The following is a 144179-nucleotide window of genomic DNA, read 5'->3' on the forward strand; positions in this document are numbered from 1 at the left end:
TTTGATGTAGTACTGCAATGGGCACAGCGTCATGATTTATATTTAGTTGGCATGTGGTTAGCTTTGTTAAATCGCATTTCTGGTGCCACGTACTTCTTGAATTTGTTCTCCACGCGTGGGGTTTTCTTGCCTCTAGTTGGAGTTGATCCGGCCCCAATCATTCCCGCAACCACTGACATTCGGAAATTTTTCAGAGTTAGTGTGGCACCACCTTCACTTCTCTCCTTGAACAGGATGTAAGCATTCACAATGCATACATCAACGAAGTGCCAGAATATGCGCAACCTCCATCTCTTACCTTTACGGTTTACTTCATATACCGACGTCAGCATGTCAGCCTTGTCCACAAACCCCATGTTCGAGTTATAATCTGAAACCATTACTGAACAATTGACAGTAACTATTGTTCCATCTTTCATTTTTCGGTAAACGGTAGTTTGCTGCGACGGGTCATTAAAGTTTGAAAGAAAAAGGATTCCTTTCTTGTCCTTCCAAATACGTGTCACAATGCCACTACTAGTATATCTAAAATCAGAAGCACCACGTTCCAGTTGTTTCTCGTTTACTAAATCTTTTGGCATTTGTACTCTGCCCTTCCTCACCATACCACAAACATGAAATTTTCTCCTTGCAGAGTTTGCATTAGTGCTACGGAGGTAAAATAATTGTCAAAGTAGACCTGGTGGTTACGTCCCTCGAGCTTGGCAGTGACCCACTGTTTTCAGGTTGAAACCACGTATATTTCACATAGAAATAGAAAATATTTCTATAATTATAAACTGAAATACCCACAAACTTGTTAATTAGGCTTTTAGTAATAAGAAAATGAACAAATATGTACGGTTCACTAGCACACAAGTTGTTATTTATAATCGTAATGAAGAGCAAGTAGGCAAGACACCATTACATGAATACCTCCATGAACTAAACACTGTGCGCCAACTGCAAAAACAACTTCAACTCCCTTAGTTACGTGAAACAGCCAGCAGATGGCTCCAGTCAACAGAGAGGCAACCCGGTTTTTTATGAAAACCAGCAGGAAGCCAGGCAAGTGAACTTCTAAACATGGTTTCACTGCGAAACCACTAGTACAGAAAGGGTTAACCTCTTTCTGCTCCACGGGTATCCCCGTAACAAATAGTAATAATAAAGTCAATATAATTTTTTTGAGATATTAACCCTAACAGAAAATTTGAACTTTTGTAAACCAATATTTCATTAGGGGAGGGGTGGGGTGAAAAATAATTTACGGATGCAAAGGGGCCGCAGGTCCACAAAGGTTGAGAACCACTGCTGTCACAGATAGGCCTACATCTTTACATGAAGTTCCCATTGCTATGCATGGCCATTATTTTACCCCAGTATAACTTGGCTGCCAGCAAATAGAACCATATGTAACATCTGTTTCGTGAGACCATCATATCAGCTGCGTCATGTCGTTCGTGAGAAAAAACAGCTGTCAAACACTATTCGCGATAACACGACATATGACACAGCAGTTCCTGTAAGCAATCCGTTGAGTCAGAGAAGGTGGGAAGCAGGTGTGTAGCCAGGTGAGGAAGGGATGTTACTGGAATTTTTGCAAAAGAAAATAAACAAGAAACTGACAACAAACAAGTGAAAGTCGACTCACTGGGTTGACTCTTCTGAACATTCACAGAGGCATGATTGTAAAACCAACAGATCTCTTGAATCTATTGTCTAAGAAACCTCGAAAGTTGTATTTTAGATTGCAATCCGAACATACCATTCGCTATAAAACTATTGACCTTGATCATATTGTTCTCGTTCTCTATTTTAATGTAAGATTTTATAGCGTACCATTACTGCAATCTGAATAACAGCAGTTTTCACTTGTATCAATCAGAGTCCTTATAATTAGAGAGCCTTTCACGGATGCGGATATCCGCGAAGTTAGTGTCTTGGCGGATGCAAACTTATGGGAGTGCAGATAATTTTGCTGATAATTTCTAAATCATCATCATCATCATCTGTTTACCCTCCAGGTTCGGTTTTTCCCTCGGACTTAGCGAGGGATCCCACCTCTACCGCCTCAAGGGCAGTGTCCTGGAGCTTCAGACTGTCGGTCGGGGATATACCACTGTTAAGGGTCGCCTAAGCACAAACAAAAATAAGAGTATACCTGAGCGAAAATCAATAAACTTCATTATTTAGAAATTAGTCCGCCTCTGTGGTGTAGTGGTTAGCGTGATTAGCTGCCACCCCCGGAGGTCCGGGTTCGATTCCCGGCTCTGCCACGAAATTTGAAAAGTGGTACGAGGGCTGGAACGGGATCCACTCAGCCTCGGGAGGTCAACTGAGTAGAGGTGGGTTCGATTCCCACCTCAGCCATCCTCGAAGTGGTTTTCCGTGGTTTCCCACTTCACCTCCAGGCGAATGCCGGGATGGTACCTCACTTAAGGCCACGGCCGCTTCCTTCCCTCATCCTTGCCTATCCCATCCAATCTTCCCATCCCCCTACAAGGCCCCTGTTCACCATAGCAGGTGAAGCCGCCTGAGCGAGGTACTGGTCATACTCCCCAGTTGTATCCCCCGACCAAGAGTCTGAAGCTCCAGGACACTGCCCTTGTGGCGGTAGAGGTGAGTCCGAGGGAAAATCGAACCTGGAGGGTAAACAGATGATATGATGATTATTTTCGCTCGGTTATTATTATTTTCTTTTTTTTTTTTTTTGCCAGGGGCTTTACGTCGCACCGACACAAATAGGTCTTATGGCGACGATGGGAAGGGTAATGTTCAATAATTTTCCAATTTCTTTGTGTGGGAAGAACTGGGAACAGCAGGAGCTTGTCAGGAAGCACTTTTTAGTGCTATTTCTCTTTCAGGTTTTTATTTCACGAGGACAATGATAAGTAGGGCCCGGATTTTTAGGTTTTAAACTATTTTATTCCTTGCTAGTTAACTGCAGTATTTTAACTTACTTATCCATTTCATTATCATTGGAGTAAATTACTCGAATCTTATAAAACCTAAAAATAACTAAATAAGACGTTAAAACCTTAAAAAAACTAAATGGGCTATTTAAGACAGTATTACGTTATTTTGAAATAGAAGTACCAAATATTAATGAAATTGAATGATTTTTTAAAAAATAAACATTATGCACGACTTTTTGAAATGACTTCATGGTTTGGAACTGGAAGTGGTTTGCAAGTATAACTAGTGAGAGCGAAACAACGTGATACGATACTATTCCACTAGGGTACAGCACAAATCAAGAGACAACCCCCTGGCGTTCACTGACCTGTATCTAGCAGGTACAAGCCCGCCTAACTTGACTTGACAGGTTCAGTGCATCTCTCATTGTGTACGGTCGACTACCGCCAGCTACGGCTGTTTAGCTCTATACACACTATTATGCGACAGACTAAAATTAATTTTCCCTATAAATCAAGTTATTATTGAAGGCAGTTTAAGAAGCTTACGCATCTCAGAAGTAGCGATGCCTAAATGCAAGTCATCATTTGCTTTACGTCGCACCGACGCAGATATGTCTTATGGCGACGATGGGATAGGAAAGGCCTAGGAATGGGAAGGAGGCGGCCGTGGCCTTAATTAAGGTACAGCCCCAGCATTTGCCTCGTGTTAAAATGGGAACCCATGGGAAACATCTTCAGGACTGCCAACAGTAGGATTCGACCCCACCATCTCCCGATTACTGGATTCTAGCCGCACTTAAGCGACTGCAAAAGAAGTTTGAATGAATAGTATAACTTTAGTAATGATTGAAATGATCATTAAAAACTATTTCAGGAGGATAAAAACTAAAAAAAACTATTTTGAGCTATTAAAAAACTAAAACGTGGTTTTTAAGAACCTAAAAATCCGGGCCCTAATGATAAGGCAGCTATCCATCCCAGCGAGACCGGGCAGCTACAGATGAACTCCAAGCGAGGCTGATCTCAGTGCCCGCCCCCGACGTTAGACTCCCGGCGCTGATGGTGTACAAACGGTGGGGGAAGAACATCTACCGGGAGACGATTCTCATAATCGATCTAATAACTGCGATTGCGGAGTTCATTGGAGTGGAGCCGCTCATCGGCGAGGTGATCCCTGGCTGGAGAGTCATCATCCGCCCTAAGGATGCAAATCGCTTTCGCGTCTACCAGAGCCTGACGTCCCAACACTTTCAGGTAGTCCGGCTACCAGGATTCAGGAAGCACCCGGACGACACAGGTAGCCAGGAGGCAGCCACACAGACACGCTGGCAGGCTGGGCCTGGATAGTAACCTCCGAACCGCTGTACTTCACGAAGTACACCCAGACCAACAAGGCCGCCAACCAGAAACATAGCGGGACCACCCCCTACGAGGATGGGAGGAGAGCTACCAGGACGATGCCTCTTCCCCTGCGCGACCCCAGTTGGACCGCTGTACTTCACGAAGTACACCCAGACCAACAAGGCCGCCAACCAGAAACATCGATCACCTGCCAGGGCGAAGTGGACGCAGATCCAGCCCTACCAGGGAGGGCCTGTTACCAGGGAGCAATCCAGGAAAGTGCCCCTGACGACGGACGGGAGCACCGGTTCGGAGGTTACTATCCAGGCCCAGCCTGCCAGCGTGTCTGTCGAGCTGCAGACATCGATGTGCCCCCTACAAGGACTGGGTACGCAGTCGGGTTCGGCACCGATAGACGCCACCACCGCTAGTCAGGAGGAGGGAGAAGACGGCGACATAGCGGGACCACCCCTTACCCCGGGCCTACGAGGATGGGAGGAGAGCTACCAGGACGATGCCTCTTCCCCTGCCGAGAAGAGATCCCTAGGAGGAAGACGCCGCCCCCGGACCAGGAGAAGGAAGACGACACAGGCTCACCAGGAGCAGGCCGCCCAGTCGCGACCCAGGACACCAGTGCACCGAGGAGCCAATCAGGAGAGGACCTCAGCAGGTAGCGGCAGTCAGGTGCGATTGAAACGCCCCCCTCAACAGCTCTTGCAGTGTTTCCGCTGTCTGAGGTGGGGCCACCGTCAGGAGAGGTTTGGGCTCTTAGTGAGGTGCAACCGTTGTGGGGGTGATCACCACTACACGGCCTGCTCAGCATGTAATGAGGCGCCGGAGTGTGCCAACTGCGAGGGGGCCACCCGTCCTCTCATCGCAGTTGCCCTATGTTCTGGGCCATGGCGCGAGCAGAGAGGAAGGAGGCCCGGCGTCATGACCCACCTTCATCCAGGAGGCCTCCGCCCAGGTGGGCTTGGCCCCATTCTCCGGGATCGGAGACTGGGTACGAGGGCCCCAAGGAGGTAGTGCTGTGCGGCGGGCCCTTGAGGTACTTGACGCATGACTCAGCAACCGGCAAGACTGATCCCCTGACGACTGGAATGGCGAAACTACGGTTCATGGCTGGTGCATGATACCTCTTCTCAACTAACACAAACACCTGGACCTATACAAAATCCACATCCTTGCATGTGCTATCAAAATTTGTCAGGTTTTATATGTAGTCTTTCTCTTTTCTGCCTATGTGGTTTTCTCTGACCCTTCAATTCCACGCCTTAACACCACCTTACCAAAACAAACCTTGCCTGGTAACGCGTCTAACGTGCAAACAGGCAGGTACTCCTGTAGTACCTTTCTCACACTTCCCTGCTATCTCTTTTCTTCTTAGAAATTAATAGCATCTAGAAGGCAATATAGATTGTGTCGATTGCCACGCGGGGGGAGCGGACTTCGACCCCGCCCCCCGAAGTAAAAAAAAAATGTCGTGCCTCAGTGCGTGCTGGGGCCCTGAGCAAGCGGAATAAGCTACGGAAGTAGATGATGATTATATTTAATATTATTTGGCATCAGGTAACAATCATTTGTTATTTCTGTTATAATCACACTATACTCGTACTTGTGGGGCAAGAAGGTAAAACAAGTGGATTTTGGGGGTACGTCAACCAAAATGTGACGATGCGACGATGGGACAGGGAAGGGCTTGGAGTGGGCAGGAATTGGTCGTAGCCTTAATTAAGGTACAGCCTGGTGTGAAAATGGGAAACCACGGAAAGCCATTTTCAGGGCTGCTGACAGTGGGGTTCGAACCCACTATCTCCCGAACACTGGATACTGACCGCACTTGAGTGACTGCAGCTATCGAGCTCGATAGGTCGGGGATTTCAATCACGTCTGATTCATTCTTGTGGCTCGGATACTGGGTGTTTGTGTTTGTTCCAACACTCTCCTCTTCATCTTCAGACAAATACCACACTACCAATCACCACAGTAACACGCAGACGTGATTATATCCCTCCGCGTAGTCTTGGCGTGAGGATGGGCATCCGGTCGTAAAACAGGGCCAAGTTTACATAAATGTTACGTAGTTCACACTCGCGACTCCACAGGTGTGGAAAAGGCGGTAGAAGAAAACTCTAGGACAGGGGCATAATAAATCCCGGATGTTAGACAACCCTGGCGTCACCTACTGTCACAATAAACCTTCCTCAATTTGACATAAAGGAGACACATAGAAGGCATAATAATAATAATAATAATAATAATAATAATAATAATAATAATAATAATAATAATAATAATAATAATAATAATAATAATAATGTTCTTACGTCCTACTAACTACTTTTGACGGTTTTCGGCGACGCCGAGGTGCCGGAATTTTGTCCCTTCGGAGTTCTTTTACGTACCAGTAAATCTACCAACACCAGGCTGACGTATTTGAGCACCTTCAAATAACCACTGAACTGAGCCAGGATCGAACCTGCCAAGTTGGGGTCAGAAGCCAGCGCCTCAGTCGTCTGAGCCACTCAGTCCGGCGGCATTAAAAAAGCCATGTTTTAATGCACTAGTTAGCTTACGTAGTAGTTTTATACTGGACCTACTTCCAGCTATTTATTAAAAACAACAAAGTGCTTCTTTGACAGGCAACACGTTGTCTTCACCAGCGCCTGCATTCCTGTATCATTGTTTACTTCTGTCAAGTACGTCGATCTGATGCTTTAGGTCCTCTTCTTTACTTCCTTTCAATCTAAATCTTATAGCCATGCCTTCTGTATTTTTTCCGATCGTGTTCAATGGCGTATACTGAGGGCTACCAAGGCTTCGGTTCGTCAGATCGCCACTGCTAACCATCAACTATGCGTTCGTTACTCATCGTTTACACTTCCTCACCTCGTACTTCTGAGTTAATTATATAAGATAACAGATTGCTGGTATTTCACTTCCGTTTTTTTTACATCCTTCTAGGAAGACACTGCAGGGGGTTTTCTTTATATAGGTAGATCCGCTAAACATGAAATGCAATTTTTCAGATACAGTGTTTCTTTTGTTGGTTGGAATCGAACCCATGATCATGGGTCGGACACCACCACTGATCTCCTGAGGAAGCTAATTAACCAGTGAACGATGGGTAAGACTGCTGTAAAATTCAAAGTGCTATTTAATAATAATAATAATGGTGCACAGCATCTGTATAGGCTTAGGAGTGACCTAATGAGGATAAAACGAACGGCGAAGACATCATAAATACCCAGTCACCAAGTCAGGCAAATTAACAGTATGAAGGGGTTCATTCTGAAAGTTGAACCGGGGCCATCGGACCAAAGGCGAGCATTCTATCCATTTAGCCACAAAGCCGGACTTCAATTTGCTAAACTTTAGGCTACCATCTCCACTGATCAGGGGTTGAGCATTGACAGTAGTAGAGACCAGGGCAGTCGCTTGTGAAGCAGCCTTAACAACACAGCGGGCTACTCCATTGGCTATTTATTAGCCGCGGCTCAAAACCCTGAAGGCTTCACGTTCACTAAACCAACTGTCGAAAAGGGGTAACCTAAGCCTAGTGATAGCCCTCGTCTTGATCCCACCATACGCCACTGATCATGTTGTTGTGACATATTTCTATATTTCTTTTTTTTTTTTTTGAATTTGCTTTACGTCGCACCGACACAGATAGGTCTTACGGTGACGATGGACAGGAAAGGGCTAGGAGTTGGAAGGAAGCGGCCGTGGCCTTAATTAAGGTACAGCCCCAGCATTTGCCTGGTGTGAAAATGGGAAACCACGGAAAACCATCTTCAGGGCTGCCGACAGTGGGATTCGAACCTACTATCTCCCGAATACTGGATACTGGCCGCAATTAAGCGACTGCAGCTATCGAGCTCGGTTTTTCTATATTTCGTACATTCAGTTCTCCACAGGCATTTGTGCTCTCTACAATGCCGTCCATGGTTTTCATTTCAAGATTTGCGTCAAGGCTTCACGTTCACTGAACCAACCGTCGAAAAGGGGTAACCTAAGCCTAGTGATAGCCCACGTCTTGATCCCACCATACGCCACTGATCGTGTTGTTTTGATTTCTATATTTCGTACACTCAGTTCTCCAAGGGCATTTGTGTTCCCTACAAAGCCGTGCATGGTTTTAATAATAATAATGTTATTTGCTTTACGTCTCACTAACTACTTTTACGGTTTTCGGAGACGCCGAGGTGCCGAAATTGAGTCCCGAGAAGTTCTTTTACTTGCCAGTAAATCTACCGACACGAGGCTGACGTATTTGAGCACCTTCAAATACCACCGGACTGAGCCAGGATCGAACCCGCCAAGTTGGGGTCAGACGGCCAGCGCCTCAACCGTCTGAGCCACTCAGCCCGGCTGCGTGGTTTTCATTTCAAGATTTGCGTCAAGGAGAGGTTCATTCGCCAACTAAGGAATGCCTCTGTTCGTTTTAACTGGCAGCAGGCTCATTCTCTGACCAAACGAACGGGGTAGTCCAGTGGAGACGGAAAGAGCCCGGACTCGCCCATTGCACAGAGGCCCTAGCCTCATTCACAATGCAAACGTAACCGTAAACATAACGTCGTAACGTAACCGTAAAATTAACGTAACATTTGTGGTATTCACAATGGAGGAACGTAACATTAACGTAAAGAGTACACAGCAGCCAATCAAAACACTGCCATGTTATTTAGCACGGAAGTCGTGTTTTGGGCTATCTCGCAGTTTTATATTTCAGTACCTCGATGGAATCAAACAACGTGGTAGCGGAATTCATATTACTTCAAACATATATTGCTTTGTTCCTGGGAGCTGTTTAGGCCTACGGTACCTGAAAAGGCGATCTAAACGACGGTGCAGAAAATGGGTTCATCCCTTGAATCAAAGAAGGTTGCCTCAGGGCGATTTCGGTAATCTACTGTAAGAAATGAACCTCATCAGTTCGTTTTGGACATGTGGATGAAACCTGAACCTGAACTGTTCGCCTTTCTTATGATTCGCTTCCCCTTTTCTAATAAAAAGAAATGTGAAGTCTCCTTTACCGACATCTATGACCCTATCTATCACACCCCGATGAGATGTTTGGATCTATTTGTTTGGATGATATCGTTTTCGTAAACTAGTAGTGCGTCATAACGTTAAGAAATATACAGGGACACTGTTTTATTTATGACAGGGATTGTCTCGTCCGTTCGCCAGAGCTGCGAGCTTGTCTCCCCCCATTTACTGTCAGATTTCATTGCCAGAAGATATTTATTTCCACCTATTTACTTTTTCGGTACAGCGTATTTGTAATTCTTTTTCCTTCTACCATTCATACACACAAAGATTATTTTGAAAGAGAAGTACAAGCGTTTTGTCGAAAGAAGTCATTATATCGTGCACAACACACAATGTTTACCTCCGCTCTGATTGGCTGGTTCTTAAAGTTAACGTAAAATTAACCGCAAGAGCTTTGAGTTTGCAATCCTTTAATTTTACGGACTCGCAGTTAAGTTTACGTCGGCGCATTGTGAATGGTTCCATTAGATAAGATGGCCGCTAACTTCTAAGTTAACGGTAATTTTAAGTTTACGTTACGTTACGTTTGCATTGTGAATGGGGCTTAACGGTTGGCAACACTAACAATATTCGCCGTAACAATGAGTAACTAACCATTTACTAATAACAAAAGAAAGTTCGATACATGTGCTAATTCAGAAAACCATTGTTTTATTAAATTATGGAGTAGAAAATTCGCCCTTCAGGCCTCTCTCTCTGTACGCGTTAGTTGCAAGCTACAGTCCTTGACTGCCAAAGTAGTAAAACAGGTCTCAGAATAGTTTTGGTCGCATTTCTGCTGCCCCACTTTTTTCTTTCATTTCTTCTGAAGGTGTTTCCAGTTGAACACGTGTGTTTCAGCCGTTCGGTTCGCCAAGGACAGATTACAAATCGATATTGTTTCCATAATATCAAAGTATATAAAAGTTTTATTGCAGCCAATGGCCATATATATCAAGTATATCAAGGGTAGATAATCCAAGTAGTGTGTATAAAACTGTTTAATTGGAACTAGAAATTCACTCGAGATGTTCGTGATAATTTGCGTACCGTAGTACGAAGTAACCACTTATTGGTGAAATTACAAATTTACATAATTGAATTATTTTTAGGGTTAAACTTGGCTGTGTAAAGATTTATACTTTCCCAACAAGTGCCGTGTCTCTCTTTTTGACAGTGTTTGCGCAAAATGGCGGAGAGCTTCTGAAATGAATTTTGTAAGAAGACATTACAAACAATTATTGTTGTTTGTAGTATTAGTTGTTGTTGGTAAGTAATACAGTGTTTCATTGTTTGGCATTCGGCCTTTTTTTTGTAGTCCCTCACTTTTTTGTGAACTTGAAATGTGAATTCTTACGGATAAATTGAAAGGAATGTGTATGGAAAGATTGTTTTGAATCGGTTAGTATTCTTTTGTATAATTATTGCAGAATTAATGCAGTTTTTATAAAGTTTGTATCGTTTTGAATTAGTATTTTGTAACAGCATGGTTGGTACCATATTCTAATTGGTACATACCCGTAGTCATTGTCACTGCAAGTGTTCATTCTATATAAAGTTTTTTTAAAATTTTCTCATGTTTTGCAACAGGATATCTAACCTTAATATTAATTTCCGAACACCTCTAAGGAAAGAGATCTGTAGATCTGTTGGTTTCTTAGATTAATCATGTGGAGAGGAGTTTGGTGGGTTGTGACATTAACCTATATTTTAAAATTGAGGTTATGTGTGTCCAAATATTGGCCTACAACATATGCTAACCTTATTTTGTACTTTTGGATTTTAGGAGAACTCCATACAGATAATTTGTGTTGGAGTAGATACGGTAGTATTATAACTTTCTTCTTTTAGAAATTTACTTCACTTTTATGTGATTATTTATTCTGTACTAATACCTTTATTACAGCCTAATGGCCATACTGTATATACATTATATTAAACTATTGTAAGTAAGCAACGCATAATTAACATGAATTTAATTTCACAATAATCCGTAAGGGATTTTTTGCTAAGATTTAGAATCTTTGTTAGACTGGAATTAATCCTCTAGGCAGAATTTCATTACGGAAGTCCCTTTCTTGTTGTAGAGGATAGTTTCATAGTTGTACTTCCTCCTAAAACAATCACCAACATTATGCATTATGTGTTCTTTTAATGTTAAGAACTTCATCTTTGGTCCGTGTTGAAGATAAGTTAACAAACAATAAAGTAGAGTGCAATAGATCCACCTTTTCAATACAAAATATGCTGCTAATTTAAAATTACAACATTACTTTATTTGGTACCGGTTTCAATGTCTCAGACATCGTCATCAGCCAAAATTGGGCAGGTAAACAGAGATATATATACGTACAATGTTTACAATCTATAGACCCTAATGGTTAAAATATAAATGGTTGGATAAAATACAGTGCATGATGATGCTTGAGGAGAAAGTCATTGTCAAGATATTTTCACAAGTTGAAAACTTGTTAGTTATTTGTAAAACCTTTGCAAATGTTTCAATAAGTCTTAGTCACTTTGTGGAGCTTAAAGTCTTAAATGTGGCGTTATTAGCCACGGGATAAATTTTTAAAATGTTGATGATTATTGCTGTTCCTCCGTAGAGCATTGACATAAAGATGAAAATACATAGCCTTAGTAGTAACTCGTGACACCAGTCTTCATGAGGTGAAATGCTGAGTCGTAATGTGATTGAGCAAGTGGATCTTGTTACAAGCATGGATATTAAAGTTGTCAAATGACAAAAGGCTCCCAATCCAATACCGGATCTGAAGTTTGAAAAAGATAAACCAAATTAGAATAAGATACTGGGAAAATACTTCTTATATTTGTAGTGTGTGTTCTGATTGTTACACAAAATTATTGAGGTATCTCATGTCTTTTTAATTTATTTCATTCCTTTTGCTTTCTGACATGATGGCATGATTCAGGTGAGAATTTGAGTGAGATAAGACTTGTGCACGCTAGCATGTAGGCCTATTAACCTGTTTTAAAGTTTTAAGATGCTCAATCTGTTATGCTTTCAGTATAGATATTGTGTGTGAAAATATTAATTTTCAAGCATCATTTTATTAGATTATATTGAAGCGTGTTGTGCCCTCTAGGCTGTTGGACTGTTTTTATCAGATTGCTTATTTGCATGTACCTCTTAATTTTAGAAGCACTTCTGACTACCAAAGAATGCTTCTGAGTTGTTCAAAGTGATTGCTTTGCTTAGTTCTATGTCATTGAGAGTTTGTATAACAACTTTAATTCCTGTACTGCACTTAATCAGTGCAAGAATAGATTATCTTATTATTATTATTATACAAAGTGCTCTTAAGAAAATTCTTCAAATACCTGCAGACATTCCTAATGGAATGGTCCATACTGAGAAAAAATATAAGGGGTTGGGACTCTTCTGCACCACTCAGGAAGCTCATCTTCAGCCCATTAACATCTGTAAGGTACTATTAAGCTCAGGTGACGAATACATCCATATAATCACAGGAATAGAACCAGCTTTTGGGTGGTTAGGCCGTGTGAATTTTGCAGAGTTTTGTCCAGACGTGCCATTTGGACTCATCAGCTGGAATGGAACGCCCCTCCAGGACTCTTTTTTTGAATACATCCATGCTACAAGAAATCTGAAAGAAGAAATAACTCTCTCACTACAATCCCTCAATGTCCCTCCATCTGACAATTTGCTACATCTACGCTTAGAAATAACTGATGCCAGGAAAGTGAGAAGAGTACTGAGAGAAAGGGCATTCAGTGAGTGGTGTAACTTGCAGCAGAAAGGAAGAGGTGTATGTTTATACAATGAGTATACTCGTGCCACTTTCGAGACCATCAAGGCTTATCGTGTAGTGAATGGCGTGAAGCAGTTAAGACGACAGCAAACATTTCAACAGTTGGGTCGGTACCAGGAAGATCTCAGAACGATTCCCTTTGTAGGTGCTGCCTCAAGGAGTTCGAAACTTTTGCGCATGTTCTGGGATCTTGTCCTCGTGGTGAACTTTTAAGGAATACGCGTCATCATAACATCCGCTCGTTAATTGTGACAACGCCCCATGGTTTCCAGGTATTTGAAGAAGTTCATGGCTTAGCGGACAACGGAAGCCACAGTAGGATCAACATCATTGCTTTCAAGAATAAGAAGAGAGGTTACATCATCGACCCCACAATTCGCTTTGAAAGCCATAAGTCGCAGCCCTCAGATGTTAACCTCGAGAAGAGAAATATTTACTTACCAACAATTCCTTACTACAGGGAGAAATACCAGCTAGAGGAAATTGATGATTGGATCTATGGGAACAATTCCCGTTTTTGCCGCTAATATTTGGAAACGGATGTCTCTGCCAGTTACAACGTTACGGGAGATTGCCATCATAGCCTTAAGGGGTTCACTGATAATTCTAAGAAATCATTGTTACAATTAGGTTACCTTCAAAATTTCTTAAGTATATCTATTTCTCCTCTAATAATAAATATAAAAGTAGGCCTACACTTTGTTGCAAGGCAGTCTCTGCACGAGAGGAAGTATTTCATAAAATAAAAAATATTATTATTATTGTGCATTCTACATCTATAGTACCTGACAAAATTAATTCAGATGTGGGAATTGTCCAGTAGAATTCCGATTCGCTGTTCGTTTGTTTAGGTAGCATAAGCTTAGATAGAGCTTGGGTGGCCTTTCTTTTCTTGACTTTCTTCACTAAAATGGCTGCTACATGGCTCCCTTTTGTCATAGATTAAAATTTCACACATTGTTTTCTTCCTTGATAAATGCTCTATACAACAGTGAAAACGGCATCAAAATGCTTATGGTGGTTTGGAGATTAGCCCACACGAACACAGAGGTACCAGGGAGTTTATTTTATAAAATGTAGTTTTCTTAACTTGCTTTTTCTTCATTTGCACTCCTAGTGTTATTTGCTATTTATTCAGTATTAACAAAAAAAAATTATTGACTAAAATGGTATTTTATTTAAATTTTGTTTTTGGAACACTTTTCTACATTGTATAGCCCTGTTATTGTAATTCCATTATGTATTTCTGCTTACAGTTTTATGTATATTTAAAAATAAAAATTGGTTGCAAGCAGAAGAAATATACCAGTATCGCAATGAGCATCGTCACCAGTATGAACCTGTCCAAAATGAGATCAAGGAGGTTACAAATGCTGAACTCCAGACATCACAGAAGGAAATTCATCGATCAGATGACAACTACAGGGATCTACAAGAAGCTCAAAAGAGAATCCAAGAATTGGAGTCTAAACTCCGTAGATTGGAATCAAGAATTCCTCAGAGGTATCCTGACGTGAAATTCCTCAACTATAGAGCAAGGAAACGAATTCTTGTAAGTCAGCATTAATTTATTGTTGCACTAAGTAACAAGTTATCTAGGCTGGCAGTATACTAAATGTTTAAGTGGTTGCAAGTGAATGTATTGGTAACTTCTCAGGATTCCCTGAATAGTTCCGTGTGACTAGGGTTGCTATAAGTTTCAGGATGAAATTCAGGGCAGCAACATTGACAAGTTCCAACCATAGGCGTCAACTCCACGGAAACATTTGCTCCCATACATATAGTTGTACGGGGATGCAGTCGTGTTTTTGCTCCCATATGAATATTTCATATTTTCATTCTTGCCCCCATGCTCAAGACCAAAAGTCGGCGCCTGTGGTTCCGAGTGTATTCAGGTAATTCCATATGAGCTGTCCCATCCGTTACCAAAATACACACTTGTTATATGATGATCATGTTAAAAATCAAACAGGGAAATAATAAGAAATCATACTTGATGTAAAACACCTGTTTTACAGACCACTCCAAAATTATATAATATTCAGTGTTATTTGCATAGATTTTTAAGTAACAAATGGGACAGCTCACGTGGAATTACTCATTTCTCAATAACATAGATCATTGAAAACTAAAAACAGCATTTATTTACCTTTAAAGATATTTATGACACGGAAATGACCTGATGCTGATACTAATTATACGTTTCTGAACTTCACACTTTTTAGCAACTCATCATTTTTTAAATGTAATCATGAAGTTTCTGCCAAGATATTTCTTTAAAATTGTATTGCAGCAATAACAGATTCTGCTTTCAGTCTGTTTCTGTCATCTATCCTTTGTGAATTCATTAAAGAAAAACTGCTTTCCACACATACATTATGGCTAGGTAAACTGAAATAGAAGTGAGCCAGTTTAAGCAATTCAGAATATTGCTCACTGGATTTACATTGCTTTAAAAACTGAACTCATTTAGTACTAGCTAACATGGTTTCAGAATAATTTTCATCATTAATCAACATGCTGCTCCTGGTCGGAGGTAGATAGCGTTAGCGTAGATCAACTTTGTTACCATGACGTCAGGTAATGACGTCAGACTCTGCTTCAGTATGACCAACCAAAAAATTCCCATTCCCTTTCAGAAACATTTGAGAAAATTTTAAATAATTTATTCTGATTTTTAAAATTCAGGACATTTAGGGATTTTTAAAAATTCAGTCAGGACATTGGGACACATGCTCAAATTCAGGACAATCTCGCTTTTTCAGGACGTATGGCAACTCTACGTGTGACCCATTTCTTAACTGGGAGTGTAGATCTCTCTTTCATCTTCGAAGGAATTTATCATCATCATCATCATCATCATTTCCCTTTATCCAGCTGTAGCCGGGTAGGGGCAAATATGGTTCCTCTCCACTTTCTTCGGTCTTTCCACCACTCCTCCTCCAACACTGTGTCCCAGTCCAGGTTTCTTTCTATAATGCTACGTTGGATGGTATCCTTCCATCTCAATCGAGCTCGTCCACGGCCTCTCCTTCCTTGGATTTGCATTTCCATCACCTTTTTTGGCATTCTTTCGTCGCTCATTCGCTTTATGTGCCCAAACCATCTTAGTCGGCTCTTCTCTATTCTATCATTCATTTTTTCCACTCCAATTTCTTCCCGGATTTTCTCATTCCTTATTTTGTCTCGTCTACTCTTCTGTATCATACTCCTCAAGAATTTCATTTCGGCTGCCTGTATTCGACTCTCATCCTTCTTTGTCATTGTCCAAGTTTCTGCTCCGTAAGTTGTTATGGGTACGTAATACATCTTGTACATAGTATCCTTTGCTTCCATTGGCACATCTTTGTCCCATAACATATTTCTTACACTATGATAGAAACAACTTCCAGCTTGAATCCTTTTACTAATCTCAGCATCCAGTCGAGCATTCTCCATTAATTCCCTCCCCAGGTATTTAAACGTTTCCACTACTTCCAGGGGCTTGTCTGCAAGTCTAATCTGACCTTTCCCTTCTTTCTCCCCTCTCGTCATAACAAGAGTTTTACTCTTTTCTACACTTATTTTCAATCCACATTCTTCAATCTTCCCGTTCACCACATTCAACTGTTCTTGAACCTTCCTGTCGTCTTCTCCCCAAATCACAATATCATCTGCAAATAACATCATGTTCATTTCTCTTCCTCCATATGCTGCTTTTGCTGTTCTCATGATGTCATCCATTACTATTGTAAACAGGATTGGTGATAGAACACTTCCCTGTCTCAGCCCACTAGTTATTTTGAACCAACTTGTCCTGCCAACTTGTGTTTGCACGCAACTACAACATTCCTTATACAATGCCATGATCATTTTTATTAATCCCTGTCCAATTCCTTTTTGCACCAGACTGTCCCAAACTTTCGTCCTAGGGACACTGTCATATGCCTTTTCAATATCAATGAATGTCATCACCATATCCTTCCCGTACTCCCAATGCTTTTCCATTAGTTGTCTCATAATGAAAATGGGCTCTATTGTTGATCTTCCACTTCTGAAACCAAACTGATTTTCCTGTATCTGCTTCTCAAGCCTCAACCTTATTCTACTTTCCAGTATTCTTTCCATTATCTTAGCAACATGGGATATTAGAGTAATTCCCCTGTAGTTCTTCAAAACTTTCTTATCACCTTTCTTGAAAATTGGGATGATTATTCCTTTTTGCCAATCCTCAGGGACCTCCTTATTCTCCCAGACATTCCTTAGAACCCGATATGTCCACTGCAGGCCTACAGCTCCAGCTGCCTTTATCATCTCCACTGAAATTTCATCTATTCCAGCAGTTTTTCCATTTTTCATCTTTCTTACTGCCATTTCAATTTCATTCATTGTAATTTCTTTATCCATTTCTTCGTCAACTAATTGTCTTTCCTGGTCGTCCATTGAATGACTGTCATCCGTTCTTATGTTCAGCAGCTTCTGAAAATACTTTCTCCATCTATTTCTTATTTCTTCTGGCTTTGTTAAAATTATGCCACCTTCATCCTTCACAAATCTGGTGTTTACTTGATCTCTCTTTTTGTTTCTTAAGATACCATACAGTAATTTCTTGCTGCCCTGCGTATCATCTCTCAATTTCTGTGTGAATAAGGCCCAGCTTTTCCTCTTTTCTTCCTCCACTACTTTCTTGGCCAAATTCTTTGCCTCCACATATTTTCTTCTACTTTCTTCAGTCTTAGATGTTTTCCATGCCTTCCATGCCATTTTCTTTTCCTTCACTTTAATCTTTACCCTATCATTCCACCAGTGTGTTTCTTTGTCTTTCACATTTCCTGATGTTCTACCACACACCTTTTCTGCACATCCAACTAGTGCTTCCTTAAATCTTTTCCATTCCTCTTCAACATTCCCCACCTCTGTCCTGGGTACCAAGGGTATTATTTCCCTTTGAAATTCTTCTTGTACGCTTTTCTCCTTCAACTTCCATACTTTAATTCTTTTCTCTCTTCTTAATTGGGGTTTTTCAATCTTTCCAACTTTCAATTTTCCTATCACAACTCTATGATCTCCACCAAAGGCTTCTTCAGGCATGGCTGTTACATCTACAAGGTTCTTCCGGTGTTCTTTCTCTACGATTATATAATCAATCATGGTCTTTGTTCGTCTGTCTCCCCAGCCATACCTTGTAATCTTCTGACTGTTCTTCTTCCTAAACCAGGTGTTTCCAACAATCATTTGATTCCTCATGCAAAAATCCACCAACAACTCGCCTTCTGGATTTACATTTCCATATCCAAAGGGCCCTACAACATCTTCCTTTCCTTGTCTTTCCATTCCAACTTGTGCATTTAGATCTCCCATCAATAGTACTTCCTTATCTTCTATCTGTCTCTCCACTTCCTCTAAGAAGTCCTCTAGATGTTCATCTATGCAACCCGAATTTAATCTGTCCAAAATGCTCAGTCTTATGTTAGCTGATGGTAAGAAGCTATTGAACTCGTCACTGTTTTTAAATGAGATTGAACATTTTGAGTGCCATAAGACCCCATATTGTTACATGAGAAGTTCATGTCCCCATCTGAGGTTGTAAGTCTGTTCAGGTAAGACCGTGATGCCACCCCGTTTGGGAAAACATGGAGGTTTTTAAGCATTACTTTTTAAGGACCTCTTTCTAGTATCGGTTGGTGATCTATTGTAACTAGGTTCGTAGTTGGTGTTCCATTCTTCTTGTTCTGAAATAGCGTGATCCTATATAGGTACGTTATTAGTGTTTTGTTACCTAGCAAATTTTTCACAAGTCTCGTGGATTGTTTGTGGTACTGAGTTACGGTGTTATGTAGTTTTATGCTGGTCATTCGATTGAAGAGAGCAGTATGAGTAAATCCAGATGTATGGGACTTAGGGACAGAAATCTAAACGTGTGATCTAATAAATCAAGGTATTTAGAATAAGCCTACTCAATAGGTAGGCCATTCTGGGAGTGTGCCACGTCATTGGTCAGCAGCCTGGGACGTCATCAGGAAGAACACAACTTTGGTCATCAATATTCTCTAACATTAACTGCTCATTGTGGGTGGTGTTTTCTGAGTGCCTTCCTCTTACCTGATTAAAAGAACTACTTAGGTGGTTTAGAACATATCTTTAGATCATTAATATTTTTCACGGTTAAGAGAAAATTTATGTTAATTTGAATACAGTTGATGAAAATTAATGTTAATGTGAGCATTGGTTAGACATCATTATTATGTAAATTAAATCATATCACTGTGAATACAATGAATGGATTATTTCCCATAATATTAAGTCAAGTAACACGGACACTGGCTTAGAGATTATCTTATGATGGTAGATCAAAAATTTAATCCATTGCTACTTAAGGAGATGGAATCCAGAGTAGATTCCTCTTCGTTGCATTCTTCTTCACTGATTTGCTTTTGGATTTTATTGTTCGAATATGCGGATGAAAATTATATATGCATGGTTAACCCGTCCACCTCGAATTAAAGTTCTCTGTGTTGTCTTTACTACTCGTATTTTAAATGTGAATTTCTATCTTATACGACTTGTATTCATGTTTCACGATTTTGGAGATAGCGCTTGCTTTTAAATTATGTATTTAGGCTATACACATTTTCAGAAAGTTATACTGGAGCAAATAAAAGCAATATGTGCAATAAAAGACAAATTATTTTGCATTTTTAAAATTATTATTGTTTTTGAAGACTTTTGTGTGGAGCATGGCATTGTATGGAAATGAAACGTGGACGATAACTAGCTCAGAAAGAAAGAGAATAGAAGTTTTTGAAATGTGGTGTTACAGAAGAATGCTGAAGGTGAGATGGATAGATCGAATCACGAATGAAGAGATACTGAATCTAATTGGTGAGAGGAGATCGATTTGGCTAAATTTGATGAGAAGCAGAGATAGAATGATAGGACACATCTTAAGACACCCAGGACTTGTTCAGTTGGTTTTTGAAGGAAGTGTAGGTGGTAAGAACAGTAGGGGTAGACCAAGGTATGAATATGACAAGCAGATTAGAGCAGATGTAGGATGCAATAGTTACGTAGAAATGAAAAGGTTAGCACAGGATAGGGTGGCATGGAGAGCTGCATCATACCAGTCTACGGACTGATGACTCAAACACAAACAAAATTATTATTATTATTATTATTTATTACTACTATTGTTAACGCATACCAATTGGTTTTGTTAATAATTTCATTGAACAAATTATCGGTAAAAACCAATTGAAAACTCTTAATTCCGTCTCTGGTTTCATACCTCGCAGTAGTTTGTAGGCTGAAACCGCTGTTAACAGCGATTTCTTGAAATCGGGATCTGTTGATTTGTGATTGTGCCAGCCGTCAACATCAGGTGCATGTTGGGTTACAGTACACAAGCCGACCATCGCCACTTCACTTTTAGGCATCATCAGATGCTATTAGATATATTCATTAGGGTACAAGGAAGGAGTAGAGGTCGAAAATACTGTGGTTTTGTGTGTTACTCGACATATACAACATTGAACAGTAAACTATGTATGCCTAGAAAAGCACATGGAGACCATGTTTGTTAACTATCGCTTGAGCTTTCGTGTGCGTGAGTGGACAGCTGATGGCTACACTGCCATCAAAATAATAGATTTTTGACTCGCTATCAAATAGTATCTGGATTTTGCAAAGTTCCACGCTGAACCAAAAGATGGCAGTACAGTATAGCATCGTGTATTTTGTTGGCTAAAAGACGGCAGACGAGCAGTGGGCGATACAATGTCGTATCGGGTCTCGCCCTTCATGTGACCGGAACGGGAATACCGTAATGTTGGGCCTCTCCTGACAGACGAGGGGTAAGGGCTAAAAGTGATATCATAGAATCTGAGGATGTTCTTGTAGTATGAAACATGTCATATGTTGCAGTGTTCTAAGTGTTATGTTAACTGAGTAGACACTGAGAAAGAATGAGTGATCGCATTAATTTTGTATGTCATGTTTTAAAACGTAATCCACCCTGTGGGTGGGGGTGGTAGAATAACACCCACGGTATTCCCTGCCTGTTGTAAGAGGCGACTAAAAGGGGCCCCTAAAACCGTAAGAGTAGTTAGTAGAGCGTAAAGCCAGTAACATTATTAAAGGGGCCCCTGCTGGAGCTTGTAATTTTGGAGAGTCGGTTGGCGACTACGGGGCCCTTAGCCCTTAGGAGTTAATCCATTGCTATTTAAGGAGATGCAATCCAGAATACGTTCCTCTTTGTTGCATGCTTCTTCACTGATTTGCATTTGGATTTTATTGTTGGTCAAAAATTGTTCTTTACCAACCCCAACAATATTAGGTTCGTGACGACTATGAAGTGTTTCATGCCCTTCGGGATCCTTGTCTTTCTTTGGCCGATACTTTCATTTTTTGAAGTTTCGGACCCCTTCCCATTTCTTCCTCTGATTAGTGTTAATAGAAATGGTTGCCCAGTTGTACTTCCAATAATCACCACCACCCCTTTTTAACAAACTATTATGAAGATGGAGTGTAAAACAATATTAGGAGAATGTTGCAAGTTGCACATATATATCTGTTTGATATTTTAAAGTTTGGTTAAAATCTTAAGAACTGCTATTTTCTTCCTTCTTACTTCTCCTTACCCAAATATTGCTAATTCCTATCACATCCTGTCAATACTTTTAATTACAGTAATAATGGTGAGACTATATTGTTAGCTTTTGTGTCTGTTCAGTAGTTTCAAAGGATATTTTATATTATTTTGGGCCTTTTGTATGTTGCTGACTAGATTACTGGAGGAGCTGGTTTTGTCGGCTCTCATCTTGTTGACCAGCTGATGATAGCAGGCCATGAGGTGATCGTGGCAGACAATTTCTTCACTGGTCGCAAGCGCAATGTAGAACATTGGATCGGTCATGAAAATTTTGAGCTGATCCACCATGACATTGTAAATCCTCTGTTCATCGAGGTGGATGAGATCTACCATTTAGCTAGTCCTGCATCACCACCACATTACATGTACAACCCTGTGAAGACTATCAAGACCAATACTGTTGGCACCATCAACATGTTAGGTGAGGTAATCACACCTTTTACATTTATTATTATAGTAATAATACTGTATTTCACTGCATAATCGTCAAATGATCACTACAGTTTATGAATCCTATGTTCACAATGGTCGGTATTAATGACGTATAATATACAAAATTCTCTTGAAAACGGAAAAAATTAACAAATCCACCTAGTCAATACAGTTCAGTATAGCCTATATTAAGACACACTTAAAAGGTCATGATTAAAAAACTTTGGTACATGTTTCAGCCAAATATTTAGGCCTTCTTCAGCCACATATAAAACAATGAGTAGAAAAACGTTTGATGTTTGGCCGAAACATGTACCAAAGTTTTTAATCACGACCTTTCAAGTGTGTTTTAATATACGTTATATTGAACTGTATTGACTAAGGTGGATTTTAAAATTTTTCCTTTTTCAAGGGAATTTCGTATATTAATCATCACTTGCTCAAATTTTGTTCATAAAGCTGATTAAAATGTAAATGGAACTGCAAGATGTTGCACAACATATGAATAAATAATACCGGTATCGTACGACGCATGGTTTATTGGTAGTTTGACAACGTGGTTGCAAGACATTGTTCAATTTATTCACCCATGACATGTGAGTTCTCATTTGAAATATGTAAGGCTGTTAAGTTACCACTTGTTGGCAACGTCACCAGGAAATACCGGCACTGGACACTTGTTTTCTAGAATGGCTTTCAGAGTTTTGCAACTGGGGTGCACTGGTATCAGAATGCACAGGCAAATGTGGACAAAATGAGTTGCTGAGAATCTGATTCACAAACAAAGTGAATATTTGTTCTTCATCATCATCATCATCATCAGTTAAATGTCTCCAGTTTCCCAGGTGCGGAGCATGAGCGCTCGTATTCAGGTACCATACTTCTTCCTGTACTTGGTTCCAATCCACTCCTCTATGTTCTAGGTCTTTTTTGACTTGTTCGATCCATCTCCTTCGAGGTCTGCTTCTAGGTCTTGTGCTGTCTAAGGTTTTCCCCAACCATTCCTTAGCTACTGAGCAAGAATCCATTCTCATTACATGGCCATACCATTTCAATCCTGATCTGATTATGGTATCACATAACGATTCTCTTATTTGAATCTCTTGGTGAATCCTCTCGTTGTGGACCTCATCTCTCGTGGTTTTTTTTTGTAGCATTGTCCGGGGGAATTTCATTTCTGCAGCTTGGAATCTGATTTTATCTCTGCCTGTGATGATACAAGTTTCAATGCTGTAGGTTGTTATGGGCAAGAAGTAAGCTTGATAAAGTGTTCGTTTGGCTAGTATTGGAATCTGGCTGTCCCAGAGAAGGCTTGTAACCCGACAGTAAAGGATAGCACCTCTTTGAACTCTGTTTGTGGTTTGAGCATTTGATCGGTTATCTTCGGTCAGGATACTACTATTATTTATTTAGCTTATGGCTAGTACATAACTCTACATACAAATATTCAAAAATATAACAAGCAATATAACACCTTAAACAATCAACCAATCTCTAAAACTTAAATCCAAGCTGTCCAACCATTGTACAACCCCGTCAGAAGCTCACACAAACTCCTTCAGCTGACCGGAGTATGACCTCCTAGTGACGGATGGTCTGTTTCCTCTCACCACAGTCGCACGCAGGGGAGGAGCGCATACCCCACATATGCAACAATGACCCACATCGTCCATGATTTGTATGGACTCTGTTGAGAAGAAGCCAAGTTCTTCTGGGGAGATTAAAACCAGGTGGTGGGTGTTGGCGACTAAAGAGGGGCTGCCATTCATCTAGAGCTAAGTTGGTCCACTCCAATTGCCATTCATCAGAACCGTTAAAGTTCCTATTGATGAGTTCCCTAGGATACTACTGGGGTATTGGAAGTGGTTAACTTCTTGCAATTTCTGTCTGTCTACTGTGATATTTGTTCCTGACTTTTGTCTATTGACTGTCATACCAACTGTTTTCTTATGGCTATTTTAAGTCCAAATTCCTTAAAGTGACAATTCCAAGCATTAATCTTTCCTTGAACTTCTTCCTCATTACCTCCCCAAATCACCACATCATCTGCAAATGCAATTGCCTTGAATGTACTGTTCTTGCTGTGCTGTTTCACTCTTTTCATTATCTCATCAATCACTGTGGTAAATAGTAGAGGCGACAAAGTGCTGCCTTGTTGCACTCCTTTACTCGTTACAGACCGGTTTGATTAGCCATTTCTTATCCTTGCACAGCTCTGGCAGTGTTTGTACAATATTTTTACTTTACTGATGAGAGATACTGGAACATTTCTCCTTCTCAAGCAGTCCCAAAGTTTATACCTCAGTATGCTGTCATAGGCTTTTTCTAGGTCCAGAAAGACAAAGATGAAATGTTTTCCATTTTCCCAATGTTTTTCCATTATCATCCTAACAGCAGAAATGAGATCTATTGTTGATCTGTTACTTTGAAACCCGTATTGTTCTCTCTCAAGCTGTGGTTCAGTGATCTTTTGTAATCTTTTCTCTATCACTTTCTCCATCAACTTAAGTCCATGAGACAGGAGTGTGATTCCTCTATAATTGCCACATATCTGTCTATTTCCTTTGTTGAAGAGGGGGACTATACAACCCTTAGTCCAGTCAGTTGGGATTTTTTCTTCATTCCACACAGCATTCATCGCTCTAAATAGCCACTGAAGTCCATGAGTTCCAGAAGCTGTAATTATGTCTGAGTTCACCTCATCAAGGCCAGGTGATCTGTCTTTGCTCATACTGTTCAGAGCATTTTCAATCTCAGACCAAGTCTATGGGGATTCACTTTTTCCAGCCTTGTTCCCAGTATCCAATTCCAAATCTTCTTGAGTGATTTCTGCTGGGTCCATTATACAAGGAAGAAAAATACCTTCTCATCTCTTCCCGAATGTCTTCCTCTCTCCACGTTATAATTCCATGACCTCTTTTCCAATGTTTTAATTGGTATATGAATAGTTCTTTTGTTTTTCACAATTCTGTACAGAAGTTTCTTATTTCCTTTACTGTCTTCTCCTAATTTGTCAGTAAATTCAAGACAGTTTTTCTCCAACTCAGATTTAATTACTCTCTTTGCTCTGAGTTTTAGGTCACTATACTTCTGTTCTAGTTCTTTCATTTTTACGTAATCCTTGTCTGCGCCTTTCTGTTTCCCTTTATCTCTTTCTCGTCTTGCCGTATTCGTATCTTTTATGGCTTGGTGAACAGAATCATTCCACCAAGAAGTTTCCTTTTCTTTTGGTATATAACCTGTTTTTTTCTACAATATCAACAGTTGAGCTCACAAGTATTTTCTTGAATTGGGTCCATTCCTTTTCTCCTGTTTCTATCTCATCTGTCGGGAGCTGGTCACGGATCCTTCTTTTGTATTCTTTCTTTTTTTCATGTTCATCCAATTTCCACACCCTTATTTTGGGTTTTTGCCTAGTCCTCAACATTTTCCACTGGGATGTTTCTAAAGGTTGCCATCAGTAATCTGTGGTCATTGTCCAAGCTTTCTCCTGGCAATACTTTTACATCGGTGATAAACCGGCTTCCTTATCAGAGATAATATAATTGATTAAAGATTTCTGCTGTCCATCCCAGCTGTATGTTGTTACTTTAGGGCTGGGTCTTTTCTTGAAGAAGGTGTTTTTAATTATGAGGTTATTTCTTAAACAGAAGTCCAGCAGGTCTTCACCTTCTTGATTCCTGTTTCCAAACCCATTTGGACCAATGACATGTTTATACCGTGTTCTATCAACACGAACTTGTGCATTCAAATCTCCCATCACAATTATATTATTCTCTTCAATATGCTCTTCCAGTTCATCCAGGAATGTGTCTTTCTCTTCTTGAGTACACCCAGATTGAGGGGCATATACTTGGATTATGGTTGAGACCTCTTTCTCTATTTTCCATCTTAGCTTAATTGTTCTATCATTGACATGTTCTGCACCTGACACTATGTCACTGTTCTTACTGATGACAAATGCTACGCCATTACGGGGTTCCTTTTCGTGTCCATGCCGATAGATCTTATAACCCTTCCTCACCTTTACCTTTCCATTTTGTCTCACTCAATCCTAGAATATCAGACTTTCTCATTTCCATTATGTCCACTGGTTCTTCACATTTTCCTGTCAATGTTCCAGTTTTTGTTTTACTCTTTCTCATGTAGATTTTCCTCTTAGCATATCCTCGTTGATTATCATCGGGCTGCCAGCCGTCGTACCTAGCAGAAGTATGTGAAGATGTTGTCATATTCAGGACTTGAATTCCATTGCATTCGAGGCTCTTTTTAGTTTTGTTCTTGTCAGTGGTAAACTTCAAAATGAATGTAAGGTACTCTCATGGAAGCATAGACTGCTCTGGAATATACCGTTCAGATATATGTGTTCGTCAGTGGTGTGAGTACTGTAGGTGTGTGTGTGAGAATTTAAGTTTTATTTTGTTTTTTGGTGTGTTTGTAGAAATATTTTCAGATTGGAGAAACATTTTGCTGAACTGTTGGAAATAAATTACGAATTTTGATTTGGGTTATTTTAGTTATTTTGATTTATATACTAGAGTATTATGTGCACCTTCAACTTGTATCAAATTCAATTATAACTTAATTTTTTTAGTAATTCAGATACTGTTATTAAACATTTTTCACATAATGGTCGCACCCTAATATTTTTTTCAAAAATTTTGGTCTATAAAAATGTGGCGATTATGCGGTGAAATGCGGTACTTCAGCTTCTGAAGTGTGATATCGTAATCCTAGTTCTGTATAATCCCTATTTCCTTCTTGTGTAAAAGTTGTCTTTAACTTTTGTTCCAGGCCTGGCAAAGAGAGTTGGGGCTAGAGTACTGATTGCCAGCACTTCAGAAGTGTACGGTGACCCTGAAGTTCATCCACAGCCAGAAACTTACTGGGGTCATGTGAATCCTATTGGTGAGCTTACTCTTGCTTTGGAATCTGACATGTTCTGTTCTCTTTTCCTTTTAGCTGTCTCTTGTGATTCTTTGGTGGACAGGCCATTCCATTGCCTACAAAGTTTATTAACCCTCAACTGGTATCATACGTCTGCGAGATGGCTGCTCAACTTTCTGACGGCCATCCCCTCTCATTCCGGGGTCCTAATTCTTTCTCCATTTGTGTACCTTTCCGTTGGAGCATTGATTTCATGCTGTGAAGGTAGTGTACCGTTCGCTCTGTTTGATCTTCAGTAAAAGCGCAGTAAGTTCGCCGTGCTATCTCACAGACATATGATACCAGTTATGTAACTATCGTTCGTGAGGCTTGTTAATCAATATTTTGGGTTTATTGTGAATAATGTTTAATATAATATTGTTTTTACCGACTGTGCTTTGTAATTAGTTCGTACAGTATGGAGCTACGATGAGGTCCATCTCAACAATCAGAATAGTCTGACAATGTGGAAACACAAACTAGTTATTCTTACCGAGGTCTAAATGCAAATCAATCAAACTTTGAAATTAGTTTAGAAGAATTGATTAATGAAATGTAAGAGGTTAGTGATATTGATCTGGATTACAATATAGAAAGGTATGACAAAACGGATTTAGAACAGGAAGTGGATGATAATGATGGAGGGGAGGACATAGAAACAGGTGAAAATGAACTAACACACATGAATTTTGGACATCAAAATGTGAATTCATGCTTTGAGTTTTCCAGCAATTTTGATTCTTTCTTCAATTCTACGTTCTTTATAAAAGGGCTGACATAGCAGAAAAGTAAGGATTGAAAGTTTGTTTCTAGATTTTTAACAAAAATACTAAGGTCCACTTTTCCAGTGCTACTTTTTAGTATTTTTGTATTTTCTTCTGCATTTGTAATTTTTTTATTCTAAGTTTTGCTGTGACATGTTTGAAAACATATGTTCCAACCAGTTACTGTAAGTTCTATAAAAACAACAAAAAGTAAGAAAATATTGTATAATTTAATAGTACATTCCAGTAGCCTGACAAACACTGTGATACCAGTTACGTTACAAAATTCTATGATACCAGTTGAGGGATAATAATACAATAGAACTTGATTAATTCAGATATCTTCAATTAGAATTTGTGAATAATTTGAACTTTTCTCGTGTTCCCTTGACATTTCTGTATTTTTTTAGCATTCCTGTAAAGTGAAATGTTAAAAATTTTGTTATATTTAATATTATACTGTATTGTTTAACTAGCTGATGTACCCTTGTGTCGCTACGGAATTCTACACTGTATACAGAAGTATCATAAGTAGTGTACACATTGTGAGTGAGATTGCATTAAATTGCATAGCTCTTAACGTTACTCCAATTTTTGAAGTCTTGTATTATGTAAGTATTTTCCAGCTCTGTGCTAACTCGTTTGGTCCAAGGAGTTTTGAGTTTGATTCTCAGCTGGGTTGGGGATTTTAAACCTTCATTGGGTATTTCCTTTAGTTCAGGGACTGGATGTTTGTGCCCGTCTCCAACATTAGATTTCATCCGCGGACACGCAGGTTCCCCATGGGTGTCAACTCGGAAGACTTGCACCAGGCCTCTTCGGAGCCCACACCATTATTATTATTATTATTATTATTATTATTATTATTATTATTATTATTATTATTATTATTATTTATCATCATCATCTTGTGAAGTAGGCATCTTTTGAAACCGAAAAGGGAATAGATGAATGAGAAACCAAGGAAAAGTAATTGTTGAAGAAAAAAGTGGAATGGCTTGTTTTTGAATCAATTGAACAATTATTCATTTCATTTAGTACTATTTGACAAATAGATGCTGTTGTCAAAACGAGCTCGTGATCTAATGGAATTGTAGGTCATAGTATAGTTGATATTCTTTCTTACTTTTCTGTTTCTGCTTTGGCATTTACAATTGTTTTCTTCTGTGTGGTTGCTAGTTATGAATACATTTTCTGTTTAGTAAGTTAATTAATCTTTTAAAGTAGCTTTATCTTTTAGGGCCAAGGGCCTGCTATGATGAGGGGAAGAGAGTGTCGGAGACATTGAGTTACGCTTATGCCAAGCAGGAGCACGTGGACGTGAGAGTAGCAAGAATATTCAACACCTATGGTCCGAGGATGCATATGAATGATGGGAGAGTAGTCTCTAACTTCATCCTGCAAGCCCTCAGGAATGAAACAATCACTGTAAGTATTTTATTTGGAAACTGAAATATAACGTCAAAGATAGGAAGGCGAATACCAGGCGAGTTGGCCGTGTAGTTACGAGCGCGCAGCTATGAGCTTGCATCCAGGAGATAGTGGATTCGAATCCCGTTGTTGGCAGCCCTGAAGATGGATTTACGTGGTTTCCCATTTTCGCACCAGGTAAATGCTGGGGCTGTACCTTACGGCCATGGCTGCTTCCTTTCCTATCCCATCGTCGCCATGAGACCTATCTTATCGCAGGCAGGCCTGGCGGACCACTCATATTTACACATTATCTCCTCCTCTTTGTCCTATCGCTTGTTCTCTTCCACCAGTCTTTCCCAATATCAGTCTAAGGTTTGTTCATGTTGTCTGTTCCAACTTTTCCTTGGTTTACCTAGTTGTCTCTTCCTGCAGAGGACTGATTCCGGCAGCTTCATAGGCCGTCTCTTTGTACTCATTTGTGTAACGACCTGCCCACGAGGTGTTTACTTCTCATGCTGCTTATAATGTTTGGATCTTTATACATTTCATCTGGATTATGATTATCCTCCACTCCTTAGTTGTTGCGCCCTTTATTGCTTTGAAGATCTTTTGCAAGACTTTCCGTAAATAAATGGGAAGATTCTTGTAATCCTGTTACTGAGCTAGTTGGTCGTGCGGTTAGGGTTGCACAGCTGTGAGCTAGCATTTGGGAAATACAGTGGAACCTCAATTCTCCGTTTTTGGAGAGACCCCGGAAAAAAAAGTACAACACGGGAAAACGGAAAATCCGGGAATGAATGAACCATCAACAATTTGGCTAAACATCAAGGAAATGAAATATGCATAATAATCTTATAAACACCCCTAAACCAAACAAAACTACAACCCCAGTGGGCCTTCTGCCTACCAAGCGACTGATGCTCGGTCCGAAGGCCTGCAGATTACGAGGTGATGCACGGTCAGTGTGACGAATCCTTTCGGCCGTTATTCCTGGCTCTTTAGACCGGGGTCGCCATCTCACCATTAAACAGCTCCTGAGCTAAAGGTAATTGTAGAACCAAGTGAACTTGGAACCAGCTCTTATATCCAGGTAAAAATGCCTGACCTGGCCGGGCATCGAACCTGGGCCGTCCGGGTGAGAGGCAGGCAAGTTAGACCATGGGGCTGGCTTCAAAGATTAATTACCGGTACGTGACTTAAAAATCTCAAAACTTTACATTCAGTTTTACCAGGGAAACTTTGTCAGTTTCCTCTGAAAACATCTTTCAGTTCAGCAACTTTGATCAGCCAAACTCTTCGAAAAATCTAAAACCCGTAATGCCAAGACAAACAAAATCAACCGCAAGTAGTTTTTAATTCTGTAATCTAATAAAATAAAGCATATTAGATACAAAAGCGCCGAACATGATGACACAATCCCTTTTTTTCTTATCTTCCATTGTAATTTGGTCATCGGTATACTGTTCATAATCAGTTGATGGAAATCTTGTACTGCGTAAATTAGGCCTACATCAACTTTTAAAGGTTATGTTGAACTCGATAATACAGTATGGTTTCGAATGTAAGTATTGATTCTCAAGTTCTCGAATGCACTATATTCAATTCTGCCCATCACTAATCACATTCAAATTTGAAAAAGAAAAAATATCGTTAACACTTCCGAAATTACGGTTATTCGCGACCTTGAGCTCAGCTGGAAAGCGCGCTCGCTGTACAAGTTGGTACAAGTGCAAAATGATACAAAGTTTATAAATGTAACGTGTGCAAATGAAACGACTGCGGTTTTTATAACATTTTAACACAAAAACGTGGAATTCCCAGTCTTATATTAGGACCAAAACTGCAATAGGCAATCCCAAAACCTCCCATGGCTTTAAGTATGTAAGGTGCAACATTTGTCTGATCTCGATAACATAATCGTATACGATAATGTTGAAATACTAAATCTGTGTTGCTTAAGAAGGAGCATTTTTGATTCCTGCCTGAAAGCCCAGTGACTATACAGTGCCCTGAGGGAAGTGCCGAAAACCTGTTCGGCAACACACTCGGAAAAAAAAAAAACGAAAAAAACAAGCATCTAACCCTGGCGATAATGTAGACATTTTGCAAGTACGAATATTTGAAGAAACTCGTTCCGCCTTCAAGTAGAACTGCCAAAATGCTCTCTGTCTCCTTCCAATTGTTGTGGGCATTCTCTGCTTTATGATTTCCGAGGATTATCTAAACAATACCACCCGAATGCGATGCTAAGATGATCCCTTATTCAAGTTCACCGCCGATCGCTTTTCCGGTACAGTACTTCCTCAAATTACCGCAATGACTGAACGTTAACATCATGATCCGTAAGTATGCCGTAGCAGTCCTTTCATGAGATACAGTTTCTTGAAAAACGCGTGATCAAGGATTTAGCTTTGATGGGAACGAAATTTCTGGACGGTTGATCCGGGAAATAGTTTCTTGGAGGAACGGATAATGCAGGATTTTTAAAACATGATTTAATTAGGATGCTTGTGGGACCACGTAATTTGAACGAATAATATGGGAAAACGTAGTTTCCAGGAACGTGTAATCAAGATTCTACTGTAGTGTGTTTGAACCCCAATGTCAGCAGCCCTGAAGTGGTTTTTCGTGGTTTCCCATTTTCACACCAGGCTGTACCTTAATTAAGGCCACGGCTACTTCCTTCCCACTCCTAGCCGTTTCTTAACCCATCATCGCAATAAGACCTATCTGTGTCGGTGCAACATAAAGCAAATTGGAGACTTTATATGTGATTTTCTTGAGGTAACCTTACCACAGTCTCATGGCAAGACTTGCCAGGGTAAGGAAACAACTTGATCTGGTGAGAAATATTGATTTTTTTAATATCTTAGTGCCATCTTTTAGGCTGATCCTCAAAGTACAGTAGCATCAACAGCAGTGAATGTACTGGGAAGTCTCTAAGGAGGCTCGTGATGCAGGTGACATGCATAAACAAATAATTCTGCTAATTCTGTCTTGAGTAAAACTAACGGCAAATGCTTAAATAATAAAGTAAAAAAAAATATATATTCTGACGTGTCATATCTAGGTGACTGTCGCATATCGTTGCTTAAGAATGGAAATTTTATATTTGCAATTTAGTCTACAGATAGGCCTACCATGTAGGTGCAAAATGAAAGTCTTAAAAGAAAATATTTTTTTACTGATCAGTATGATTATTATAAAATTCAATTTGTAATTTGGACAATTTTTTTTTCCATCTCTGTGTAGGGCATTTTTTTCACTCTTCTGAAAAATAATGTTTTTGTTACGTACTGTGGTCACCTGACGAGCCTTGTGCGTGCGGCGTAAGGAGTGCGGAGGGTGACCACGGCTGCTGCGCATGCGCCTATCTCGTCTCAAGGCGTAACAAGAAACATTGGTTCTGTCCGTGGTAATTCTTGTGAACTAAGGTGCTGCTGGGAAGTTTCAAATTGGTAGTGCAATTGCGATTGAATTACACATTTACTGTAAGTACTGCATAATGAACAGTTTAATAATGAACACGCATCTCTTTCAGAGAGCTCGCACTGTTCATACAACTAAATGTTTGTAGCTTAGTATAATAACTCTGTTACTCATGCCATACCTACAAGCTGCCGTGACTTCTCGTGAGATGCAGATAGTACAAGGTGTCCATTTTTAAGCAATGAAGTTATTAATAGTTATTTTTCTTATTTCTCTGTCAACATATTTCATATGTGCAAGACAGATTTTTTTTTTTAATATCTTAATTTTGTTGTATTATAGGTATATGGGCATGGTAAACAAACACGTTCCTTCCAATATGTGTCTGATCTTGTTGATGGTCTCATCGCTCTGATGGCTTCCAACTACTCTTTACCTGTCAATCTTGGGAATCCTACAGAACACACAATTGAAGGTAAATACAAATTTAGAAAATGTCGGGGCATCATTTTACCTCAAGATCTTAAGTAAAAATGTTTTTGTTTGTCAATCTCTTTGTTTTTTAAAAATGTTTTTGTTTGTCATTCTCTTTGTTTTGTTGATAATTCTCTCTCTCCCTTTTCTTTCTCCATATATTAAAATTAACTTTACATTTGTTAGTTGTATTTGGTCTGTAGTCTGGCATGGCAGACCCTTGTAATATATCTCTTGCAACCCTTTATCTATAAAACCACTGAACATATTGACTCTGACATAAAATTGATGTTGGTTGACAAATAAACTTCATTAAACAAAGTGAAGCTGCTCCATTACAGAAATACAATGTTATTATTCAGATTACTGTTCAGTTATATTACAAAACAAAAAAACCATAATTACATGCATTCATTTTCATTACAGTTATGCCTTTTAATATTCAGTCAAGTGCGGCCAGTATCCAGTATTCGGGTGATAGTGGGTTCAAACCCCCCTGTCGGCAGCCCTGAAGATGGTTTTCTGTGGTTTCCCATTTTCACACCAGGCAAATGCTGGGGCTGTACCTTAATTAAGGCCACGGCCACTTCCTTCCCTGTCCTAGCCCTTTCCTGTCCCATCGTCGTCATAAGACCTATCTGTGTCAGTGCGACATAAAGAAAAAATAAATAAATAAATAAATAAATAAATAAATAAATAAATAAAAAAAAATTCAGTCTGCAACCTTTTGAACTAATTAAGTGCCCCCAGAGTCATGTATTTTCCACTAGCTCTCTTGACTTTAGTTACTTCCACACCTCTTCTCTTCAAACCATTGTAAACCAAGTCTAACCCTTACTTTCTTGGTCTTCCTCCGCTTCTCTCACCCTGTATGTCCGAGTACGCTGTTTTTCTAGGTAATCCAAACTCCATTATTCGCCTTAGATGACCACTGAAGCTGGTTTATACGCACAGGGTCATCCATCATGTGTATTCCTAACTTAGCCTTTATCTCCTCTGAAAAAGAACAAATATAAAGATAATTTTGTCCAGGAATTTGCTTCTGTCTTACAGAATACCTTTGATCGCAGTTGCAAGCCCCTGGCATTAGCTTTTCTGCACGATTTGATTTCACTTACTACCATCCTAGGAGAATATACATCCTAAATACTAGAAATGATCAACTTGTTCCAGGTCTGACCTGACCTCTTAGATTTATTCCCCTCTGAGATCACTTTGTTGTAGTTCTATTGTTAAAAAGTTTTTAAAATGTTAAAGAAATTTACGTATTACGGCCATAAGAAGGAAATCACTTGAGCAGAGTGAACTGACCTGAAATAAGTAAATTAAGGGAGAAATATTTTGTCCGTCACTTACCGAGACATCCTCACCATTATCGAACCAGCTGCAGCTGTTCAACTTAATGACAAAGTAAACCGGACGACAGTAGGCTGTATTGCTTAGTACAACCCTAGACAGGATGGGCGGAATCAGCCAGCGGCCAGCCAGTTAGATTGCTCCAGAGGGTACAGTTTAAACAGGCTATGCTAACTCAAGCTTCGTGAAGGTTCAAAGTTCTACGTCACTGAAATAGGAAGTTCTATAATATGGATCATTCGATATTGACAGGTGTTAGCACAGGGGTCCCCACAAGTCTGCTCCACTTTAAACACTGCATCTAGCACTGATATTCAAAATGCACGGTGCAGTGTTCATAACAAAGTAACACTGGTTTTGACTGTAAAAATTCATGTTTCCAGCATTCTGAAATTCTTGTTAATCACTAGGACAATTTTTTTCTGAATATGGGCAGTATTGGCCTGAAGTGTACATTTATATTTTAGATTTATAGATTGGAGTGTTAAATTCACTTTTCTTGTTGGTTTAGAATTTGCTGTAATGATCAAGGAATTAGTTGGAGGTCCAAGCAAAATTGAACAAGTGGCCGCTGTGGAAGATGACCCTCAGAGACGTAAACCAGACATAACTCGTGCCAGAACATTCCTCAGTTGGGAACCCAAGGCAAGTTATATCTTACTCTCATTTTGAAAAACATTGGTAAGTTTCATGCTAGTGCAAAAGTGTACTATGTGCACTGCAGGAGAAGTTGTTTTATTTTTATAGTTAATAAATCATCGAGTAAAACCTTGTTAATTTGAAGTCGTTGGGACACAAAAACCAGACTCCGAATTATGTGATTTTGAGTTAACCACCAACACGTGAGACTATACAGATTTCACCCAGAGAACCAGTCGTGATGTAAAAATAAGCACGTGCTTGGGTTAACGTTTATTGGTTAGTGCTGCCGCGGGACATGAAACTAGTTCGTTAGCCACATCATGGCTAATGCGTTCCTAGATGCAAAATGTCCAAAATATAATTCCTCAAATAATTTAAGTCAGAGAAATGTACAAAAAACTATTTGTATTCAATGTTATTTATTATAAACAAGCATTTCAAATTGAAGAGCACCAGGGATGCATGCGCTCATGCTTGACCCGCCATTTTGTTAAGTTGTGAACTTGGGAAGCAAGCAGATACAGTGCGTGAGTAACTGAGTGAGACATTACTTGTTCTTGTGCAATGTGGATCACCGAGTTGAGTTCGTTTAGCATCGCAAAGGGAAAACTTTGAAAAGTGGTATTTATTTATTTAATTCGTGTCAGAGTGTTGAGAAACTTAAAAAATATGAATAAGGTATTATATACAAATAAAACAGAATACATTTTATGTCACAAAACATGTTTCACACAATGTCTGCCCAGAAATGGGCAACAGAAATTCCCTCTTCAGTGGCTTGAATCAAGTCTTGAAGTGTACAACGAACAGGGCAGGACTGACAGTCATACAGGTGTTGGGTAGTTTGTTGCTCCCCACAATCGCAGAAGTCTGACTGATCTTTCAGATAACCCCATTTTTTAAGGTTATCCTTGGATTTACCTACTCCACTCCTCAAACGAAAAGTGGTGAGAAGGCAATTGCATCGAATGTGTTTCATAAATTTTGTAAGAAATACCCGAATTTAGCTTTAAAGGATTTGTGAAGCTGACATCCAAGTTCAATTGTGTTTCGGAGTGGAGCATTATAACCATGCGCAGCGAACGACTGCACAGAGGATTGGTAAGAATACCTGGGAAATCGAAGAAGCGCCGACTTGGAAGGCGTTCATCCTTTATCATATTCTGATTAGGTAAAGTACTGTACATTTTATTGTTTTAATATTGCCTTTTCTATGCTATAAGTTCCTCGCTAGAATTTCATTTGATTAGAATATTAAATTTGTGAAGTTTTACTTATACACGCTTTTATGGTTGATTTATTACATATTTACGTTTCGGCCATAAATTCAAATCTACCTTTCTTTTCTGATATGTTAAATATCGAGATGCCATTTATAATTCATTGTTGTTTATTTCTCGCGGACAGTGAGTATAATTTGTGCCGTGATCCGCATCACAATTGCTTGTCAACTACATGTTGACGTCAGTTGTATCCGGCAACAGTCAGTGTAGGGCTAATCTTGATGTAATCGCCGGTATCAAGCGAAGTAATGACAGTTTCAAGACTGCCCACGTGGTTCCTGTCATGTGTCTGGGAGTAGCCCAGTGATTCTCCAATCAGCGCTTAAACCGCGGATGGATACATACATACGGATACACATTTTTCTTTGTTTATATGAGGTTCGGTTCTCTCGGTGACGGGAGTATAGGTCCCTGCCTGAACTTAGCTGTCCTTCACACTGGCCTACTGATGTGGAGGATACCCACCCCGCCAGAAAAATTACTCAAGTGAAGGATTTTTAAAACAAATCCATCATTTTGAAGTAGTAGAATGGCATAAAACTATTTTTAAAATGATAATTCCTCAAGTGCATGATAATTCAAAATAAATCGGAAGTCACTGTTCATATTGATTACTAATTGATGGCGAACAAGATGACGGCTAGAGTAGACACGCACAAGCTTAGTGTTGCTGCAGTTTGTGTGGTTTGTAGTAATAATCAAAGTTGTTGTGCTTTACAGTTCTCTGCACGCTTCTATTCGAGTTAAGGAATCGGTGTGTGCAAGTGAAAAAGTGAGTTCTCCATTTGCATGGCTATTAGCAGAGAGAAACTACTACATTCCGGTGTTCTCTCTGACGGATCTACCACCTCCTACCCTGGTACCATAACACATCAACACAATACACGACATACACGTGCAGATACTTACCTCACCTACCTCTCTTCATAAATTGCCGTGGATGGACTGGAACGAACTAAAACAGTTCGGAGCTGGACCCGTACGTAGACAAAAGGGGAGCGAAAGGAGAGAAAGGCAAGAACCCGTAACCCCTATGAATAAAAGAAAGGATAAAAAGAAAATGGGGTTTACTACAAACACACACAATATTAAAATGAAAGCAAGAATGGGAAGCTGCATTAAAAGTTACTTACATAATTGCAGACAAATAGAACATCAAGTAGGATCTCGTTCAGTGACATAGTAAGTTTTGTGTTCCATGGCGACAGTACACACAATCGCACTATTCACTTCTGTATGACCACATAAAAAAGCAAACTTGTTTCAGAAAAATAATGTGATGTGGAACACATTATTGAAGGAATCAGAAAATGGAACCACGAAAGGGATAATGCAGTCGTACAATTGCTGACCTCGCACATATCAGCAGTTAGCATCCGTGCTCCAAACGAGCGTCCACTCGATGCTAGCGCTTCACAACAGCAATGACAAAGCACAGCCTCCCAAAGGAGCAGAAGCAAATGAACAAGAAGTTGCCACAGTTACAAAAACAAAAACATAATCGCCGACAGTGGAGCAGATAATGACCTAGAAATATAAAATAGCACATCACACATGGCCCAAACCGGCCAACAAAATTGAAAACAGAAAAGAAAAACAAAGAAAAATTAAAATTACGAGATACGGAGAATACTACAAACCGTACGCAGGCAGACAGCACTTGCACGCACACACACGTGTGAACAAGAAGAGAGACCCAATATAAAATCGACCCGGACCAGGCTGGAGTGTCAAGGCACGTGACATATACATATGCACAGGATAGCGACGGATATCATGGGCTCACGAGCTTGTTTCGAACACCACTGATACAATGCTGGACCGCCACAAAAATAGGCAAGGTGATCCAAATATAATCGTAGCAATCGCAACTTTTGTCGACCCGCTACCTGGGATATCCAAATTGCCTCATGTGGACAAACATGGATTAAACCCCATAGCACCCCGTGTTGGTTGGGGACGCAAACGAAGAATACACCCACGGTAACCCCTGCCTGTCGTAAGAGGCAGCTAAAAGGGGTGACTAAGGGGTGATTATATTAGAACCATGAAACTCCTTGTGATTAGTACCACCACGCGGGGAACACCATGGGTTGCTTTTCCTTGCGTGTAGTACCACTATGTTAGATACCAAGTAGGTTTGTGATTAGTAGCAAGCAAGAGCACGACGGCTTTAGCAGTACCTGTGATTAGTGGCACTATATGAGCGACACCATGGAATGACGGAACCCATGGTTCTGGCTTGCCTATGATTCGAACCCACTATATGAGGAACACCACGGGATAGTATGAGTCCCTGTGGTTAGTACACTTAGGTGGTGAACACCATAGATTTGTGTTACCTGTCAATGGCGCCACAATGTGCGAAACACAGTAGGTCTGTAATACATGTGCGAATTTCATTACCTGTGAGTAGTACCATAATGTGTGGAATACCGCGAGTCTACGCTACTCTTGATTAGTACTGCAACATGACAACTACCATGGTTCTACTTTTCTAGCGATAAGTACCATTACGAGGGGCCGGTGACTTGGATTTGGACTCCTTTCGACTACAAGCATCATCGATTCAGTATCGTGCTATAGAAGCAGTCCCTTGGTCAGTAATACTATTGTTTTACGCCAGCTTCTGTGCATGTGAGGCACTGTGGGTCGGTTCCACTGATCGTTTTAAATTCATATCCATTCATTCTTCGTCCTCACGTTTTGAATTGTGGTCAGTGGAGGATTTTGGGTTTTTAATTTGTCATTTCATTTCATTAGGTCCCTTTAAACGACAAGCATCATCATCATAAACCCTGTAGCGTCGAATCACACAATATACCAATGCTCACTCATCATTCAGAACGATGAGGAAACAGAAGTGCATGGTCTCAATACCCACAAACACACAGGCCCAAACAAACAGATAGGTAAATACCACTCTCCGCTCTCGCGCGTGTGCACACAAACAAAGAAAGAAAAATTTAAAACACACACTAAATTAATCAACTAAGAGCCTGCAAAGACAGGTGAAAAAAAGACTACAGGTATACAATCACATAGAACTGTTCTTGTAACTATGGCACGAGAAATGAAATAATATCAAATACCTGGGAGCAACACAACTGGAATCTAGAAATATTTACGTCAATCAAAATAATGACTCCCAGCATAGAGGCGAGCGTTGAAACAAGTAAATCCACGATAATAGTAATTCGTAGATCAAGAAGCACATTTAAAATCCCAGGAGCGCCATCTTCAATGAGAAACTATGTTTCATGTCACATTCGGGTAATGTTATCGTTAATGGCGACAATGACAATCAAGGAGAAGTACGAATAAAGGAAGTGCGTCACCAAGGCAGGCTTGGTTCGGCACACTGGATGCGCCATTTTCCAGACTTACAGGCACCTCCCTACTAGTTCTGAGCCGAATGAGCCTAGGCCTGTTTGCTCAGCAATTAGGGGCTTGCTTTGCCTCCTACTACTGGCTGGAGATGTCCACTTAAACCCTGATTCCACCACTTTTGAAATGAAAACAGATCTAAACACCTATTGTCAGAATGTGCAAAGCCTAAACAACAAGCTGTCTGATTGTGAACTACCCCTGCCAGACTTAAGAGAAGTTGACGTGATTGGACTTACTGAAACATGGTTCTCGTGGGCTAGTGACAGTGAACTACCGCTCAGCGCTAATTACAGCATATTTCATCGTGATCGCACTACTCTATGTGGTGGAGTGATGCTAGCACTCTAGGTGGTGGAGTGATGTTAGCAGTGAACAGTGTGTTACCGTGTAAACGAAGGATAGATCTCGAACGGAACTGTGAGTTAGTGTGGGTGGAGCTCCTCTTTCCTCGACGCCCTGTACTTGGGGGGGATGTTTCTGCAGACCACCAAACAGCCCATTCTGTGACCTTGAACAGTGCCTGGACTCAGTCATTTCAACTCTCCCTCATTGTGAAGTAATTTTAATGAGGACTTGAACTTGTCTATAAAGTGGTCTTCTCCAACTACCAGACTGTCAGCTAACAACTGTGACACATATTTTATAGACAGTTTTATTAATGGCCTCGGACTGAAACAGTTTAATATATACCCAACTCGTGGACCCAACACCCTGGACCTCATGCCCTCTTCATTAGAACTTAAAGCAATAACCCCAGGCAGGAACCTTTTTCTGTGCGACCACCAGTCTCGCGATGCTACATTCCTCCTAACCCGCCTCCTCAAAGCCCCACAGCAAAACATCCTACCACCCTACCTATTGTACACGCACTTTTTAACGATAGATTTTTGTACTGGGATGAGGAGTAAGGAGGGAGCACTGCCGGTTCCGGTAATACTGCCAACTGAATGGAAATGAAATCTGAATTGAATCGATAATATGATCGATCAATATGAATTTTCTAAACCTTTATTATCTTATGCGAACAACTGTGTTGCACACACACAATATATAATATTATATAACATTTCTCAGTGCAAAACTTGTTCCTAGCATGAATTCTAGAGTTTGGCTTTACTTTGTAAACAACAAAAGTACGAGTACGTGAAGTGTATGCCAGATGTCGCACAGCGATCATAACCGATTCTTAGTTTGTGTTTCAAAGGTTGCCAACACGAATCTCGAAGGTAACCTAGGTCGACCGATTCAGCACTAGGGTGTCCATCTATAATTAAAAAATGCTCGTTACAATACATCTGGTGCCTTGCCGACTGGCCTGGCTTGCAATGTGTCATGCCCTGGAATGCCTTCCCTGGAGCCTTCTCGAAATAGCTGATATCGAATCGGATCTTGACCTTTGTACGACTGGCTGCAAGCTGCAATTAACGACTTTGTATCTGCACAACGGGCTACTACCAGCAAATATCAACACTGGATATCACAAGGGACCAGACTGATACTACAGTGAAACCTCGATTCTCCGTTTTTCGAGGGACCGTGAAAATAAAACGTACAACACGGGAAAACGGAAAGTCCGGGAATGAATGAAAACCATCAACAATTTGGCTAAACATCACAAAAATGGAATATGTATAATTATAATCTTACAAAAACTCCTAAACCAAACCAAACTACAGCCCCAGTGCGACTTTGCCTGCCAAGTGACCGCTGCTCAGCCCGAAGGCCTGCAGATTACGAGGTGACGCATGGTCAGTGCGACGAATCCTTTCGGCCGATATTCCTGGCTATCTTGATTGGGGTCGCCATTTCACCATTAGATAGCTCCACAATTAAAGGTAATCACGTAGGCTGAGTGGACCTGGAACCAGACTTATATCCAGGTAAAATTGCTTGACCTGGTCGCAATCGAACCCGGGCCCTCTGGATGAGAAGCAGGCATGTTAGACCCGAAACCGCATTAATTACCGGTACGCGAGTCAAAATCTCGATACTTTACATTGAGTTTTACCGGGGAAAACTTCTTTCAGTTCAGCAACTTTGATTAGGCTAGCCAAACTCTTGAAAAATCTAATAACGCCAAGCCAAACGATAATCGACCACAAGTAGTTTTTAATCCTCTCATCTAATAAAATAAAGCACATTAGATACAAAAGCACCCAACATGATGGCGAAATCCCTTCATTTCTTAATCTGTCATTGTAATTTGGTCTCCGGTATACTGATCGTAGTCAGTTTCTGGAAATCTCGTACCGCGCAAATTAGGCCTACATTGACTTTTAAAGGTTATGTTGAACTCGAAAACATGGTTTCGAATGTAAGTATCGATCCTTAAAAGTTCTCGAATGCATTATATTCAATTCTGCCCGTCACAAATCCAATCAAATTGGAAAGATAAAAGAAATATCATCACAACTTCAGAAATTACGATTATTCGTGACCTTGAGGTTATCTGGAAACCGCGCTCGCTGCACGTCAGTACGAGTTGGAAATGATGCAAACCATTTTAAATGTAACGTGCGCAAATAAAACGACTGCGGTTTTTGGTATTTTAACACGAAAACGTAAAATTCCCAGTCTTACATTAGGACTTAAACGGTAATAGGCAATCCTAAGACCTCCCATGGCTTTCTTTTTCAATGTAAGGTGCAACATCTGTTCTGGTCTCGCTAACATAATCATGTACGATAATATAAAAAGTACTGAATTTGTGTTAAGAAGGAGCAGTTTCGATTCCTACCTGAAAGCCCAGTTACTGTACATGGCCCTGAGCAAAGTGCCGAAAACCTGTTCGGCAGTACGATCGAAAAAGTGTAAAAATATAAACATCTAACCCTGGACATAATATGGGCGTTTGATAAGTGCGAACATTTGACGAAACTCGCTCCGTCTTCAAGCAGAGCTGTCGAAATGCGCAGTGTCTACTTACAATTGTTGTGGCTACTGTCTGCTTTATGATTTTACGAGATTCTCTAAACAATACCCCCCGAATGCGATGCTAAGATGGTCCCTTATGCAAGTTGACCGCCGATCGCTGTTCCAGTACCGGTACAGTACTTGCTCTACTAAACATCGCAATGACGGGGCATTAACGCCAAGATCCACAAGTATGCCATAACCGTCTTTTCGTGAGATACAGTTTATTAAAAAACGATTGACCGAGGATTTAGCGTTGATGGGACTGGAATTTCTGGACGGTTGATCCGGGAAATCGTTTCTTCGAGGAACGGATTATGCGGGACTTTTACAACGTGATTTAATTACGATGCTCGCGGGACCACGTAATTTGAACGCATATTCCGGGAAAACGTATTTTCCGGGAACGGATAATCGAGGTTCCACTGTATTTAATAAGAAGAGAGCTTGCCGCGAGCTATTTTCCTATTACCTGGAAACAGGCAAATATTGTTCCACTTCTCAAATCAGGCAACAAATTTAATGTTTCATCTTACCGACCAATTTCTATTCTCCCCACACTATCCTTTATCTTTGAAAAAATGATTCACCAGCGTCTCCTCATATTCACCTTGCCCTATATCTCAACCAAGCAGGATTTTTTTTCTACCAGGTGGCTCTTGTCCAACAAACCAACAAACCTGGCCACTCTGCATAGCTTTGCATCACATGCCATTGCAGCTAAATCACAGCTGGATATCTGCTACGTAGACATTTCAAAAGCTTTCGATTCTGTAGATCATGCTTTGTTGCTCCATAAACTCTCCGAACGATTTAATATACATGGCAGTCTTCTGACCCTTCTTGCTGGCTTCCTACATAACCGTTGGCAGAGAGTGGTAATATCAGGCACTTCATCCTCATGGTTACCAGTCACCTCCGGTGTCCCACAAGGCAGTACTCTTGGCCCCTTGCTGTTTTCCTTGTTTATGGATGATCTGCTGTCTCCAAACAAAACAGTGAATACCCTACTTTTTGCCGACGATTGCAAGATATTTAGGGAGATCAGAAATCCAGCAGATGCAGCTTTGCTACACTCCTCACTTAATGCCCTCTCGAACTGGTGCTGTACTTGGAAACTTATCCCCAGTCCACAAAAATGCAGCCACATGACCATAACACTACGTGAATCTCCTCTACCAACATCACATTACCTACTCGACAAGCCCATCACTGTAGTTATGCAACAGCATGACCTAGGTGTAATATTTGATACAAAATTACAATTTAAGACCCACATAGAAACATATACAACCAAGGCTATGAAATTACTAGGCATTCTCTACCGCTTCACAGAAATTTCTGACACCATTGCTCTTCGTCACTTCTTCCTCACGATCATTCAACCTCTCTTAAACTACTGCTCTCAGATTTGGACAACAGCTTCCCCTTCCAGTACTAACCAGTTAAACAGAGCAGTGTCCTTTGCTGCAATTGTAAGGAACAGAAACCCCAAGCTCAGAAATCTGTCTACGCAGCAGGTATTAAGGGCAATAAATGTGTCACCGCTGCACATCAGGCGACAGGTAGCTGACCTAAGTTTCCTCCACGGGATCTTAAATGGGCATTACCGCTCGGAACATCTTGTCTCACTCTTTTCTCTCCGTGTTCCTTCCCGCTCCACCAGAACCAAAGACCTTCTCCACATTCCCCACACTCAGCACTCAATACTTCAACTCTCTTTCCTAATCTGCCTCCCAACACTCTTTAACAATATTAATAGGAGACAAGAGTTTGATATAGCATCAAATAAAAGCATATTCGAGAGGGGTGTAAATAATCTCTTAAAGATAAGTTGATGTGAATGGATTATACCGTTATCTTGACCCACGACGACTTGGCTATGAACGTGGACATTCTCATGGTTTTCCATTTGACAGTTGTCTTGAGTAGGCTGTGTACCTGATCTTGTTATATTTTGTTATGTTTGTTGCATTTTATTATGAAAGTTTACATTTGTTAATTAGTCTGTTGACAGTGCAAGTGAAATTTGCTCAGTGAAGCTGTATCTTGTGCTTCGTGAATAAATAAATATAGATGTGTGGCAGGCGCTCAGCTGTGCACACGTGCAGTAGCTTGCTTTGAGAATCCATTTTCTCACGTGACGAACAGGTTGGCTCGGTCAAAATAGCTCCGCCAGAACTTGTCAGACGACTTGACATACGCTGGGAAGACTTGATGTTAATAAAATCTAACCCCTTCACACTAAATCCAATGATTTATGCAGGCTCACAAGTAAATGTTAATCGGTCACCAACTTTGTCGATAACAGTATGACAGTATTGTTTGGTGCGTATGAATTGATTATATGAGCCACACTTTTTCGCCAACTGTGGGCATTGCCAATGTTCGTGGATTCTGCTTCTCCGCACACTGCCTGTTACGTGATATTGTGGCGTTCCTTAAAACGCTGAATACAGAAGTATTAGGATTTCACTTGAACTTAGCAAATATGAAGCATACTGTAGACACAACTAAGTGAGGTAAAGTGCGGGAAGCTAGCACTGCACGTTCCGGAAGACTTGTTCTGTCATGACGCAGATTAATTTTGAATTTAAATTACTTTATAAAATACTATTTTTTTTTTAATGTAAAGGCAATTTTGAATTAAAAGTCTGAATTTTGGTAATGGGACTGACATTGTTCTTCAAATTATGAATGATCCATATTTTGAATTAAACCATTTAAATAACTTACAAAACCGCACCCTCATGTCCGGGAACGAGATCTTCTTCGATTTTGGTGGGATTTTGAATTAACAGAGTTCAAATTATCGAGGTTTTACTGTCTAGCTAATGAATTCAGTGGATTAATGTATGTAATATGTTTGTTGCACTCTGCTCTTATCTCACACTTGCTTTCATTTCTTCACTGACAGGTTCCACTGGATATAGGCCTACGCAAGACCATTGCATACTTCAGTCGTGAACTACAGCGTGCTAGTCATTCAGAACGTAATGTATACAATCCTAGTGTTGAGGAATGGGTAGCACCACATAGCGATATTGATGTTTAGATCCTCCTCTGACAGAACGAGCACAGTGTTCCTATCCGTGTTGTACTATAAGTCCGAAATGTCGTAAGTTTTAGTTCCTTTTTTTTCATTAGGGTGAGTCATATTTTTTTCAGTTACTGTATTTGCTCATGTATAGAACATATTTTTTCTCCTCTGTTTAAAGAAGTCAGGATATGTATTATTCACTGCCTACTTTTCTCTTCCCAAAAAACTGTGATTGCTGCTTCATTGTTTATGTAAATTGCTGATTTATGCTGATGTGTTTAATATTACTTGTTCTGCTGGATTTTTGTGATATGTGTTCATTTTTAGTATTGCATTTTTCAAGCATTGGTAAGAGATACTGGAGTGCAAGAAATGAATACAAGTTAACTTGGATGCAGCCTCGTGCCGGTAGATTTACTGGCACGTAAAAGAACTCTTGCGGGACTAAATTCCGGCACCTCGGTGTCTCCAAAAACCCGTAAAAGAGTACTTGGTGGGACGTAAAGCAAATAACATTAACATTATTATTACATAGTTAACTTGGATGAATATATGAGGTGTTGCAGTGATGAAGGAACGAATTCCACATAGAATGAAAATTCCTTTCATTTTTTAAAAAATATGAGCCATGGGGAACAGTGTTGTACTCACAGTTCTTTCTGTTGATTTTAAGCATTGAAGAAGATAGAGCAAATATGAGCAATGTGGCTGTAAGTTTGAAGGGCAAATACAACAGCTTTCAGTTTTGTTTATGTTTACAAAAGTTAAACTTCAAAAAAAGGAAAGGCCAAAAATTATATTCCTTAAAAGTACATTCTTGAAAATGAAAATAATGAAAATAATCTTAAAATGTTTTATGACAGTCTAATCACCATTTCTCATGCAAAATTAAAGGACATATCAATGGCCTAGTTTTAATACCACGTAACTGACAATGCTCTTCTTATCCATTATTTTCCTTAAGACTGGTCACATCTCCCAGCCACATAAGGATATGCAGTCCATCAGAATAATTTTCATTGTGTTCATTTTCTTGTGCTAATGTGTAAAGGAAAATGAACCTTACCATACCATACTGTAGGAATGTATGTTTGCTTGACATATTTACACACTCCTACAGTATACAGTATTTAAGGTTGTTACTACACCTAGCTAACTGAACGTGACTTATCAGGTTTTCGTGCAAAGTATGCTGTAGGTGCTATGATGTGGGCTAGTTGATGCCAATGTAACTGCCTTTGTCGCATGAATCAGGTACTGAAGAGACGCTTCTATATATGCACTGTACTTCATCATCATTAATTTATCACATCCAGTTCCCAACTGGTTGGGACATTTATGGCACCATTCTATCTTCCTCTATCCAACCACCATTGTTCCTCCTTAACTGTGTTCCAAGCCAGGTTTCTTCTGACTATACTATTCTTGAATGTTTTCAGCCACCATAGTCTGGGTCTCCCTTTTGCCCTCCCTCCTCCTATCTAGGTTTCCATCTTCAACTTCGGCATCCTTCCCTCTTCCATCCTCTTAGCATGTCCAAACCATCTACCGTATTTTCCCGCATAAGTAACGCCCTTGCATATTTTACACGTTCCAATATTTTTGGGTCCAAAGTGGAGAAAAAGAAATGTTCACTTATGTGACGCTAGTAACGCTCTATTCCAGTCTGGTACAAATGTATTTTATATTTCGAGTACATGACATGCATTTTCTGTGATCTCAGAATTGTTTGTTAGTCCACAGTGAGCAAGTATTCGAGTAATACTGCATTATATAAACTTGCGGCGATCAGTTACGCCGAAACATATGGGAATAGTGCAGTGGGCCACAAGTATTCAATGTCCAAATGCAATGTGCGCTGCCGAGTAAACAGAGAAGATCACTTTAAGTGATCAACGAATCTCCCAAAGCATTTTGTGGACCAAAAAGCAGCAAGTTTCCAAAAGTAGGGAAGGATCTGCTTAAATATATGATTTCATTACGCAACGTTGGATATGCCGTTTCTCATGAATTGCTGTATTTTAAAGGACGAGAAATAAAAGGGGCGACTAAGGGATGATTATATTAGAACCATGAAACTCCTTGTGATTAATACCCCCACACGGGGAACACCATGGGTCGCTTTTCCTTGCGCATAGTACCACTATGTTAGGTACCAAATAGGTTTGTGATTAGTAGCAAGCGAGAGCGCAGCGGATTTTACATTACCTGTGATTAGAAGCACTATATGAGCGACACCATGGGATGATGGAACCTATGGTTCTGGCTTGCCTATGGTTAGTACCCACTATATGGGGAACACCACGGGATAGTACGAGTCCCTGTGGTTAGTATACTTAGGCGATGAACACCATAGGTTTGCATTGCTTGTCAGTGGCGCCGCAATGTGCGAAACACAGTAGGTCTGTAATACATGTGCGAATTTCATTACCTGTGAGTAGTACCATAATGTGTGGAATACCGCGAGTCTTAAGTTACCCTTGATTAGTACCGCAACATGACAAATACCATGGTTCTACTTTTCTAGCGAAAAGTACCATTATGAGGGGCCGATGACTTGGATTTTGGTCCCCTTTTGACTACAATCATCATCGATTCAGTATCGTGCTATAGAAGCAGTCCCTTGGTCAGTAATACTATTGTTTTACGCCAGCTTCTGTGCATGTGAGGCGCTGTGGGTTGGTTCCACTGATCATTTTAAATTTATATCCATCCATCTATCCATCCATTCATTCTTCATCCTCATATTTTGAATTGTGGTCAGTGGAGGATTTTGGGGTTTTAATTTGTCATTTCATTTAGTCTTATTTCGTACCATTAGGGGCCAATGACCTAGATGTTAGGCCCCTTTAAACAACAAGCATCAAGCAAGCATCAAAGGACGAGAAATAGCTGCTGTACATGGAATCAGTGTCTTGGATTTGAAGGTTAGCTGAGGCTTGATGAAGAGAAATGGACTTTCTTTTCGACGAAGAACAACATTGTGGCAATAAATGCCAAATCATTTCAACCAAAAAGTAATCGATTTTCATTGCTTTGTGATTGAGAAGCATAAATGATTTCATGTACATTATTATATAAATTGTGTAAAGCTGTTGTATAATATGGTTTGGCATAATAGCAGGCTACATAGCCTGAGCCCCGCCATACAAGAAAGGCAATAAACGAAACGAAACTATATGCTCTCCCAAATAGGCATCACAGGTCAGGTGCCAATCAGTTTCCGTATGCCACAAAGTCGAACAATATATAAGAGAGGAACATCGAGTGTTATCGTACACGCTACCGGAAGCAAGAAAGAACAATGTACTTCAATGCTTACTGTAACAGGTGATGGTAGAAAGCTTGCACCGTATGTTCTAAAATTAAAAACAATGCCTAAAGTAAAATTTCCATGAGGGATCCATTCATCCATTTATTTAGCTTCCATAGACTGTACATTACATATTTTGAAATATGCCAGTTGTATAGGAATTGTTGAGTGATTTCTTAATACGAACAATAATAATATATACACAATAATGAACATTTTTAAAAAGAAGAAAAAGGGAAAAAATCAAGAACACCAAATACCTCAATGTTAGGGCAATACATCCTAATTTTTTAAAATAATAATAATAATAATAATAATAATCAGTATTTACAAGACAAAATAAAAATCTGTGAGTGTGGTGTTAACAATATGTACATAATCAATGTGGCATCAACATATTTTTAAGGCTATATACTAGATATTTGGAACGTTTACAAGTTAATAAGTAATAGCATCATCTCCAGCACTTCAGCATGTATTCTTCTGTACTATAGAATCAGCTACTCAGGAGATTTTTTAAAGCTGCGGTAAATGAACTGATAGGACTAATATCTTCAGTCTTATTTGGAAGCTTATTATATACAGTATAACCCAGATTTTGCGTGACCTCGATTTTACATAAACCCGCATTTAAGGGAAGAAATTTCCAGTCCCGAAAATTATTCCATAAGAGCAATGCTATTTTATATTCGATTTAATGTAATTCATAATTGGGCAAAACCCGCATTTAGCATTAAGGAAATGTTAAAATTCTCAAATATTTATTTCTATTCATTTTCGTTATGGGACATTAAGTATTCGTTTTGGTTATGGGACATTAAGACCCTATGAAAAAGGCGTCATAAGCTTGAAGAGAAAAGAAGAGGAAATTAGAAATTAGAGTGCGGGCACTTACGGCTAAAGTGAGATGTCAGGCTCAGATGCATATCTGACCGCGGCCGCTGTAGCAGAAGAGAAACCCCGTTTTAATGACAATGTTATTATGACCTTCGAAAAAACCTATATTACTCTGTGCATTATCCATGCTATCAATGACAGAAACCATGCAAGAAGATCCTTATATCGAGCAAGAACGCGGGGAGATCAACATGAAATAGAGGAGAAGCTGTCACTTTACAGAAAGAAAAAATTACAAATAAACCAGTTGGTTGTAGCTGAAAAGCAGAAATGCAAGGAAGATCTGGCTACCAAAATAATGCAGGTTGGAAATAAAAAACTGTTGTACAGTATTGTTAAGAATAGAAGAACTCAAACTCTATCCAATCTGTAGAACTTCCTAATGGTGAGGTGACTAGGGATAAAACTAAAATACTACAGGAGTTCCAAAGGCACTTTGAAACTTTGCTGAACTGTTATGAAAATATCACCCCATTAGACGACAAACCTTATGATTTTGGCAGTACAAATACCACTAATTTGACATGGTAGGAAGTAGAGACAGCAATATCTAAGCTGAAAAACAACACATCAGGTGGATCAGATGAATTAAGTGTTGAGATGATCAAAGCACTAGGAGAGGTAGGACAACAGTGGATGTACAGGGTATTAAATAGAATCCGGAAAGAGAATGTAATACCCAATGACTGGAAGCAAGGAGTCATCATCCCATTGTTGAAAAAAGGTGATAGAAAGAAATGTACCAACTACAGAAGTATAACTCTGCTGTCACATGGTCTCAAAATCTACGAATTCAACCTTGAGAGCAGGATTAGAAAATATGTTGAACCTACACTTAGGAGGAACAACATGGATTTAGACCTCATAGATCAACTATAGACCTCATTTTTGCCACCAGAATGCTCTATGAGAAATATTGGGAGAAAGGTAAAACACTTATAACTGTTTTTATGGACATCGTGAAAGCATATGACCATGTACCACGCAGGCATATATGGGCATGTTCGAGACATAAGAAAGTGCCCAATTACATCATAGCACGAGTACAACGATTATATGATGAAACCAAGTGTTGTGTCCAGGTCCAGGATGGAAGGTCAGGTTGGTTTGAAATGAAGAGTGGAGTCCAGCAAGGAAGTTGTCTTTCACCACTTCTCTTCATAATCATAATGGATGAAGTTTTAAAAGCGGTTAAGAAGAAAGGATCCAACAACTAATGCCCTGGTTTTTGCTGTTGATGTAATGGTATGGGGTGAGACAGAAGCGGAAGTACAAACTAGACTAGATCTCTGGCATGAAGCTTTTACAACCTTTGGTCTCAAAATCAGCAAAACAAAGACAGTTGGCTTGGTGATGAGTAGAAACTCTCCAACTGTTCATCTAAGAATTGGAGATGAGGAGATGGATATTGTAGACAACTTCCAGTATTTAAGTAGTGTTCTGTCATCAGACAATACCATACATCAAGAGATTAGTAACAGAATACAGAAAGCTTCCAAATTCTATCACGCTGTATGTCAAATACTTTGGGGTGAAACATTTCTGTTAGTTTCCAAGATCAGCTTGTACAAAATATATCTAATACCTATATTGACATATGGCCTGGAAGCAGCAACACTTACTGGACCAACAAAGAGTCGTCTTCAGGCAACAGAAATGAAGTTCCTCTGTTCTTGTCTACAAAAAAACAAAAGTGGATAAAATAAGGAATGTGGATATCCGACAACAGCTTGGATTGGAAAGAAGCTTGCTCGAGACTAGAAGTGAAGAGATTGGAATGGTGTGGTCACATGAAAAGAATGAACCCTCACAGGACTCCTCGAACATACTTTGACCACAATGTTCCTGGGAAGAGACCAAGAGGAAGACCTCGTGATGTTTGGGAAAAACAGATAATGAAGGACCTTGAAATTAGAGATGCGAACTGGTGTCGCATATATGAGCAGCATCTGTGGATGGATAGAACAAACTGGAGGAGGCTCGTACACAACCTCACCCGGTTTGCTGGTGCGAAGAAATGATGATGATTATCCATCGGTTACAAAGAGAACCATTTTACTGATTCATCCATTATTTCGGGTGCATTAGTTTGTATCCATTATCGATATTCATACACTGTACCAAATACAGTATATGACTCTACTCCAGCGTTTATATTGAATGATAGATCATCTTCTGTATCGATTCTTCGCTATAATATATTCTAGTAAACTTGACCGCCAGATAGTTTCAGAAGTTTTGACAGATGTTACCGAACGCACAAGTCGCGTGAGGACGAGTTAATTCGTCTCGCACACGCAACGCTCAGCCAGCCAAACAAACACAAGTAAACTTGTCTCCCATCTGCAATGTGTTCAGGCACAACCGGAGCATTATTTGATGAAGAAATGGGAAATCATAGAAAACTATCTCCAGGTCTGCTCATAGCAGTGTTTGAACTCACGATCTTCCAAATGCAAGCTTACAACTGTTCGGCCCATACTGCATGGTCAGTTAAGGCAGTAACAATGTATTAGACAATTAATGAACTCCTAACGTGAACTAATCAGTAATAGATTTAGTTTGTTTGATTCTGATCTTATTCTTGAATTATTGTAATGGTTTCGATTTCTTCTGTCATCAAATACGTCAGTTTCATGCCGGTAGATTTAGTGGCACGTAAAGGAACTCCTGCAGTGACAAAATTCCGGCACTTCGGCGTCTCTGTAAACCGTAAAAGTAGTTAGTGGGACATAAAGCAAATAACATTAATACCGACATGAGGCGCCACTCCATACTGTTTCATACAAGGTCTTATATTAGTTTTGTAAACATTAGTAAGTGATAGTGAACTGGTTATAATATATTTACAGTCATTCATTGTAGGTTTAACATGCTTGGGAGTGACAAAGTTGTAGAACAAATTTGTAAACCTCTCCAAATCGGATTACGATTGTGGAATCCATTTTTTGGTTAGCCTTACCGTTAAGCTACAGTAAATCTCCAAAGAAAGTCTACACTGATTTTAATGTTGCTTCCACCATTTGGAATGTTTGGGGAGTGAAAACTTACGGCTTTTGAACTTTTTTGAATGTATCATTTACAGGCTAAAGGCTATATGTTTGCCAAATTTTAAGTTTCTAACTCACTTGGAAGATTGCATCACATCTGATTATTTTGGGGGTAAAATAGTTAACATTTGAACTTTTTGGAATTTTTCTGCTAGTCACAATCAGTAAGTTTGCCAAATTTGTTGTTGTGAAGGTATTTTTCAGTTTTGACTGAATTTTTAACGGTTAGGTTCTTCAGTTTGTGGAAACTAATTTATAAATAACAGATTTCTTTTTCAGATATGGTCTGTTGTTATATGTTTACTATTTCAGGTATTTTCTAAATTTTATTTATTCATAAATTAGTCTCAACAGACTGAAGAACTTAACAGGTTATTAAAAAAAAAATAGTTTGCAAAATTTCAAGTTCCTAGCTCATCTGGAAGTGGGTAAACATTATTGTCAGTCAGTCAGACATAATGACTTTATAGTGTGGAGATTTGTTTATTTATTTCAACTTACTGTTTCAGTCACGATCACGTTTGGTCTTTTCTGGACCAGACCACTGTGTTAGTTCTTTTTCTGCTTCTTTCTGGAAGAACCTTTATCCCGTGTACTAGGTTCTGAACTTACTGTACTTCTTTCTTGAACCAGTCCCTGAGATCCTCTTTGTCAGCAGTTGAGTCCTACACTTATGCTTCTCAGGCTAAGAGTAAACCTCTGCATTTGACTTCGGACTCAGAATTTTGTCATGGGTCAAGAATTTTTTTAAATTTTCTTTTTTTAAAGAATTTAGTTTCATTTGTATCCTCTCTATCACACTGTGGTGTGTTGAGGGCCAAGCATTCGGCAGCATATAAGTCTTCAGGACATACAACTGTGGTGTAGTGGCCATATTTGGTCTGTCATACGATCGACCTGTGCTGAAAAAGAGGGTTTACAAAGGCAAAGGGCTGTTTCCATATGTTTGGCCTGATATTTCAGGGCTTCTTTCTCTGCCAAATTCAAGGAAATGATCTCTCTCCCAAGTTACAATGAATGCAAAATTTGATAATTCCAAATTTGGTATCAAGAAATGCAGTGGTGTTTGGTAGTCAAATATCATTATCACTGCTACTAGTTATACATACAATATTCTAAAAATAACACTATAATTTTGTTTCGGAAACTTGACATAGATGTCAAAAGAACTTCATTTTTCCCTTCAAGAATTCTGCTACCTCAGTTTGAATGTGCTGCTTGGTAAGATTCACCAAGGGAGCTATAATAATAAATATGATGATAATAATCATACGGCTTTAGCTACTGCATGTAGGCATTTTAATTTGGAGACATTTAGGCTGCCTTTGTGTTAATTTTGACATTCCGTTTTACTCTGCTGGATGGCAGCGCGAACTGGATCTCTCGTGGGCAACCTAAGGCAGAGTTTTAATTCATTTTGTCAGGTAAAACACGAGATGCATACCTGCCAACTTTTTCGATTTAGGTGGGAGGCTCTCGACTTTCGACAGTTTCTCCTGTCCCCTCATTATTTTATTATTTCTCCCGATTTCAGCTTATTTTTTTAGTGAACTTCAAACATTTGTTTTCAAATCCCACCATTTCAGCTTTGCACGCCAGTGGCCGGAAGTCCGTTGTTCATTGGCCGCTTCTAATGAAATATGGACGTTTATTAATACGAGAAATGCGTGCAATGTTTATTGAAACCTGTATATTACAACGCATATATCGACTGTCAATCTCTCGTTCTCGTGTGCTATGTTCATGTTCGTTCACATCAGTCTAGTCAATTCTAGAGACTAGTTGCTAGATTTGGAGTCTTTTTTAGTGACTTAGTGACAGAGTTTCGAAGATAACAACTAGTGAATTTTCTAGAGATTTTAGGAGCTGTTTGGAGACAATTGTTGCGAATTTTAATGTATTACTTGATAAAAATAGCATTGCACTTTGCATAATCGCATGGGCGCGTGATGCAAATATATTAATCTATGCATTTGCTAAGTAATAGCATCTAACTGCATGATGATTCACACGTGTGGAGCATGATTTCATACTATTTTCGGAAGACTTATCACAGACCGATCATCCCACTCACATACTTGCTCACCGGGCGAGTTGACCGTGCGGTTAGAGGCGCACGGCTGTGAGCTTGCACCCGGGAGATAGTGGGTTTGAATCCCACTGTCAGCAGCCCTGAAGATGGTTTTCTGTGGTTTCCCATTTTCACACCAGGCAAATGCTGGGGCTGTACCTCAATTAAGGCCACGACCCGCTTCCTTCCAACTCCTAGACATTTCCTATCTCATCATTGCCATAAGACCTACCTGTGTCGGTGCAACATAAAGCCACCAGCAAACTTTCTGTCTTTCAAAAATCTGGCTACATCTGCTAGGTTTGAACTTATTTATCGTGGAATCCGACACTCTTCCGCTGATCCCAGAGGTAAGGTAAGGGTTATTCTGCCCGAAGGCAGGTCCGAACCTCCACAGAGGTGTTTCTGAGCCGGAGTTTACATGCAGTAGGGTGGCCAGTTCCTTTCCGCTCCTCCATTCCCTTACCCCCCACCAACAGCGCGTGGTAACCCATCCAACTCCTGACCACGCCCAATGTTGCTTAACTTCGGAGATCTCACGGGATCCGGTGTTTCAACACGGCTACGGCATTTGCTATCCCAGAGGAAGCTCGTAAAAAATTGTTTATATGGAACATAGGTGAATTCTTTCCTCGTCATTCCCAGTTATATGAAGACAGTCGTAAGTTAAGATATGCAGTTTTAGACATTTCATTTTTACTTTTTTGTCTATCCTCTCTATTCTGTAGCTCCCTCTGCCTACACTAACATATGTTTTTGTGTCTTCCTAATCTCCTTCCGAACTCCCTTTCTTTGATTTATTTAGGTCTGTACATTTATTTGTCTAGTTTTCATTATGTATTTTATCCTTACATTAGTCTGTTGTAGCGGCCACCAAATTAGGCGGGTGAGGAAAACTGTGCTGTCGTCAGGTATGGGAACAGCGAAGCGACAGATAGTCAATAATCAGATCAAAAATTAGATGGATGGCTTGTCCGGCGTTTGCTCTATTAACCAGCGTTTCGTCTTAGGTCTGACACTAGACTCTTCAGAGTGGGATGTGTCAGACCCTACCCACTGACGCTGGGGTGTATGCAGGTGAACTTATCAGAAGCTTATTTATGAAACACAGTCTGATAACTGCATACGGGAGATAAAACTCCACAATGGAATTAATGCCCGCCTAGCAATTCCAAATGGAAATTCTAAGTTCCCATGGAGGGAATTTGATTCTTTTCCACCAATAGAGCATATCAAAGACGAAACGCTGGTTAATAGAGCAAACGCCGGACAAGCCATCCATCTAATTTTTGATCTGATTTTTGATATGCTCTATTGGTGGAAAAGAATCTAATTCCCTCCATGGGAACTTAGAATTTCCAGATAGTCAATAGGCGCTTACCTCTGATCACGGATTGGCAATGCTGAGCATGCAGTGCTGTCCAGCTGAAGCCGGTCGTAGACTGCCTTGCAGCTAGAAACTGATTCTTAATACATTGTAATTGAATGTAAACTTATTCTTTAAAGTAGTTCTTTTTCTGTATCACACAGTCCAATATATGGTATTCAAATATTTCAAGTTATATTGTAAATCATACACAAATATTTTAATACAACTGATGCAAATTAATATGTAATCCAAAAGTATTTACTTTGTCCTGTGCTTCGCTGGCACGTGCGACCTGAACGACCTCGGCTAGTTACATTTATATGATCGCTTTCCGGGCCAATTTCCAGGAAATCTAAAAGACCCATGGAAACATGTTTGAGATAAAAAATTTAAGTCAGACTATTTTCTACATTTTTCTTGCTGACAAAATTTTATTGGTTCAAAAAACAAAACTTGGCCACTTAATGAAATTTTCAATACATGATTCTACGGATTTTAATTTACATGTTGAGGTTTATATTCTTAATTTTTTAAGGGGGTTTATATGGAAAATAATTATACCACTGAAATCTGCAGTCGTTTTTTGAAGCTTGTAGAACAATTTGTTTTGGAACTTTCTATGAGGCAAGGTCAGGAGCTTGGTACGGAACATACTGCCTTGAACTCCGAAATTGTGTGTTCAGTTAGACATTTCTTGGCCAGTTGCTACATAACCTTGGGAACAGCGTAATTTCTCTGACCTGCCTAACTTGGTGGCCGCGACTTTAATATAAGGCAGTTTATGATATCTCTAAAATCTGGTTTGGTATTTATGGTATTCATTCAGTCTCATGCTTGAAAAAAAGCTTTGTAAAAAGTATGTATATACCACATTTGCTTTAGATTAAGTTTTATGACCATTTTTGGTTGGGTTACTTTAGTTTGTAAGTGTTTAAAAAAATATTTATTGGTATTGTTATTCCAGTGCTAATATTTTATCTGTTTGTGTTAATTTATTTTGCGTTGTTTTAATTTTTGTTGACTACATTTGATGTATCCGGCATCATCTATTTTGCATACGTAATTTTGACTGATATATGTCGGCATCATCTGTTTTGCATACGTAATTTTGACTGATATATGTCGATTATTATTTTCCTTAATTTACGTAATGTGGTGATTTTTGTAGGAAATACAGCCCTGTAGAAAAGGACGTGACATTGTGATAACTCTCGTGGTTTCAGAATTAATAAAAATACGGACTCCCCTGTCAATGCTGGTGGGTTTTATCAGTGTTAATGGACATATTTTGCCACCTTACTAAATAAAATTGATTAAAACATAGATGTACATTTCCCAATAAAGTTCCAGTTTCTCTGTCATTAGGAAGAGCACAAAGGAACGTTAAAATTGACATGCAGTTGGCCTTAATGGTGTCAAATCAAATATCTTGCGTAGGGTATCTGAAGCCAGACAATTTGTGACAGTCACCAGGAAATTATACCTGCGGTTGAAAAATATAATTTGCTGTTTATTTGATGTTGTGGTAGTACATAATATGTATGTATGTATGTATGTATGTATGAATGTATGTATGTTTAGTCCTCAGCCCGAAGGCTGGTTGGATCCTCAACAGCTCTGCCATCAGCTGTCATAGATGGCCTAGGCATCACTGAAGAGGCGTACTAGGGAAATGAGGAGTGGGGTAGTTTCCCGTTGCTTTCCTCACCAAGCCAGAAGTTGCTATTACATATGTCTGCCAAGCCCACTGAAATGCATGCACCAACCGACCCTATGAGCAATATTTTCACACCATTCATAGCAGGGACTGGCTGCAGATGGAATGGCATTACTAGCATCACTCATACCTCAGTCACTTTCATTTTGTCAAAGCCGAGGATAAAGCTGAGACAGGTCAATGAAAGTAACAAAATTGCTCTAGCCCATACCAGAAGACATAGTGCACTGTAAACACTAGGTCCCGCCAGCAAAGGCAAAGTACATAATATAACAATGTTTTATTAGAAACCAAAAATCTCTGCCTTGAAAACTGCACATTTGCCATAAGTTTCACATTCTTTGTCTAAATTTGTTAAAATTGATTTCAAATGGTATTCTAATGGAACAGCATCCAGAATGGTTCGTATAGAATGGGATTTTTTGATACTCTCTTATTTCTGTTTGGTTTGATAGCTACTAACATTCAGTAATTGCTAAATATTTGTAGGTGCTGAAGGGACTATTTCAAGATTCATTGCAAATTTTTGGAAGCAGTTTAACTTAGACATTCCAAAACTGCTATTTCTTTGTTAGCTTTAGGAGGTTCAGTTTCATTGCTTAGAAATCATTGCTATATGCTATAACTCTTGTACTTATTGACATTATAAGAATAATGTAAACAGTAAAATTATCGTTGCAAGCCAGAATTATACATTTTGTTATCTCTTTATGCTTTGTCCATTGTGGTGACCTCCCACTGAGGGAAGTTTTTGTAAATATCTGTATCAGTACAAGAATTGCTTACCCTCAGAGCAGATGCTGAAAGTGACCTCTTGCCTGTAAATATATCCGTACCTATCACTGCGCATTTCTGGCAGTTTTCTGCATCAGCTCTGGGTCAGTATTCTTATTCATATCATCAATTGTTCTTGGCCAATTACGATAAACACAGGAAAATATCTTTGGCATGAAGTTGGATGATCTGGGAGGCCATAAAGTCTGTGAAATTATTTGGTCATCAAAGAAACTGTCGATTATGGCGAGAAACTTATTTGATGTGGTGTAGGATTAATCTGTCTACTGAGATATTACCTAAGGATTTACGAAGTTGGCATCTTCCGCCATATTTTGTAAATGAGAAGTTCCATGCTTCCCAGTATCATTTACAAAGGACCTGTTGCTTCCAACTTCCTTGGACCAAGATTATCTCTCTCTCTCTCTCTTCAGAGGAATGCGGGCACAATGTTTTCTTTAGAATGCCCCTTGTGTAGTGGTGATGGGGTTTAGTTTCAAAATGGAGGGGGAAAAATCAGTGTATGGACTATGGCGACATCACTCTGATACTTCGCAGGACTAAACTTGCATAGTTTGTGTCATTTTAATCCCCTCCTAAATCTGTGTAGTCTCAACAAAGAAATGGTATTTTTAAAATCACCTGTTTTATATGGGTCACTCTTTAGTTAATATCTAAGGCAATATAACTGTTTCATTTGGTAGAGGAATGTCAGTATCAGGCATGAAAAAATTATTTTAATGAGTATTTAGCTGCTTTATTCTTAGGAAATTAAAATAGGCAAATTCATATAAAACCCAAGCGACAGCTGCTCAGCCCAAAGGCCTGCAGATTACGAGGTGTCGCATGGTTAACACGACGAATCCTCTCAGCCGTTATTCTTGGCTTTTCTAGGCTGGAAATGCATATAAAGATCCTATACAGTTTTGTAGCACATCTTAGGTATGGTTTTCTTGGGAATGTCACAAATATTATTACTACTAAAAATTCAAAGATTTTAGATTTTCCAACGATAAAACTGAATCCAGTTATATTTTGTTGATGTATAAGAATTATTTTCTTTATAATTTAAATAAAATGCTGAAACACAGGGTGGGCTGATGACCTTCGATGTTAGGCCCCTTAAAGCAACAAGCAAGAAACACAAGGTGTTCATCCAGGAAGCCAGGAAAAGCTGACTGGTGATTTGTATTTCTTTGGCAGCAGAGTTTGTGGATGGCAATGAATCCCACACAAAGTACTTTTAATAAATAAATACAATAAATAATTAAATAATGTATTGGTTTTAGATCCTACTAACTAAATTTTATGAAATTACTTTTGTATACTAAGCAGCCTCTATAGATAGTGTGTTATATAAGCCTTTAGAACGCAACTTCTTTTTGTTTTTTTGTTATAAATATAACATTGAATGCTGTAATGAAAGAAAAGGCTTAGGAAGGTGAGTAACTTGTATATATAATTGAATGACTTTTTGTCCTTTTTGTTTGTCAAAATGATCACTGGACTTAAACTAATGGGACCATAGACTGAATTTTCTGTGACATATGTGATAGCGGTATGGCATTGTGTTAGCTTTATATAGTAGAAAATTACTGGCAATAATGATGAATATGGAAGAAATATTGTATGGAAATTGACAAGTTAAGAATGAAATCTCTTTACCAAAAAGTAATACTTGTTAAAACTCAAAATAAACTTGCAGCCTATGAGGTTAAAATTTATATAAAATGGCAATAAAATGCAGTCGTCTTCTTCTGTAGCGTTTGTCCTGCCTGGTTGCTTGGTCCGCTGTGTGGATTCATTGTGTCCCATTTAATTCGGTTTCGGGCCATGTCTGGATGTAGTCTTACAGCTTTCAGGTCTTTGTGCACTGTATCGGTACCCGTTATCTAGGAACGTAAGTATACGTTAAAAAAGAAATCCTTGTGAAAATCAAATTAACATAAATGTGTCTCTTGGTCATGGCCATCCATTAACGGCTACTAATTTCAGATGACCACCAGCCCGGACGGTTGCTAGGATTACACTTCCGTTAAACTAACTTCCGTAATGCAAATTTTCAGATGACCTCCAGCCATAAGAAGTATTTGTCAAAATATTTCTCTGAAACCGTTTGAATTGTCTGTCTTATAGGTTGTCAGCCTGGAGGCTGGTTGGATCCTCGAATAGCACCACCAGAGGTTATGCTATTAGAGGGAAACTGCAAAAGACCATTGGCAGCACCAAAATGAGGCGTACTAGGCAAGGTGAGGAGTGAGGTAGTTTGCCATTGCTTTCCTCATTGGTTCAGAAAGTGCTATTGCAACACGACTGACCCTATGAGCAACACCTTTCATAACAATCCAGCGCACTGGTTATGCTCTGAATGTCAGCACTCAGCACTACTCATACCCCCAGCAGTTTCCGTATTGTGACAGCCATCCGTGAGACTGAGACTTCTGTAGTAGCTACATTTTTTACTCTGGCCTGTGCCTAGAGACTGATGCAAAAGTAATGCATCCATCAAAAAATGGCAGTGTGCGCCCATTTGAATTACTAAGTTAAAATTCCACATGATGGTTACGTCTGTGTCCTAGGTGTTAAATAAGACAAAATTTGGAGAGCTTTAAATCTTAAGGGAATTATTTGGAAGTTAAGGCCAGAAAATTAAGATATTCATTCTTCTGGGTCTGTTTGATACGTGAAGCCTTAATTTCACCTGACGATTGCTCTTTTATATTCTCTCGGGTATTTCAATAATGAAAAGTTTTAATCCTCAGCCTTCTTCCAGTAATTTGACCGGGTCAGGAATGGAATGAACGAAGCCCCTATCTAGCGGTGAGGATAGGAATTGTGCCGACTGCCAAAGCCTTTTGCACTCCTTGGCAATGATTAATGACTGACAGATGAAATTATATTGAAGGGTGTTGCTGGAATCAAAGATGACAGGGAAAACCAGAGTAGTCGGGGAAAAACCTGTCCCACCTCCACATTGCCGATGCAAAACTCATATGGTTTGGCCGGGATTTGAACTATGGAACCCAGCCATGAAAGGCTGGTTCGATGCCGCCTGGGCCACAAAGGCTACACGTTATGTAAGAAATGTTCGTCCAACCCTTGTCCCGTTCCTGTATGAGGTGAGATGAATCTGTCTTGGCAGGTTTTTATGACTGGTTGCCCTTCTTGACATCAACCTCATCAGAGGAGTTAATGAGATAAAATGAATGACATGATATATGGAAGGGAGAGCGTGAAACCCGATGCCGGCACATAGCCTACTCCTGTCGAATAACACCAAGGGGTCTGCTCGAGGCTTAACGTCTCCATCCGACGGACGAATCACCATCAACAGCGTCATATGCCCTCACTCCATATGAGCATTGCAACGAGGTTTGGAATTTAATCCAGGCTTTTGGTACACAGTCCAGTGATCACAAATTGTATATCACCACCTCCCCTACCCTCGCGCCAACATTCTGATGGTGAAATTTTTTTCGACCAATGGGACCGAACCAGCTAACCACGGTGTCAGACCGTTTTGACTTCAACGCCTTAACGATCATGGCCACCAGGCGGGCTGTGTTATTTAAGAAATTTTTAAAAAAATATTCCATGTATAAGGAATTCAGTGAAAACACCAATATTATTTTCCACAAAACCATTAAACATATGAACTGAAGGTGTATTCTGCAGGAGTCTCTGACAATGAGATCTCTAAAATTTAAAACTTTGCAAAACAATGTCCAGTTTAAAACCATAGCAAAGCATGGGCATTTTTAAAATTTCATTTTTGCATAGAAAATGAGGTTTTCATCATTTTTCTAGTTTTTAATTCTCAAACCCCTAATTGGCAACAACAGTTTGGTATGAAATTCAGTTCTCTTTGGACCTGCATTGTATTCGTATGAGCTTATAATGTTTATGGCTGTTGAGCTTAGTATATCGTCAGAAAGCCCATAATTCTGAACTCGCACCCACCAGGAACATTAAAATTTCATAATCCAATCGTCATACACTTCAAAATTCTTTGTTAACATATGGCAGTGCTACCTTCCTCCATATTCATCGTGTAAAATACACAGTTAGTAGAGGAGGTGGTTTTTAGCATTCATAAAATACAGTAAAATGAAATTTCTGTAAATATAAATTCATTGGAATGATTAGGAATCGTGTGACTGTAATTATCTAGTAATTGTAAACTGTATAATATGCTAAAAACCATTAACTCTGAATATTAGGATAATATGGCGATGTATAAAATAAATTCTTGTTAAATGGTATGATGTAAAGTGATAAAATGGAATTACTCATTAATGAAATACTCTTTGTACAGTTTTCTTTTTAATCATGCTGTAAATAATAGCATAACTTTTGTATGGTTTTTGTGTAAAATACGGAATTTTTAATGTTAATAATGTATGGATGGATTTATCAGAGTTGTATTGTTAAAATATTTCATACATAAATATACTTATCCAGTTGCAGATTTTAAATGTATTGTCCGTTTCTGAGCCAGAACTTTTCCTTCCTTTATATAGACCCTTTTTTTTTTTTTTAAATAAAGTATTTAAAAGAAGTATTTGTTACGATAATGTTTGGTAAAACATTGTGTGTGAAAGATCACCTGTGCATAATTAATCTGAACTTTTATTTTGCTAATGGTAGTTTATTCTTAAGAGCATTTCTAACAATGTAGAAATGTTGTTTTTTTATCTTCAGCATTTTTGTGATAGTATTACAAGACATATTCTACTCAATATTTTTTTACCTTTGTGATATATATTTACTCATAATATTTTTCACAGCAGGAATATACATGACTAGAGCCCAGAAGTTAGGCAAAATGCCTTTTTTTTTTTTTTTGTTTGGATGGATATATCGAATTGTCAAAGAGAGTTAAACATATTTATTTATTTTTTTATTTTATTTTTTTCATTTGGGAACGGTAGGACTACATATTATTTTGCCTTCTTCGCCTATTTTAGCTTCCATTGCCTATTTAAAAGTTGAATGCCTTTTTTCCCTTTTCTGAGATGTTATGGACATTTGTGCAGTTATGTACCTACCAAAATTAATATCAGTGGAAATAAAATATAATTCTAATGTATTATATAAACAAAATTCTTCTACTACCACTTTTCCCACGTCTGTAGGGTCACGGGTTTGAACTGTGTCGCACATATGGATCTGGCCCTGTTTTATGTCCAGATGCCAACCCTGTGTGGAGGGATGTAATAATTATTGTGTGTCTCTGTGGTGATTGTCTGAATATGAAAACGAGAGTGTTCAAAAAAACACACACACAGTTCGCGAGCCAGAAGAATTATTCAGACCCTGTTAAAATCTCCGACTCGGTCGGGAATCGAACCTGCGGCCCTCTGAACCGAAGGCCTTAACGTTGACCATTCAGCCAAGGAGTCAGATAATGTACTGTATTATTTGCACTGACGATAGGCTATTTTCATATTACAATATAACCTCGATATCTCGAATCGCCTCGGGAGCTAAATTTTATTTCAAATTATCGAAATTAGAATGCCGTTTTTGAGCATGTATAGCACATAATTGAATCATATGTATCTACGGGCTTGTACCGAATACATTATTTTTTACAGTATTGAAAAATATACAAACTCTATTTTACGGCATCACTTCAATTATAACCCTTATTATTATAGTCACTTTTAGAAGACAGGATAGTGTATTATCCGCACACTTTATCTTGGTGCATCTGTGTACGGGATGAGGAGTAAGGAGGGAGCTGTCCCGGTATCGATAGTGCTGCCAACTGAATGAAAATGAAATCTGAATTGAATCGAGAATATGATCGATCGATATGAAATTTCTAAACCGTTATCATCTTAAGCCAACAGCTAAGTCACATACAGATTATATAACATTATAAAACATTTCTCGATGCGAATCTTGTTCCTAGCATGAATTCTATACTTTGGCTTTGTTGTGTAAACAACAACAGTACTAGTACGTAAAGTGTACACCAGATGTCGCACAACAATGCTTAAGCGATTCATAGTTTGTGTTTCAAAGGTTGCCAGTACGAATCTCGAAGATCGCCGAGGTCGACCGATTCAGCACTAGGGTGTAAATGCACCAAGATAAAGTGTGCGGATAATACATACAGTAGTGAAACAAGAACCATACCTCGGTTAACACCTTTAGAAAACATCCGTTAGTCTCTTGTGTTTGTTATTGTTAACCTTTCCTCCCTTCACGTTGAAACTTCTCGTCAATACCACGCAGCCGAGATTCGTAAATGGAGCTTGTCCTCCGCGACTTCGGGGGTTGATTTCGTACATGACCGGTAATTAATTCACGCCGGTGAAACGGCGAGGTTTCGCCGATATTTCGATCATTAGAAGTTTTAGTTTTTCTGTTCCGGTCATATTAGCTCTCAGCATCACTGCAAACCTTTCTTTACTTGTTAACTGTTACTAACAAACCACAAATGCCGTATTTCACAGTAAATGTTGCACAAAATTAGAGTTAGAGTATTTTTTTGCTTCAAGGGAGTAGATATTAGCTTCGAGAAATTCATATAACTGAATTTCAAGTAATAAATACATGTGAAGAATAGGACAAACGGCCGGGAAATTTTAAGTTACTTCGAGACTGAAAATTCTAATAAAGGAGGTTCGACTGTACACACATCTCTGCTGAAAATCTCACTCCGCAAGCCAACTGGGTGAGAGTGTTGCCGGGCCCCGTACCTGATAGCTAGGTACTAAAATATGATGCGGAGTGTATTATGTAGCTTACAATTGACCATTTTTATAATTTAGTGCCCATTTTCTTCATTTTAAATGCTTATTTTCATTATTTTACTGCCTCTTTCCTAAATTTTGAGTGCTTATTTACCTGCCTATTTTATTCAAAATAAATGCTTGAACTTCCGGGCTCTGCACAGGACCTATTGAAAGTTTGCCATAAAGCGATGTGAGAAGAGGTACAATAGTAATTCTATTTCAGAATCTATTTTAAAGTTGTACGAGATAGATGCAATCCTAGTCGTATAGTGACCTCACGATGTGCAGCTATAGTAGAGGAGTTATCTGCAGCCTCAGGCCGGGTGATGAAATGTTAACATGTGAAAATGACAAACGAGGTCACCTTATTGATTTCGGCAAGTGTTTGGTAACGTTCTTGCTTTAGTGTTAATACATTTCTATTTTGATAATGATAGATTTTGTATGATCTGTTTTAAATTTAGTGTTGTGTTAACGTAATGCTTGCGTTAGAACAACATGTTCTCATCGTTCAGTACCGTACTATGCAAAGTATTTGTCAAGAAATGTCAGTTTGAACTCATCGGCATGTTTGGTGAGATGCATCTTTGAAACAGGAATACGGTACACAACATAGTGAACAAAATCCGTTCTACCAGGTCTGTTCTTAACAAAAAGAGAAATGGGAGACACACTGTGTTAACGTGAGAAAAACTTGATGAAATAGGAGTTCTCTTGGAAACAAGCCCCTCTAAGCCTCTTGTCACTTGCTAGATGTCCTGGAAGAAAAGGTTTCACAGGAAATCACTTTCTATGACTGTTATTCATACTAAGCAACATGCAGATATAGCATGTATTATACCGGCCAGCAGACGATTGGCAGTGTGGTAACTTACCATAACTTGAGTGCTGCTGCTGTTCTGTCGTGATCGTCTAGTGGTTAGGACATTGCGTTGTGTGTGTGTGTGAAGAAAAGAGACTATAGTCAAGATTCATGCCGCTATTATTCTGCTCTAAGTATATTTTTCTTGACCAGGAATTTGTAAATAAAAATAATAAAATCGTCAAACTGATAAAAGGGGGAGTATTCATGAAAAATAAAATTGGGAGCTATGAAAAACTGATTAAGAAGACAGAAAAAGATAGAATCGAAATTGAAGTGAAGAGAGAACGAAGTACGAGGGGACAGAAAAGTTTAAAAGATTGTACAGAAATCGTCCCCATTTCATGATTTTATTTCACCCTCTATCGATCATTGCAACTTTGGTTATACTGTATACTATGGAGCGCTAGACGCAAGTACGTTGCCGAAAGGAATGCTGGAAGATTGTCCAGTAAGATACAAGGGGTTTGACATTTGAGTGCTGCGATCGCTCCGTCAACTGTTAATTACCTGCGCCTTTCCAGGTGATTCAGTCGCTTTTCTGGTTGCAATAAACGTGTACATTGTGATACCTGCGTTCCTTGTTTGATATTATTTCGTTTTCATTTTAAGTGTTACTGTTGTTATTCCCGTTGATTCATGCGTGTTTTAATCAGTTCAGCTTCATTTTTACATTAAGCTTTATGATTGGAATTCTTTAGCTTTCGTGTTTTTGTTTTAAATTTCATGTTTCGTGTTATCAAATACAGTAGAGACAATACACGACACTTACGGATTTCGCCTTGTTAAAATGGGAGACAATTCGACGGTGGCGCTCCTAGTGACTTGACCTGAACAAATCGCGCTAAATTCAAATATCAGTGGAAATGTATATACGGAAATGGATAAATAAATTACGTCTAGAAAGAAAGTGGTATTGAGATATTAACTTTGAAGTTGCTAAAGCAATTCTGGATAAATGAATGAAGAATTATTTAAAAGGTTATTATTTAAAGACTGAAATTAGACATATAAACAAGGTGTGAAATGGACTGCTGTGAAATGGCTTGATCTTTCATTTATGCATTACTTTTTTTAGCTTTAGCATACCTGCCTGAAATCTTACGGTTGGATTTGTCTTTTTCCTCATTTAAAAACATTGTATCATCACATTAAGACATTTGTCAATAAAAATATCGGCACATTCCTTACACATATGATGCAATGAATTAACATTTAATAGCTAGACAATTTTCCTCTTAACATGAAGCCTACTAACAGAAAGAAAATCTATAAAATCCCGGCTTTAATCTGAGAAGAGGGATAAAAGAAAGAAAAATTTGAAAATGTTGTCGATAGTGATGCTTTGAGGAATATTTTCCAGACAATTAGAGTAAAAATGTAACATACCCTTGGCTGTATAGTCGAGGATTTTTAAAGTCGCTGGCCTGGAAATGATCTGAACAGATCTTATAATTCTTATACAAGCGTAACGTCCCTTCTTTCTTGTACACTTTATCCAAATCGCTTCTGTGACATTTCAAAACCCACAGATCACACTTACAACAACACATCGGTATTGAAGGTTAACTGCTGCACTATACAATAAAATATGCGTATTATATTTTAAGCCCGTTAAAACATGGGTCGAGCAGGTCAGAAGATTATGAAGTACTATAAAAATCTCTGTCACTGGAAGAATATATATGCAAACACAATATTACTTACATTTTCTTGTCACGAGGGAACCTGAAGAACGACCGCGCATTTTTCTCTACTTCGTAATTACTGCAGCCAAACAAAGCACATACCTTTCCCCTCATGTTGAGAGGAGATATCAAGGAATGACACACGCTAGTATTTAATTATGTCAACTCACTGAGAACGCATACATAACACCAAAAACTTCACACAAAAATGCACGTGCTCTTATGACAAAATCAGTACCGTTCAGGTCTATCCGCTAGAGTGAGCTCCAATAGCTGTCCCTCGATATCTCGCTCAGTGTCGTGTATTGTCTCTACTGTATTTGGTAATACTTCTGTTTGTTTGCGCGCGTTTGAACCATGAATTCTGAGAAACCGCAGGAAACTTGGAAGAACCGAGTAGGTCGTGGTGTGACGATTCGAGGCCAGGGAAGGTAAATATATTCGTGAAATGGGTTGTCCGATTCCTTTCAGCAGTTTCCGATCGTACGCCACGTAAGCAGTTCAAGCGGCGAGTATAACTTCTACTTTTTGAAAGGTACTGCTTTCGCGGGTATCGTGCACCAGGTGTATGCATAAGCTTTTGCCGGGTTTTGTAGTAAAGAAAACACGTAATTTTCTAAGGAAAATATTTTTTTGTTTATTCAAAATATTGGCCATCGGCCTCTACACACTTCCCCCGTCTTTCATGTAAGTTATGAATGCTATGTTAGAAAAACTGATTTTCTTTTGCGGCAAACCATTCGTCGAGCCATTTTCCAAATTCCTCGAAATTGCTGAAGTGCTGCTTTGCGAGCGCGTGGCCCATTGATGCGAAGAGGTGATAGATGGCGCCAGGTCGGAGTAGGTGGTGGTGGTGGTGATTATTGTTTTAAGAGGAAGTACAACTGGGCAACCATCCTCTATATAACACTAATCAGAGGGAAAAAATGGAAGGGGTCCGACACTTCGAAAAATGAAGATATCGGCCAAAGGAAGACAAGGGCCGCGAAGGGCGTGAAAATGAAAGACACCCTAGCCCTCGCAAACCTAATAGCGTCGGGGTCGGAAAAGAAACAAGAGTTGACCAAGGGAGGTCGGATAGGATAGATGAAAGTGAGGAGCCTGACACAAGTAAGTGGAAGCAATGCCAGGACTCAGCTGAGGGCCCCGTGGTCGCCAACCCACGCTCCAAAGTTCTGAGGCCCCTTTTAGTCGCCTCTTACGACAGGCAGGGGATACCGTGGATGTTATTCTACCGCCCCCACCCACAGGGGGGGTCGGAGTAGTACCAAGTACGGCGGGTGCGGAAGGATGTCACATCCAAGCGATTTCAAGGTGTCTTTCACTGGTTTTTGCTGTCTGAGCCGGCGCATTGTCATGTAACAAAATCACTTTGCCATGTCTTCCGGCCCATTCCATTAGTCTTTCGATCAGTACATGATTAATGTAAATCATATGTTGGCGATAGCGTTGTGCATTAACGGTTTCGCCGGGCTTTAAGAGTTCATTATACACAATACCGCTACCAGAGCGCGCACTGTTTTACATTGAAATCACCACGTTCAAATATTGTCTCATGTTGTAATCGATAGAGCGTGTTCACCATATGTTTCTGCGAACAAACGACGACTTTCCACAGCCTTTTTCTTTTGATTAAAAATAAGAAAAGCAACGCGTGGTGCAAATGTTCTCTTTCAGGCACAAACGTCGACATGATCAATGAACGATACAACACAGACGCTGGTGTTTGGCGGGCTCAACTTGTGTGTGTTGGTAGGTTAATGCAAATACAGCAGAGATAATACGCGACACACTGCGAGATATCGAGGGACAGCTATTAGAGCTCTCTCTCTCTCTCTAGCGGATTGACCTGAGAACTACCGATTATGTCATAAGAGCACGTGTATTTGTGTGTGAGGTTTTTGGTGTTATTTATGCGTTTTCAGTGAGTTGACATAATTAAATAGCGTGTGTCATTCCTCGATATCTCCTCTCAACATGGGGGGAAAGGTATGTGCTGTGTTTGGCTGCAGTAACTATGAACTCCCTCGTGACAAGAAAATGTAAGTAATATAGTGTTTGCATATATATTCTTCCAGTGACAAAGAGATTTGTATAGTACCGTACTTCATTATCTTGTGACCTGCTCGACCCATATTTTAACTGGATTAAAATATAATACACATATTTTATTGTATAGTGCAGCAGTTAATCTTCAATACCGATGTGTTGTAGGTGTGATCTGTGGGTTAGTTTTAATTCAGGAAAATACATATGCATATGAGTGGCTGGTTGTGTTCCAAGTTACTCCATTTGGAATGCCGTAATGCGTTGTCAAGCACTGAAGAAAATATGGGTGATTTAAGAAATGTACATATTTTGTTGAAACAATATTATGATGCAAATTTGCTTTACCCTAATGTAATGGCATTATGGCAAGTATTGCTTATAGGCAAAGTTTGAATGTTTTTGAGGCTAAATTTCTAGATTTTCTTTCTGTTAGTATGCTTTATGTTAAAAGGAAAATTGTCCAGCTCTTAAATGTAAATTCATTGAATCATGTGTGTAAGGAATGTGCCGATATTTTTGTTGACAAGTGTTTTAATATTATGATACAATGATTTTAAATGAAAAAAAAAAGAAAAATCTAGCCGTGAACGTTCAGGCAGGAATTCTAAAGCTACAAAAGTAATGCATAAATGAAAGGATCAAGCCCTTTCACAGGAGTCCATTTCACATCTTGATTATATTTCTAAGTTCAGTCTTTTAAATAATAACCTGTTAAATACTTATTGATTCATTTATCCAGAATTGCTTTAGTTAGTATCTTAGTAACACTTTCTTTCCAGACGTAATTTATTTATCAATTTCCGTATATTTCAGGTCAAGCCACTAGGAGCGCCACTTGCGAGTTGTCTCCTATTTTTACAAGGCTAAATCTGGAAGTGTCGCGTATTGTCTCTACTGTATTTGGTTAATGTCAGACGAACAAACTGACGTATGTGTCAAATTCATACGCTGAGTATGTTCGCTGGCGCCATTTCTTAGTGAAACCGTAAACTACTTATGCATATACCTGGTGGCCTATGTGTTATGTACTGTATTTGTATGCTGTTTAGTTACTGTAATTATTTCGTTTATATGAGGTAGGAGCCCACTGAATTTCACAATTTATTTCAGACCAATACTCGTTTATTTATTGCCGCCATTCCTTACATAGGTCCCAGATACAAGCTCACAGCTAAGCGCCCGTAACCGCTCGGCCAACTCGCCCGGTTCGAAACTTTCTGAGACTGCTATAGGCCAACTTCCCTCACCCTCTACTAACTCAACAAGCCTAGTGCCAACCCTGTTCCCGAGCGTACAAAACGGAATTTCGTCCCCTCTGTGAAATAGTACTTTTCGGTCAATCATATCGAGTAGCGACTAGCGAAGGCCTGGGGCAAATGGCCCGTTCGCGCGTGCCTAAGGCTGGTCCTGGGTGTGGCATGTGTGTGTACGGCGCCCTTAGTGGATTTACATAAGAGAGGCTTTGTGTCTGCATTCTTTTAAACTGTATTTGCTCTTTCCGTACTTGCAGAAAACCTCTATTTTTGAAGTAACAAAGGATCTATTGTATATCATAATGAATGAATTGGATTTTAACAAGCTTTTAGCATATTTATCTGTTTATTTCTGTCATTAAGCTTCTCCAGTGCTGCTCAAACACAAGGAGATGGAAGGCCTGATGGTACTCCACCCAGTGTGAAAACAAGGAAGAAAGCTGCAATAATCGTATGGCATTGGAAGTAGGTGGGGATATGGTAAACACAGGCGGGACTTGTTAGGTCCCGGATATGGTGTGGCACTACTGACTTAGAAGGAAGTAGTGTTCAGTGTTTAAGAAAATCTCAGGTGGTGATGGTGGTGGTTATTATTGTTTTAAGAGGAAGTGCGACTGGGTAACCATCCTCTTCTTCTTCTTGCTTCCGAATTTGGCTGACTGTGGACCGCGTGAAACTTAATGCTTTCTGGCCAGTCTTCTTCTTTTCTCTTCCCAGAACTTCTTCATTCGTTCACTCGTTATTTTTCTCTGCTCCTCAGATATTACAAATTTGGGCCTGTTCTTCCGCTGCTCTTCATGAAATTTGTGGTCATCTACTCGAGTTCTGTTGAGGATCAATTCTAGAGTTATTTTAATTTCTTCTGCGTCCTTCTTAACCTCCTCCACCCATTTTGTTGTTCTCCTCACTCCAATTATATATTTAAATATCCTTTTAGTCAGGCGGTTTGTCATTCATTCTGACGAGATGTCCATAAAATGTCAGTCTTCGTTTTCGCATTGGGTCCGTGATCTTTTCGGAATACTTGTAGAGGTCCTCATTTCTCCTTTTCCTCCGTGTACCATCCGTCGTTTTCTGAGGTTCTCTATTGACACCAATCAGACAGAAAGTAAGCAACTCATTGTTGAAAACATCCTAGGGATATGAGCTTCGAATTTTAGGTAAATAAAATATAAAGTGTGCGAATGTATTCTTTATGTATTCCTAAAATATTACAATCCTTTTCTTAATCATCATTATCCGGTCGATTAGATTATTAGTTTGCCTTTTTTCTACCACTACGAGCGCTGATGTGAGTCAATGCATTGCTTCACTTGAGCACCACTACGAGCGCTAATGTGTGCCGATGCAGAGTTTCACTTAAGCCCTTTTAACTACATTCGGTGTGGACATTTTTCAAAAGAAGCGCCTGAGGTATTGAGTCAAGGAACACATTACAGAAAGAATCATGTAAATAAGTCAATTTGACTAGGATTTGAATCAAAAAGAAAACGAGTAATGAGAAACAAGCGATTTCAGGCGGTTTTTTCCGGAACTGCGTTTAGGCCGGAAGTGACTTTAGAATTTTTTTCTTTAGTTTGATAGAGTTATCCAAGACTCACAATTTGAAACATTTCCTGGCCCTTTATCCCTTCATCTTTCGACACAATTGAAGAAATTGCTTAATTTTACGTTTTTCAAAGTATGGGGACGCCTACTTTGTCCGCTAAGAAATGTTTTCAACCTTAAAATAAAGGTATCGGCCAAAAAATGAAGAGCGTGAACATGGAAAGACTGCTTAGGCTTCGCAAACCAAATACCGTCGGGGTCGGAAAAGAACAAGAGTTGACCAAGGGAGGTCGAATAGGATGGATGAAAATGAAAAGCCTGGCACAAGACAGTGGAAGCAATGCCAGAACTCAGCTATCAGCTCCGCAGTCGCCAACCCATGTTCCCAAGGAAGCAAGGGCGCCCATACCTGGGAGGGCAAGGTGCCCCCCCCCCCAGCTCTCAAGGAAAGGGAAAAATCTAATGTAGTCAGGTGTTTTTCGTTCAAGAAAGTGATTTAAAAGTTGGTATTACGTAGAAGTGGTCCGGGATACCGTGGGCGGTATTCTACCGTGGAATACAAGTCGCCATTCATCTTCCAAAATATTAAAATTACTACATATCCCACGTCTAGCCCCCCCCCCCCCCTCCCTACAAACTATCCTATGGACGCCCTTGTTAGGAAGGCTGTATGATTTTCCGTGCTTTTGTTGCAGTTATATTTCACCCATGCCTGTCTTCTCTCCTCTATTGCCTTATCACATGTTGGCGTCCGCCATGGGTGCTTACTCCTTTTGGTTGCAAGGATGGTTTCTGTCACTGCATCAGTCAGTACATTCTGTAGATTAGGCCAGTCCTTTTTATTCTGATTATTGCTTAGGACCTTAGTAAAGTTGCTGTTGTTTTTCAATAGGACTAGATTAAATTTTGGGATTCTGGACCTGGTGTAGTTGTTACCTCTGCACTTCGTGAGTGCAATGAAATTTGCTTTGACCAAAGATAGGTAGTGGTCTGAATCGATATTGGCACCTCTCAGTACCTTAACGTTCATTATTTCCTTGCTATTCCTTCTATTGATGGCAACGTGATCTAGCTGGTACTCCCCTATTATTTATATTTTAAGAAGAAAAATAATAAATAAATATATTGATATGTAACATTTGAGACCAAGAATTTTGATTCAAAATTGAGCCTCTGGCTTGCATCCCGCATTTTGTGACGGTTTGCAGCAGTGAATTCGTTTCTTTTCGCGCGGAAGACTTGAATAAGTGCGGTAGCAAAGAAAGAGTTGTGGGAAAAAGTACTGTGGCCGCCCCTCCGACCTGAGAGACCACCAGCCGCCGTTGGTGAATTTTATTGACCATCTGATTATAAGACGAACTATAACTCATGTTCGGAAGGCTTTGTCTACTGGGCAAGCTCTATCTAGGCTAGGGGAAGCTGAATAGCATATGCTGTTTAAAATAAAGAAAGAATTGCGCGCTGCAGTACTGCGCTGCAAGAAACTTCTTGTATGAAATGACCTAAATGTCTTTCAAGCTACTTGAGACATCTAACTAGAGTACAATGATGAATGGTAGCGAATCAAGTGGAAGAAACCGTTTGAAAGAAGCTATTATGGAGTCAGAGAGTCTGAGACAGGAAGCACGAAATATAGCATCAATTAGCGAGCAAGTCAAGAGGTTACTTTTGAATGTTATGCATTCATCGCTGGGGTTATAAGTATCACGAGAAATAATGAGAGACAGACTGGGAATGCTGGTACTAATTTGGAGATAGGATTGGCAGAATATAGCTATAGCATTACTGTTTCTTCTCAAGTAACGAGATTGCAAGTAAATAAAGTTCAGGAGGCTTCGGTGTATAAACCAGCTGGGAAAGGTAACAAGCTATATAGCTGATGACTGGGATATGCATCTGTGATAATTTTGCGACTTTTATGGGCACTCGAATCGGATAACCGTTTAGCAAAAGGAAAATGTAATCACTTAGGGTCAAAATGTTTAAAATGCACTTCGAACCCGGGCCTCCGGGGGTGGTAGCTAATCGCACTAACCACTACACCACAGAGGCAGACATAAGATAATTATTGAAATTCGTAAAAGGAACTAACTTGCATCCTTTTAACAGTACATACAGTAGCCTAGAAGTCATCTGACATCTTAACACTGATGTCTTCGATCAGCTTTGATAATTTCACAATTTACGTAGATTTAGTCTCACACAGCATGAACAATCACGATGGAAATTGGAATGGAAGACCTACGGAAGTACGCAGCAGAAGACGAGGTAAATAACCCAGCATGCTCAGCCTTACCAGCAATAGAGACTGAGACGGCGGTGGCGAGACATCACGAGGGTTATGTAGACGAAAGGTATCCACGAAATGTCCTTGTAATATTTGTCCCAAATGGAATACTCAAATAAAGTGTAAATTCTGCGGTCAATTAAGGAGCAGTACGAAATATTTTTACTTGCAGGGAATAATATGGATACATACTTTACTACCTTACAACTATTTTTTCTGCTACGTCGCAGCGCTTCCGTATGTGTTTCGTTTGTCTAACACTTTCGTGCGTGACGTCTTTGCTCACTGAAGTTGTTTGAATTAACTGGGTGTCGTTTTCTTCATGCTGCTCGTTCGTTTTGTGCCCTAACTCATTCATTAAATTATATATTTATTGGTCCAGGGATCATGCTATTTTGCTGTTTGAACTGCCCGCGCTAGTCACATGGTCAAAGACAATGACACTTCATAGACATAGCACTCCCGTTCGTTGGTGCAAACCCTGGACCTCAAGAAAGAAACAAAAAACGGCACGAGCAGCGGAATACGACATAAAGGAGTCCTGTCTACGGCCCGTAAGTACGTATACATTCAGCATATCTCTAGATATTTCTCTATTAACTACGGTATTTCTTAATTTGCCGCGGAGTTTTCATTTTATTCGTGTAAAGGCAATTATTATGTTCCATTTGGGACAAATATTACAGTGACATTTCGTGGATATCTTTGGTGTGCATAACCCATCACGAGATTTCCTTCTTCTGTGGCTCCAAAGAGAAAACAATAATGGAGCTACTTTGAACTTCAATGACGCTCAAATCAAATACGGATTTTAACATATTTAGAGAAAAAAAATACTTTCGTTCGTTTTTACGGGACAACAGTTCATAATACGGGACGCAAAATTTTGACCTCAAATACGGGATCTCCCGTACAATAGGGAGAGGTGGCAACCCTTACGCGATGGTACCTAACAACCGAGAGAAAAGCAAGACAAACTTATGGTCATTCGATTCATCCAAAAGGGAAATTTGACAACATTTTCGAGCGACTATACGGTTTTTCAATAATAATAATAATAATAATAATAATAATAATAATAATAATAATAATAATAGTAATAATAATAATAATGTAATCATATGGTCTCAGCTTCCGTGTGCTGACATTTTGAGTTAATGCCATTTAACTTGCCTGCGTAACAATTTTTGACGTTCCATTTTACCTTACCAGATGATGATGGCTGAGCTTTAATTAATTTTGTCGGGTAAACAAAACATCAAACGTGTCACTAGAAATCTTGTAATTGTCATTATACGACATGGAGTGCCGGGTGGACTTTTATTCCTCCCTTCAAAAAATCCGACTACCTCTGCTCTATTTCAACCGCGCTGTCTTGGAATCCGGAGACCGAAACTCTGCCCCTGATCTACAGAAGGAGCTAATGAAACTCTATGATTAATTTTCTTAGCTCTTCTTGAAACAATAATCACTGCCGCCCTTTAAAGATTTCTGAGTACTTTCACAGAGGTTGGAGATGTGTTGGGCACATTTTTGTCGTTCCATGGACTATACTCGGCCGCTCATAATTCGGCAGGACTGAAGACTACTGGCAGGCTGGTCACCACCGGATACGAGCTATTAGGAGGAACAGTAGCACCCACATGACAAAGAGCTCAACGGGCGTAGGAAGTTAAGTCAAAATCACGTATTGAAATCTTAGGGCTGGCCAACTCGAGGAGGTACAAAGCGTATTTTTAATGTAAGAAGAAGAATAAGACACCTGTACGAGGGCCAAGACGTCGTACGGATCTCTACGAACGTAATAAATATGAAACTATGTTAGGATGTTTGTGGAAGTAACACGTCTGAACGATTTGATGAATTTGGGAGTGGCAGCTTCAGGTCTGGTTGGATGATTGCGGCACCACGACTTCTTATATTCTTTTAATTAGAGATTTCAAGTTAATCTTTCTGAGCAGTGATTCGTTCGTTTAAAGCTCTCTGAATCAACATCCATATATCTTGGTTTCTGTTCAGTCCAGTGGATTTCTTATTTCTTATTTCTGCATTTCTTATGCGCGCGTATCTCGCTAGCTTCTGCACTGCTGGCGTCGTGAAGCTTTGTCCGGAGAGACTGGTTCCAGACTGGTAACAGTCAGGAGTGATGTGTGTTGCTGCTATTTTAATTCAACTAGTGCACACTGATGTAAACTGTCTGTTTTTTTTTTTTTTTTTTTTTACTTTGCACAGTCTTCTCTATGTGTTTAACTGATATAGGACGTGTTAAATTTTTAGTTTCTAGCTTCGAACTGATCTGCGCTTAGAGCTGTCGTCCACGTGGCAGATTTTCTATCAGCTGTTTACGTAGTCTTTTCTGAAATGATGTCAAAGAAGGCGGAAATTTATCAAACCTTTGTAAATTATTACAATCCCTAACTCCTCTACTTACAAACGAATATTTGTCACTGGCGGTGCGTGGCGTTGTTGCAGTGTTACACAACTCCCAATAATTTTACACTTCATTTCTTTTTTTTTTTTTTTTTTTTTTTTTTTTTTTTTTTTTCGCTAGGGGCTTTACGTCGCACCGACACAGATAGGTCTTATGGCGACGATGGGATGGGAAATGCCTAGGAGTTGGAAGGAAGCGGCCGTGGCCTTAATTAAGGTACAGCCCCAGCATTTGCCTGGTGTGAAAATGGGAAACCACGGAAAACCATCTTCAGGGCTGCCGATAGTGGGATTCGAACCTACTATCTCCCGGATGCAAGCTCACAGCCGCGCGCCTCTACGCACACGGCCAACTCGCCCGGTCTTCATTTCTTGTCTTTTTTTCTAATTTTCTAGTTCAGTAAACGTAATATATATATATATATATATATATATATAATTTCAGTAGTATAGATCCCTTTTGCGGCGCTCACAACTAATCGATTGTGACGTATGAGCATTCAAAAGAAAGAGAATAGACATTAGCTGTGACGAAATGCACTAATTTTTTAATAAATACCGATAATTCCTTTAAAAAAAGAGTTTAAAAATTATACGAAGTGTGCGATTTGCAAATACTGTTGCTGTAGGAAAATACGCGCCACCATTGCTGTCCGCTTCACATTTTGGCCGCTGGGACGCCTGTTTTATGTCGTTATAATATGCTGTAATTATCAGTTAAGTAATGAATGGTAGTAAAACCAAAAATTAGTTCCGGAACATTCGTCAGTATCATAATGCACTTGCGTTTGCTTCTGTTCAAGTGGATACCATAAATGTTTTAAAAAAATCCAAGATTACATTAAGTGGTAAGTAAGACTGATTTGTGTATTCCTTAGTTTACCAGTAGTTCATCAGGGAGCTACTCCACTATAAATACTTTATGAAAATGCGAGATTTCTCGCACGGGTTCCCTAATATTCTAAAATATGTTAAAATCATCCATCTTTTATCGTTCGATGCACTAATGCTTCGTATTGTATCAGTAAATTCTGCCGGCTTAAAATCACACTCAGGGGGTTTGCTTTCCTACGGCAACTCCCAAGCGGACAACGCGGCGCAATATACATGATATTGGCATGATATCAAATTTATTTATTTATTTATTTATTTATTTATTTATTTATTTATTTATTTATTTATTTATTTATTTATTTATTTATTTATTTATTTATGTATTTATTTCTGTTTACATCTTGGAAATCTAAAACATCCGTCTGTGTCCTTCCGTGGTCTCTGCACAGCTGAATACGACGCAATATTCTGATGCTCATACTAAGCACATTCGTGCGCCACATTTTTCAAATCATCCTTTCTAACATACCGCTACTTCCTCAACTGATCCTTGATATAACCCCAGAGTGCGTTATCGGGTGTTGTTAGATCGGGGGCACTTGGTGGCCATGAAAGAGGAGCTGGATCATTGTCCGATCCTCGATCGATCCAGTGATTTCCAAAGACTGCGTTCAGACGTTGTCGAACAGCCACTGCGAGGTGAGCCGGCGCCCTATCGTGTTGCAACCAAACAACGTCTTAAGATTCGCGCAGTTTGCAGCTGCGTGATGAACCATCTGGAAGTAACTGTTCTTATTAACAGAACGATCAAAGAAATATGGGCCAAACAGATGCGTTTGTGTCATTCCTGCCCAGATCATGACGTGAGGGGAGTTTCGCTCAATTTCTTGGAAAAAAAAGTGGATTTTCGAAACCGACTTTCAACCTATTAGGTCGCGTTACGTACATTACGTGTTGAACAGATGTTAAGTACAGAACAAAAATGGACAGACACCAGTGGGATCCGAACCCACAACCTCCCGATTTCGCGAAATTCGCCATTTTTGTTCTGTACTTAACATCTCTTCAACACGTACATTTAGTACGTAACACGACCTAATAGGTTGAAAGTCGGTTTCGATTACAATGTGGTCGTGAAAATTCAATATTCAATGTGGATTTTCTTTTCCCCAAAAGTAAACATTGCGACTATGGCAGCGTCGATAAATCGCACATTCGTCAGTAAACATGACTTCTGCCTTCTGAGGCATTGTTTGGAATTGTTGCAGCATCCGAGCACAAGCGTCAACGCGTCTCTCCAAATCATCATCTGATCATTGACACTCAAAGGACGCCAACACCTGATTTTCGGATCCACTTTGATGTGTTTCCTCGTGGTTGATTCCGGTATTCCCAACTCTGACGCACGTTTCGTGTGGATTTGACCAGACATTTTACGATAGATTTTTCCACGCCAGCACAAAGCTCAAGTCTGTTGGATGGTCTTCCACTTCTCGGCGCGTCGCGAAACTGCCCATTTAAAAAGGCTTTATTTTCGCACTCTAGAAACGTCTTCTTTATCGATGCTGCTTTCACAAACCACGCAACGAAATCTACTTCACATTTTAAATTGATTTGCCACTAATTTTACGCTCATGAATCCACACAGCGGACAGCAAACGTTCCTCAATCGTATACGGTAATCACCTGTATCAGCTATTCTTTCAATATCTTGGCACTGGTGACGGTTCGTGCATGAAGGGCTTTTGGGCGCCACCCCGCCGCCTTTTCAAAAACATTTAACATTATTTCACTCTGTAAATGATTATTGATTACATAAAGAGATGGACAAATGTAGCGAAGTCGAACTTATGTGGTGCGATGTTCAGTTTTACAATTATATATTTATTATTTCGACTGTAAACATTTTACTACCGGGCGAGTTGGCCATGCGGTTAGGAGCGCGCAGCTGTGACCTCGCATCCGGGAGATAGTGGGTTCGAACCCCACTGTCGGCAGCCTTGAAGATGGTTTTTCCGTGGTTTCCCCATTTTCATACCAGGCAAATGCTGGGGCTGTACCTTAATTAAGGCCACGGCCGCTTCCTTCCTACTCTTAGGCCTTCCCTATCCCATCGTCGCCATAAGACCTATCTGTAAGTCCGGGCAGTATCCAGTATTCGGGAGATAGTGGGTTCGAACTCCACTGTCGGCAGCCCTGAAGATGGTTTTCCGTGGTTTCCCATTTTCACACCAGGAAAATGCTGGGGCTGTACCTTAATTAATTCCACGGACGCTTCCTTCCCACTCCTAGCCCTTTCCTGTCCCATCGTCGCAATAAGACCTATCTGTGTCGCTGCGACGTAAAGCAACTTGCAAAAAAAAAGACCTATCTGTGTCGGTGTGACATAAAGCAAAAAACACTCATCATCATCACCACCATCATCATCATCATTTGCAACATTTTCGTAACACTAGTCATTTGTCGGAAATCGTGCTGCTTTCCTTTCGATCCTTTGCAGTTCTCGAATCAAGTAATGTTTTGCCGATATCTTCTCTGTTCTCTTCCTCTGATTGGTGTTAATGCTTGCCCAGTTGTACTTCCTCTTAAAACAATTTTCCTTACCACCTCGAACTCCTTTAATATGTGAACATAAATTTCAGTCCGTCATAGCCTGTTTCGTAATACTCCTCCGTGATAAGAAATTACTGTCGTTACACGTCGGGCTGTTGTGTCTTTAATGAGTATGTACTCCAAGGTTAGATGCTGGTGCAATAATTCAGCTACGTTGTAGTGCCTTGGAGGTGTATTCCACATTAGCCAATGATGCGCATCCACTCTGAACATTCTCCATTGTCTTTGACGATATAAATCTTCTCCCACATTTTCTTATTTGAAAGGCGATACGTAGCGATGTGTAAAGCAGATTATAAAACTGTAAATAGAGATGAGTTCATGTAACACTTCCAGGTTGTGGACTTTATGACCAAGCCGGGAGTCCTACACAGTTCCACCTGCCGTCCTCGCTTGTCCGGCCGATACTATCGGCGCTGAAAATATGCGCGGTCGAGTTTAAACACTTCAAACATACATACATACATACATACATACATTATCATTATAGACTGTTATGCCTTTCAGTGTTCAGTCTGCAAGCCTCTGAGAATTTACCAAACGTCGGCACAATCCTCGATTTGCAACTAGTGTTGTGGCCTCATTTAGTTCTATACCTCTTATCTTTAAATCGTTAGAAACCGAGTCTAACCAACGTCGTCTTGGTTTCCCTCTACTTCTCTTACCCTCCATAGCAGAGTCCATTATTCTCCTAGGTAACCTATCCTCCTCCATTCGTCTCACATGACCCCACCACCGGTTTATGCGTACAGCTTCATCCATCGAATTCATTCCTAAATTAGCCTTTATCTCCTCATTCCGAGTACCCTCCTGCCATTGTTCCCACCTGTTTGTACCACTTTAAATGCGAATAAAATTTGAACCAGTCCACAAATCGAAAATATAATCACACCATCGTAAAGATTGGTTTCTTCTGCGTTCTTTGGTGGTATTTGTATAGTTCTATTATGTTTCTTGCGGAAGTTATTTTAGGCGGATTGCAAAAAGTACCTATTTTCAACCCCGCCTTTTTTTTTGTAAACAACTTTGTAGTACAATTGCATGAAAACACACTGTCCGATTTTCATGAAATTTAGGTGGATTATGTAACACACTATTATAAATACATTTCTGAAGTTTGATTACTTTACAGACTTTTGAAAAAATATAAATCGGTATAAAATACAGAAACTATTGTAAATTTTTGGTTCACAATAATTTGAAACAAAAACTTCAGACCTTTCTGATGAACTTAATCTTGATTTCGGAAGACCACCCAGTATCAAACGAAAACAATAACAACCTTTTTGCCAAATTCGGCATCTGACGCCCTCTTTCACGACAGCTCCTCTTGTACCGTACACGGCGGCATCACTGACGTGTTGCTGTCCAGCGCCATCTGTTGGCCTGTTTGTGCACTCGTTGTTGGTGTCATTAAAACCCCATGTCATGTCAAGCATGTGTAGCCATTTGTACCTGATGTGTTGCTGTCCAGCGCCATCTGTTGGTCATTTTGTGTACTTTATTTTGGTGTCAATAAACCCCCATGTCATGCCAATCATGTGCGTCAATTATTACTTCTCTACCTACAATATTCCGTGAGTATTGCCTCGTCAAATGTTAATGAACTCTCGGGTCATCCTGTACTTCGATGTCAGCCTCCTTTCTATTCTCCGGCGGGCCACATTTGGAGCAGACTAAAGCGGTAGAGGGGGTATAGGCCTGAGGAAGAGGCGGGTGAGAGGGGCTGCGCCAACAGTGTTGTCACATAGTAGAAAGGGCCAAAGGGGCACACGTTTCATGCCTTCTGCCAACACGAGTTACGGCAATACTGTCGCCAATGCGAAGTTGCCAGACTCATTCAATAGATGGGTTGACCATGTGGGTGCAGTTACTATCATAATCCGTTTAAAACAGCAGTGGCGTTATGGGACTTCACTGATACGTTAATGCATTAATTCTCTCAAGTGTGCTCAAGTTACAGTCGGTGAGGTGTGCTGTGTTACAGTGTTAGAGTACGACTTTCAGTAGCGCACGGGTTCATTTGGCAACCATGGCGAGTGTGACGAGGCAATGACGTTACTTCCGGTTTAGTATTTTCTGGTCTTTTGGCTCATTGTTCTGATTAATTTATTTTCTTTTGACTGGATTTTACTACTAGCCTCGTTGTGTAGGGTACATCTTTTGAGTTCATAAGTGAGAACTGGAATGAAGTAGAAATTCTGGTGTATCTCTCTCGGATTTCAGAGAGAATATCCTCCGGATTTTCCAAGAATTGGTCTGTCTTTTCCGGGTTCTACCTGTTGTCATGGTTGACTGGGGTGGTGATGGTGGTGATTATTGTTTTAAGAGGAAGTACTACTAGGCAACCATCCTCTATATAACACTAATAAGAGAGAACAAATGGAAGGGATCCGACACTTCGAAAAACGAAGGTATCGGCCAAAGAAAGATAAGGGCCACGAAGGGCATGAAAATGAAAGACTCCCTAGGCTTCAAGTGCTCTATTAACGTCGGAGTCAGAAAAGAAGACGAGTTGACCAAGCAAGGTCGGATAGGATAGATGAAAGTGAGGAGCCTAGCACAAGTATTGATTGGGGTGTAGACCCTGACTAAAGTGCACCGGCGTATGCAAGGAAAGTGGGGTTACTGGGATTGAATCTTTCCCCTTGAACGTTTAACTACGTTTTTCTTGCTAGTTGCTTTACGTCGCACCGACACAGATAGGTCTTATGGCGACGATGGGGGTAGGAAAGGCCTACAAGTTTGAAGGAAGCGGCCGTGGACTTAATTAAGGTACAGCCGCAGAATTCACCTGGCGTGAAAATGGGAAACAACGGAAAACCATCTTCAGGGCTGTCGACAGTGGGTTTCGAACCCACTATCTCCCGGATGCAAGCTCACAGCCGCGTGCCCCTGACCGCACGGCTAACTCGCCCGGTGTTTTATTTTTTATTATTAGGTCCATATAATCCGCTTCTCTGGTGTAGTGGTTTGTGTGATTAGCTGCCACTCTCGGAGGCCTGGGTTCGATTTCCGGCTCTGCCACAAAAGTTGAAAAGTGGTATGAGGGCTGGAACGTGGTCCACTCAGTCTCGATACCCTTGATACCCTCCTCAGCCATCCTATAAATGATTTTCCGTGGTTTCCCACTTCTCCTCTAAGCAAAAGCCGGGATGGTACCTAATTTAAGGCCACGGCCGCTTCTTTCCCACTTCCGTGCCTATTCCTTCCAATCGTCCCATCCCTCACAAGGCCTCTGTTCAGCAATGCAGGTGAGGCCGCCTAGGAAAGGTACTGGTACTCCTCCCCAGTTGTATTCTTCCGACCCAAAGTCCCACGCTCCAAGACACTGCCCTTGTGGCGATAGAGGTGAGATCCCTCGCAGAGTCCGAGGGAAAAACGTACCCTGGAGAGTAAACGGATTAGGAAAGAAAGAAAGAAAGAAAGAAAGAAAGATGCTTGTGCTTGTTCTTCAAAGGGGCCTGACATCGAAGTCATCGGCCCAGAGAAAGAAAGAAAGGTCCGTATAAAATAAAATAAAAATTGGCGTATGTTTATTTGAGTATCTTTTACAAAATCCGTAATCGTTTCCCCTCCTCTAGTTTCTCACCGTCAGAGCAATACAATCTATTGACATAAGGTACAGTCCGCCCTCCCCTTCTTCAAGAATATAATCCCTGTGCTGGGGCTGCAGCACGTACAGTACTACACTCAAGGTGCGCCACAAGTAGCAGTCATTACGGCAGTACTCTCACTGACCCGGTGATACGCCTCCGGGACTACTGAGATAAAGGAGCATCAAGCCCAAAGCCGTGCCGCTTATTAGCAAGGTACAATAATAATAATAATAATAATAATAATAATAATAATAATAATAATAATAATAATAATAATAATAATAATAATAATAATAATAATTTTACCGCCAGGGTACACCCACCCCGTGCATTCAAATCAAGCGCCTTGTGAACTGACATCTTACTCCTAAAACTTGAAACCACTAGTGCAAGAAGTTTGGACGTTGGTCAATAGATATCACTACTAAAGTGATAAAGTAATTTTGTTATTTTAAGGTTTCCTAAACTGAGTTGATTATCTTTTGTTTTTGGTATGTCAAAGTTGTCAATCCTTCCATCTCTTCGCGCCAGCTGGTGATGCGGGCCAATCAAAAATTTATTGTATTTAATTTTCAACCAATCAGAGCTTTCTTCTACATATTTAATTATCCAGTATAAATCTGGGGGTGTGTCGGGCGTTAGTCCAGATCTCTCTCGAACCTTCCTCTCGGGTATAAAAGCTGGCAATTTTTTCGAGCTACCTTGTCTTCTTGATTGTACAGTGTAGGCTACTGAATGTGTGCTAATAGTGGAGGCGAGGGCTTTTCGCCCTTCATCGAACAGTCCAGCGCAATGAGGTAATGGCAGCCCTGTACTAACTAGGTGATAGCTTCTGAAAGCTAACCCGAGGGGAAGGTTTTCTGTCCTTAAGAATGTAACTTTAATTTCCAATCTTTAATAATGTAAACTTCATCTTCCAATCTAAATTTCAAAACCAACCTTAAAGCACTTAGCTGAAATTCGGGAATAGAGAGTGTGACACCCTCTCGAGTTCCCTATCAAGTTGTATTTGAGGTGACTGTTTTGAAACCGTTTTCTATCTGTAGCCTAGTAACTTAAATCTTCTCCATCTAGTCACCTCAGTAGTATGGGATTAGCCCTTGTAACGTCTACTAGTGAGCCTTACTAGGGTTTAAAAACTTCTAAGTGTCAGTGTCAAGGAGTGCAAGTGTCTGCCTCGGTATCATTTTGATTTTCAGGCCAGTAACTTTAACCTGTTTTGTTTGGTTTTTCTCTTCCCATCAAGGCCTGGCAGAATGAGTATTCTATACTCGTGTAAAAACTTTCCTGTTAAGTGGTAAAACTGTTAAGTGTTGAAGACAGTGGTATCTGTTCGAACTATTAAATGTAGGTTGTGCCTGGAGAGGCCTGGAAACTGTAAATTTTCGGTGAGCAGAGATGCTCCGAGTGTAACTGTATTAGGTTCGGAGCTCAGTCTTCTGTTCTATTCATTTTGTAGAGCATAGATTCTCTTCCTATTTTGGTAAATACAAAAGAAATGGGGAGACCTGTCTCCTTAACTATAGTGCCCAAATAACTCTTGTAAATTGTATTCAACTACTGTACCTGAAATCTTGTACTGTCGCTGAGCGACTGGTTTTGTTAATATCTTTCATTTGCAAAAAAAAAGTTCAAAGGAAATATAACCTTGATTTTTAAAGCTTTTAATTAATATTTTGATTGTAGTAGATAGACCCGTTCATACCCGCACCTTCTTTCACCTCTATGATCCAAAAAACTCCGTAACAACAACAACAACAACAACAACAATAATAATACCGATATAGTATTAAAATAAAGGACCGAGCAAATGGCTGTATGATTTGGGTCACGTAGCTGTGAGCTTGCATTCGGGAGATAGTGAGTTCGAACCCCACTGTCGGCAGCCCTGAAGATGGTTTTCCGTGTTTTGCCATTTTCACACCAGGCAAATGCTTGAGTTGTACCTTAATGAAGGCCACCTTCATCCCATCGTCGCCGTAAGATCTACCTGTCTCAGTGCGACTTGAAAAAACAACAACAGCCCACTGTGTATAAACGTATAGCACTTGTTGTGAAACATTATTTTGATCGTTCTGAAGTGCAGAAGCCCGCATGGTGGCCATGATCGTTAAGGCATCGAGTCTATGTGGTCTGACATTATGGTTAGCCGGTTCGAGTCCCGTTGGTCGAAAAAATATTCACCATCAGAATGTTGACCGGCAGAGGAAGTGTGTATTCTGCCCGAAGGCAGGTCCGAACCTGAGCCGCAGTTTACGTACGGTAGAGTGGCCAGTTGCTTTCCGCTCCTCCATTCCCGTATCCACCACCAACAGCGCGTGGTGACCCATCCAAATCTTGACCACGCCCAATGTTGCTTAACTTCGGAGATCTCACGGGATCCGGTGTTTCAACAGGGCTACGGCCGTTGGCTGTAAGAGAGGTGGCGGTATTCAATTTCTAATCACTAGATTGCGTGCCAAAAGCCTGGATCCAATTCTAAACCTATTTGCAACACTCATATGGAGTGAGGGCATATGGCGCTGTTGATGGCGATTCGTTCGTCGGATGGAGACGTAAAAACTTGAGCAGACCCCTTGATCCTATTCGGCAGGAGTAGGCTATGTGCCGGCATCGGGTTTCAAGAAGTCTGTTCCAGGACGAAACTATGTTGACACCGATCGGTTTTCAGACCAACTTTGCTTTGCTGGAGTGAAAGCTGTGTGGAATCAGGATATGTTGTTCATAACTTATAAATAACTGACATGGAAGTAACGAGAATGACTGCTTATACAAACAGATGAAAACTATGGCAGGAGGGTACTCGGAATGAGGAGATAAATGCTAAGTTATGAACGAACTCGATGGATGAAGCTGTACGCATAAACAGGCTTCAGTGGTGGGGTCATGTGAGGCAAATGGAGGAGGGTAGGCTACCTAGGAGAACAATGGACTCGGCTATGGAGGCAAGAGAAGTATAGAGCGACCAAGACAATGATGGTTAAACTCAGAACTAAACAGGGCCATAGACCTTAGTTACAAATAGGAGATTGTGAAGACATTTAGTAAATTCACAGAGTATTCCAGACTGAAACCATGGCACTCCCCGAAGGGCCATAGCCTACCAAGCGACCGCTGCTCAGCCCGAAGGCCTGCAGATTATGAGGTGTCATGTAGTCACCACGACGTATCTTCTCGCATGTTATTCTTGGCTTTCTAGACCTGGGGGCCATCTCACCGTTAGATAGCTCCTCAATTATAATCACGTCGGCTGAGTGGCCCTCGAACCAGCCCTCAGATACAGGTAAAAATCCCTGTCCTGGCCGGGAATCGAACCCGGGATTTCCGAGTAAGAAGCAGGCATGCTACCCCTACATCGAGGGGCCGGCACAGTAAGTAGATCAGTAGAATCATTCACATCCCTTGGAATGTATCTTTATGTGATTGTTATATTTACACTAAGCAATTTCATAAGTGGCATTCCCTACGTTTGAAATTAGGAGGGTGGATGTAGCGTTCGATTCTAGCACAAAGTATGCTTGACCTGATTCACGGCATTCTATTAATTTCTTTTCATCGGAGGACAAAAGACGATGAATATAGAGTAAGAAGCCTTTCTCGTGGACAGTCAAGTTTTTCTTCTGATGACGCAAACCAAAGTTCTCTGCGAAACGTAAAGGAATTTCACCTTATTTTCTTGACACGGCAAAAGCCCAAAAGCCTACATCATGTCTATAACTACGGGCCGTGAAAGCATCAATGGCAACATATAGAGTAATGTCATGCCATGAAGATGTGTGTCTGACACGTCAAGGAGCCCTGTAAGTAAGAATGTAAACAATATAATTAGGAATAGAGTTACGCATATACTGATCATTTTAGTCGGCAACACTGATGATAAGAAACGTTACGAACGAATGAGTTGTAATTATAACTATTTTAAAGCGCTGTCTTGCTCATTCATTTATTTACGCCACAATTCCTCGTGCCACTTCTACGTACGTACGGCTTGTGAAGCCTAATTCCCATGAATCATCGCGCGCCCGCTGCGCCGTTGTGAAACAATTGCATGACGACGTTATCAATACGGAACACTCCTCTCGTATTGTATGCAAAACTAGCGGGAGGAAGGGAGGGAGGGTCTAGGGTTCGATTCTAGCACAAAGTACTACACCTAATATGCATGACCTGATTTATTCTATTAATTTCTTTTCATCGGAAGACAAAAGGCGATGCATATAGAGTAAGGTCATGTCCTAGATGCGGAAGTTAATGAAGACTCAACCTCATTAAGACAAAAGTATGAAATGCATCTCTGTGATTTAAAGGCTGTAATGCAAAGATCAGTAAATTTACAAACATAATAATTTTTTTTATGTCCGCCTCTGTGGTGTAGTGGTTAGCGTGATTAGCTGCCACCCCCGGAGGCCCGGGTTCGATTCGCGGCTCTGCCACGAAATTTTAAAAGTGGTATGAGGGCTGGAACGGGGTCCACTCAGCCTCGGGAGGTCAACTGAGTAGAGGTGGGTTCGATTCCCACCTCAGCCATCCTGGAAGTGGTTTTCCGTGGTTTCCCACTTCTCCAGGCGAATGCCGGGATGGTACGTAACATAAGGCCACGGCCGCTTCCTTCCCTCTTCCTTGCCTATCCCTTCCAATCTTCCCATCCCTCCACAAGGCCCCTGTTCAGCATAGAAAGTGAGGCCGCCTGGGCGAGGTACTGGTCATTCTCCCCAGTTGTATCCCCGACCAAGAGTCTGAAGCTCCAGGACACTGCCCTTGAGGCGGTAGAGGTGGGATCCCTCGCTGTGTCCGAGGGAAAAGCCGACCCTGGAGGGTAAACAGATGATGATGATGATGAATAATGGTTTTTGTGTTTTAAGAATTTCATTGTCTGAATGCATCATAGTGGCCTTCGCTTCATAGGGCCCCGGTGTACTGTATATCAAATGTATTTCCTAGTTATTGCTGAACTTGAGAGGAGATCGATTTGGCTAAATTTGACGAGAACAGAAAGAATGATAGGACACATCTTAAGACTCCCAGGACTTATGCAGTTGGTTTTTGAGGGAAGTGTAGGTGGTAGGAATGGTAGGGATAGATCAAGGTATGAATATGACAAGCAGATTAGAGCAGATGTAGAAATGAAAAGGTTAGCACAGGTTAGGGTGGCATGGAAAGATGCATCAAACCCTACTATGGATTGACGACTCAAACAACATTGTTGAACTTATTACAAAATCAAATGTTGGGGGTCCACGTACAGTTTATATATCACTAGGATAACTCGCATCCCTTGGAATGTATCTGTAAGTGATTGTTACATTTAAACTAAGCAATTTCATAAGTGGCATTCACTACGTTTGAAATTGTTGTAGATGTGTTCCTAACAAACAGTACTGCACACGAAACTGCTCTGCTGTGGACAATAAATGATGAACTTCACAGTTTTTAATTGATGTTGAGGATCTAAGCTACAGGTACGGGCAACTTAAGCGCACTCTACAGTGTGATGGTAGTAGTACCAGACCTGTAGCGTACATCCTTTCCAACAGAACAAAGATGGCCTAGGCCACCATAGCTCAATTAGTAGAGCAACCGACACGATATCGGGAGGTTGTGGGTTCGGATCCCACTGGTATCTGGTTGGCCATTTTTGTTCTGTACTTAACATCACTTCAACACGTACTAAATGTACGTAACACGAACTAATAGGTTGAAAGTCGGTTTCGATAACTGGCTCCCATTCAATCAATACTGATCTGCATCTAGGGCAGTCGCCCAGGTGGCAGATTCCCTATATGTTGTTTTCCTAGCCTTTTCTGAAATGATTTCAAAGAAATTTGAAATTTATTGAACATCTCCCTTGGTAAGTTATTTCAATCCCTAACTCCCCTTCCTATAAACGAATATTCGCCCCAATTTGTCCCCTTGAATTCTAACTTTATCTTCATATTGTGATCTTTCCTACTTTTAAGGACAACACTCAGACGTATTCGTCTACTGATGTCCTCCCTCATAACCATGTGCAGAGATCTGTACCCTTTATTTACAATCATATTTATGCGATTACCCCAATGAACATCTTTCCGTATATTAACACCTAGGCACTTACAATGATTCCCAAAAGGAACTTTCACCCCATCAACCCAGTAATTAAAAATGAGAGGACTTTTCCTATTTGTGAAACTCACAACCTGACTTTTATTCCCGTTTATCATCATACCATTGTCTGCTGTCCATCTCACAACATTATCGAGGTCATTTTGCAATTGCTCACAATCCTGTAACTTATTTATTACTCTGTACAGAATAGCATCATCTGCAAAAGGCCTTATCTCTGATTCCACTTCTTTACTAATATAATATAAAATATCGACAATGTTTTGAGATGGACCGCAGACAATTGTATGATGGTAAACGGGACGAAAGAACAGGTTGTAAGTTTTACCAGGAGGAGAAGTCCTCTCACTTTTAATTACTCTGTTGATGGGGTGAAAGTACCTCATGGGGATGATATTTAGTACCTAGGTGTTAATATAACGAAAGATCTTCTTTGGGGTAATCATATTAACGAGGTTCTAAAGAACGATTACATATATCTTCACATGGTTATGAGGGTATTCAGGGGTTGTAGTGAGGATGTAAAGGAGAGGGCATGTATGTCTCTGGTAAGACCCCAACTAGGGTATAACCGAGCTCGATGGCTGCAGTCGCTTTAGTGCGGCCAGTATCAAGTATTCGGGAGATAGTGGGTTCGAACCCCACTGTCGGCAGCCCTGAAGATGGTTTTCCGTGGTTTCCCCATTTTCACACCAGGCAAATGCTGGGTTTGTACCTTAATTAAGGCCACGGCCGCTTCCTTCCCATTCCTAGCCCTTTCCTGTCCCATCGTCGCCATAAGACCTATCTGTGTCGATGCGACGTAAAGCAACTAGCAACTAGGGTATGGTTACAGTTTATGGGATCCTCACCAGGATTACTTGATTAGAGAACTGGAAAAAAGCAGCTCGATTTGTTCTGGGTGATTTCCAGCAAAAGATTACCGTAACGGAAATGTTGGGCTGTTAAGACTTCGGGGTAAGGAGACGAACGGATCGACTAAGCGCAATGGTCAGCGGAGAGACGGCTTGGAATGACATTAGTAGACGAATGGGCCTGCACGGTATTTTTAAAAGTAGGAAAGACCATAATATGAAGGTAAAGCTGGAGTTCAAGAGGACAAATTTGGGAGAAATATTCGGTTATAGGAAGAGGAGTTAGGGATTGCAATAATTTATGCAGGGAGATGTTTGATAAATCTCCAACTTCTTTGATATCCTTTCAGAAAAGGGTGACACACCAAAATGCAGATTGATTAATTGATTTGCCAGCGGTATTGAGAAGCAAGCCCATTATTTCTGCTGCGGAATTAAAAATTGTCCATTATCTAGAATAATCCACTATTCATTTAAAAGTGATCATTGGGAGAAATTTCATGGCTGTCTTACGACTGGGGGTCATATGAAAATTTGCGTTACGGAAGTTAGTGTAACGGAAGTGTAACCGTAGTAACCGTGGAGGCTGTGATGTAAGGTATGGATGGATGGTCAGACAATGTTACCTAGCAACCGTGCAGACTGTGATGTAAGCTATGGATGGATGGTCAGACAATGTTACCTAGCAACCGTGCAGGCTGTGGTGTAAGGTATGGATGGATGACCATGACCGAGAGACATACATGTATTTATGATCATTTTTTTTCACCGGGCGAGTTGGCTGTGCGGTTAGGAGCGCGCAGCTGTGAGCTCGCATCCGGGAGATAGTGGGTTCGAACCCCACTGTCGGCAGTCCTGAAGATGGTTTTCCGTGGTTTCCCATTTTCACACCAGGCAAATGCTGGGGCTGTACCTTAATTAAGGCCACGGCCGCTTCGTTCCAACTCCTAGGCCTTTCCTATCCCATCGTCGGCATAAGACCTATCTGTGTCGGTGTGACGTAAAGCAAATAGCATTTAATTTTCACGAAGGGAAAAGTGTTTTTTTAATTAATAATGTATCACAATACATGTTTAGAGGTATACGTCCAGCAACATGGCTACTGCCTTCAGAAGGCGAGTCACCTTTCAAAGCACTGAATGTTTACCTCAAAATAATATGATGTTTTGCAAATCAGTCCTCTGGATGAGGTAGCGTTGTATTTCAGGAGGCCACGTGTCTCCAGGGCCACCACGAGTGCTTCTATCGATGATCTGGTGAAGGGGCCAGCTCGGTGAAACGGATGCCATCATTCATGGTCTTATCATTGGTCGGACGTGGTAGCAGGTACTAGCACATCCATCATGGGATAGACATCGCTATCGTCCTGACTTGCATACCTGGACGACGCTAGTCCAGATACCCGTTCGCAATCCTCCTCTCTCATCAATTCCCCTTTCCTTACTCGCTCCACTTGTGGTGCTGGTTGTTGTAAGAGGAAGTACAGCTGGGCACTCATCCTTCCTTAACTTACAATACTTGCAGTTATCCGCTGGCTCCGCCCGCAATGTACAAAGTATGGTGTTGTTCGTTACTATCCTCACGGATGCATTTGCAAAGTTTCGAGTTAATGAAATAAAGCACATGATCTGCTGTGGTAATAGAATGTAATATTAGGTCAGCTAAACACCTGAAAAGCCGGCCCCGTGGTGTAGAGGTAGCGTGCCTGGCTCTCGGCGGAGGCCCCAGGTTCGATTCCCGGGATTTTTCTCTCGACCTGAGGGCTGGCTCGAGGTCCACTCAGCCTACGTGATTAGAATTGAGGAGCTATCTGACGGTGAGATGGCGGCCCCGGTCTCGAAAGTCCAGAATAACGACCGAGAGGATTCGTCGTGCTGACCACACGGTCCCTCGTAATCTGCAGGCCTTCGGGCTGAGCAACGGTCGTTGGGCTGGCCAAAGCCGCTTCAAGGGCGTTAAGTGCCGTGGGGTTAAACACTTGAAAACACATCACACAAAGAAACTGAATTAAACGTTCCTTGGAACAACACTACGCGCCGAACTGTTAAAAAGTCCTTCAGAGATCTTCGTCATGGAGACAAATGTACTCATAATCTTTCTCAGAATCTACCAATTTAAGTAGTTATTACCTCAAAAGAAAGCGCTTGATCCACTGGGTGTGTTTAGACCAAAACAAACTGCGTACCTCAATTAGAACGAAAGATATGATAGCTTCAATGTGAAAAAAATTGAAAAATCAAATAATTTGAGGAAGGCGGAAGTTAAGTGATTTATAGTACCTGATGACAAATCTGTGCATGGATATATTCAGTTTGAAACAGAATGAAGGTAATCGACCGGATAGAATGGCCGGACTGACTGACTTTAGTTTTCATAATTTTTTAAATACCGTAACTTATATAGATTGAACGAATTAATTCTGAAAGAAATGCGAGGAAGTAGCCGCGTGGTTTGCCCTCATAGCTATCAGCTTGCATTCTGGAGATAATGGGTTCGAATCCCGCTGTCAGCATCCCTGAAGATGGTTTCCAATATTTCCACCAGGCAAATGCTGGAGCTGTATCTAAATGAAGACCTCGGTTGCTTTCTTCCCACTTGTTGCCCTTTCCTATTCCATCGTCGCTATAAGACCTATCTGTGTCGGTGCGACGTACAGCAGACTGTAAAAAAAAGGATCTAGGGACTGGAATAATATACCAAGAGATCCGCTCGATAAATTTCCAATATCTTTGAAAGCGTTTAAACAAAGACTAGGCAAAACAACTGATAGAAGATCTGCCACCTGGGCGACTGCCCGAAATGCAGAGCAGTGATGACTGATTGATTGATTGATTGATTGAATGAATGATTGATTGATTTATTGATTAATTGATTTATTAATTTACTAGCATTTACCCGCGGCTTTGCCCGCGTGTAATAATTCAGTCGTTAGATGCTAACCATTTATTTACAAGCAAAATTAAAAAAAACATTAGTTTTACTAACACACATTGCTTTTACGTAAATTGCATGTATTTTTTTGCTAGTTGCTTTACGTCGCACCGACTCAGATAGGTCTTATGGCGACGATGGGACAGGAAATGGCTAGGAGTAGGAAGAAATCGGCCGTGGCCTTAATTAAGGTACAGCCCCAGCATTTGCCTGGTGTGAAAATGGGAAACCACGGAAAACCATCTTCAGGGCTGCCGATAGTGGGGTTCGAACCTACTATCTCCCGAATACTGGACACTGGCCGCAATTAAGCGACTGCAGCTATCGAGCTCGGTAATTGCATGTATTAGGCTACACCACGTTATCTTTAATTATATTGTTCCTTTCAAAGCTTAAGGTGCCGAGTTGGTGGATGGTGCAAATAATATTAAAACGATATAAAAGACCACACTACATAAATAAATAAAAACTGGTTATTCCTTATAGAGCTTCCGGATAAACTATATTAAGTGTCCCCAGGCCCCGATTTCGAGTAGTTAGCGCCCTGGGCAAACAATATTTAGCCGCCCGCCCCTCTGCTCGTTTTCCTGTTCCTCTAAAAACAATTGTTTACAAATTAAATATTACAGTTTTCAAGATTATGAGTTTTAAAACAGCACATTATGCAAATACAGTTCTCATAATTAAACTTATCAAACCAAATAAAGATAACAGCCAAATAAGAATGAGGCTGTTTTTATTTTTATTTAAAAAGCCGTTGGTTCAGTCTGATAGTTTGTGTGTAAGTAAACAATTTTAGAAATAAGATCCTTTTTCTTCATACAATTTAAATATATAGATTAAATTCAGGTTTTAAAGTTAGACTAGTTTAAAGTGTTTTATATAGTCTAATAAAATGATTGGAATAATTTGTGGAATGTAAAAGTAATTTGAATGTAATGAATTTAAGACGTAATTCACGCAGTCCATAATTACTCGATCCGCCGGCCGCCGCCCCTCGAAAACTGGCGCCCTGGGCAAATGCCCAGTCCGCCCATTTGTAAATCGCGGCCTGAGTGTCCCTCCATTTGGTTACAAGACACTTGAACAGCACCACGGGAGAAGCACGGTTTCCGAAGATCGAGTCCTACAATTAAAGTGGTTGTACTTGTGCATTGTTGATGCACGTAGCGGAACTGAAACGAACGAGGAACTGACGACGTCTAATTTGAAACGGTATATCCGAATGGATGATTTGAATCCGAGAAATGATAACTACTTCGTCCGCCTCATGCTCAGTCATGATTGTGGCTTCAAATATAATATAAGGCATCAGTTTCTTGACCGAGAGTTGTGTTCTGTTGTAGTGGGAAGGAAGATTCATTTTCCTGATAAGGATAATCGATGGTACGATCCAAGTTGTTCAAAAGCTCTGTCGTGTAGATGACAGCCTCATCTGTATTACATGTTGTGTCGGTAGACTTGTGTTGCTTGTTGATGACGTGGATAAGTTCATTTCTTGGAGAAAATTACTTTTTGACACTGTCATGCGTAATCGGTGAAATGCTGTGTCCATCTGTGACAAACATTTTAGATCTCTGCGTGCCGTAGATTTGGTTGGGCATCGCACACATCCTACATACAAACACTTACAGATATCACAGACTAAACGAAAATGGCTTCCTATGCCGTGGAATTGAAAGGGCACCTTGATTGTTATACATGTATTACTATCTATCTTTCGTACTATATGTTCCCCATAAATAAAATACAAAATTGAGTTAGTTGAAAGAAAATACAGTTCACGTTTTATTGCTGGTGAAATGGCGAAATCCTCCTATTCCCTAAAGTTTTTTTCGGTTAAATATGAAATAAATAATTAATCAAAACGATTAAAATCAATAATGAAAGCAGGCCTTTACGTGTATACAGATTCATCCAAGAATACACCTGTGTGCCGTAGATTTGGCCGGACATCGCACACTTACACACAGACAAACAGTTCCGTATATTGCGGACTGAATATGGCTCCTCGTGTCGGGGAACAAAAATGGCTTCGTACGCCATGGACTTAAATGGCTCCTTGACTTCTATTACCTATCTTATGTACGTTGCTAGCGACAGCGTATCCATGCATTTCATCCTGGTGACAGCACTATGGATAAATACATTTAAAAAATGGCTGCTTGAAGTTGGAAGAGATCTTCAGGAAATAGGCATCACAGATGACATTGTGTTAGACAGATCTACGTTCAGAAAATTAGTCAACAATCACCTCTTTAAACATCATCCAAGCACTAGCACCGACAAAACCTGGTCAGAAGATCACAAGGAAAGCCACAGCGAGAAAATGAAGTTATTTTGGGAAAAGAAAAATGCAATGACATCAGCTAAATAAGTTTAATGGCACTCCTTAGTTGGGCATAACGAAGAAATAATAATAATAATAATAATAATAATAATAATAATAATAATAATAATAATAATAATAATAATAATAATAATAATAATAATTGTACCGGGTGGTACACCCCCACGCCGCTAATTCAAACCTTGTGCCAGTTGAAACTCCTCTACTGGAGGAAACCTGAACTTTAACTACCAGGTTAATTCTCAAGTTTATCAGAAGATGTCACTACTTGTAAATTTTGAAGTGTTCTGAACTATGTCAATTTCGATTCAATGTTGTTTTCTCTGTAGCAAGAAGTGTGAACATTCTCTTCTAGATGACACTACTTACGAACTACAATTGTGCACCCTAGTGCGAAGTGAGGGAACCCTTTTTTGAAGAAATTTAGTATTTATAAGTTTGTTCCTTATTAAATTTCTTTCAGCTTTTGTTTAAGTTGGCAATGTTAACCCTTTCTTTCTGCCAGTTTTGAAACTGGCCAATCATAATTTTCTATAATTAATTTTCCACCAATCCTGGGTTTCTTCTTCAGTTCTGACATGTAATCTTTTGGTCGTCCAATAAAAGGCTTGTGGGCGGGTGTTCTCATTCATGAAAGGTCTCGAATGTTCCGCGAGGGTATATAAACTGCTGATTTTCGTGTCTCCGGGCCACTTCAGTAACATCTATCATTGTGTAAATTATGTAGCAGGGGGCGGGAAGCGCCTCTTTCTTCGGGCAGCAGTTCAACCACCAGGTCAAACCTGGTATCTGGCTAAAGTTGGGCTAATTGCTCAAGAATTATGTGTCTGGCTCTCGGAGCCCAAATCCTGTAACACTGTAATTGTACATTTTCGATTTGTTGCTAGGCTACTGAGTACCTGTTATATTTGTTATTTCTTGATCTTGAAAAGAAAATATAACCTTGTTAAATTTTAAATTAACTTTAATTTCGTAAGTTGAGACCTGTTCATCCCAGCACCTTCTTTCACCTCTAACTACCACGAAAAACTCCGTAACAATAATAATAATAATAATAATAATAATAATAATAATAATAATAATAATAATAATAATAATAATAATAATAATAATAATTCATTGGACGCGGCGTGCACCTGGGTACACATATCTCGTAACAACTGACCTAGTTATTATTATTATTATTATTATTATTATTATTATTATTATTGATTGATTGATTGATTGATTGATTGATTGATTGATTGATTGATTGATTGATTGATTGATTGATTGATTGATTGATTGATTGATTGAAGAAATATGAAAGGGGAAGGTTAAGTTCGTAGGCCACATCTTGAGACACAGTCTGTTTTTTTGGATGGGATAACTAAAGGAAAGATTGTGGAAAAGAATGAAGTTCATGGTTGATGTAAAGAACAGGATGGGTTTCAAGTGTCTCGAAGACTAATGAGAGCGGCGGTGAAAGGGTAAGAATGGTTGCAGCGTCAAGATGTAGCCTTCAGTTCGTGTTGATGACTCAGTTTTACAAGCGTGAATTTTAATAATATTTCCATGTTGTTTCGCAGTTTGGAAATCATAGCTGTGAGTTGTTAGAGGTGTCACGTAATGTGGTTCGAAAAGCAGAGACGCAGGACATCTCCTCCTACTGCGTCTCAGTACTCCTCTTAGCGTCCATTACGTACTCCAGTTGTGATAGGATTAGCTTAGGCCCATTAGAGACGGCGTGCGCCTGGATACACAGATCCCGTAACAACTGACCTAGTTATTAGACTGTGTCGAGCGCAAGGTATAGTGCATGCCAAAGTGATGTGTTCAAGCATCACCAGCGAAGGTTGGTCGCTGTAAACTGCTCTTCCTCGTTCTGTGGTGGACTACTACTATTAAAATGTTTTCGTTCCTCCCCTTAAGGGTTGGGGCGGGCCTCTTAGACGCAGTGGCGAAGCGTGCTAGTATCCACTGTTACCACTGGTAACAGTTTGAAAATATAAAATCTAGTACTCTTAATATTATTATATTTGTTTCTTCGCCGGGACGTGTCGCGAGAACTCTATTGCAGTAGATAGCCACCGTCAAAGCTGAGAGATGGTGGTGGTGATTATTGTTTTAAGAGGAAGTACAACTAGGCAACCATCCTCTATAAAAGCTGAGAGAGAGACCGTCACCAACTCCAGGCAGTGGATACGCGTTGAATCTCTTGTAACAGCTAGAAGAGTAATACTGCGCCAAGCAAAGCCCTTCTCCCCCCGACACTGTGAGGTACCCTCGTATGCCCTCTCGTCATGTTACCAAAATGCAAAGTGGTAACGAATACTTAACACGTTGGTGCTGAGCAGTTCTGTCCGCTCTTCCCGCCGCGCTCATAAGTGCACTGTTATAATTTGTGTTAATTATTGTTTTCGATGCCCCACTCATTGGCCGAATGGTCAGCGTCCTGGCCTTCGGTTCAGAGGGTCCCAGGTTCGATACCCGGCCGGGTCGGGGGATTTTAACCTTCATTAGTTAATTCCATTGGCCCGGGGGCTGGGTGTTTGTGCTGTCCCCGACATCCCTGCAACTCACACACACCACACATAACACTATCCTCCACCACAATAACACGCAGTTACCTACACATGGGAGATGCCGCCCACCCTCATCGGGAGGGTCTGCCTTACAAGGGCTGCACTCGGCTAGAAATAGCCACATGAAATTTATTTATTTATTTATTGTTTTCGATGCAATACGACGTGATTTTTCTTGTTAAAGTGTGAATATATATATATCTGATTTGTCGTCGGTAAAGATAGCATGTAGTACTGCACAACTTATTAAACGTTAAAATGAGTGCTGTCACTTCCACCTCGAAAATAACTGTGTTGGTGGGCACAGAATGCTCATGTATAATAGGAAGTTTAATGAACACACCAATTTCCTTAGGAAACTTTGAAGATAAAGAAAAACATAATTGAAAAAGTTAGACCCACGCCTTCTCTTAAGAATTTAGTCAAGGAATCGAAAGGAACAGTGCGATATTTTCATGACTCGTGGTACAGAGATCTGCATTGGTTATTTGGTTATGCAGGCCGGCCCCGCGGTGTAGGGGTAGCGTGCTTGCCTCTTACCCTGATGCCCCGGTTTCGATTCCCGGCCAGGTCAGGGATTTTTACCTGGACTTGAGGGCTGGTTCGAGGTCCACTCAGCCTACGTGATTACAGTTGAGGAGCTATCTGACGGTGAGGTGGTGGCCCCGGTGTAGAGAGTCAAGAATAATGGCCGTGAGGATTCGTCGTACTACCCACATGACACCTCGTAATCTGCAAGCCTTCGGGCCGAGCAGCGGTCGCTTGGTAGGCCAAGGACATTCGGGGTTGTTGCGGCATGGAGGAATTTGGTTATGCAAAAATGAATAAACTGAATTGTTGGCCGAGTGTTCCATTTTCCTCAGGAAAAATGACGGTATGGACAATTTATATAGTTTCAGAATTTTAAAGAGACGCCATGAGGTGTCTCAAGCACACATCAACGCTGTTGCCGATATGATTCAGTTCGGAAGGTCCAGAATAGAGTACGGCTTACAGAAAGAAGGTGCGAGCGACAAGATACTCTCAAGGCGGAGTCTGGTAACACTTTTCCAAACGTCACGTGTCGCCACTGCTTAGACGGTGACGCCGTCTCTCAGGCCGGGAGTCCCCCTGTGGGTGGGGGCGGTAGAATAACACCCACGGAAACCCCTGCCTGTCGTAAGAGGCGACTAAAAGGGGCCCCAAGGGCTCTGAACTTTGGAGCGTGGGTTGGCAACCACGGTGCCCTTAGCTGAGCCCTGGCATTTCTTCCACTTACTTGTGCCAAGCTCCTCACTTTCAACTTTCCTATCCGACCTCCCTTGGTCAACTCTTGTTCTTTTCCGACCCCGACGCTATTAGGTTGCGAGGGCTAGGGAGTCTTTCATTTTCATGCCCTTCGCGGCCCTTGTCTTCCTTTGGCCGATACCTTCATTTTTCGAAGTGTCGGACCCCTTCCATTTTTTCTCTCTGATTAGTGTTTATATAGAGGATGGTTGCCCAGTTGTACTTCCTCTTAAAACAATAATCACCACCACCATCAAGCCGGGAGATTTGTTACGGTGAAGGAGATGCTCGGAGAAGGTGAGGGGGTTGGCAGCCGTGGCCTATACTAGGAACTGTCCCGGCATTCGCCTTAGTGCAGGAGAATGGAAAACCACGGAAAACCATTCTCAGGGCAGCCGACGGTTGGGGCCAGGCGTGAGGTCCTGCTCTGTTCCGTCTCCCGAATGCAGAGTCGTAGAACCTCGCCAGGGCCGTGGCCATCCCTCCTCTGCTCGGTTGGCCGGTCGGAGTGCAGAGCTGTTGGACCACGAACCAACCGTGACCACTTGTGTGCAGTGACCCGCTTTGCATCCACCGACTCTGTGGTGGACAAGACGTTCAGTATCTAGCATTGCTCGAACTGTTGGTATATGGGAGGGTTACGTGTCTCTAGAACACATCGCACATGCAATATCATCCATCTGGAGATAGAAGCTTGAAGCCATGCTGGTTGCCACTGAACAAGGAAGAGACCACCGAAGGGCATACCGCCAATGATATTCAGTGTAGAAAAATGGACCGGGCAGGCCAAACATTATCATTACTAATAAGTTACAAATGAAAAACTACAACCTGTTTTCCAGTCAGTGACCGGGTCAGGGATGGAATAAATGAAGCTCCCATCTTGCGGCGAGAATCGGAATTGTGCCGGCTGCCGAAGCCTGTCCCGTTCCTCTGGGCCAATGATTAATGACTGACAGATGAAATGATAGTGGAGAGTGTTGCTGGAATGAAAGATGACGGAGAAAAACCTGTCTCACCTCCGCTTTATCCAGCACAAATCTCACATGGACTGACCGGGATTTGAACCACGGAACCACGCGGTGAGAGGCCGACGCGCTGCCGATTAAGTTAGAATGCAGACGTCTTAGAACAAGGCGCAAGTGTTTTCTACCCGCCCAACAGTTCTGCAGTGAGATTTGCATAAATATTAGCGATCTGAACTATCAGAACCCCTAAACTTTACGCAACTCACTTACATAACTGTAGAGCGGCTAGCTGGTACTTGCGCCTTGTTTAAGTACTGTATGTTTGCATTCTAACCTGTCTACTTCTAAAAATCAGACAGAAAGTGCACGTTGCTGAAATGACAATGCCAGATAGGTCAACGGGTGTGGCACGGGAAGATTGGATCAGAAATAATCACATTTGTGGCTCAATAGGAGTCTCTGCGAGAAATAAAATCGTCGAAGTATATTATGATTGTTGTTTAAAGGGGCCTAACATCTAGGCCGTCGGCCTCTGAGAATAGTTGATATAGTTTGGACTAGTCCACGCAGAGACGAAATTCACGTTGTTCAGGGAGCTGTAAGTATCGAAGCAAGAAACAACCAATCAAAGTCTTCTCCATACAGGTCATGAAAGCGTTTGGATTGGTGGAAGGTAAAGGCTTCCACTATGCGTAACCTCGGCACTTGATGGGGTAGAGTGGTTAGCTCTACGCCCGGCCGCCTTTGCCCCCAGAAATCAACCTGGTACTCATTTTTGGTGTAGGCTGAGCGAATCTCAAAGTCATGTGCACCTCCGGAAGTGGAAATGTCGTTTCTTAAATTTGTTGATCTCCTGACGAGGAATCGAAGCCACGTCCTTCCGGATGATTCGAACACGCCTTTATCGCATCGGTCAGGCAGCCCCTACCTGCGAGAAGAGGAAGACCTAAAGTCACGTGACGAAGATGCTCTGAAAGATTTCTCTGCATTTGGTACACGAAACAAATGTAGGCCTGTTCCCAGCAGGGTTGAGTAGCTCAGACGGTTGAGGCGCTCGCCATCTGACCCCAACTCTGGCTCAGTCCGGTGTCATTTGAAGGGGCTCAAATACGTCAGCCTCGTGTCGGTGGATTTACTGGCATGGATAAGAACTCCTGAGGGACTAAATTCCGGCTCCTCCGCGTCTCCGAAAACCGTAAAAAGTAGTTAGCGGGACATAAAGCCAATACCATTGTTCTATTTCTTCTTGCGTTAGGGCCTACTAGGGACCACGTTCCAATTTCAATTCTTCATCCTTTGTTGTTGTTCCTTCCTTTTCTTCCAATATTCCTTCATTGTTTCACTATGTTTCTCTTTTTTTTTCTTCAGACCACTTTGTGCCGTTTTTCTTAGCCTCCCTCCCTTGGAATCCTTCCATCTTTAAAACTTTCTTCCTGAAAATTTCTCTTTCCATTACTTCTTCTCTGAGGTTGTTTATTTCCAAGTCTTTTTTGATCTCTTGAATTCAGGTGGTTGTTGACGTTTTCTTCCAGAGATACGTGAAGATCTTTTTGGTTAGTCTATTGTCGTCCATTCTGTAAATATATCTCGAAGGCGGAGGAGGAATCACGGTTCCCAACGGCAGACAGAGCGGAAGAACCTAGTGGAGTAAACCACGAAAAAATAATCATTTCAGACTAACAGTCTGATCTTAACCTGGAATTTCGATTCCCACCCTGTACAATGTACAATTTCAATTGCAGAATGGAAAGGCCAATAACATTATTATTAAATGTATTCCCATCGTATCCACCAACCGCAACGGGAGTAGTTAGGGCCGGCTACACTTACGGCGTAGGAAATAATAATAATAATAATTGTACCGGGCGGTACACCTCCACACCGCTAATTTAAAATGTGCGCCTGTTGAAACTCCTCTGCTGGAGGAAGTCTGAACTTTATGGACAGTATTAATTTTCAAGTTTCTCAGAAGATGTCTCTACCTGTAAATTTTGGAGTTTTTGAAATGTGTCATTTTCGACGTATTTTTGTTTTGCTTGTAGTAAGAAGTGTGAACTTTCTCTTCTAGAGGACACTACTTAAGATCAACAATAGTGCACCCTAGTGCGGAGTGAAAGAACTATTTTTTTTGGAGAAGTTCTTATTTCAAAAGTTTGTTTCTTGTTAAATTTCTTTCTGTCATTGTTTAAGTTGGCTGTATACCCCTCTTTTTCCCCTTGTTTTAGATTTATCCAATCCCGAATTTCTTTGAGTAATTTCCGACCAATCCGATGTATCTTCCCCCAACTTGGATATGTTTCTGTACCCTAGCCAATAAAGTGATTGTGGGCGGGTGTTCTCTTCCCTAAAACGCCTAGAACCTTCCGCGAGAGTATTTAAACTGCTGATTTTTGGGTCTCCGGGCCACTTCTGTTCCATCTTTCAGTGTGTAAAGTACATAGCAGGGGGCGGGAAGCGCCTCTTTCTTCTCCAGCTGTTCAACACCAGGTAATGGCCTCTTAATAACTTCTTTTCTTGCTAGGATGGCAGTTTAACTCTCGGAGCGGGTTCGAAGCGTTTCCACCATGTAACCTTTTCCTAAAATGTAACCAATCTTTTCATCTATTCTCTTTTAAAGCTGCATATTGGGATAGAGAGTGCTAACCCTCTCGAGCTCCCACTCACATTGTTTTGAGGTGAACTTATTTTCTCAACCTATTCTTCGTTAACGTAAAACAAATTGCTCTTTTCTAAAGTCACCTCTGTAGTATGGGATTAGCCCTTGCATTAGTGGCCTAGAGCCAGATTAGGTTTTAAAAACAAGTGTATTAGGAGTGCAGATCGCCTCCTCTCAAATTGTTATTTTAGAGGTCATGTAATTGCCCCTTTTCATTTAATAGACCTCAGTAGGTTGGGTATTTTACCCCTGTGTCTATGTCCAGTGAGGACAACTCGAAGGTGGAGTTTGGTGTGGCCTTTGAGAGGCTTAAAGTTGAGAGCGTGTGGCTCTTTTGAAAATTGAGTGTTGTATGCCTCGTGGAGGCTTTTCAGTGTAATTTGGAGCAAGGACTCCTAGGCATGAATGGGGTTTTCTGCCCCTCTGTTGAAACTTGTGTTTGGGGTAAAACTGAGCTGATTGCCCAAGCATTGTGAAGTCAGGGCGCGAAGCCCAAATCCTGTAGATATTGTAACTACCCTTTGGACTTGCTACTTTGTACCTGCCATGCTTGTTATTTCTTTGTTTTTGAAAAGAAAATATAACCTTGTTAAATTTTACATTAACTTTGATTCCGTAGTTTGAGACCCGTTCACGCCCGCACCTTCTTTCACCTCTACCTACCACTAAAACACGGTAACAATAATAATAATAATAATAATAATAATAATAATAATAATAATAATAATAATAATAATAATAATAATAATAATACGGCGAGGACACCAGTCCGATACAACAATTTTCTGAATGGGATAGTAAGGCACACCCTGTTTTTCCCCCCATTCATGTTAGCCTTCCTTTACGTCGCCGCTACTCGGAGTAGCTGTTTATTTATCAAAAACACTTCCGCTCTCAGTTTCTCGGTTACCTCGAGTCTATCCCTCACGTGCGCTTGTTTATATTACCATACACATCGAGAGTCCCATTCATGAAATACTGTATATCGTGAACTGTCAGCTCCATAGACCACGAGAGATCCTCTCACACCATTCCCTCAGTATCTTAGTTATTAACATATTTATAAACTTCCTTTGTGGGTCAGTAATAGGAGTGTCGGCTTCCGGATCACAAGATCCTGTCTTCAAACCTCGTAAGTAGTCATATTTTTTAAGCGCGGTAAAATGCATATTCGGCACTCCATGTTGTACGATACTTACCTTATTTCCGTGTCCAGGTAAATTACAATACATCGAAAGTTCAGCAATCAAAACAGCCTTTTCACTTACCTCCAGGAGATCTTAATTGTTCAGCAGGGCCGGTCTCATCAAACTCCGTTAAGGATTTAACGTCCCGTTAAACTGCTTTAACCACGCCGTTCGACGTCGTGTTTCAATAAAAATGGCTTAAAGAGATTTTGTGTTTGGTACTCAGGTGCTCTATTTAGATTACCTTCCAAATCATCATCATCATCATCATCTGTTTACCCTCCAGGTTCGGTTTTTCCCTCGGGCTTTGCGAGGGATCCCACCTCTACCGCCTCAAGGGCAGTGTCCTGGAGCTTCAGAATCTTGGTCGGGGGATACAACTGGGGGTATGACCAGTACCTCGCCCAGGCGGCCTCACCTGCTATGCTGAACAGGGGCGTTGTGGAGGGATGGGAAGATTGGAAGGGATAGGCAAGGAGGAGGGAAGGAAGCGGCCGTGGCCATAAGTTAGGTACCATCCCGGCATTCGCCTGGAGGAGAAGTGGGAAACCACGGAAAACCACTTCGAGGATGGCTGAGGTGGGAATCGAACCCACCTCTACTCAGTTTACCTCCCGAGGCTGAGTGGACCCCGTTCCAGCCCTCGTACCACTTTTCAAATTTCGTGGCAGAGCCGGGAATCGAACCCGGGCCTCCGGGGGTGGCAGCTAATCACGCTAACCACTACACCACAGAGGCGGACTACCTTCAAAATGCTGAGAGAAATTGTATCGTGAATTGCTAAAAGGGAGTAGGTCCACATTTTGGCCGTTTCCACTTATGTACCGTGTGATTCAACCGCTCCTTCCAATGTAGTTTTATGCAACCCAACTAACGTGCGACATGGTTATTATGTGGCTATTCCCCTGCAGGCATACTGTATGGTACTAATGTCCAGTGAGCCCATTTTGCACACGATTCTGAACCCTACCGACAGGTTATATCGTCCGCTCGCAAAACATGACGCCTTGAAATCATGTAGCGACATCTTTTGACCATGTAATGAATATGTCATGCCTCGTGACCGGGTGTAACGAGGAGGGGAATCAATGCATAAAACTAGGTAACAGTGCAGTAATTAATGTCTTATACATCGAACCGAATGACGCATGTATTCTACTCTCGCCGTACTACCAGCCTGCTCCCAGCCGTGTAGCGTAGCGGATGTGGTTAGGCCAAGACCAACCACAATTACATCAGACCGTAATCCAGAAAAAACATGGCGGACATCGGTGTGCGATATGAGAGGTTGAGGGGAAGGTTATGCATGTTTATTTCGAGTCACCTAAAGAAAATATCACCGGGCGAGTTGGCCGTGCGCGTAGAGGCGCGCGGCTGTGAGCTTGCATCCGGGAGATAGTAGGTTCGAATCCCACTATCGGCAGCCCTGAAGATGGTTTTCCGTGGTTTCCCATTTTCACACCAGGCAAATGCTGGGGCTGTACCTTAATTAAGGCCACGGCCGCTTCCTTCCAACTCCTAGGCCTTTCCTATCCCATCGTCGCCATAAGACCTATCTGTGTCGGTGCGACGTAAAGCCCCTAGCAAAAAAAAAAAAGAAAATATCACAAGTCAAACGTCATGAAATGCAACTCACTAACTCAAAATATGAATAATTAAACACCAAAAGTAGCGTTATAGCGTATTGTAAGTCTAAATGTAATTTCAGGGGGGAAAATAATTGTATCAACGTCAGGTTGAAACAGACATAGAGTATACAAATATTTCACATACGAATCTCCGGTCAGCAAATAAAATATATAGATGTCAACAAAGAACATTATTAACCTTACATGAAATACTATGCAACACCACCATTAACCACAGCTCGTTATGTAAAACACGCAAACAAATTTCTCCAATAAAATTGTAACCCACCCAGAATCCACCTGTATTGTTGAGTAGGTACAAGCGATATTTGTATGATACACATGACCATCTAAAACACTCGTCAACTTAAAACTCACCAGAATTGATGGCGTAATTGTATTTTATATAAAAAACGTAATCCTCACGTTCACTCACGGGAAATGGGGTTAGGTTTAGTTTACGCATGTTCATTGTAAAACGTTGAAAACTAATTACATCATTCTTGCACCACTGTTTAAGATTAATTTAGTCTCTAAATCATAAATATTGGTCATGATTTTCCGGATCTTTCTGGGACTGATTTAATTTTCTCTGTAGTAAGGTACGTTGGCTGATAGGGCAAATGCTAGGATAGGCATCATTAGTTTTAACTTCGGAAGTTTGCGCGGCACTCGAATGAAATCACTACCTTCTATGGGTAAATAATGTCTTCCCTGACAATACATTTGATTTCAAAAATGATAAAATGCTTAATGTACACAACATTATTAGTCCTAGGTATGATTCGGATCGAAGTTTTCCTTACGAATACTCTTAACCCAATTTTGCCGTAATACTAGGTCTTCTGGAGACGGGAACACTGAAGTTCTTACTTACATCCAGGCACACAGCACATTAAACTATAAACATATTGCATACGAAACTAAAAATGAAGAAAATACTTTCAGAGAAGAACACGAGAATCAGCATTAACGTAATCACCACCGATATTGTTAAAATAAATCAGCTCTTTAAGAACAAAGAAGTTATTACGGCACTGAAAGAGGATCTATAACCTTCTTAAGACTAAAAATAAATATAATGTACGATTAATAATATTCAAATTTCCGTAAATATGTCGTAACAACACGGCTTACACAAATCAAAACAAATGCATGCTAGCACTCCAGCTGCCGCCATTACGGACAGTTTCGATAGGTCGGTTAAGGTCTGAGATATTGTAGTTGGTCTTGGTTAGGCGTTAGTCGAGCAATCGACGGAATGTGCCATCGGCGGTTCGAATCTCGCATCGCTCGAATATTTTTGCATCGGTATGATGTTTGAATACGTAAACACAGGCCCACGTTTGCCACATTCAAACAATAGAACGACACTGTTATTCATCTTGTGCCCTCGGCATACTCCGCTGGTTAGGGCCGGAATGTAATCTCTGCTGTCATTCGGCATGTTTTACACAGAGGAATACGATGACATGCTCCTCATTTATGGGGAAGCAAGACAAAAGGCGTGCGAGGCATTACGTCTGTACCAGGAACGGTATCCCGACAGGCGTCACCCGGCTGTTACGACATTCCGCCGTGTTGAAATACCCCTAAGGACAATAGGCGTGATTACCAAGCAGCCACCAGTCCGCGATAGGCCTGTTACATCGGGTGAAACTGAAGAGGACGTTCTGGAGGTAGCTCGTAATAATCCACGCATCAGTACAAGGGCGATTGCACAACAGGTGAGCACCAACCAGCCGTCCGTGTGGCGAATACTACTACACCAAGAGCTCCATGGACGGGATTTCGAAGCTCAAATGGAGTTCTGTCGGTGGCTGTTAGACAGGCAGGACAATGATGCAGCATTCATCTTGTTCTCGGAGGAATCGCGCTTCCACAATAATGGGAACGTTAATCGCCACAACATGCATTGTTGGAATTCGGACAATCCTCACTGGGTGCGACAGGCGGCCCATCAAGTACGATGGGGAGTGAATGTGTGGTTTGGAATCTTAGAGGGATCGCCTGATTGGTCCTTATTTCTTTGAGGGTCATTGGACAGGCCACGCTACCTGCACTTTCTGCGGTAGGAACTCCCATTTCTGCTGGAGGATGTGCCCTTTCATGATCGTTTGACGATGTGGTTGCAACAGGATGGAGCTCCGCCACATTCGACTTCACCCGTTCGTAACCACCTCAACGAGGAACTGCCAGGGAAGTGGATAGGACGAAAAGATCCTGTTTCTTAGCCAGAAGGAGCAATAATCTAAAAATCCACATTTCTAGCCCTTCAGGAAAGCAACTCAATGTTGAAAGCATCCTAGGGATATGAGCTACGAATTTTAGATAAATAAAATACAATAAACTATGAGTATATATTCTTTATTTATTCCTGAAATTACAATCCTTTTCTTAATAATCGTTATCCAGGCGATTACATTAGCAGCTTGCCTTATTGTACCTCTACGAGCGGTAATGTGAGTCAATGCATCGCTTCACTTGAGCACCACTACGAGTGCTGATGTGAGTCAATACATTGCTTCACTTGAGCACCACTACGAGCGCTGATGTGAGTCAATGCATCGCTTCACTTGAGCACCACTACGAGCGCTGATGTGAGTCAATACATTGCTTCACTTGAGCACCACTACGAGCGCTGATGTGAGTCAATGCATTGCTTCACTTGAGCACCACAACGAGCGCTGATGTGAGTCAATACATTACTTCATTTGAGCACCACTACGAGTGCCAATGTGAGTCAATACATTGCTTCACTTGAGCACCACTACGAGCGCTGATGTGAGTCAATACATTGCTTCACTTGAGCACCACTACGAGCGCTGATGTGAGTCAATACATTGCTTCACTTGAGCACCACTACGAGCGCTGATGTGAGTCAATGCATTGCTTTACTTGAGCACCACTACGAGCGCTGATGTGAGTCAATACATTGCTTTACGTGAGCACCACTACGAGTGCCAATGTGAGTCAATACATTGCTTCACTTGAGCACCACTACGAGCGCTGATGTGAGTCAATACATTGCTTCACTTGAGCACCACAACGAGCGCTGATGTGAGTCAATACATTGCTTTACTTGAGCACCACTACGAGTGCTGATGTGAGTCAATACATTGCTTCACTTGAGCACCACAACGAGCGCCAATGTGAGTCAATACATTGCTTCACTTGAGCACCACTACGAGCGCTGATGTGAGTCAATGCATTGCTTCACTTGAGCACCACGACGAGCGCCAATGTGAGTCAATACATTGCTTCACTTGAGCACCACTACGAGCGCTGATGTGAGTCAATATATTGCTTCACTTGAGCACCACTACGAGTGCCAATTTGAGTCAATACATTGCTTCATTTGAGCACCACTACGAGTGCCAATGTGAGTCAATACATCGCTTCACTTGAGCACCACTACGAGTGCCAATGTGAGTCAATACATTGCTTCATTTGAGCACCACTACGAGTGCCAATGTGAGTCAATACATTGCTTCACTTGAGCACCACTACGAGTGCCAATGTGAGTCAATACATTGCTTCATTTGAGCACCACTACGAGTGCCAATGTGAGTCAATACATTGCTTCACTTGAGCACCACTACGAGTGCCAATGTGAGTCAATACATCGCTTCACTTGAGCACCACTACGAGTGCCAATGTGAGTCAATACATTGCTTCATTTGAGCACCACTACGAGTGCCAATGTGAGTCAATACATCGCTTCACTTGAGCACCACTACGAGCGCTAATGTGAGTCAATACATTGCTTCATTTGAGCACCACTACGAGTGCCAATGTGAGTCAATACATTGCTTCATTTGAGCACCACTACGAGCGCTAATGTGAGTCAATACATCGCTTCACTTGAGCACCACTACGAGTGCCAATGTGAGTCAATACATTGCTTCATTTGAGCACCACTACGAGCGCTAATGTGAGTCAATACATTGCTTCATTTGAGCACCACTACGAGTGCCAATGTGAGTCAATACATTGCTTCACTTGAGCACCACTACGAGCGCTGATGTGAGTCAATACATTGCTTCATTTGAGCACCACAACGAGCGCTGATGTGAGTCAATACATTGCTTTACTTGAGCACCACAACGAGCGCTGATGTGAGTCAATACATTGCTTCACTTGAGCACCACAACGAGCGCTGATGTGAGTCAATACATTGCTTCACTTGAGCACCACTACGAGCGCTGATGTGAGTCAATACATTGCTTTACTTGAGCACCACAACGAGTGCTGATGTGAGTCAATACATTGCTTCACTTGAGCACCACTACGAGCGCTGATGTGAGTCAATACATTGCTTCACTTGAGCACCACTACGAGCGCCAATGTGAGTCAATACATTGCTTCACTTGAGCACCACTACGAGCGCTGATGTGAGTCAATATATTGCTTCACTTGAGCACCACTACGAGCGCTGATGTGAGTCAATGCATTGCTTTACTTGAGCACCACTACGAGCGCTGATGTGAGTCAATACATCGCTTCACTTGAGCACCACTACGAGTGCCAATGTGAGTCAATACATTGCTTCATTTGAGCACCACAACGAGCGCTGATGTGAGTCAATACATTGCTTTACTTGAGCACCACAACGAGCGCTGATGTGAGTCAATACATTGCTTTACTTGAGCACCACTACGAGCGCTAATGTGAGTCAATACATCGCTTCACTTGAGCACCACTACGAGTGCCAATGTGAGTCAATACATTGCTTTACTTGAGCACCACAACGAGCGCTGATGTGAGTCAATACATTGCTTTACTTGAGCACCACTACGAGCGCTAATGTGAGTCAATACATCGCTTCACTTGAGCACCACTACGAGTGCCAATGTGAGTCAATACATTGCTTTACTTGAGCACCACTACGAGCGCTGATGTGAGTCAATACATTGCTTCATTTGAGCACCACTACGAGTGCCAATGTGAGTCAATACATTGCTTTACTTGAGCACCACAACGAGCGCTGATGTGAGTCAATACATTGCTTCACTTGAGCACCACAACGAGCGCTGATGTGAGTCAATACATTGCTTCACTTGAGCACCACTACGAGTGCCAATGTGAGTCAATACATCGCTTCACTTGAGCACCACTACGAGTGCCAATGTGAGTCAATACATTGCTTTACTTGAGCACCACAACGAGCGCTGATGTGAGTCAATACATTGCTTTACTTGTGCACCACTACGAGTGCCAATGTGAGTCAATACATTGCTTTACTTGAGCACCACAACGAGCGCTGATGTGAGTCAATACATTGCTTTACTTGAGCACCACTACGAGTGCCAATGTGAGTCAATACATTGCTTTACTTGAGCACCACTACGAGTGCCAATGTGAGTCAATACATTGCTTTACTTGAGCACCACAACGAGCGCTGATGTGAGTCAATACATTGCTTTACTTGAGCACCACAACGAGCGCTGATGTGAGTCAATACATTGCTTCACTTGAGCACCACAACGAGCGCTGATGTGAGTCAATACATTGCTTCATTTGAGCACCACTACGAGTGCCAATGTGAGTCAATACATTGCTTCATTTGAGCACCACTACGAGTGCCAATGTGAGTCAATACATTGCTTCATTTGAGCACCACTACGAGTGCCAATGTGAGTCAATACATTGCTTTACTTGAGCACCACAACGAGCGCTGATGTGAGTCAATACATTGCTTCACTTGAGCACCACAACGAGCGCTGATGTGAGTCAATACATTGCTTCACTTGAGCACCACAACGAGCGCTGATGTGAGTCAATACATTGCTTTACTTGAGCACCACAACGAGTGCTGATGTGAGTCAATACATTGCTTCACTTGAGCACCACTACGAGCGCTGATGTGAGTCAATACATTGCTTCACTTGAGCACCACTACGAGCGCTGATGTGAGTCAATACATTGCTTCACTTGAGCACCACTACGAGCGCTGATGTGTGTCAATGCATTGTTTCACTTAAACACTTACAACTATGTCCGGTGTGGACATTTTTCAAAAAATAAAAAAAACTGCTTGAGGGTATTGAACCAAGGAACACATTAAAGAAAGAATTGTGTAAAAATTAATTTGGCTAGGATTTGAATAAAAATAAAGCGAGTAAAGAAACAAGCCATTTTAGGCTGTTTCTTCGGAACTGCATTTTTTTTAAAGTTTGATAGAACTATAAAAAACTCACAGTTTGAAACCTTTACGGGCCCTTTAACCCTTCAGACTTCGGCACAATTGAGGAAATTGCTTAACTTTACGTTTTTTGTGGTATGGGGACCCCTACTTTGTCTGCTAAGACATGTTTTCTACATTAGAATCAATTTTGGGCTTGATCAAGTGATGCATAACACCATGCAGTTGTATTTCAAGGAATCATGCTTGATTTCGCAAGTCTCCATGGCCACCTGAGTTGGAACACGTTGCTACTCAGAATCAAACGTGGTACGGGCCACGTGCGGAGTTTCCAAACAAAAGAAGACAGCTGCCTGTTTCCCGTCCGTACTGTGACTCGCTCATGCATGCACATAGGCGTTTAATAATGGCAAGTCCCAAGACAGGAAAACCGCTGTTAAAGAATTTTACTTCGACTAAGATGGATGGGTGCTTTATTCAAGTCTATGTATGTGCCGTGGGCGGCATCTTGTGTAGGCATTAGTGTAAGAATTATTATAATTGGTTATAATATAGCAACAAGAAGGGGGGAAAAGAAATAATATTATCTTCTTGTGCCGGCCGGCAGCCTACTACCACTCCTTACTTCCTGTTCGAAGGCGAGGAGAGGCAGTTTATACTAACAACAGTGGTAATTTGGGTATCATCAATCTTTCGTTGCGGACAAGCCAATATTATTTTCGTAACTTAGTATTACTCCTCAGTGATTTGCTGGTTTGTTGTCCTACGGTTTGATGCTTTGTTTATTTCTTTTCTTTGAATAATTAGCTTACTTTATATTCGCCTCGTCGAAACAGTTCTTTATTTGTTCCTTCTTTCCGATTCTTAGGGGGGAAAAGGTTGCTGTATTACTTATACTACAACTCTCCCGAAATGATAGAATAGATCGGATGCTTTTGTGAAGTGTAACTCTTGTGTACACATCGGAGTCCACGTAAACAAAGACTTAAAAATAGGACACTAACGTAGGAGGTTCAATTATTAATTCAATAATTTAATTATTAAGATATTTGCATCTATAAACTTTTAATGTATTTTGTCCAATTGACATATCAACCAAGTTTTTTTAACGAAATTTGTTCAGTTTCACGTCTTTGAAAATCAGGAGTACATTAATTTCATTATAAATATTGAGGAAATTCTTAAATGGAAAAATTGAGTATCAAAAATGACTTAGTTTCATCTCTTTTAACGTACCACAAGTAAAATCACGACTGCCAACACTATTTCACATCCCAAGATCTACAAGCGCTCATCATTGTAATTCATCATTAAGTTATTATTGCTTTATAATAGGCTACAATTAGTGCTCAGGTTGATTTATTCGCTGGCACTAGATTATTAAATAAACAAATAAAGGCATATTTTTACTAAATCTAAATCTTTATTGAATTTCTTTTTGCTGGAATACTGGATACTCACACGTTTTTTGTTCTGTTTCTGATTTGTTTAGTAATTTTAAGGCTAATCTGTAGTCTATATTGTTACGTTTTTCGTTTGTAATTTTACTTTTCAATTGTGTTCGTATTATTATTCTTATTAGTTTTTCTTCTTTTTCTTGTTTTGATGTATTTAGTGAAGAGTCAATCTGATATGTCAAGAAGAAACGTAATTGGGCTTATGCCTGTGTACCTTCATACTGTCAAATAAATAAATAAATAAATAAATAAATAAATAAATAAATAAATAAATTCGTGATAAGGATGTCAAAGTTCAGCAGTTCCTGAGGGAACTATCTATTGCTCTTGAGGTCACTCGTGGAATATAGAGCAGTCGTAAGAGAATCGTGTCACACAGGCTCATCAATGAATTGGACGTGATGCATCGAAAGGCTACCACATGCACTCTCAACTCAAGAAAAAGGGGGCAAGGTCAGCACATTCTGTGCTAGCGAGCGGGCATATTTTGTATTATAGTGCGGGAGCAGCGGCCATAATGTGTGTAACTACAGTGCGCCTTAGAAGAGAGTGTGGAGTTAGATGTAGTATTTGCCTCTTACTCGCACTTGTATGTTCTGCAGTTAGCTTTGTCCTTTTCTACCCCCGCAATGTTGGCTATTTCCAGATCATCCAAAGTGGTAAATGTAATAACATGATTGCGTGGTCTTGCAGAGCATTTTCCGCTCTTTTTAAAGCTGTGAAATGTGTAGTCATAAATAACTAATACAAGGCCTACTTTTCGCAGTTACCGAGCTCGATAGCTGCAGTCGCTTAAGTGCGGCCAGTATCCAGTATTCGGGGGATAGTGGGTTCGAACCCCACTGTCGGCAGCCATGAAGACGGTTTCCCATTTTCACATCAGGAAATGCTGGGGCTATATCTTAATTAAGGCCACGGCCGCTTCCTTTCCACTCCTAGCCCGTTCCTGTCCCATCGTCGCCCCAAGACTTATCTGTGTCGGTGGCACGTAAAGCAACTAGAAAAAAAAGTCGCAATTACCTTTAAAATTTCGGTGCGATTTGCATTTAAAAATCTAATCTACAGCACATGACAATACGCTGTTCAACTCTTAATTCAGAAGCCAATTAACACACTAAACAGATCAATTATTTACCCGACAAAATTAATTAAATCTCAGCCATAGACGCCCAAGAGAGATCCGGTTTACTCTGTCTGCCATCTAGCGGACCTAGAGTAAAACGGAACGTCGAAATTGACGAGCAGACAGCCAGATGGCGTCAAATCGAAATGTCTGCAAACGGTAGCTGAGGCCATACGATTTTTATTTTTTTTACTGTTGCATAAAAAGCAATCACGTTGTACGCTGTGCAGAAGTTTATCGCAGACTATCTGAGACCATGACAACACTAAGAGAGCTATTGCATCATCCATTCGCCCAGACACGGCATAGGGAATTCAGAGGCATGATTTTTTCGCATTAATAAATGAACGATTTCGCGAGAAGGATACTAATTTTCACGTTATTTCGCGTAATATACATTGCCGTATCGCTTTAATTTCGCTTTAATGCAATTCTAAAATTTATCATTAAAACTTTTATTACTACCACTGATCGTTGAGTGTGGAGGTTTAATTGATAGACTGTACATACCTGGTACATACTTTTGAAGGCATTCCCGGACTGTAGGGTCGTCTACCTTCTCCAGCGTGATGTTGGCTTTGAGTAGCATCGCTGTTGTTTCGCGAATAAATTCTATTTTTTCACTCTTAGTTTTCTTTTGCATATCTAATGAGAGTTCTATTGTTGCCTGCCGTTTCACTGTTGGAGTGCTAAATTTACGTTCGGAATGTTCGTTATTTTTAAAACAATGTTTTGAGACAGTATCTTTTTTCTCCCACTCGATACGAACATTACAAAATGTACACATTAAAATATTGCTTTCCGTAACGTATACACCTTCACTCGCAAACTGTTTAGCTCTGGTGTGCACCGTAACACTTGTCGAGCGACCCATCTTCGCTACTGTCTGTGATCACTTCTTTAATTTTACCTGACCACGAAGCCGAAATACACCAGTCAGTTGTGCTGCTTGTAGGATTGCACAATGCCGTGAGGAGACAGGTTGGGGTGGGATTACCAGCCACCACAAGAACAACATTCCTAACATTTCGTTTGGCAAGAAGCCTGGAGCCAACCCCTTTTATTTGATGCCATGTCTTAAAGAGATTTTCCAGAACATTAATGATAACATTTTTTTTTCCTGTTAATGAATCACTGTTCGCTCATCCTTTTCTTTTCATACATAATCTTGGAACAAAATGTCAAGTTCGTTATTCACTACAGATTTCGCTGTAATTTCGCGCTTATCGCGAAATAATTGAATTTCGCTTTAAAATGGTCTTATCGCTTTAATTCGCGAACATAATATCCATATTTTCTTAACCAGAAACACATGATTCGTAAAGATATCCCAAAATCGCTTCAAAATGTTTTTGTCGCGTTTATCGTTAGGGAGAAAAAATCATGCCTCTAGGAATACGTAACCAGGGGCGAAGCGTCAGGGGAGACAGGGTAGACAGCGTGTACCCTTAACATTTTGTGAAAGAAATATTGTGAACATTAATTATTTCCACATTCGTGACGTTATTGTATTCCCCGCTTTACTTATTTTCGTCTCACTTCGGCAATGCTAAGGCTCGCGTCAGTTACACGAAGCACGTAGGCGAAAGTAGACGCTGTCCATTCTGTGTATTTTCCCTTTGATTTTCAAAGCTTTCAGATAGAGCAACACTAACGCTATCTGTAGGTGCTGACTGTGGAACTATGATTTTCCTATAGCGAGATGTCTCCGCTCAGTAGACAGACTTACCAGCGTCTCTTCTTGCTCTCATTGGCTAGTATTTGGATCTCTCTTGTAAAGATGCTCTTATTGGCTACCATCTCAGACATGCTTTTAATGTAATTAATTTGAACTTACTTTATTATAAGACACGTCTAAAAATAAATTAATAATATTCAAATACAAAGTATAGTAAACCTACACCTAATAAATGAATGACAGCATCAAAACCCTTCAAGTACGTGCATTTTCTTGCCCGCCAATGTTAGTTGCGGTATTATAACCCCAACAACTATTGGCTTCCAGTCTTAATAAGGTATCCTAGAGTACACATACGGAAAAAAGTGCTTAACTTGATGCTGTATATTCCGTTAAAGTCAGTTTCTACTGAAGGCGCTATGAGTGCCTTCAAACGAGTTAAAACGTGTATAAGGAATTGGATGACCAACCAGAGACTGTCAAACTTGAGAACTCTAGCTATAGAGAAGGAATTTCTGTGGAATCTTAGCAAGACGCCCGACTTCAAGACGAAAGTAATAGATATATTTGCCGAAATGAAAGACAGGCGGATTAAACTCATTTACAAGAATATTGTTTAAGGTGACTTGTACGAACAACTATTTATTTCTTATTTCCCTTATTAAATCTACATAACAATTAAATATATTGCTTTTTTTATTTTAAAAGTATGTTGTTATTTGACAACTCCCGCAGCATATTTCGTCTATATTTAAAAATAAATCAAGTGCACGTAGGATTATAGGTTGTTATAGGGTTTGTCTTATTTTCAGTCAATAGGCCTCATATACTACTGAATACAGATGTATGCGTCGAAAACAAAATTCCTTATAATAATAATAATATGCTTCAAACAGTTTAAATAAAATAAATCTCCGTCTACCTCCTTACTTAGTTCACGCTTCGCCACTGTACGTAACAACTCTACTATGCCTCGCACTGTATGTCTAAAACTTATAAAAATGAAGTTAAGTTTAAAATTTCTAACGATATGAACTAAAAGGGGACCTTCTTGAGAATACACCCTCTTGAAAGTAGTTCCAGTGTTCCAACAATGTTTGCCTGAGTGTGTTAAAAGAAAGATATTCGCAGCTGTACAACATCTCTTTGTCCTGTTGTTATAATAGCCAATGAATCATATGCAAGTGACGGCGGTATTTAACTAAAATCTGAGCAATTACACTCAATGGAGTCGCACACTTTATTGTGTCGTCTCAGTGCTGCCCACATCAGCATAACAATATGAATTAAAATATTTAAAACATCTCATCAGTGACGTTGATGGATGACGTAATAATGAGCACTTCCCTCTTCTCCCAGGATGCAGTGGGAGGGTCATCTTATAACACTAGAGACACCGCGTCTGAAGACATCTCAAGTCAGTCCAAAGTAGCCTCTCACAAAGGTCCAGCCCCGCGGTGTAGGGGGCAACCGGTCCGCCTGTTACCCGGCGGTCCCGGGTTCGATTCCCGGCCGGATCAGGGGTTTTTAATTGTAATGATTAATATCCCTGGCTTGGGGGATGGGTGTTTGTGACGTCCTTAATCTTCCTTTCCTCACACACAACATTCCACAATATGGTGCCCAGTAGGGGCAAAAGATCCACATGGGTAGACACCCCGAACAAATAGCATTTTAATAATAATAAAAAAAGAGCCTCTCACAAAAGTTCCAGATACTGAGAAGCTACTGAAGTTGAACTATGCTTTTTTTTTTCTTTTTTTTTTTTTACAAGCGAATGGACCACTAAGGATCACGCTACAACTTCATTTCTTTCTCTTCGTGTGGAGTTTTCTCTGTGTCCAATACTCCTTCATGTGTTCGCTGGCCTGCTTCCGTTGTTCATCTGTCCAGGTTCTTCCGGTCTTCCTAGTTCTTCCTGCGGCTTGAACACCTTCCAAATTCTTCAGTGTGTTCCTAAACGCATTCCTTTCTAACAGCTGGTCTTCCAAGATGCTTAACCTTTCCATATCCTTCTTCGTTTCCTTAATCCATGCTGTAGTGGTCTTTTTTCTCCAGAAGTAATCAAATATCTGTTTGGTAAGTCTGTTTGCGTTCATTCTGTATAGATGTCCAAGAAACGCCAGCCTCCTTTTCTTCATGGTCTCTGAGATTCTTTCCACCTTCTGGTAAACTTCGTTGTTACTCCGAAGTTTCCATCCGCTTTCAGTTTGGACAGCTCCCATAATTTTTCTGAGGATTCTTCTTTCTAGGACTTCTAGCTTCTCCAGCTTGTAGTTCATGGACAGGCATTCACTGGCATACAGGCATTCTGTTTTGACCACGGTGTTGTAGTGTTTTAATTTGGAATTCCAAGATAAGCACTTCTTATTGTAGATGTTTTTTGTCAAGCCATAAGCTCTCTCCATTTTTGAGATCCGATCTTCCACTGCAGCTTTTTCTAGTCCATTCTTCTGTATCGTCTCACCGAGGTACTTGAACTTCTTGACCCTTTCTATCCGTTCTATCTCTGTTTCTAGGAATTTTGGTCCATCATTGATGTTCGTCATGAATTTGGTCTTTTCTGTTGAGATCCTCAGTCCTGTTTGGCTGGCGATTCTTTCCAAGAGGTTGATCTGGATGGTTGCTACCTCTGGACTTTCTGATAGTATAGCAAAGTCGTCAGCGAAAGCCAAGCAGTTGACTTTAATCCCACCTGATTTTCTCCCTAAACAGATCGGGATTATCCCTTGATGTTCAAGTTCTGAGTTCCATATTCTCACTATCTTTTCTAGGACACAGTTGAATAGGAGTGGGGATAGTTCATCCCCTTGCCTCACGCCTGTCTTGATTTCAAATGATTGTGAGAGATGCCCGAAGAATTTTACCTTGGAGGTTGTGCCTGTTAGGGTCTCTTTGATTATATTTGCCAGTTTGGTTTTGACTCCAAATTCCCTAATGATCTTATCCAAAGTCTCTCTGTCCACCGAATCGAAGGCTTTTTTGAAGTCTATAAACGACACCACAATTTTCTTACCACTCAACATTCTGTGGCGGAGTATTGACTTCAGGTTGAAAATTTGTTCGATACAGGAGCGGCTTTAATGATTGATTGATTGATTGATTGATTGATTGATTGTTGCCTGCGTGGTACGGGTTGTGCAGATGCAGGCTTTCATTGGGAAGATGAAAGTCGACATCCTGTTTCCAGTCATTCGACCGGTTCAGGTATGGAATGAATGAAGCCCCCATCGAGTGGCGGGGATAGGAAATGTGCCGGCTGCCTAGGCCTGTCGCATTCCTCTTGGGCAATGATAATTGACTGACAGATGACATGAAATGATACTGGAGAGTGTTGCTGGAATGAAAGATGACAGGGAAAACCGGAATACCCGAATAAAAAACTGTGCCGCCCCCGATTTTTCCAGAACAAATCTCACGTGGAGTGACCGGGATTTGACCCACGGAAACCAGCGGTGAGAGGCTGCCGCCGGAGCCATAAAAGTGCTCGAAAAACAAGAAAGATAAATGCTCAGGAAAATCTTAGGACCAACACGTATAATGGAATTTGGATGAAAAAGAAATCACATGATATCTATAAAGTTACGGAAAAGTCACAGAACCAATCAGGAAACGGCGATTACATTTTTATGGTCATTTATGTATAATGGATAACAACAGACTTAACTAGAAAATTTTAAACTTAGTCTTATCAATTGGCTAAACGAAATCATGGAAGACCTAAATGAAATTGACATTAATGAAGAAACCACTCAAGATAGAATAAAATGCAGAACCATCATTCACAAGTATGGGTCTAAGTACAATATCAAGAATTGATTTAAAACTTTAACAAAGGTTATATTTCTTTTAGGACTTCAAACTTAAGAATTTTTCATAACAATGAAACATCAGGTACAATGACAAACTAGAAACAAGACAAGGAAAATCCAAAATTTAGTGATTTTTTTTTACAAATCCTGGGCTTCAAGCCCCTCACTTTACAACTTCTGAGCTCTCGGCTCAAATTTACAAAAGAGCATAAATTTATTTACGGGCATAAATCGCCTAATTCATGGAGAACTTGCTCCCAAAATACAATTTCTAGCCTTCTAGAGGCACTCGTTAATATTACAAAAACTTTGAAAAAGAGCTTACAGGCTCTCAGTTTTCCAGGCCTACTCAAGGCATTCACTGGCCTCTCAAGGCACAACTTACAATTTGAAAAATGATTTTATCCAGGGGTATTTAATACCCAACCTACGGGGCCTTCATGGAAAACAACAGGTAAAATAACTGGACCAAACACAAAAGGAATGGAGGCATACACTGCGCTCCAAGACAATGAAAACCTAAAAACCTAAAGGGCTCTAGGCCGATGAAACAGGGGCTAATCCCAAACTACTGAGGTGACTCGTATAGAAATTACTTTACCACATTACAGAATGAAAAACAGTTATAAAACGTAGTCACCTCAAACCAAGATGAAGGGGAGCTCGAGAGTGTAATTCACTCTCTATCCCCGATTTACAGTTAAAGGGTTTACGAAGTTTTTACATTAGCCGAAAGATGATTTACATTTTAGAAAAGTAGGTTACATAGTCAACGATTCGGACCTTTCCCTCGGATTAAACTGCGGAGGTAGCAAGAAACAATAAGGTTATGTGGCTATGACCTTGTAGATGTTCTAGCTGCCGACGAAATAGGCCGCCCGCCTCCTGCTTAACACACACACTCAGAAAGATGACGTACAGTTGGCCAAGAAATGTGAAAAGCCGCTGTTGATAAACCCTCAGGGGAGGTTCGAGATCATTCACGACTAAACTAGCCACACCCTCTCAATTTTATTGCTTGAGTTCAAAGTAACACTCCAAATCGAACAAGAAGCCTGTGATTGGTTGAAAATTAATTACAGAAATTTTTCATTGGCCACATTCAAAACTGGCGGATAGGAAAAGGAAATATTGCCAACCCAAAAATAAATGAACATCAATCAGTTACAAAAACCTAGAAATACAAACTTCTTTAAATTATAAGTTCTTTCACTTTGCACCAGGGTGCATGATCATAGTTTTTTGGTAGTGTCATTTGTGGAGAAATGTCCAAACTTCTTGATGTATAGCAAACAAAACTAGGAGAAATTCCTTCAGTTTAGGAAACGTCACAATGACAAAATTACTCAATATTTTAGTGGAGACATCTTCTGATTAAAGTTCCAAGTTGGTGTAGTTTTAGTTTCACTGTTTTACCAATAGAGGAGTTCATTTAAGCGCTAATTTAGAATGCGTGGCTTTGAGGTATACCTCCCGGTATAATAATAATAATAATAATAATAATAATAATAATAATAATAATAATAATAATAATAATAATAATAATAATAATTCCTGGTGGCACTACTACTACTTCTGCGGTGTTTCGAAGATTGCTTTGTAGCAGCTCTGCATCCCTTTCAATCTCTGACCACACAATTGTGTGGGTACGTATTTTTATTTTTATTTCTTAGTACACATCGCATTTGGCTCACAGACTGATTCGCATCGATTGTGTGGGTTAGGGACTACATGGAACTTCAATCTGAAGCTCTCTTTGTGTTCCATGAAGTTGTGAGGTCTGTTTGCTTTTCATCTATGAACAACATGGCTGCCAGCAACCACCGGCCTCGAGGTAAATATTAATAATTAGATTCCTAATTACTATTGCAACTAATTAACAGGCAGGTTATAATATTACTTAATATAACTTAATATTTAACTTAATTAATATTAACTAATTATTATTTATTATGATTAGTTATTATTTTTATTATTTTATTGTTTATTATTTATTTATGTATTTATTTATTATTAATTAATTTAATATTTACTTAATATTAACTTAATAATTTACACGTAGTGGTTAGAGTGATTAGCTGCCACCCCCGGATGTCCGGGTTCGATTCCCGGCAATGCCACGACATTTGAAAAGTGGTACGTGGGTTGGAACGGGGTCCACTCAGCCTCGGGAGGTCAACTGAGTGGAGCTGGGTTCGATTCCCACCTCAGCCATCGTGGAAGTGGTTTTCCGTGTGGTTTCTCCACTTCTCCTCTAGGCAAATGCCGGGATGGTACCTAACTTAAGGTCACGGCCGCTTCTTTCCTTCTTCCTTGTCTATCCCTTCCAATCTTCCCATCCCCCCGCAAGGCCCCTGTTCAGCATAGCAGGTGCGGCCTCCTGGGTGAGGTACTGGTCATCCTCCCCAGTTGTATCCTCCGACCCAGAGTCTGAAGCTCCAGGACACTGCCCTTGAGGCGGTAGAGGTGAGATCCCTCGCTGAGTCCGAGGGAAAAGCCAACCCTGGAGGGTAAACAGATAAAGTAGAAGAAGAAAGAATTTACACATACCGAGCAACTGGTTGTGTGGTTTGCGTCACTTTGCAGTCGGGAGATAGTGGGTTCGAACCCCACTGTCGGCAGCCTTGAAGATGGTTTTCCGTGGTTTCTCATTTCATACCAGGCAGTATCCCCGCAATCAAGTGGAATTGCGCGATCAAATCCTCAGCGAGTTCTAATAATAATAATAATAATAATAATAATAATAATAATGTTATTTGTTTTACGTCCCACTAACTACTCTTTTACGGTTTTCGGAGACGCCTAGGTGCCGGAATTTAGTCCCGCAGGAATTCTTTTACGTGCCAGTAAATCTACCGACACGAGGCTGACGTATTTGAGCACCTTCAAATACCACCGGACTGAGCCAGGATCGAACCTGCCAAGTTGGGGTCAGAAGGCCAGCGCCTTCGCCGTCTGAGCCACTCAGTCCGGCTCAGCGAGTACTTGCATAGCTTTGTGGACTCACTTCGTAACCGAATCCAGGCGGTATTAAATCACGTTTGTAATGATTTCTCCAGGGGCGACTAATTCTTTTTCTGGTGACTGCCAATTCTTCTTTCTCTGAAATCAGAACACGGGCGTTTAGTGGAAAGTGCAGTGAACACTTATCAGTAATATTGATACTGACAGATTATTTGTAAAGTATTTTAGTATAACGTTTGACAAGAGACATCTCTCTGATTCAGGCGCGCCGACTTCGGGTAGTTCCTGGAGGGGCCATGATAAATATGAAGAAAGGCATCTGGAATGATGAACAACAATTAATGCAAACATTAACAAAAGTCACAATCAAACAGTAAAAGAGAACAATTATACAGGGTGGTCCAAAACAACGTGAACAGGGTATATAAACGCTAGAGGCGCTGGTCATACTGATGGATAATTTGAAAATAATATTTCGAAATTTTCCGCCGTTCTTATTTTATCAGCTGCTGAAGTTAGCCAATCAGATCGCTTCGCGGGCGACTTGATATGGGCTTTCGAGGCGGTGTTGATAAATGTACACGTGACTTATGATCGACTTGAGAGCGCCAAAAGGAGAAATAAACTTCTCCAGGGGAAGGACTTGAAGAAGGACATCCCTGCTGATAGGCTCGGCCCATAACAAGCACGCTACTGTGGCATTGGCTGAAACCGACGGTGTCTTAGTGTTTCATACTCATTCTCGATTTGGCTCTCAAGCCCGACCATATTTAGCAACACCGGCTTGTAAAGCCCATTTGAATTCGCCCACGAAGTGATCACATTGGCTAACTTCAGCACCTGATAAAATGACAATGGTGCGAGATAGCGACGTAATTTTTTTCAAATCACTTACCAGGTGTATGCACAAGTCTTTTCCGGTTTTACTGAGAGATTGCGCCAGCGAACAGTACGCAGCGTATGAATTTGACACATACGTCTGACATTAACCTACCAACACACACAAGTTGAGTCCGCCAAACAGTAGCGTCTGTGTTGTATCGTTCAATGATCATGTCAACGTTCCTGCCTGAAAAAGAACATTTGCGGCACGCATTGCTTTGCTTATTCAATCAAAAGAAAAATGCTGTGGAAAGTCATCGCATGCTGGTATAAACATATGGTGAACACACTCCATCGATTAGAACATGTGAGACATGATTTAACAGTTTAAACGTGGTGATTTCACTGTGAAAGACAGTGCGCGCTCTGGTAGACCACAAAAGTGCGAAGCCGGGCGAAACCGTTAATGCTCAACGGCATCGCCAACAAATCATTAATTTAAATCACACATTAGTCGAAAGACGACCGGAATGGGACAGAAGACATGGCAAAGTGATTTTGTTACATGACAATGCGCCGACTCACACAGCAAAACCAGTGAAAGACACCTTGAAATCACTTGTATGGGGCATCTTTTCGCACCCGCCGTATTCTCCCGACCTGGCACTACCTATCATCTAAATTTCGAGGAAGTTGAAAAATGGCTCGACGAATTGTTTGCCGCAAAACCAACACTATAACGGTAATATACTTGTTCCTCAAATACAGTGTTTGAATAAATGTCCTATTACTCTATATTGTTCATCTCATGATATGAAATGTGAAAAGTTTTCTGAAGGAAATTCCGCTTTCTAATCTCATTCCTTGATATAAAATCATCTGCCACTTTCTCCACATCTAACGTCCTAGTAGTCTCCTTGTGTATATGCCGAACTCAACGTTTCATTGTAAAGGGACTTAACATCTAGAAGGACAATTTTTTTTGGGGGGGGGGAGGGAGGTGGAAAATGACACTGTGCCCTCTAGGACCACTTTTTTGCGCACCCGGGGGCCAAAAAAAACGCCTTGCCTTCCAAAGTCGGAGCCACTGCTCCGACTCGCAGTATTATTAGTGTAACCTTGATCGGCCTCATACTCTTCACTTTGCCTACTCTATATACATCGTCTATGTCCACCTCAATAAAATTTATCTTCATTTTGCTTTGTATCACTTCTACCACTTTATATACTGTTGCAACTTTATTTTCGTTGTCACCTTCCGGTGCACCATAAAGAAAAAAGGTTTTCCTCCTGAGTTCTTGATTTGTCTTGTTTTCTGACCACTTTACTTGGCTAAGTTCCTCCTCCAAATCCCTGACTTTGGTCTTCAGTCGTTCTACTTCATCCGTGTTTTGAGCCACTTCCTTTATCATTTCGAATTCTTCCCAGCCAATTACACCCAGTGGACCAGACCCCGGATTTAATTCAACGCCACCAATTTCTAACAAAACTACTATCACTGCTGCTACTATCAAGGTTGCTAATACTCCGACTTGCTGACCATTTTTCTTCTTTCCTATCACTGCTTTTGCATTTCAATCCCCCATTCCATCTTCCTATAGCATCCCTATACTGATCTAGTGAATCGTCCATATTCAGCACATCCGCTCACTCCATTGTCTCGATCACGACTGGACTCACAATGACATGGAACTCAAGGTTTATGTCCTTTTCAAACATACGCATAGTTTATTTTTATTTGTTTACAGTTTGTTTTACGTCTTATAACGATGATGGAACCGGAAGGGGCTAGGAGTGGGAAGGAAGCGACCATGGCCTTAATTAAGGTACGGTAAAAAATGGGAAACCACGGAGAACCATCTTCAGGGCTGCCGAGAGTGGGGTTCAAACGCACTATCTCCTGCGTGACCCAAACCATGAAACCACTTGCTCGGGAAATCACCTTTCATTATTGCTTCCTGGATCAAAGAAGCGATTCCACATAATTTCTTCAATTATTTCGCGATTTTGCTTGAAGGTAAACAGTTTTGTGTTTTGAGTCAAATTTAAGAAATTTCGCAAAAAATTCGCATTTCGCGCTTTGCGAAAAACGCGTGCTATCTTATCACCCACTTATGACGCCATACTATGACTTGTTGCTAGATACACTAGCCCTTCCTATTTACAAAGTCGTCGAAGATGTTGTTCGGATTTACAGTGGCGGCGTTTAGCGGGGGACAGTGACTGCCCCCCCCCCACCACTTTGTGGAGAAATATTACATTTTCATTGCATTTTAGCCGGCTGAAACTATGAATTATAGGAATTATGAAGAAAATGATAATTTGTACAAGCCCTGTTGTTTTATCAGCTTACTTTATTTGATTATTAACACACTCTTATCGGAAATACGCATGAATTGTCGTTCGTCTCGACTAACCGCTTCGTACAGCGCGACAGCAAGTCGTGCAGACTCGCGCTGCAGCTTGTAGCATGCGCTGTGAGGAAGGGTAGTAGGGGTATATTTTTGTCAAGCTCATGTGGACTGAGGTATGTTTCACCCGCTTGCCGCTCACATTCGTCAATCTTTGTAGTGTCTGTTAGTTTCTTACGAAGTGTGTGGTCAAGTACTATATGATTTTTAATTGTATACACGCACCATACTTCTATTTAACTGTGCAATTAATGCTTCCTTTGATGTGCTATTCTATACTATTGAAACAAAATCTCAAAAGAATATTCTTACCGCATTTAAGTCGGTAGACTGTCAACCTTTATTTCTCTGTCGAGATTCACTCAGAGGACATCAAACATACCATTTTGTAGGAAGTTCCTCTCCCCCCCCCCCCATTTTTGATGTATGCCCCCACTATATCCTTCAAAACCGGGTACTTTCTTTTGTCTATATATTTGTGTGCCCCCCCCCCCCTCCTTTCCACCACCTCCATTTCCAATTCCCAATCACCGCTACTGGTTCGGAAACTATTTCGGCTTTTATTCTTGCATGCTCTGTAACAACGTTCATGGTGTCCGAAACTGTAGACGTGTTCTACATGTTTTTTAAAAAAAAGGAAGATATATCCCTGTCTAGACGGTGAGGAGTATCGGTGTACACCTTGCCTGTCTCCATGTAATCAATACGCATGCCTTTCAAAGATAAAGTAATGTGTGGATGGCTTTTGAAAGCTGATTAGTTCCTGACACAAGTAATGGAGCCTGACACATGTCTACATTCCTCTGTTACGACATACGACACGGAAGAACTCTGAGTCATACCTACCTTGTTGTAAAACTAATATGTCATTCAGGAAATCCGTTTCATGTACAGAATGGTCACTTTACAAATAGAAACGTCTTTATGTCGTCCTCCTTTTCAGTACAAAACTGTCCACCTGTGTTAGATGGGACAATGTCTAGACATGTTTCAGCTTATCTAAAAGCCATCTTCAGCAGAAACAAATAAAACACGGAGATAATTGTGAGGAATTAAAAGAATAATGATCATGATCAATACATTAAAAAACACGTGTTGTTGAAGTAAAATCTCTTCACGTGTGAACTCCCTTGTTTAAATTTTTAAAAAATTCTGGTCCTTTTTAAAAATGGAAAATCTGTCTTCCAAGGTGCCGATATTCTAGTAATGGAGCAGTTGGATTCAATTGGTCGTTCGATATCTGAGGATTTCTCAATTGTGTTGCTCGAAGTAGTGAAACAAAAATTCGGCATTACAACACAGTCATAAAACCAAGAGTCCTTTACGCATGTGAAACATTGACGCTCAACAGAAAACAAGAACTTGAAGAAATCAAAAAAAGAGAGGAAGTAAATTGTTATTTGTCCCCCATATACAAAAGATAACCACGCGAGCAATGTCACTTCTCGGTTTGTTGTATAGATTTTCTGACATCACCGATATCCACGCCCTCCGAGCTTACTATGTATCTTGCATCCTACCGATTATTGAATTCGCGTCTCCCATTTGGTCTACCTCTTCACCCACTAATCTGAATCATATTGACCGCGTGCAGTCATTCTTCTGTGCCATTGTTAGAGCCAGAGTATCTGATTGTCGAAACTTGAGCAGTAATCAGATACTGGACAAGTTAAACCTTCACCCGTTATCTAGTCACAGGAAAGTAGCCGACCTTAGATTCCTATATAACGCTGTTAACGGTTTATTTCGTTCTCCTGAACCTGCATCCTTCTTTTCCATACATGTTCCAACTCGCAAAACCAGGATTAATACGCCCCTTCATATTCCGTATTCCCGCCTCTCTCTCGTTCAAAGAAGTTTATTTATCCGCATACCAACCCTCCTTAACTCTTTATCTTCAGACAGGAACTTGGACGTTTTTTCTTCGTATGCCTCCTTTAATCGATTCTTCCTTAACTTAACCTAGTTCATTTTCTTCATATTCATTTTTTCTCTTCTCATTGCTGTCCTCTCTTTTGTACATAATATAATATTTATTTTTTACTGTGCTATACCATTACTTAAGTGTTATGTCTGTATTTATCTTACTGTGCCTAGCTATAAGTTCTTCTCTTCGTTTTACGTTCAACAATTTTTCTCGTTTCTTTAGCCTTTATTTTTTGTTTTTGTTATGTTGTGTCTCTAATTATGTTAGTTTTTAATTTTTTCCTCTATATTTATCGTTAGATGTTTTTTCGTCATAATTCTTCCACTTTTCTTTATGCTTGCCTTGTGCTACTCTATTGTAAATATGTATTTCATTGCGGAACTCTGTAATTCGGCTTCTCGCTGTTTTGGTTTCCCAAATAAATAAATAAATAAATAAATAAATAAATAAATAAATAAATAAATAAATAAATAAATAAATAAATTAGAAAAATCTTAGGAGCAAGACGGTTACAGTTACAATCAGTCAGAACAACAGAAAAGTTCTCAAACATCGTAATTGACATTAGGAAAAGACGAATGAAATTTTCTTCGATCATCTCGCTAGATTACCAGAAAATCGATTGACAAAAGGGATCATAGATCATATAACCTCGCTTAAGAACTCCACACCCTGGCTTAACGAACTTCGAAAGGATCTCAAAAACGCAAACATAAGCTCAACTTCCTGACGGGGATTCGAACCCACGTCCTTCCGGGCGAACCGAGCACGCCTTTACCGCCTCGGCCAGACAGGCCCTTATTTGCTTAACATCGTCCATTATTTAGAGAATTCGCTAATAATAATAAGAAGAAGAAGAAGAATAAGGTTTCGGAAGTTTATGACGTAAAGAAGTACAAAACATGCAAACAAATATGCCGTAAAAAAGGTAAATATGACCTTAAAAAAGTTAAAATATGACTTAAGCCTTTTAGGGATGGGTAGCAAGTGTTACTAAAATTGAAGGTGTCAAGAAATGATGAGCGATAATACAACAGACACGTTTATCATGGAAACTGACAGAGATACAGTAGGTACGTTACAACTTTATAGATTCATCCAATATGATAGCCCTGAGACACAGTTGTAATCCCGTTCCTCTCACTTTTAATTACTGTGTTGATAGGGTGATAGTATGTCATGGGAACACTGCGAGTACCTAGGTGTTAATATAAGGAATAACCTTCATTGGGGTGGTCGCATTAACGACATAGTTAAAAAATATTACAGTTCTCTTCACTTGGTTATTAGAGTATTTAGGGATTATAGTAAGGATGTAAAGGAGAGGGCGTATAAGTCTCTTATAAGACCCCAACTAGAATATGGTTCCAGTGTAGGGGACCCTCACCAGGACTACTTGATACGAGAAGTGGAAAACATTCAAAGGAAATAAGCTCGATTTGTTTTGCGTGATTTCCGAGAAAGGAGTAGTGTTAGGGAAATGTTACAAACTTTGGGCTGAAACCTGGGAACAAGGAGAAGAGATGCTCGACTAAGCGGTATGTTTCGAGCTGTCAGTGAAGAGATGGCGTGGAATGACATTTGTAGACGAATAAGCTTGAGTGGAGCTTATAAAAGTTGGAAATATCACAATATGAAGTTGGAATTCAAGAGGAAAAGTTGGGACAAATATTCATTTTTTAGAGCGAGGAGTAAAGGGTTGGAATAATTTATCAACGGAAATGTTCGATAAATTTCCAAATTCTTTGCAAATATTTAAGAAAAATCTAGGTAAACAATTGATAGGGATTTTGAATGTTGCCGTTGATGCTTTCACGGCCCATAATTGTAGACATGATATAGGCTTTTGGGCTTATGCCGTGTCAAGAAAATAAGGTGAAATTCTTTATGTTTCGCAGAGAACTTTGATCTGCGTCTTCAGAAGAAAAACTCGACTGTTTACGACAAAGGCTTCTCAAACAATGAAGTTCGAATTTAGACGTTATAATAGAAGCACCACCGTCTTAATCTCTATATACTGCCTGCTCTGCGCCGCGAAAATTGCGTTTACAGCGACATTGCAGATGGCAGCACTTACCGCACCCAAAGCACATGTTGGTTAAATGGGAGTTGGTCCGTAACACCAATATAAAATGAAAAAAATAATCCTTAACATGTTACTAATTGAGAAGAGAATGAACATACAGAAACTAACATATCACATTTGACCTTGGCTTAAGTTATAGAAACGTAAAATATAAAAAATCTTACCAGTTACAGTAGATATGTTAGGATCATCCCATGCTGCATGGTACATACAAATGTCAGAATTTTCTCGGCACGAGTAACGGAGCGCCTTTTCAGTCCTTTTCTGACTGTTATTTACCAGCAGTGGACGCAAAAGTATTTCTATTCATGACTAGTTTTCATAATACGTTTTATAGCACATAATGCAGTGCGTGCGTTCGTCATGTAATTAAATCCACCACCCACTCTCACTGAACAAAATAGAGCTTCTATTGCGTCTCCCGAAAATCATCTAGTGAGAACTTAAAATAACCGATTTTGTAACAGATAAGATACACATTCCACTATAGATTTCATAGTTAGCGAGACAGCATCTGCCGTCTCATTAGTCAGACACTTCAGTTTTTCACGTTTTGATTCCAACCGAATTAGTTTAACGTACTCGATGAAATCATCATTCAACTATTGTAAGTATTTTGTCTGCTGGTGAATAGAAATGCACACAATCTGGATTGTTTTGCCGAAAGGCATTACAGTAACCATTACTGAACTAAAAGGGATAGATCGGAGACTTCTAAGCCTTTAACGAGGAAACAGGCAGCATGACTAGAGAACGTCTTTGAAAGTCAGATTGCAGGGAAACACAACAATTTATTCGCGAGAACAGGAGATTTTACAATATCTGTGCCGCATACACCTTCAACATTGACCACGCAAACGAACTTATCGCTGGTTCGGTTGTAGAGGAGCTGTACCTAATTAGCTATTTAATCGGCGATCACTGTTACACTCCTCTCTGTTGGTCTGAGACTTTAACATTCATCTCTAAGTCTTCCCTTCACTAATTGGGAAATCCCGACAAACACTGTCAATATTTTCCATTTAGGCTACCTATCCAGAGTACTTTGTGACGGAGCTGATACTAGACCAGGAGTCCTGCCATATTCGTAACCGTTTGGGATAATATTTCCCAGGCCACATAGTACCGCGTGATTTGTTCTGACTGCCCGGGTTTTGTCTTGGGAAAATCATGGATTTGATTTAAAAACGGTCGTTTTTCCTTTATATTTGGCTGCTTCCTTTATTTTATTCAGACGATCAATTTCTGGGTTTTCATCGAATTGTCTCTGTAGTCCTTTAACTTCATCATGGTTAGTCATCAGCTGTTATCGCAGTCTCAGAATTCTTGATCGGAGCCTCTAATGTCTGATTTTCTCATCACTGCTGTCATTCTTACTCGTTGGAATACTGAATTGGATCGATACATCGTTGTTCAAATGAATTTCGTACTCGTCATCCAATGTATTTCCTGCGGTTGAAGAGCTTGTTTCATCACAGATTTCTTCCGAAGAAATATCTTGTCGCTGTCTGGTCTTTCGAGGAGCTATTTTTCTGCTTTGGAGGTAATGGGGATACTTCGAAGACCGACTAGGCACGCTCTCTGGCTTCAATATATGTTTTCTTTAATTTTATATTTTATCTCCGTCTCTAAAATTCAGGCTACAAACACGAGAATAATCGGATGGAATATTGATTACCCTTGGATGATCCTTGCCTTGGTATAGCTTTAAGCCAATTTTCCCAAAGTTCTTTACTTGGGGAGATAGCAGGAGTCCTCATACCTGAAGAATTGGATTTCCTGCTTGGATATACAGAGAGGAACACAACAATTAATCATTTTACAACCAGAGACACGCAAATAAATGTTCGATGCAAACGCACTGGAACACAATAACGTGGGTACGGAGATAAGTTGGGTGCGTTAGTTGGCGCCCCTAGCGGAGGTTCGTGACACTAAGAGCTCACGCTGAGAAGCATGTTAACCGCATAGCATAGAGCAGGCAGTATATAGGATTGAGACGGCGGTGAATAGAAGTGGAGTGGTACGTTCATTCGTTACCAGATGGCTCCCCGGACGCGGTACAGCGCTAGCGTTCGAAGCGGAAGCTGACGGAACCATCAGAATCAGTCTGAGAGGGTCACATAACATAACACACATACGAAAGTATAACATTGACACAAGCCTGGAATCGTTCCGCCAGCTTCCACTTCTTGAAGAAGAATTCAGTATGCAATTTATCGAAATTGGTGGCATCATTCTTCAATGTGCCGTCTGTGAAGTACATATTGCAATTGAATGTCAAAAACAATGAAATATTGTGTATAATCCAGTATAACAAGTTTATTCACTTTCAGAACCCAGTAAATGGGATAATGAAAGTTCACGCAACTGGTTTAAACTTTAATACAGTGATTTCATCAACACCTTTTCTTTTACACCTTTTGTATATATTTTCAGAACCTCTTTTCTGACCACATTTTCCATCTTAAAATCCTTTCCCTAATGCCTGTTGCTCACGGTAAAATTTTCCTTCAAATTTATTGTACAATAATTCAATTTTATAACATTTTTGTTGCTCACGGTACAATTTAAGTTTTATAAAACTTTTGATAAAACTTTTCGTAAAATAGGACATGTTCTATACCGTAAAATTAATTTTGCGTACCGAACCAATTAGCGAAGCTGACATGACGATGCTGGCGCTACGACTTGAGAAGATTGTGAAGCTCGTTCGTAAACATAAACAAACGCTTCTAAAATGGCGGGATCCGGGCGGACTAAGGAAACTGCTAGTGTTTGTATGAGGTTAAAACGCCAATGCATCACAATAGAAATGCAAAAAGGGAGGCAGGAAACTCAATCGCCTAATTTGTGTCACAAGTTCGGCCAAACACAAGCCATGCTGATGTGAAGACGAAGAAAAAATGGGCTTTGAACTCTGTCCTCGGCAGCACATACAGTTCATAGATGGCCATCGTGACACTTCCACGGATTTTGTATAATAATTTTACCATGAACAACACAACTTGTTTTCGTCATCTATATTCGTATTAAAAGATTGGATGATCTGCTTCATTTTTGTTTTTTTCTATCCGGAATTACCTGTTCAGCCGACTTTAAGTAATCGTAAAATCAAATAATTAAATGATCACTCCAACAATTGCAGGGGAAGGCTTACCCTAACCCGCAATACATTCTCTAAGCGACTAACACTTGCATTAATACTTTGATGTGAATATGATTCTCATCCTTAGTAATGTTATTGCATGGAGTCATGATTGATTACAACCTGTCTAGCCAGAGAGTATACACTTCTTTTGATCACTGAAGAATACTATTCCCTGCTAGATAGTCTTTTGTTTTCTAACCTTTCCTAGCTTGCAAATATATTCAACATATGGCAGAGCGTTCCTAATAACTTACATGCTGCTAAGAGAAAAAAGTCTACGTACAAACAGACCTCATCATGACATACGCCTTAGACATTATCTGGGAACACCTATCGAAGGGTAACCTAGCTACACTAGAAAGAGTGAAGGCCATGTATCTTAAGAAAGTTCTCCGACAAAAAAACAAAACAAGCTTTACATCAAGAACTGTAGGATAAAGCGAATATATGGATAGATTTTCACTAAACAGACGGCATGATGACATCGGAATGGATGAATTCTGACTACGAACTGTGACATAGCATAACGCGCTTCCACGAACCTGGGGGAGAGGTGATACTCCCACGTGGCGTGTCCCAGGTGGCGGATAGCGGGGTCCTAACCGGCTTGCCGGCGGACTTGAGGGAAATAAAATACTTCTCGCTGACCAAACACACACACACACCCTGTGGGTGGGGGAGGCAGACGAAGAATTCACACACGGTATCCCCTGCCTATCGTAAGAGGCGACTAAAAGGGGCGACCGAGGGATGATCCAATTAGAACCATGAAACTACTTGTAACACCATGGGTTGCATTTACTTGCGCGTAGTACCTCTATGTTAGGTACGCAATAGGTTTGTGATTAGTAGCAACAGTGTGTGAATCAGGATGTGGGTCCTACAGTACCTGTGATTCGTACACCTATATGAACGACACCATGGTTCTGCCTTACGTATGCTCAGTTCCCACTATGTGAGGAATTACACGGGATAGTACGAGTCCCTGTGGTTAGTCCACTTATGTGAGGAACGCCATAGGTTTGCGTTGCATTTATAGGTTTGCGTTGCCTGCAAATAGCGCCGCAATATGCGAAACACCATAGGTCTTTGTTACATCTGCGCATTACACTACCAGTGAATAGTACAATAATGTGTGAAATGCCGCGAGTCTCCGCTACTTTTGATTAGTACCGCAACATTACACATAGCATGGTTCTACTTTCCTAGCGGTAAATACCATAATGAGAGGCTGATGACCTGGATTTTGGACCCGTTCCGACTATATGCACAATCGTGCTATAGAAGCAGTCCCTTGGTCAGTAATAATATTGTTCTACGCCAGCTTCTGTGCATGTGAGGCACTGTGGTACGGTTCCACTGATCGTTTTAAATTCATATCGCCGGGCTGAGTGGCTCAGACGGTTAAGGCGCTGGCCTTCTAACCCCAACTTGGCAGGTTCGATCCTGGCTCAGTCCGGTGGTATTTGAAGGTGCTCAAATACGACAGCCCCGTGTCAGTAGATTTACTGGCACGTAAAAGAACTCCTACGGGACTAAATTCCGGCACCTGGGCGTCTCCGAAGACCTTAAAAAGTGGTTAGTGGAACGTAAAGCAAATAACATTAATTATTATTAAATTCATATCCATCCATTCATTTATTCTTCGTCCTCACGTTTTGAATTGTGGTCAGTGGAGGATTTTGTGGTTTTACTTTGTCGTTTCATTTCGTCTCATTTCGTACCATTAGGGGCCGATGACCTATATGTTAGGCCCCTTTAAACAACAAGCATCATCATCATAACGCGCTTCTTGTTAAATGTTCATGAAACCATTGAAAAGGGCAGGCAGTACAATATGACTGAGACAGGCATATCACGACGAGTTATCTGACCTATTTCTAACGAATGCTGCGGAACAGCCCAGCTCCTCTAGTATTTTTATAAAATTAATTGTACAACAAATTTTACGAAATATTTTACAGTGGGCAACGGGCATAATAATAACCAATATCCATAGCAATCCTTGTGACTTAAACCGTCTGTATGTTTTTGAAATCCATCTTATTTGTCCACATAAATTCAGGATGTAAGGTTTTAAAGATAGCCACATCATGTAACATTGCCTTCTATCCGGAGGCACTGCGAGGTTACGAAGGGTCTAATGAAGGGTTCACCAGTACGTACAAGGGCGTCACGAAGGTCGTTGTGATAATATCTCCGGCATACAATAAAAGACCCGCCATTTGCATAAGGTATTCGTGAGTTCTGTATCAAAGGGCTTCTTCTGACTCCAGAACCCAGAGAGAACGTAATTGATTACAAGGGTCATGGAGTGAGATGATCAATCTTAAGCTCTAAATCCAGACAAATCACCTCTACTGTAACAAACAGGATATTTCATGCTAATTTTGTCAAATGGGAAAAAATCTCATTAACATTCAAGAATGTTTGTACTTAGGAAAGAAAAATAACAACTGATAGCTGAACTAAAAGAGAGGTCAAGACATAGACTAGTTGATATCCGGCGTGCGCTGCTACGCATCGATAAACAAAAGGCGTTTTTAATTAATTCTACTTTATACAATTTTTATTAACACTTTTCTCCATTATGTTTTATTATTTTTCTTATTACATTTACTTGTACTGTAATTGCACTTACAAAGCAAAGAACTAATTAGTGTAAATATGTTCTATTTTTTTAGATTCCTATGTCTATTCATTTGATCAAACTATTTCTATTTACTTACATAAATGGACAGTTATTTGCAAGATGTTCGTTACAACGCGAGTGGATGCATGGCATTCTTTGTTTTTCCATCTGGTGCGAAAATGAACAGATTCCTCGGCAAAGAGTTGCCTAGTTACATGAACATCCTAGCAAGCAAGGTACTTCATAAAACATTTCGGCGTGTTCCAATCCTCCTAAACTCATGTTCATAAAAAACAGAACACCTTGAAAGGCTAGAGATATGAAGTTCACATTCACAGGACATGTTCATTAGTATGTTCTGGAGAAACGATTAGCATTTCAGTCACCTAGGTTCAGCATGTGTCCTGTTGCCTAGTAGCCACTGGGTCCTCCATGGGCACTAATAATTCGTTCCATGCGTTATGGCATCGACGCCTGTAACGCGCGAATGGCTCATGGGGTATACTCATCCAGGCTGCATTCGCCTGGTTCCACAGTTCATCTTTGCTGGTTGGCATTGGCTCACAGCGCCGCAGCCGTCGTTTCACCATATCCCACACATTTTTGATTGGCGACAAGTCCGGTGATCGGGTGGGCCAGGGCAACAGTCTGACATCCAGTGACAACAAGAAGGCGCGTGTTCATGCAGCAACATGTGGTCGCGCATTGTCCTGCTGAAATATGGCGTCTGGGTTGTCTTGCAGAAAGGGTATGGCTACGGGTCGCAGGATGTGATTCACGTAGGTCAAACTGGCCACAGTGCCCTGGACACGCACCAACTGTGATGTGTGGTTGTACCCAATAACACCTCACTCCATAAGGCTTTGAGTTGGCGCTGTATGTCTTGTATGAATGCAGTCAATGTGATGCATCTCCCCTGTCTGCGGCGATACAAAGTGCGGCCATCATTTTCAAACAAACAGAACCTGTATTCGTCCGAAAACACTATCTGCTGCCATTCATGTCCCCAGTGACGTCGTTCATACACCATTGCAGTCTAGCACGTTTATGCATATTAGTCGAAGGTAGGCGGAGATGTGGACGACGCGCCGGTAACCCAGACCGTAATAAACGGCGATGGACTGGCACTCCTGATAGTATACGATGTGTTACAATGTTCTACTGGAGGAGGAGGAGGACGCAGACCTGTCCTGCAATGTCATTCAGATGAGGTATCGATCTTTTCGTGAGGGTGGTCAGTGTTGAGGCCTTCGGTTCAGAAGGTCCCGCATACGATTCCCGGCCGAATCGGGGATTTTAATCGCGTCTAATTAATTCTCTTCATATTCAGACAGTTCCAACCACCAGAGAAACATATAATAGTGGTTACTGGATCTCGGATATTTAGGTGCTTAAATATTATTTTAGCTGCCTAAAATAGACTCTTAAATAGGTTCCGAAATATTTTTAGGTAGCTTCAGTATTAGATATTTTAATAGGCATCAATTAAAATACCATGTTTATTCTGCTAAATTGATAATAACTCGTTACGGGGAAAATATAAAATCAGTTTCACTCAGCTTTTTGCTGCTAACGTCACAGAATATAATTTTACCTGACACTTTTTGTATAATTCATAGTGTATTGTGTACTGCTACACTCAGTTTTAAGGCCGTCCCGCTAGGTGCGCTGGCAATCAATGTCTTGCGATATCTCGTGCCGTTGTTATGTTATCAGTATCACTATCAGCTTCTAAAGTTAACCAATCAGATCGCTTCGGGGGCGAATTCAAATGGGGTTTAGGAGGCGATGTTGCTAAATCTGTTCATGCTCTCTGGGCGAAGTTTTTTCTTCCATTGGTACCAACACTAACAGATGTATGTATGTTCAGTCTTCAGCCCTAAAGCTGGTTGGATCCTCAACAGCTCCGCCATCAGCTGTCATGGATGGCCTAGGCGTCACTGAAGAGGCGTACTAGGTAAATGAGGAGTGAGGTAGTTTCCCGTTGCTTTTTTCACCGAGCCAGATTTGTTATTACATATCAGTTTGCCAAGCCCACTGAAATGCATGCACCAACCGACCCTATGAGCAATATTTTCACACCATTCATAGCAGAGACTGGCTGCATAAGGATTGGCATTGCGAGCATCGCTCATACCTCAGTCACTTTCATATTGTCAAAGCCAAGGATAAGACAGAGACAGATCTATGAAAGTAACAAAATTGCTCTAGCCCATACTAGAAGACATAGTGCACTGTAAACACTAGGTCCCGCCAGCAAAGGCAAAGCCAATAAGTATCCGTGATTATTTCTGCCATACACGGGAAATCTTAATTTGCTTTAATATAAGATGTGAAAAATGCTAGTAACGATAGTATTACTCTGAACTGTCAACATATTTCTTTCTTAATCTGCTTACCCTCCAGGGTTGGTTTTTCCGTCGGACTCAGCGAGGGATCCCACCTCTACCGCATTACGAGCAGTGTCCTGGAGCGTGAGACTTTGGGTCGTGAGGATACAACTGTTGTGCTGAACAGGGGACTTGTGGGGGGGATTGGAAGATTGGAAGGAATAGACGAGAAAGAGGAAAGCTAGCGGTCGTGGCCTTAACCCTTAAATGCGCAATTTATTATTTCTTTTAAATATGATGGTTTTCCATTCTAAAAATAAGAGATCGTTACTAGAAACGTATTTTTAAAATATTTGTCAAAATTAATGTATTTTTATTTATTTGGATCAGCCAAAATGTTATGAGTTTTGAATGTTAAAAACATTTAAGCTCTTTAGCCTTGTCAGTATTTCGCCCCAGTGTAGCAGTGGGCTCATCTCTTGGAATGCTGCACCTTTCCAAGGCGCTGGCTGCTAGTGCGCCGTCGAGACACCACTACAAGCCTCTTATGTAGTACAATGCAGTGACGGTGCACTAGGGGAGACATGTGCCTCCACTAGTGTAAATGCCTGACTTTGGCCTTTATATCAAAAGTAAGGTTCCTAGAAGGTAACCATAATTTAATGAATTAAATTAAATTAAATTAAATTTGATTAAACTTAAAATTAAATTAATTAAATTATGTTTTCCTTCTAAGAACCTTATTTTTTTATTGTTTTGAATGCTTAACGTATCGGTATATGCAAAGCTATACGATTATTGCAGCTACTGCCAGACTTCAAACTTAGGGATGTGCTGGCTCATGAATTCTCTGATGTAAACAACATTTTATTTGTTTTACCTTAACTCTTTAAAGTTTACGCCACTCCATCTGATTAGTAAGAAAAATCCTAAATTAAAAGATTGTTCATTTTTTAATAAACTAGTGACCCCTTGCGTGTTCGTCTACAAGGCAGAAGTAAATGGACACTTGTAAAATCATAAAGCAGATATAGCAAGCAAGTATATTCTCCTTACCACATATGCAATGTTGTTCATTTAAGGTTAAGTTAGGTATCATCCCGGCATTTGCCTGGAGGAGAAGTGGGAAACCACAGAAAACCACTTCGAAGATGCCTGAGGTGGGAATTGAAACTCTCTCTACTCAGTTGACCTCCTGAAGCTGAGTGGATCCCGTTCCAGCCCTCGTACCAGAGGACAAGTTCGGCTCGCCAGATGCAGGTCTTTTGATTTGACTCCCGTAGGCTACCTGCGTGTCGTGATGAGGATGAAATGACGATAAAGACGATAAAGACGACACATACACCCAGTCCCCGTGCCAGCGAAATTAACCAATTATGGTTAACATTCCCAACCTTGCCGGGAATCGAACCCGGGACCCCTGTAACCAAAGGCCAGCACGCTAAACATTTAGCCATGGAGCCTGGCAGCTCTATTTTGTAATGGATCGAAACAATAGTTATCGTTACCACCCCAGATGGTAGCTTGCTTGCCTCTTACCCGAAGGCTCCGGGTTCGATTCCTGGCCAGGTCACGAATTTTTTACCTGGATGTGAGAGCTGATTCGAGGTCCACTCAGCCTACATGATTAAAATTGAGGAGCTATCTGACGGTGAAGTAGCGGCCCCGGTCTAGAAAGCCAAGAATAACGGCCCAGAGGATTCGTCGTGCTGACCACACGACACCTCGTAACCTGCAGGCCTTCGGGCTGAACAGTGGTTGCTTAGTAGGTCAAGGCCCTTCATGGCTGTATTGTTATGGAGTTAGGTTAGGTTACTGACAATATTTGAACATTTTCTTAGTGACAAATATTTATCTGAACTAAAACAAAAAATACGCAACGCGTGGAAAATGAATGCTCAATTGAGGGGTTGAAAACCTACAACCTGTTTTCCAGTCATTGACCGGGTCAGGGATGGAATGAATGAAACATATATAGGCTGTTATTACAATGGGGTCGCCACTCCCAAGGTAATTTATTAATAATGGCGAGTGTTGCTGGAATGAAAGATGACGGGGAAAACCGGAGTACCCGTAGAAAAACCTGTCCCGCCTCCGCTTTCTCCAGCACAAACCTCACATGGAGTGACCGGGATTTGAACCACGGTATCCAGCGGTGAGAGACCGACGCGCTGCCGTCTGAGCCACGGAGGCTGTACTCAATTGAGGGGTTAATAATAATAATTACTATGATGTCAAACAGCTTCGCTGTTAGTTATAAATGAACTAAAACATCCCGAAATGGCATCACTAGAGTAGAAAGGTTGGCTGGTACTGTAAGACTGTCGACTTCGAACACCTAAGCCCCCTAGAATGCTACTTTTTTTTTTTTTTTGCTAGTTGCTTTACGTCGCACCGACACAGACACGTCTTATGGCGACGATGGGACAGGGAAGGGCTAGGAGTGGGAAGAAAGTGTCCGTGGCCTTAATTAAGGTACAGCCCCAGCATTTGCCTCGTGTGAAGATGGGAAACCACGGAAAACCATCTTCAGGGCTGCCGACAGTGGGGTTCGAACCCACTATCTCCCGAATACTGGATACTGGCCGCACTTATGCGACTGCAGCTATCGAGTTCGGTCCCCCTAGAATGAAACACCACCAGGAATATTTTCTGTTCCATTGAAACATCAATAATGGAACAAAATACATCGACAGAACACGTATATAAAACGACAGATTTAATTTGTGTGCGTGTTTGTATGTAGGCGTGCCATGAGTTTGTTAATCTGTATTAACAGGTATAATGAACCTCAGTGCAGCAACACACTTCCCTGTTCCCATGTAAATAGAGCAATTAAAAGCCCGGCCATTGATTCTCGTTTAATTAGTTTCTCTGTGCCACTCCATACCAGGCGGACAGCGCCGGGGGAGATCGAAGCCGTGGAGGGTTTGTGTTCATGGATATCTTCAGCAACAGTGACTTACGTATCTGCAATTCATCTTCCACTAAAATTTTCTGAGACACTCGCACTTTAATAATAATAATAATAATAATAATAATAATAATAATAATAATAATAATAATAATAATAATAATAATAATAATAATAATAATAATAATTTTTGAATGGCGGAAAAAAGTCCATACGACACTCCATGTCGTACGATGTCGGCATGTAAAAGATCTCTGGTGATACATGTGGTATTTCATCATCATCATCATCAGTTTACCCTCCAGGTTCGGCTTTTCCCTCGGACTCAGCGAGGGATCCCACCTCTACCGCCTCAAGGGCAGTGTCCTGGAGCTTCAAACTCGGGGTCGGGGATACAACTGGGGAGTATGACCAGTACCTCGCCCAGGAGGCCTCACCTGCTATGGTGAACAGGGGCCTTGTAGGGGGATGGGAAGATTGGAAGGGATAGGCAAGGATGAGGGAAGGAAGCGGCCGTGGCCTTAAGTTAGGTACCATCCCGGCATTCGCCTGGAGGTGAAGTGGGAAACCACGGAAAACCACTTCGAGGATGGCTGAGGTGGGAATCGAACCCATCTCTACTCAGTTGACCTCCCGAGGCTGAGTGGACCCCGTTCCAGCCCTCGTACCACTTTTCAAATTTCGTGGCAGAGCCGGGAATCGAACCCGGACCTCCGGGGGTGGCAGCTAATCACGCTAACCACTACACCACACGGCGGCCATGTGGTATTTACCGGACAAAATTAATTAAATCTCAGCCATAGACGCCCAAGAGAGATCCGGTTTACTCTGTCTGCCATCTAGCGGGCCTAGAGTAAAACGGAACGTCGAAATTGACGAGCAGACAGCCAGATGGCGTCAAATCGAAATGTCTGCAAACGGTAGCTGAGGCCATACGATTATTATTATTATTATTATTATTATTATTATTATTATTATTATTATTATTATTATTATTATTATTATTATTATTATTATTATTATTATTATTGGTGGCGGATCTTTAACCAAAGATATTGAGAAACAAGAAAGGAAAAATTTACGAAAAAGTTTTAGCCCAGTTTGTATAGATGGAATATGGAGAAAAAATCATACCAGAAGATATATTGTCATTCTGAAAAAAAATTCTCACACTTTTCGGAAAAGACGATTGAAATTTTATGGACACATTATCAGAATGAACACTAACAGGCTAACTGAAAGAATTCTCAACCTCGCTCTTTCATTAAAAACCAAGAACAGCTGGCTTCGTGAAATTGAAAGAGATCTCGAGGAAATCAACATCTCAGAAGACATTGTACAGGACAGATGTAAATTTAGAACCA

The 144179-nt window shown here is 40.6% G+C and overlaps 1 protein-coding gene across 2 annotated transcripts; it reads left to right on the plus strand.

Annotated features, from left to right (window-relative positions):
- Positions 1-10115: 10115 nt before the first annotated feature.
- Positions 10116-64009, plus strand: Uxs (UDP-xylose synthase). Of its 2 annotated transcripts, XM_068230417.1 has the most exons (10): positions 10116-10336; positions 10453-10544; positions 14326-14621; positions 21831-22116; positions 26922-27035; positions 29058-29245; positions 33002-33134; positions 35001-35134; positions 45635-45835; positions 61085-64009. In XM_068230417.1, exons 2-9 carry the CDS (start codon positions 10484-10486, stop codon positions 45770-45772), a joined length of 1350 nt encoding a protein of 449 aa, XP_068086518.1. In that variant the 5' UTR covers positions 10116-10336; positions 10453-10483; the 3' UTR covers positions 45773-45835; positions 61085-64009. The 2 variants fall into 2 exon arrangements, with proteins under 2 accessions (XP_068086518.1, XP_068086517.1); XM_068230416.1 differs by having other exon boundaries at positions 10116-10544.
- Positions 64010-144179: the final 80170 nt, after the last annotated feature.

This window comes from Anabrus simplex, chromosome 14, assembly GCF_040414725.1.
Source record: "Anabrus simplex isolate iqAnaSimp1 chromosome 14, ASM4041472v1, whole genome shotgun sequence".
Classification (NCBI taxonomy): domain Eukaryota; kingdom Metazoa; phylum Arthropoda; class Insecta; order Orthoptera; family Tettigoniidae; genus Anabrus; species Anabrus simplex.

Excerpts from the sequence above, each read along its gene's own strand:
- Uxs (XM_068230416.1), top strand. The coding sequence starts at position 10,484 with ATGAATTTTGTAAGAAGACATTACAAACAATTATTGTTGTTTGTAGTA. Across the intron at positions 22,117-26,921 it reads TGGCACCATCAACATGTTAG|GCCTGGCAAAGAGAGTTGGG; the intron begins GTGAGGTAATCA and ends CTTTTGTTCCAG. Across the intron at positions 33,135-35,000 it reads TACAGAACACACAATTGAAG|AATTTGCTGTAATGATCAAG; the intron begins GTAAATACAAAT and ends TTGTTGGTTTAG.